Below are 127,219 nucleotides of genomic sequence, written 5' to 3'. Positions count from 1 at the left end.
ATTGTACACCTTCTCCACCTTTTCAAACAGTCCCATGTGGTTAAATGAAACATCTGTGCTGTGCTTTGGTCAAAATATAACATGAATCAAGCACCAGAGGAGGTTTGTGACCCTGTATAAACCACCTCTCTCAGAACGCTCCGTTTTGGTGTGTGTGTCTCTTTAAATGCAATGAGCCCCCCCTAAGTTTTCCTGGTAGACATCACTCCTCTGTCACGAGAATAAAGAGGAGAAAATTTGACACAGTGTCCGTAGACACTCAAGTTACCCAAATATATGTTCAAAAACATTGTGCAAGTGGATTGTTGTCCCCTTTAAACAAAAAGTACTGTTCAGTAGAACTCAGCAGCTTAAATTGGTTTAAGTTTACACATTTTATTTTTTTGTCTGTTAAATTAATTTTTAAAAGGCTACTTTTGGGTCCTCTCCCTTTGTGATTAAACCAGTAATACCATCATGCTAAAACTTGTTTCAAAACATAGAATGTCTTAACCAACACAAGACCAAAACCACAGTTTTGTCTTGATACTTCTTCTTTATACTTCCTCTATATGCATTATGTTTCCTCAAATACGTTGATGTGAAGCTCTTTTAGGAGGTGCTCTCATCACATTGCCTAGTAAGTATCTTGAATGTCTCTTTAGTCAAGTTCAGTTTATATTCACAGAATATATCTTATTTCTCTGCAAATGCAAGACCTAAGTGAGAATGTGGAGAATGGGAAGTTTGGAGACATTTTGGAGAAAACCTTTAGTGAGGGCCCGAAGCACTGACAAGTGCGTAAGACCCTATTGAAACCCTAGCGATTATTAGGGCCCGAGCACGAACCGTGCAAGGACCCTCTTGAAACCCTAGTGATTATTATTATTAGGGCCCGAAGCACTGACAAGTGCGTAGGACCCTCTTGGAACCCAAATGATTAATAGGGCCCGAGCACGAATTATGCCATTAACATAGTCCCCTACTGGAAAGAGGCGGTACTGCATCTCAGCTACTTTGTCTGATCTGCTTAAAATTTAACAAGTATGATCAGGGTTGGCCTCTGAACACTTTAACATAACAATAGTCAACTTCAACCATAGTGCCCCCTACATCAAAGAGTAAGTACTACATCCTATACACAATGCTCAATTTCCTCCAAATTTCATAGCTATCATGACAGTGCCAGCCTGAACTGCTCTAAGTCAAAATTTCATGTGATCTTCATTACGTTGCTTATTTCAACATGCCAGTACTACGACTTTTACACAAATCGAACTGCACGGCCTGCTAATTAGCCACATTAAGCTGCAGCTGCACTCCCGCGGTCGTGACACACCCCGACATGCACAGGGGTGCGAGGGCCCTTCATCACCGCTTGCGGTTTTAATTAATGTTGTGTTTATGTAATTTCTTATTTTATTGTAATGTCTTGTAATGTTTTATAAATATTCAGTTTTTCTGTAATTTAGCCCCCCCTACTGTATAGGGGTGGTTTTGCATCACTTCCTTTAGGAACAGGAAGTTGGAAGTTTTATATGCACATGGTCTAGGGCCCTTTTTCAATCCAACCCCTACACCCTCCCCCTCCGTGATGGAGTGCACTCAGTTAGAAGTCACACTCGCAGCTGAATGAAGTCTCCTTCATCAAAGTGTAGGGTAGAAATACAGCAGCAGGCTTTGGGAAAAACTTCCCTCTCTCAGGTGGAAAAGGGAACCGTATGTTACCATGGTTACTCAGCGGTATCTTGCGGAAGACATCACTTCTCTGTAACGAGAATAAAGAGGAGAAAATTTGACACAGTGGCCATAGACACTCAAGTTACCCAAATATATGTTCAAAAACATTGTGCAAGTGGATTGTTGTCCCCTTTAAACAAAAAGTACTGTTCAGTAGAACTCAGTAGCTTAAATTGGTTTAAGTTTACACATTTTATTTTTTTGTCTGTTAAATTAATTTTAAAAGGCTACTTTTGGGTCCTCTCCCTTTGTGATTAAACCAGTAATACCATCACGCTAAAACTTGTTTCAAAACATAGAATGTCTTAACCAACACAAGACCAAAACCACAGTTTTGTCTTGATACTTCTTCTTTATACTTCCTCTATATGCATTATCAGGCGCGTCTCACCTGTGGGTGTTGTGGGTGTTGCGACACCCACACTGTCACTGAAACGTATTTTTATCCCCCACACTTTTTGACTTTTTACCAGTGGAGTCATCGATGAAAACCTATTGGTCAAGTAAGATTTATTAAGTGACAATTAAGCCAATCATAGCTGTTTGGTTACAGTTGAAGCACGGTAAAGTGACGTGCATTTAGCAGTAATCCTCCTTTCACTCATCACTGGCTGAGTCAGAGCTTAGAGCTAACAAATGGATCCACAACATGTAGCATCCTTCTGAAAGAAAGTTACTCACCCAAACAAATGTTTTTAAGATAAATCCACCTCAAAAAACAATGTAAGCGTAAAATTTTCTCCTCTTGGTTTTTCTTTTAGCTGTATTTATTTACTCCCGTAACTTTACGATGAAGCGGAAGTCCCCTTTGCAGTTTTTCAAAATAAAAGCACATTTTATATGAAGACCAGAAATAAAGTGACTGAGGCATACAGCAATACCGTAAGCAAAATAAAAGCATCACATAGAGCAGTTTTGAATCTCGTTTTTAGAGCTTGAAGGCTTTACATGCGATTTTTCACACTTAAATGTAATATAAATTTTCCTCTGAAAATAACTCTGTGAGTCATGAATGTCTACAATGGGTGTAACACCCGAGTCCCACTGTCTGTGATGTTTTCCGAGTTTTCCGAGTCTTGTCTTCAGTTTGTTTACATTGCCGGGACGGCAGCAGACTCCTCCCCTCGCGTATAAAAGTTCTTTAATTGAGGGACTAGAGAAAAGAAGAATAACATACTGTACTCACTGCTTAACTGTGTTTCTAGATCACGCTCAATTCGGGTAAATTTACATGCAGTGTGAAAATACGAGCATAGTAAAGATCACTATCATTAGCATGCTAACACATCAATGTACTGCGAGTTGTTTTGGTTTCATGCTGGTGCTCAAGGGCGACATCTGCTGGATCAAAAAATCGCATATAAAGCCTTTAGCTAACTGGGTTACTCACAATGGATGTTCATAAAGTTAGTGTCTAACTATCTTTTGTAACTTTGTCTTGTTGTGTGATGTGTCAGCTAACATTAGTTATTGGACATTAAATGAAACAGAATGTGTTGATTTGTTAGAGTGTGGTAATTTACTAGCAGTAGAACACCCGCACTTTTACAATTGCTGCTCCACCCCTCTGATTTTTTTTAAAGAGGACATATTGTACACCTTCTCCACCTTTTCAAACAGTCCCATGTGGTTAAATGAAACATCTGTGCTGTGCTTTGGTCAAAATATAACATGAATCAAGCACCAGAGGAGGTTTGTGACCCTGTATAAACCACCTCTCTCAGAACGCTCCGTTTTGGTGTGTGTGTCTCTTTAAATGCAATGAGCCCCCCCTAAGTTTTCCTGGTAGACATCACTCCTCTGTAACGAGAATAAAGAGGAGAAAATTTGACACAGTGTCCGTAGACACTCAAGTTACCCAAATATATGTTCAAAAACATTTTGCAAGTGGATTGTTGTCCCCTTTAAACAAAAAGTACTGTTCAGTAGAACTCAGCAGCTTAAATTGGTTTAAGTTTACACATTTTATTTTTTTGTCTGTTAAATTAATTTTTAAAAGGCTACTTTTGGGTCCTCTCCCTTTGTGATTAAACCAGTAATACCATCATGCTAAAACTTGTTTCAAAACATAGAATGTCTTAACCAACACAAGACCAAAACCACAGTTTTGTCTTGATACTTTTTCTTTATACTTCCTCTATATGCATTATGTTTCCTCAAATACGTTGATGTGAAGCTCTTTTAGGAGGTGCTCTCATCACATTGCCTAGTAAGTATCTTGAATGTCTCTTTAGTCAAGTTCAGTTTATATTCACAGAATATATCTTATTTCTCTGCAAATGCAAGACCTAAGTGAGAATGTGGAGAATGGGAAGTTTGGAGACATTTTGGAGAAAACCTTTAGTTAGGGCCCGAAGCACTGACAAGTGCGTAGGACCCTATTGAAACCCTAGCGATTATTAGGGCCCGAGCACGAACCGTGCAAGGACCCTCTTGAAACCCTAGTGATTATTATTTTTAGGGCCCGAAGCACTGACAAGTGCGTAGGACCCTCTTGGAACCCAAATGATTAATAGGGCCCGAGCACGAATTATGCCATTAACATAGCGCCCCCTACTGGAAAGAGGCGGTACTGCATCTCAGATACTTTGTCTGATCTGCTTAAAATTTAACAAGTATGATCAGGGTTGGCCTTTGAACACATTGACATAACAATAGTCAACTTCAACCACAGTGCCCCCTACAACAAAGAGTGAGTACTACATCCTATACACAATGCTCAATTTCCTCCAAATTTCATAGCTATCATGACAGTGCCAGCCTGAACTGCTCTAAGTCAAAATTTCATGTGATCTTCATTACGTTGCTTATTTCAACATGCCAGTACTACGACTTGTACACAAATCGAACTGCACGGCCTGCTAATTAGCCACATTAAGCTGCAGCTGCACTCCCGCGGTCGTGACACACCCCGACATGCACAGGGGTGCGAGGGCCCTTCATCACCGCTTGCGGTTTTAATTAATGTTGAGTTTATGTAATTTCTTAAGTGTCCTTACAAAGGTCAGGCAGGGAGTGTTTTGCCTTCCAGGCTATTTCTATGTTTTATAAATATTCAGTTTTTCTGTAATTTAGCCCCCCATAGGGGTGGTTTTGCATCACTTCCTTTAGGAACAGGAAGTTGGAAGTTTTATATGCACATGGTCTAGGGCACTTTTTCAATCCAACCCCTACACCCTCCCCCTCTGTGATGGAGTGCACTCAGTTAGAAGTCACACTCGCAGCTGAATGAAGTCTCCTTCATCAAGGTGTAGGGTAGAAATACAGCGGCAGGCTTTGGGAAAAACTTCCCTCTCTCAGGTGGAAAAGGGAACCGTATGTTACCATGGTTACTCAGGGGTATCTTGCGGAAACGGCTTTTTTTTGTAGCTACTGCATTCTGTAAAAATATTTATGTAGCCTAGATTATTGTTATTCTTCTTTAGTAAGTCATATTAGTGTAGACTTGTAACAAAACTATTAGATTGAGCCTACATTGTTTGTTGTAATTTATAATTTCAGTTAATTTATTGTAATTTCATAGAACAGGGTGTCCTAAATTAATGCAAAGACAAGGAGACTATTGTTGAACATCAGAGCAGCAAAAAGTGTATTTTTTATTGCTGAATTGAGATTTCACAAAGACGTAAAAAGTAGAAAAATAAGAAATAAATATTAACAGCGAAAAATTGTCTTCAACATGATTTAATATTATTTTGTTTTTGCGACAGTCCCTGTAAATATAAAACACTTCAAAATAAATTAACATAAATTTGATCCTCAATACACATTTGAAGTTGTTAACGTCTGTATGACGATATTAAATGTCTATCTTTGTTGGAGCAGTATTTGTAGGCACTTGCATGGAACTCACAGGTTGCTGTCTCCATGACGACCGGACACAATAGGAGTTGCACGTGATTCGAAAGTCGGCATCGGTGCACAGTCGCTGGTGGAGAGTTTTATAACCCACTACCACTCCCTGCTAATTGGTTTGGGACGGACTTAAAATGGCAGACCCTCCGCGAGTGGGGAGAGGGTGTAGTGGTTTGAAAAAGACCCTAGCAGAGGGCTAGAATTTGTGGCAGGAGCTTAAGAGTAAATCCAGTGCCATCCAGTTGTTTCTCCAGCACAGGCATTGCTTGTAAGTTGTTCAGATGTTTATTTAGGTTTTCACCTTAAGATATTGGAAAGTATTTTTGTTATATTATTACATTTGCATACATTAATGCATGTCATTTAAACAATTAAGACACATCTACAAGCATAAAAGTAGTTACCTTGTTTATAATTTTGATGATTACAAATGATCTTTGTATAAAGGACATCTTGTTAATTGTGTTGTACCAATCTATATTTTCAGTTTCACTCCTGATTCTTAACCACATGCACATTGAGTCTGGAATAAATTAAGGAGCTAGAACGCTACATCCTGACTCCCGTGTCGTTTTATATGGAGTTTGGCTGGCTGTCTAGTTGAAGTTGAAGACACCTCACGACAGTACACGAGTTGTCATAGCAACACTAAATAATGTGTGCACTAATATGAGGATTGTTAATAACTTTTGAGCAGTAGTTTCCTGTTAATGTCCCTAAAGCCTCAGAATAAAAAAATATTTTTTAAGTGTGAAATGAAATCAACCTTAAAGAGTAACATTAGAAGCCACCATGTTTTCTTTATAGAATAGAATAGAATAAATCTTTATTGCCTTCAGCTCTCCAGGCAGTCAATAACTATTTGGGAGGAGAGAGTGGGGGATGCTGCAGTCTAGCTGAGCTAGTAGCATCTTAAAGATGGCAACCCCATCCCGACTAGAGAGGAAATACAGCCAACACAAAGTTTTGTCATTACTTATTTGATTTAATGGGAGGTAATAAGTAGAATTTCTAGAGATACTGGAAATAAGAAGGTGGTTAAGAAATAGATGCTAGATCTGACCCCACCTGTATTTAATGGTGCGCATGGCACCGCCCCATCATTAACATGCCGGTTAACCTGGCACAGTGCCATACAGCGGCAGGGAGGGAGAGAACCCCTCACTACACTAAGATTGTGACATACTGTATATGACGAGCTGTTTGTAAACTCTGCACAGAGTTGAAGGCAGATTACCTAATTGTAATGTTTCTGCAACAATGGTTTATCTTTTTACTCCGACAGTATCAGAAATCAAAGCCTAGAGTATGGTATGGGTTTTGCATGGTTAAAAATGACAGAAAGGTTTTTGAATCTTTAGGAAGATTAGGACTTGTTTTAAATGATTAAATATGATAAGTATTTACTGTCTTTTGTTTCTGAGCACTCTAAGCAGGTGGTAGATTCCATTCCACCAGCCGAGACCACTGTGCATACCTTCCAACCAGGTGACCACTTCCTAGTTTGCAACTTGAACCCAATAGAAAACAAAATACATTATGAACCACCCACACGAATGCTTCAAGAACTAGTTGAGGTTAAAGGACAACCGCAATAGATACTGTGCATGCATCCAGAGTCAATGTGGCACCACAAACGTCTTCAACATTAGACACAACATCACATAACCACATTCTGAACAAGTGAGATATCTACCAACTGATCTTCATCAAAAAAACATGTTAGAAAGCTTCTCATTCTTAATCTTGCAAAGATATGTCGAGCAATACAAACGTATTTGATTTGACTTTTTTGATACTACAGCAACAATCTGCTGGTGAAGGGACACAGCAATACTCAAAAGCCATACTTGAAATGAACACGTAAGATTCTCCTGGTCTATTTGTAGTATTCGTATTTCTACATTGAAATTTTAATCTTTTTGAAATTGGCTGATACAACAGATTTTTGTACAGTGTATCGATTGGTAGTAGGTGTAGATGTCCACCACCTATCATATCGTCCAATAGGAGATCTAAGTACAAGCAATCTTAGACTAAGGCATTTTAGGCAAAGAACTCCACATTTTTCATAGTCAATAATTCTAATTAAAGATAAGCTTCTTATTGAAAAAAAAACCATGAAATGTTGATAATGTTCAAGAGTGAAGTTGTGTTTAATTTTGCACAACATCCTCAATTCAAAATAATTCAAATACATTCAACCATATCTAAAAGAAGGAGTTGGTCTTGTTTTAATCTGCTTACTTCTATTCTAAGGTAATTGTTTTTAATCAATTTCAATTAGCGATAAAGTTTTTTCTAATTTGAGATCTATCCAAGCCTTTAACCTACCAGCCAACAGCAGTACAAACTCCCGCCACATGCCAAATGTTTAAAAAAATCTGTCATCAGACTTTCTACTGCTCTCGTTGCGATGAGTACTTGGGACACCCAGAAACCAAGGCCAGGTCTTGCACGACGTGATACAATAAGCTCTTTAGATAAACATCAGCAGGGTGTACCTAAAAAAATAACCCCCACCTAACACTAACATAAGTAATTTTCATTTCAAGACACCCGATTGGCAAATATTTAAATGTTTCAAAAGCAATTCAGGCCTTACAGTGTTTTTGGATTTTTCATATCTTGATATCATATTATTATCTGGACAGCTTAATGTGGCTGAAAATAAGTATTAGATATTCCTGAAAAAGAAATCAGACAAATATTACTAAGATTTGTAATTTTGCAGTGCCTTTTCTGAGATATTCGATACAAGTCAAATTTGACTAAGAACATCCTCAGTGTACAAAATATGAGAGTCTAAGAAAATTACAATTACAATTTCATTTCTGTATTTTGAGTCACTTTAGGAAAAGTCATGTCTAAGGCAATGACATTTAGGGCGCTTTAACAGATGCTGTCAAATGTCAGAACGGGTCATGAACAGTATATCACCCAAAAAAAACAGACAGTTTTCTTTGCTTTGTCAGGACCTCTTCATGCTCTCTTATGTCCCGACATGCTCGGACAGAGATTAGGAAGAAGCCTGGAATCTGTTGCAGAACGACTTTAAAGTCAAGGAGCTGGTGTCCTTAAATGTTTAAAAATCTACCACGGAAGCCGATTCTACAGGATGCCGATGTTTTAAGCTCGACTGCTTGAACTGAATCATAGATGGTTCTCTCTTGATGCAAAGTTTACTGTTTTGTGAATCATACTTTTTCTCCTTTTGTGTCTTTAGCTTTGTGTTTTTGCTGCTGACTGTCTCGGACAGGTCTCCCTCTCAGACAGGTTTCCCTTTGAAAAGAGAGTGCTCATGTCACTACTGTTTCAATAACTCAAAGTACATTTGTAGTAATTACCAATCAAAACTAAAGTTCTAATTTCTCCTTATTTGTCTTTCCTAGCTTATCTAAATCTTAACTGTTGTCGAAGATATGATATGTGGTACTGGTTTATTTTCTACTTTCAAGGTTAAAATTAAGATGTAATTTATTGATCCCGCTCGGGGAAATTCTGTTTTTACACTCAAGTGTATCAAGTCATGCGACACACACATAGGCTGAAATACACACACATGCACAAACAGGATCCTATGGACATGCACTAATGGAGAGATGTCAGAGTGACGGAGCTGCCCCCGGTAGGCACACACACACACACACACACACACACACACACACACACATACACACACACCTGATCCGTGGTATGACTTCAGATGCACCTGTTGATTGTAGAGAGGAGAACAGTGATTTAGATCAAAATGTTTTTTCAGTATCAAAAGACAGTCGGAAAGTGGTTGTGGTCGGGTGTTCTGACTGCTTAGAAGTCAATGTATTGTCAAGGTGCCTCAGGTTTAAGACTTTATTCTCTATGTGCGGATTATGTGTCGAGCCACCTTGACTGCCAGAGGGCTCTGTTGCACAGTTTCTTTTGTGCCTCAAGCATTTACCAAAAACATATTCCTGTGAAAACAAAGCACATGACACCACATACACCCTGAAAGCTACTTCCTCCAAGGCCAAAATAGAAACAGAAATGGAGTTTGCTACAAAAGTCTGGAAAGGCTACACAAAAGTCTCGGGCTAGGTTTTTTTATTTATATCAGCATGTCTAAGAATGAATGTATTGACCATTGTGTCCCGGGGGGATTAGGTACAATGACAAACTCTGTGTTGTTGGTCTCAAGTGTCACTTCTGCTTTCCTTGTTTCTGCCAAAAGTCAAAAATCTTTAAAACACCATTAACATTTCAATTTTCTGAATCTGTGTGTGTAGAAAACTGTCTTTGGGTATCACATTTTGTGTCGCTTTCCCTGTAATTCTGTGTTTTATTAGGGCTTAGTGTTCATTGGTCCAGGAGCAATCAATCATAGCAGTCTCCAATAGGCTATATGCACGCAGGTGTGGTGACGTAGTTCCGGTAAAATCTCAGCCAACCTCATCATATCCGGTTAATTTCCGGTTTCTGATCGCTTCACTGCTGCTTCTAAAATCCGGTAATGTCGGGGAAAAGCTATACATTTCAACGGACTGTTCGGTCTACATTGTTGTGTGCCATTATGTACTGCATCAAGTAAATGCAATTCGGCACTCAGTTTTCACACGTTTCCAACGGATTTCAAAACAAGACGAAAATGGATTTATGCTATTAGGCGAGATCACTTCGCGGTTAGCCCCCATACCCGCGTTTGTAGCCGGCATTTTACAAACGAAGATGTTCGTGAGCCCCTATCTGAGACAGCAAGATGGTTGAGGAAGGGAGCAGTCCCTGCCTTGTTCGAGTGGAACAATCTCTCTCTTCCACTTTCAAGACAGACAGGGGTGTGGGAGAGGAGGGAGCGGCCAGTAGAGGAGGAGAACACATCATGTGAGGAGGCAGCTAGCATCACAAATGACCACGACTACGCGGCAGCTCCAGACCCGGCAATTGTAGACCTAGCTCTCGATGAAAACAAGGCCCTAAGAAGTGAGATCGACCAGCTGAGAAAACAAGTCCATACACTTCACTTGAAGCAGCGGTTTGGCATTCACCGGTTTGCTGGCTCAGACAGACACATACGTTTTTTCACAAGGTAAGATTCCAGCATACCTGTTAACCTACATTCCTGGGAGGCAGAGGTGTAAATGTGCAAAACAGTGACAGTTACATTATAGACAGCTGTTCATGTGCAAATTCAGCATTAGACATCTAAGGTCCGTCTGATTTACTAAAGGTTTGCATGTGTTAAAACATGTAGCTGATCTACGCATATCTTAATGAGTCGAGCTTGCTGTTAAATTAATGAAACTAGCATGCAGTGCTGCCTCAAAGTTTGTGTGTATTGCAGGATTTAAAGTATGTGGCAATGTAGAGGAATAGCAGCTGTCAGAATCCTGGTACATGTAATATTTATGTGTTATAATATGGTATAATGTGTGTGTGTGTGTGTGTGTGTGTGTGTGTGAAATCAAGGCTATGGTAATCATATTTTATGGTGTTTTTTATTTAAAAAAAACCCATAACCATTCAAATTTGAATATTAACATCTAAATTTTATTATTTAAGGTTTGGATCTTATGACCTCCTCATGCGCTTCTGGACCCAAATACAACCTGCAGTACCATCTATGGTCAGGGTGACACAAGCACAGAGAGGCAACTTTACAGAGCCCACTTTTCCAGCAGTAAGTACTGTTAATAATGGAAATAGCAACAATAATTATTTTTCTCCTTTACCAGCTTGACAAAGATCAGTTTTGATAGAAATAAACTGATTTGGGAGAAACTTAATGCAACTATTCATTTGTTCTGAACAGGCTCACTCCTTGCAGCCCATAGATGAGATGTTCATGTTTTTGAACTATCTTGCACTTGGTTTGAAACAGCGTGACCTTGCTGACCGGTACGGAGTCCACAAGTCCACAGTCAGTCACATTATAACAACATGGAGCAACTTTCTGTACACTGTGCTTGGGTCAGTGAGGATCTGGATACCAGAGGAGAAAATTAGGGAAAATTTGACAACAGAGTTTAACCTTCGTAATGTCCTCCCGATTGCAATACACCACCTGTCCTCTGGGGTCAAAATGACCCTGCCCGGTTTGACCGTAATTTGAGTCATATAACATAAATTAATTCAATCAATTCTACACCTTTAGTCTGACTTCAGGCCAATCCATTACCATGCATTTTTTTACATAAAAGAATACCCTTTTTTTGAGTGAAAAAAAAAGTATTTTGAATTTATATCATTTTGACTCTTTGATTTATCAGAGTGGTATATGTCTATGTCTAAGTATAAGTTTAGTGAAGATTCTGTGTTTGAATCATTTGAATTTTTTGAATAATAATAATAATAATAATAATAATAATAATAATAATAATGCATTTTATTTATAAGCGCTTTTAAAAAGTCAAAGACACTTTACAATGGTTAAAACATAAAGAATAGCACAGAAGGACAGACTAATGGACATCGCAGTATTACAAACAAATCATATAGATAACAACAATAAAGATAACAACATAAAGGTAAACTACAGAAAACAGAAAATACATCACAACCATTGATTAAAAGCTTGTTTAAAGAGGTGAGTTTTGATAAGTGATTTGGAAGTAGGAGGGTCGGTGCAGTGTTGAATGTGAGTGGGAAGTGAGTTCCAGAGGGAGGGGGCAGCTATGGAGAAGGCTCTGTCCCCCCAAGTTCGGTGCTTGGTTCTAAGAGGGGGAGATAGAAGGTTGGCTTTTGAGGAACGGAGGCTGCGTGCAGGAGTGTGAGGGTGAAGGAGAGCCGTGAGGTAGGAGGGGGCCTGGTGGTTAAGGGCTTTATGTGTGAGGAGAAGGATTTTGAATTGGATACGGTAAGGGACAGGGAGCCAGTGGAGATTTTGCAGGACAGGGGTGATGTGTTCGCGTATTCGGGTGTGGGTGAGGAGGCGTGCAGCAGAGTTTTGGATGTATTGAAGTTTATTAAGGACTTTGGATGATGTGCCGTAAAGGATGCTGTTGCAATAGTCGAGTCTGGATGTGATGAATGCATGGATTAGTGTTTCAGCAGCAGAAAATGAGAGTAGTGGACGGAGGCGGGCTATATTTTTAAGGTGAAAGAAGGCGGTTCTTGTGAGCTGGGTGACGTGGTGGTCAAAGGAGAGCTGGCTGTCAAAGATGACTCCAAGATTGCGGATATGAGGGGAGGGGAAGAGAGTGGAGTTGTCTATTGTGAAGGAGAAGTTGTGAATGGAATTGGTGAGGGATTTAGGGCCGATAATTATTATGTCCGATTTTGCGTAGTTAAGAGAGAGGAAATTGGTGTGCGTCCATGTTTTTATTTCATTGAGACAGTTTGTTAGGGTAGAGCGGGTTTCAGTGGTGATGGAATTGGTGGAGATGTAGAGCTGGATGTCATCGGCATAACAGTGGAAATGGAGACCATGCTGGCGGATAATGTTACCAAGGGGGAGCAAGTATATGATGAACAGGAGGGGACCAAGCACCGAACCCTGGGGGATGCCTTGGGACAAAGGAGCTATGGAGGAGGAGCAGTTATTGATGTTGATAAACTGTTGTCTGTCGGTGAGGTAGGATTTTAACCAGGAAAGAGCAGTGCCAGTGATGTTGAGTGAGTGTTCTAAGCGGGATAAAAGAATACTGTGGCTGATGGTGTCAAAGGCTGCAGTGAGATCGAGGAGGATGAGGATGTTGAGGAGGCCAGAGTCTGAGGAGAGGAGGAGGTCGTTGGTGACTTTGAGGAGAGCTGTTTCTGTGCTGTGCTGGGAATGGAAGCCGGACTGGAATGGTTCAAATGGGTTATTGGAGGAGAGGTGGCATTTGATCTGGGAGGCGACAACACGTTCCAGTATTTTTGAGAGGAAGGGGAGGTTGGAGATGGGGCGGAAGTTGCACATGCTGTCCATATTGAGTCCAGGTTTCTTGAGGATAGGGGTGACGGCTGCCAGTTTGAGAGTTTTGAGTACTGAAACAGAGCAGAGGGAGGAGTTAATGATTGAGGTTATGAGTGGCGCGATGGCTGGGAGACAGTTTTTGACGAGACTGGATGGGATGGGGTCGAGAATACTGGTGGAGGACTTCATGCTAGAGGTGATGATGGATAGTTCATTTGGGAAAACGGGAGAACTGAGACAGAGGTTGGGTGATGAGGTGAGGGGATGCGGGTAGGGATGAAGAGGGGACAGTGAAAGTGTTGAAGCTGCTGTAAATGGTGTCAATTTTTGATTGAAAGAATGAAAGAAAAGCGTTGCATTTATCAGCTGTGAAGGAGGGAGAGGTGTTGTCACTGGGTTTGAGGAGTTTGTTTATTGTAGAGAAGAGAGCCTTGGGGTTGGATGAGCCTGAGTGGATGAGGTGTGAGTAATAGGTGGACCGGGCAGCGCTGAGAGCTTCCATGTATTGTTTAAGGTAGTCAGAGTATGATTGGAAGTGAACTGTTAAACCAGTTTTCTTGTGGAGTCTTTCAAGCTGGCGTTTACGGGTTTTCATTTTATGGAGTTCGGGAGTGTACCAGGGTGCAGAGTGTGTGAATGAGACAGTTTTAGTTTTGATGGGAGCCAGTTGATCTAGACAGAAGGAGAGTGTGTTGTTATAGTAGGTGATGAGTTCAGAGGGGTTATTAAATTGGGGGGGAGGGGAGGAAGAGATTTTGCTGGTAATAGAGGCTGAGAGAGCTGAGGGGTCGACTGATTTTATGTTTCTGAAGGAGATCTTTCATTTTTGTTTTGGAGTGGGAAGAGGGATGAGAATGTCCATGTTTATAGCCAGATGGTCGGAGATGTTGAGGTTGAGACTTGACAGTTGATGGATTGTGAGACCAGTGGAGCAGACCAAGTCCAGAATGTGGCCGCGGCTGTGAGTGGGGAAGTTGACGTGCTGTGTGAAGTTGAGGCAGTGAAGAAGGTCCAGGAAGTCTTTGGCAGTTTTACACTGAGTGTCGTCGACGTGGAAGTTAAAATCCCCAAGGAGCAGAACAGAAGTTGAGATGGAGCAGAGTTGGCTCAGAAAGTCATGAAAATCACTGAAAAAAGAAGGGTTTGGTTTGGGGGTGCGATAGATTACAGCAGTGACTAGGGGAGTGGGACCAGAGAGTTTGAAAGCAATGTGTTCAAATTAGTCAAATGCAGGGATGGGAATGGTGGTAGTTTTAATGTCCTTCCTGTAAATGGCTGCAACACCACCACCCCGTGCATTGGGGCGGGGTTTGTCCAAGTATGTGTATCCTGTGGGTGTGGTTTGGTTTAGTGAGAAATATTCCAAGGGTTTTTGCCAGGTTTCGGTGAGACATAGGAAGTCCAGGTTGGTGTCGGTTATGAAGTCATGGAGAATGAGGCTTTTATTGTTGAGGGAGCGAGTATTCAGCAAAGCCAGTTTCAGGTTATGATGTGGTGATTTACAGAGTGAATAGTGAGGGAGTGGCTGACAGGGGATGGTTGACAAATTTGAAAAATTGACAGATTTAGTGATTTTGTTTTTATTTGGATGCCTTCTTGTAATGAGAGTTTCTATTGCAGACAATGTCAGTGAATGTGGTAATGAGGGATGAGGCCAGTGGGGGGAGCTGTTTATCACAGGGAGAGCTGGGAGGATGGAGGAGCAGACCTTTGGATGGTAGGGGGGGCTGGTAGGGGAAACAGTTGGGTGTGCTGGAACCATAGAGGAAGATTGGGAATCGGCTGTATTGATGTCGTCATTTATTGATAGTCAGTTGCATGGCGTGTACTGTACTGTGTGTTGGATGTTTGTAGTGAGGAGGTGTGAGCCAGCTTTGTTTGGGTGAAGTCCGTCAGCTTTAAAAAGAGAGTAGCGGTTCCAGAGCAGATTAAAATTGTCAATGAAGGCCACATCGTGAGCCCTGCAGGTGGACTGCAGCCAGTGGTGGAGGTAGAGGGTTCTGCTGAAACGAGCGGCGTTGGGCAGAGGCGCAGTGGGTCCTGAGATGAAAATGGATTTACCAGTTTGTATTAAGAGCTTGAAAAGTTGGTTGAAGTGCTCTTTGGTCAGTTCAGACTGTTGTTGAGAGGTGTCGTTTGTGCCCACATGAATGATAAGGCGAGTGATGGTGGTGGGAAGAGAGGGAGGAGGAGTGTCGGGGCCGTAAAGGATCCCACAGCAAGGTATCTGAGATGTCGGAGTGCATAGCCGTGATCCTCTTAGACTGAGAGGCTGCCAAGTCGATGTAGCTGGAAAGCATCAGGTCCTTCTTCTGACGCTCTTCAGAAAGCCTGCGGATATTCTCTTTAAGGTTGGTAACCTCTCCTCTAGTACGTGAGAGTGTCAGGCAGCCTTCACAACAAACAGTCTCCATGTTGTCGGGAGGGGAGATGTTAGTAGCCCTGCTTGCAAGTTGGATCCGATGCTAAAAACAATTAGCCGGTGCTAGCAGCCGTAGGCTACCGTTTGATTGTCACTAGTACGTTCAAAGTGTAACTTGTGCCAAAAGAAGACAAAAAGAACGCCGATTTGTCCACGGTGTTCGCCTTTGGTCAAAACAAAAAACACTCAGTGATCAGGACATGAGAACACTAGGTAGGAGCAATAGTTTTTGTAAAAGTTAGAGTTCTTGTATGACGTTTGTGAGCGGGGGGGCTACCACAGGTGTAGGCTACATTCAGTTTATTTCAGCCCGATTACAAAAATCATTCAACCAGCCAAGCTAAGCAGTTGGAAGCATTAGGTGTTCAGTTAGTTGATCAAAACAGGGTCTCAAGACAAGGTACATTTAAAAAAAAAAAACAATCAGTTCATGAGAACGCTTACTGGCAGGCAACGAGCGGCAGGCAACGAGCGGCAACTGGCAGGCAACCAAATGAATGGCAGCAAATAATAACACCTGCTGCCCTCAGGGGTCAAATTGACCCCGTCCGGTTTGACTGTAATTTAAAGAATATAAAGTGGACTTTTAAACCAAATTCTGTGTTACACCTAGTAACAACTTCATTCAAACACATTAGCACCATTTTTTTATTCCATTTGAGATTTAAGGCCAATAAGACCTCATTTACATGCCTGCATGCGAGGCAGGTAGTAATGGCATGATCTTTATATGCACTGCATTTTCGGCACATTTCCAATGTTTTAAGATCACTCTGGCGAGGGCAGAATTTGTATCTGTGTTTTGGGTGATGGGCCAGGAGGTGCTGCTGGGTGAGGGGGAGCTGCTGCAGAGGCCAAAAAGATACCTACTACTTTAACTAGTGGACATCGAGGCACTTATTCCTTTACGAGTAAACTGTATGGGGCTTTGCTTGTAAACTGTACAGGGCTTTACTAGTAAACTATTATGGTGAAAACTGCTCCCCATAGTGTTACTAATTGACATTTTAGCTACTATTAGTTAACGAGTAAACATTTCCGAGTCTATGGCAAGCCCTTTTAACATTAAATCATTAAGAAATTGCAGATATCAATAATTGCATTTTGACATGTTAGAATTCCAAGCCGACATATCCACAATGTAATTTTCAACTCAATTCCCACTAAAAATGTTCATTCTTGATATCAAAAATTCAATTATTTTAGTGACAAAGTTTATTTATGATATTTACAATTGTTCTTACATTACAAATATCACAAATTAATTCTAGATATCTAAAATGCAATTCTTACTAGTCAAAATTACATTATTGATATGTTGACCAAAATGACATTTTGACATGTTGAAATGTAAATTCCAATAGTGAAAACTAAATTGCCACTTGTCAGCCAGACTCATTTAATGTTAAAGGACTGGCCATACCGAGCCTCACTAGTTAACAAGTAGATATTTTGCACCTTACTAGTTAACATGAAGAATTTTTGCTGTCTTCTAGTTTACTAGTAAATCTTTCAACTCTCTACTCGTAAACTAATGCAGTCAGAGACTTCACTAGTGCAGGAAACTGAGTTTTTTGTTGTTGTTGTTCTTGTCATAACTATTGCTTGACCCCAAACATCAAACATCCAAGATCAAAGATGTTTTGGAAAGCAGTATGGTGTGATCATTTGCTCCATTGCACCACTTTATACTGCGGGGTCATTTTAACCCCAGAGGACAACAGATGTTAGTAAATTCAATAAAAAACCCATAATTCAATCAAATTACCTCAAATTTACTGTGATCATGAAGAGCATAGTAATGAACAGCCCCCATTATTTTCAGACCATTTGATGAATAAAAAACATATTTGACGGCAAAAGATTGAATTTGGGGTCAGATTGACCCCAGGACAACAGGAAGGTTAAGGACTACGCAGACACCACAGTCATCCTAGACTGCACAGAGCTGAGGTGCCAGTGTCCAACATCACCGCTTATCCAAAGCGAGGTATACTCTGCATACAAGTCCAATTGCCTGCCTGTCCAACAGGAAAGGGAACAACTCCACGTCTGAGGGTGAAAGACGACACAAGATTCACCCTTGTTTCAGAACGAGCTTTAGCTGCCTCACTATGATTATACTTTCTTTTTGCCGCTACACCCATGTCTGGCATATTCGCAGGTAGGAAATCGCACCCAATTGCTGAACTGTTTCCACTCCTAAACTCATCTGAGCGCTATCATTGGCTGGAGGAAACACAATAACTCCCCACCCAGAACCAGCCAGAGTCAACAAAAGCAAACCAAAACATCAAAATCCAGTCAGAGGACAAAGTCTCTGCAGACTCAGTCACCACCACACGTGTGTGTGTGTGTGTGTGTGTGTGTGTAAAACAGGTTATTAAAGTCTCTGCATTCAAAAAGTATTTATTATATGACAAAAACACAGTAATATAAGATCACTTATTAAGATTAATGCCTTTTATATGTAGCTACATGTTTTGTTTTTTTAAGTGCATCAAGAACCATGGACCTGAAAGAAAATATCGGTGCACTTCTGCCTCTAGTGGTCAGAAATGAGAATGACGACACACATTTTCCAGAGTATATCTCCTGACCTATAGCAAGTACATGAAACTCCTTTCTCAAAGAAAATAATACTATTTATCCAACATAAATTAATGTAATAATATATATATAAATGCTTGTATGTATAACAGAGTTGTAAGCTGTGCAGCAGCTTTAAAAAGAAAACCGTATTCATGATTAGTTGTCGTAACGTTGGAGAAAAAGGGTCGAGCTCCGTTGGTTGTCTTTCAGAGTGGACTGGTTGAAGTGCTCTGCAAACATTATGAAGGGTTGAGAGACTGAGTCACATTAGAGTCGTTGGATGAGATGTTGTTACCATCTGGAAAAAAACAAAACACAGCAACAAAATAAAGTGTTTAGTTGTTGGCCAAAAAGGAAATAAAAACGATTGATACCAGAACAAGTCCACAGACTTCCCAGCTCCTTGTGAGGCTAAACCTTCGCTGTAGTGCTACTGCTTGGTGCTCACAGTGATGAGCTTTCTTTGTTTCAATGACAAATCTACAACAATCTGAATGATACTCAAAATAACAGCTCGGGCTCTCATTGCTAGGACCCGACCAATATGGGAATTTTGGGGCCGATATCAATATGGGGGAGACAGAACATCCGACACGGATATATTGGCTGATACCTTTCTTAGATCGATCTTCGATTCGCAGAGATAGTTATACACATATATTGCATTGATCCCTCAAATTCAGTTATCAAACACAACTGGAAAGTAACTGTGCATTTACGTCCATCAATGGTTGACACCAGAAAAGTGTGCTAAATGGATTACAACAAGCATCATCACTCTACAGCCAGAAAGAGAACTGCTAGTGTAATGCACTTAAACTCAAATGAAATGCTATTTAACTGGTGAATAAAGCTACAAATATCAGCGCATTATGCGATCAAATTAGCCGATACCGATAGTCACTTGATATGCGATTAATCGGTCGGGCTCTAATTATTGCCTTGAGTCTGTAAAATGATCCTGCCTTTATGTGGGACAGGCATCAATACGAGATGGGCCTTTAATCGTAAACAAAACTTGTGCAATGCAAAGGTAGGTGACTACTCAATTATAAATTTACCAAGGGAAGAATATTTAGCTGTGCACAAAATCAGGATACCACTAAACTAATGGAATCAAAAATCATGAATTTGATCTAGCTTTGTAAAGCGGCCCATGTCTGTCGACCTGCTGCACTTTGGGAGAGAGAGAGAGCGCTCTTGATATAATCACTACCGAGTGCTGTGCTGGCTTGTGGAGCTGTGGAAACACATCAGATTGTCTTTAGTTGTTTAAAGCAGATGACTATAAACCGAAAGTTGGCCGGAAAAAATGTCACCAGTTGGTTGCACCAAATGAATAAACAGAGTAGCTATACTGAAAAATATGAATAAAGGTGTGCCACAATTTGGGCAGTCTCTCTGATACATGTTGAGATATTTCACTGGATCAGAAAAACACCTTAACCTGCTTATTGGCTACAGGGCACAACACAGTATTTGGAAATGAACTTTCTGAATATCTATCCAAGTATTGTTTAATTTCAGCCCTGTTTGTGGGTAATTAATGTAAAGGAACGCCTCACAGGTGTATGCCGCTATCAATCAGTTAAGTTGTAGTTTACACATGTTGTTCTCATGGGTGTAAACATTGGATAACAGAATTAAATATGTACCAGGTAAGATAAAACTCCCTGTGAATCGCCAAAAATGGACGTTGTACTGGACTCAGTGGACTTATTGTACATTTGTCACTATGGTCATAATATATTTTTTGTAGGCCTAGACATGAGTTATATGGGTACCAATGTTCATACATGTAGACTAAATGCAATTCAGGGGCTGTACTTTAGGGGGCGCTGCCAAGCCACTTTGCGTCACACGTACGAAAACACTATCATACGTACATTTTATGCTTTCTTGAATTTTGTGCAAAGTTTCAGGCATTTTGAAGCTCTCAAATAAGCGATTTATTTGTGACAAGAATAACAACAACTCCTACAGTTTCAATAGGGTCCTTGCACCCTACAGTGTGTGCTTGGGCCCTAAAAATGTACCTGGACATAATGTCTTCACTTTATCATTTTATGCTGCTGATCCTTTGTATAGTTGTGTAATTCTTAGCGTAACTCTACTTGAGATATAACTATTGAACTTCTACCAAAGTCAGATAAGGTCGTCATTTGAGTCCAGGCGGAAGTTTATGCTCAATTTAAAGATATTCGTTCCAGCTGCTACTTAGAGATTACACTCACAAGAATAGGATAGACGGACTAATACAGCGAAAAAAAGTTTAGTTTCCGACCGTGGCTTTTGACCGAACTGAGGCATTGTGAAAACACTACAGAAGCATTGAGACAGAGCTTTTTTCTCTTTTTTGAAATTACTGCTTTACCTCTTCCTCGTCTCCAGAGCCGGAGAAATCCAAATGCACTCGATGAGTTTCCAGCACTGGTGCTCTAAAACAAGAATAATTGTAAACAAAGAAATTTGTAACCCCAATATTTCCATCAGCTTTGAAAAATGACAAAATAAATAAAATATCTTACCCTGGTGCCACTTCCGGATATCTGTGACTTTATTGCTATTTCTGACCGCACCTGAAAAAATTAATCAACAAATTAGCTTGGTTCTTGAAAGCTCCAAAAGTCTGATGTTGCAATAAAACATGTTTGTAAAAGGGCAACTTCTAAGATGAAATGCAGTTCAGTAAGCGGCAGATTTGAACTGTGACTTATTTATGGTTGTAGCTCACTGATGGGTGGAAAAGGTTGACATATAAACCAGAGCTGATATGCTAGCTGACAAATCAGTCTTATTATTGTATACATATTACTTGGCTCTGTTGAATATTGTTAAAAGTCACATATTATGTAAAACACTTCTCCATGTGTTTCTAACACTGACGTTACAATGTTACAATTCATTTAGCAGATGCTTTTATCCAACAATGTACATCAGAGGGTAAGTACAACACTAATCCATTCATACACTGCAACTGAAGCAATGCAGGGGTGAGTGTCTTGCCCAAGAACACATCGGACATGTTGCTAAGCTGGGGATTGAACCCTTGCCCTTCTGGTTGAAAGACAACGACTCTACCAACTGAGCCACACTGTCCCTAGTCTGTCTACAAACCCCTCAATCATGAGAAAAGTCCATCCTCTTCGTCTTTTGCCTGCTCCACTTTTCAGAAAATGTGTGTTTGGAGATTTTCCCTTCATGACATCACAAAGGGCAGTAACCCCTCTCCCAGGTGGGTGACACTCTCACAGCTAGGTGTTTGTTCTGCTCTCTGAGTCTGCCTTCTCACTGTAAACCATTCATAGCTTTCAGTCACATGACCAGCGTGGAGGGCTGGAGGGCAAACATGTTGAAACACTGTAGAACCACAGCATGGGCTTTTTAATTTAATCACCTGACTACCAAATTAAACAGATATATTTAAATAAACCAATAGTTGTGGGCTCTGAGACACTGTTTTTTAAAGCTAGAAACGGCAAAGTCCTTGCCGGTGTTACGGTTAATAGAGTAACCATGTTATTCGGTGACTTTCTGCTGAATGTGTCAGTGGTTGTCGGACGTTACATTAAAATAAGTATTTTTGACATTATGATAATACAAAAACTGAACAAAGAGGCTTTTGTTAGGACACTTTCAGTCGCGTTTGTCTGAAAGATATCAGTTAACACGGTCACTTTTTTAATCTGACTCTAGGTTGTCAGTAGAGGTTACCAAAGGTTGGACGAATTGCTCTGTTGAAGACTTTTTGTTTACTTTGATTTGTTTTTAAATCAGGTGTCATAGTTCTTAAGCTGCCCTCCCGGTATTTTTTTCCCCTGATTAAAGCGTCTGCTAACAGCACGCAACGCTACGCAAGCGAGTGTCAGCAGCGAAGTCAGCTTAAATATGTTATTTACTCTTGGAGTGTTCTAACTGCCTGCGAGACGCCCCGCTTCTTTTCCCCTCTCTGTCGCTCGTGTAGGTGAGGAGGGGGCTCTACAAGGCACTGACACTCGCTTTCCTCACTCAAAGAGCTTGTTAGCTTGTTTTACCAAGTACGGTACATTAATTAAGATTAAGATTTACTTTTATTGATCACTTTTTACACTCTGTAAGTCATGCAACACACACAAACAGGATCCTATGGACATGCACTAATGGAGAGATGTCAGAGTGACGGAGCTGCCCACAGTGGGCGCTCCTGAGCTGGTAGTGGGGAGGGGGTTTGGTGCCTTATTCAAGGGCACCTCGGCAGTGCTCAGGAGGTGATCTGGCACCTCTCCAGCTACCAGACCAACTTCCATATTTGGTCCGCACCAGGACATGAACCGGTGACCCTCCCGTTTCCAACCCAAGTCCCTACAGACTGAGCTACTGCCTACCCCTAAATAATAAAATCCACATCATGACTTAAATGTTGACCTTTGACTTGTGTCAACACCAGAAGAAAAACTTTTTTCGGCTCAGGTCGAGCCGTTTATCGTCGAGCCTCTGAGTGTTGTGATTTGAGTAAACAGCTTGTCAATACAAAGAACAACTTTCAGTTTGTCCACCTTCAAAATAAAAGCACCAGATGATGTTATAATGTTTACAAGGGGAAACGGAAATTCAAGGAGCAGATAAATATATATTTAACAGCTGCAGTGAGGACAGTGTTGGTATCTCCATGTGTTGAAACAAAGGTCCGGCCTGTAGCCACAGAAGCCTGAGTATGAGTACTTAAATTACTCTTACTCCCAGCATGAACTGCCCTGCAGAAACACTCCCAGCATACTCTGCAACATCTAACACATAGGTGTTAAGTGTAGGGTCGATAAAAGCAGCCGCCTCTCATTGTTCTACCTCTTCATGTGTGGTCTTCCTACACCAGAGAATACCTCTCTTCACAAGCTTCCAGCTTCAGGGGAGACACGCATCTCAACATGACATACTTCCAAGGCCTGTTTTAAAAGTTTTGGCACAATCAGTATGTATCTGGTTCAAGCACTGAGAGATTTTTCCAGTTATTCTCGTCAACGTCGGTGAACGCAACTGGACAGGAGTGCTACGGACAGCCCCTATTACCTGAAGAAGAATACCCGAAGGAAAATCTACTCCTGCCACCAGAAGAATAGAGCATTGCTCTTGTCTCAAATCTGACTCCAGCTGCCATCTCTTTTCATCTGCCATGGAAACCTGCCTGAATCTGTTGATTTTAACATTCAACAGATTGAAGACTGACCGAACCTTGAAACAGCCACCAGAAAAGTGATTCCAATTAAGGCTTTAGTCTGGGCACAGAATAGATCAGGAACATTTATTTTATAACAACTGATAATTGTGCATTATTGTTGACTGAACTACACATTCTGTTTATTATCTGCTGTAAGCTGCTGCATTTGTTTTTGTTGCTGAATTGCTGTGTTCGCCTCTATGTGTTTTCATTCAATGCTATGCTAGTTTATTTTCAGTCAACGGCTTCCACAATCAGAAAGACCAGTGTACCCGTCACATTCTACAAGCTCTCACATCACATTCTACAAGCTCTCACATCACATTCTACAAGCTCACATCACATTCTACAAGCTCTCATATCACATTCTACAAGCTCACATCACATTCTACAAGCTCTCACATCACATTCTACAAGCTCTCACATCACATTCTACAAGCTCTCACATCACATTCTACAAGTTCTCACATCACATTCTACAAGTTCTCACATCACATTCTACAAGCTCTCACATCACATTCTACAAGTTCTCACATCACATTCTGCAAGCTCTCACATCACATTCTACAAGCTCACATCACATTCTACAAGCTCACATCACATTCTACAAGCTCACATCACATTCTACAAGCTCACATCACATTCTACAAGCTCTCACATCACATTCTACAAGTTCTCACATCACATTCTACAAGTTCTCACATCACATTCTACAAGCTCTCACATCACATTCTACAAGTTCTCAAGTCACATTCTACAAGCTCACACATCATATTCTACAAGTTCTCACATCACATTCTACAAGCTCTCACATCAAATTCTACAAGCTCTCCTATTTTGCAACATATCTGCCTTCATAGATGTGTCTTTGTTAAATAAATTCTGTTATAATTTATTAGAGCAGTTGTTTGTGATTACTGATGTATTTGCATTGTGAAATAAGCTGGGTGCGAGGGCTTTGTGTACGGATTTCACGCCTTCAATTTATTAAATACAGTTATTAATTATTTATAATATTAGTAATTCATTAACTAATTTGAGACTGAATTTAGTGATATTTGGTTATTTGTACTCTGATCTCAGAATGGTGCTCCCCAAGTTAATTAAACGTAGTTTAATAATATTGTTATTTATATGAATTAATAATTAAATAAGTAAAGTAAAGTATAAATAATATAACCAAATTTGACTAGATAAAACCCCAACAACAGCGAGCGTGAGATCATGCGCGATGCATCGCGATATCTACTGTTAGGACACGGTGTTGGGCTTAGAAAAATTAGACTTAATCAGATCTCTAGTTTATCTAATAACAAAACCACATGTATAACTACTATTGTCAAAATAACTATGTATCTCAGGAAAAAAAAAAGTAAAATAAAAAGTTTCGGCAGCTACAGACTCGACTTGACTTTGATTGACGAATACTAATCTCTTTGGAGATTCTGTTGTTGTCAGTGTATTACCTGCACATGTTGCAGTGCACATTTTGCAATGATAGGGAAAAAAGCAAAGGAAAACTATAATTCAGAATGTTTTCATCTAGTATTTAACCGTGCAATTAAATACAAATGTGAATATTGAGTCGTAAATACCTTTTTGTCCAGCAGCAGTCCAAACACCAATATGAAGAAACCCTTTAAGGACAAAAGCACACAGTGGCATCACAAGGCTTTAATGACAAAACACACACTCATAATTCAAAATAAATCAAAAGCGTTAGAATTATACAGAATGTCACACAGTTATGTTTAACTATAGTATTCATACCTGCAGTGAATTGAAGAATGAAAAAGCAATGTGGATGCCTTGATTTTCTGGGTCGGCCAGGGTTCCAATTCCCAGACCCCAAGTTAATCCAAATAATGGCGTGAGGACAGCCAGGGTCCTTGCAATAAGCAATAAAACATTCCTCTGACCTGCTTGGGCAGAGTCTGTCACTGCCCTTCTCCTCAGCATTTTGAATAATACCACAATCAAGACGATGAGGTTAAACAGCACTATCGTCAGAGCAGGCAACACAAAGGCTATTATGGCGAGGGACTCTGTAAAGTTGAGCCAGCAGAATTTACCTTGTTTGTACCTTTCACTGGGTGCAGTGGCAGCTATAGTTATGACCGCAATGATAATAGGCCCTCCGTAGCCTACAGAGAATCCAATAGCCAGCATAGATCTTTTGGACAAACCTCCATCAAAGACACTGACTGTGCGGTAAAGCAACAGAAGGGCTGAGGCTAACATCCAGAAGAACATGGCTAGGTAGAAAAAATGGATGAAAAATGTAGCTGCAGAGCATGCGTCACGGTTATCACCCGATGCTTTTGAAATAGAAGCCCCTATGATAAACCAAATGTCTGCAATCAGGAGAGACACGGCGATGTTAACAATGGAGACATGACGCAGGTAAGATGTGGTGTTCCTTCTAATTTTTCTCCATATGACAGCCTCAATTATTAAGCATATGACCAAGGAGGCCATGGATATGCCAACTCCAATAAATGTTATCAGAGAACACACTTTGCAGTTAACGAGGGGCGACATAAGGATGGAGAAGGAGGTCAGGTGGTTGCAGTTGCAGGTGACGCTTTCATTTTTAATTTCTACAAGCATACAGCCTTCGTTGTCCCATCCCCCCCGATCATCAAAGAGGCTGAAGTTCCAGAATACACACTGTGGGTCCACCAGTGAAGTGTTATTGAGGTTAAATGTAAAGGAAATATTAATGGGGCTGTTTCCAATGCTGGTCTGAACAAGAACGACTCTCCCATTGATGTCAAATCTGGAGGAATTTGCTTCGTCTCTCGCAGGGAGAACGTTATCCATTGAAGCAAATGTCATCACAGTGATATTCTTCTCTCCTTCACCAGGTTCTGATATAACTATCGTCACTGAAGAATTAAAGCTGTCATTGAAAGAGTCTGTGAATGTAGTTTTGTTTAAGAGAATAGAAGGTGTGCGAATTGCTAAAGAGACATTAATGAGAGCTGTTATATTCTCCAGTGACTGCAAGAATGTGGAGCTTCTTCCCGTCTGTGAGGCATTTCTTTTGTCATTGTTCAGGGACTCCCAGGTTTCCCTTGCACCATCTGTGGTGAGGACACCTGCAGTGAGAAGGATATCCTGCATTGATAGGAAAGGAGACATTAGACCATGTAAAATGTAAATTATACTGTTACATAAAGTAAACCTCACCGTTCTTGTTCACATACCTCTGCTAAGTCACTATTAATAGGTAGGGATGTATTTGCAACATTGCTGAGTATATCAACAATGGCATTTATGTTTGTGGGAGATTTAACCACTTCCTCAGTGAAGTTGTCGGTGACATCGCTGAGTGTATCCAAGAAACCTGGCAGTGAATTGTTATTCAAAAACTGTGAAATTTGAAAGAAAAAATATCATCAATGTTAAAAGTATATCAAGAATGAACATTGAAGTGATGTCAAAGTTGTTGTTATTATTAAAGACGGCTCTAAATGTTTTTCTGTTGGGAGGAAAGCCATAAAAATTGACTAAGGGCGCCCTCACACTAGGCAATCCGTACATGTTCTTGGCCTTGGCACGGTTAGATGCGGTGTGCTTTGGCTAAGTACAGTTGCACAACCACGGGCAGGAAACATAGACAGCCTTCGTTAATGAAGAAATCCCAGAGTGTTCTGTCTGTATCTGACTAACATGACTCAAAATAAGCCACAAAGTCAGTAAAGTAGCTGTCTTGTTCTCTGTGTTGTTCTCCAATGTGCGGATGCGGTCTCAACCGCTCATCCCTTTTTTATTTTTTGAGTCCATCTGTCTTATGAACTGAGCACGCTTCAGTATCACCTAAAGCCATGCATGTGTTGTATTACGATGTTATGTACAAGAAGTCAACGTGCTCAGGCCCGGTTTGTCCTGGAGCAGTGTGAGTGCAGGTCAGCGGAGGAATGAGGAGGGGGAACAATCGGGCTTCAGCACAGTACGGAGCAACTGGGCCTGTGAGTGCCCCTTTAATGGTAAATAGACTTGAGCTTGTATATTTATTTTTTAGTCTTCTGACTACTCAAAGCTCTTTTACCTCGCAGGTCACACCTACACATTCACACACTGATGGTAGAGGCTGCTGCGTAAAGAGTCCATCAGTATTAACTATGTCGTACACATTCATATGCCGCCGTGTAAGCAGCAGGAGTGACTTCGGGGTTAAGTGTCTTGCCCAAGGACACCGTGGTCGCTTTTACCTGGGGACAGAAGGTTGAAGAGACGACCAACTCTATCACTGAACCACAGCCACATCTACACAATCCTACTGCAAGTGCATATGAGTGGAACATACTCAGTTTTTACAATTCGAAGAAGTAATGTTTTGGCACAGTCCAAGTCGCAGAGTTTAGGTGAGTTTTGAACAGGACCATTTTAGCTCTGTTCATCCTCTTTATATAACACAGGAGAGATGTAAAGGCAGTTTTATTGTATCTGTCTGGTTTAAAACAGAGCCGATCTAAATGTTTTCTTCACTGTACTCTTGTTACTTTTGGTGCACTGCAGTCCTGTATAAAAGCATGCTTCTAGACTGTAAGTATTTCACTGCAAATGTGAATTATAGTTTGAATTATAGTGTGACGACCCTTTCACCAGAACACTAAGAGTCTTTGGCTTGCTGCTGTTTGTCTGTACAGTATGTGTGATTGCTGCAGGAGGTGTGTCCTGGCTGGAGGCTCATTGGCAGGATAAACTGCACCTGGGCCTGGTGCACCCTGGCCTACAAAGTAGGACTGGAAAATTAATTGAAAATTAATCAGAACCTCTCACCGACAGAATCTTGCCCTTGAGGATTATTTAAAAAATGAGTCGAATGTAAACACTGCAGAAACACGTTTTGCAAGAAATGCAAGTTATTTATTTTCTACTGTTTTACAGAAGTTCATTTATACTTAAAAACTAAAATGTGTCGTTTTCATTTCAAGCGATGCTTTGATTTCAGTTCCAAATAATTCAATAAATAACCACAAAATAGTTCATCCGATACGCACTTTCATATCCCAGCTTTAATAATTTAGTATACAGTAGAGACCATGTCAGTTAACTATCAGGGCAAAAAACAAGAACAAAATAATTGAAACCCATTAATCGTAATCGAGTTAAAATGTTCAATTAATCTTGATATCTATTTGAGGTCATATCGTCCAGCCCTACTACAAAGATCTGCTGGTTTCCCTCATTCACTCTCTCTCAGCCTGACCGATGCTTATTGTTACTTTAGTTACTAATGTTAGTGCAATCTTCTACACCTCACACCACATCATAATTTCACACACATCCACACGTTCACCACTGAAGATACAGATTAAACACGCCTCAGAACTCTTATTATTGATTATTTATAATAAACTATTTGTTTTCTTTGGTAAACTTCTGACTCTTCTTGTCTTTTGCCATGACCCATAAGCCGACTTATGACAATGGGTATGTGAAAAATAGTTTGGTGTGCACCAGTACAGCAGAGTCTTGACACCTGTATTTGCAAAATAAATATCAATACATTTATATTCAGGAAGTATATAGCCAACTGTCACACTAGCAGCTGAATGAAGCACCCTTCATCAAGGCGTAGGGTATAAATACAAAGGCTTTGGGAAAAACATCCCTCTCTCCGCTGGAAACAGGAACTGTGTGTTACTATGGTTTCTCAACGGCATCTCACGGGAGCAACAGTTAATGCCTTGATCCACCAGTGATCAGAAAATGAGCGGATTAGATCTTCCAGAAAACGTAGGTGTTTAAGGCATCTTTTACTCTTGATATACCAGCAAAGGTGCGCCTTTTTTTGTAGCTAATGCATTCTGTAAAAATCTTTATGTAGATTCTTCTTACACTCATATTAGTGTAAACTGTAAATTAATAATAATCTTTATACAGTCTATGACAGGGGTGCCCAACCTTTTTTGAACCAAGATCTACTTTCAGTCTGCCGAGATCTACCAGTCCACATAGTGAGCCATAGCCTTTACCGACAGCCTACAAACGCATTTAATACTCAAACAACAAACAGAAAATAATATCAGATATAATAAATGAGAGTTCTGTAAAAAATAATGCAATATTGACATACTTTTTTTTTAAACTCTTATTTTAGGGTATTTTGTATTTATATCACATATGTTTTTCCCTTAATTTTGTTTACAACAAACAACTTTAATCTGTGTGGAGATGCTCACAGACTACAGCAGGCTGCTGTGAGATGATGTTGCTTTTGTTAAATTAGCTGCAGACACGGTGAGAGTGAACGTAGTAGTCCAACCGACTGTTTGACCGGGTCACGTGTGTTCACGCCTCGGTCCGTACGGATCACGGATCAACTGTGTGTTGTAGCATAAAATTAAAAAGTAAAAAGGTTTTGTGGTGGCTGGCGCTCCAGTGCAAGTGTGTGTGTGTATGCATTTGCGCTGTATGTTGGTGTGTCTCGTCCCCCGCGATGCTCACAGTCATGACAGCAGAGAGGAGCAGAGAAAAGTAGCTGCAGCTACATCAAATGCGCTTAATACTCGTTGCATAGTTTCTATATATGACTTTTTGGTAAAACATTTACCACCCCCCCGGTTTTACCTGCACGTCCTTGCGCATGCCTGCACTCTCTCTTGCGCACGCGCTCTCTCATGCACGCAGCAATTTCATGAATAAATGAAAAATTAAATACAAACAGGTCGGAAGTATACTTGGGCTCCCAACACAGGTATCGTGTGTGGGAAACAGTGCAATGACATGAAATTGAAATCACTTTTCTATTTTACAATTGTATTTTATATTGACAAAACATCTCGCGATCGACTGAGAATCAGTCAGCGATCTACCTGTCGATCGTGATCGACTGTTTGGGCACCCCTGGTCTATGATGTCGACTAATAACTCAATTATTAGATGAAGCCTTCATTCTTTATTGTAATTTAATTGTAATGTCATAGAACAGGTTGTCCTAAATTAACGCAAAGACAAAGATAATACAGTTGAAGCTCAGACGTCGTTGTGGTTCTACAATAATAGTTTTAGAAAAGAAAAAGTTACCAGTAGCCTGATTTTTGTGACAAAGGCTGGAGCAGCAAGGAGTTTGCTTGAGGCCCCCAAATTATTATTATTAAAAATATGTTGTGTCAGCATGTGCTGGTAAATTCCTCACCTCAGACTGCAGGAGCAGCTCCTGAACCGGTCCTAGGATACAGTTGTTTTCAACTTCTCTCCATAATCGATCTTCCTGACAAACTCCTTTCCTCTCTCCCACCTCGTCACGTTCACAGGAACTGACGGACATCTTGCCAAGATTTCCAGTACCAAATACATCATCTTCACAAACAGGATCTAGGAACAAAGAAATGAATGAAACAACATTACTTTCAAGGGAAGAAAAATATTTAGATCTGATCTGTATTTCATTCCCTTTAATCAACACTTACCTCCTGTAGTTATCTCCAGCGTAGTTTGTTTTAATTTTTTGCGGCCGGACACTTGACAGATGAATGTATGATTCGTTTTTTCACAGATGGGGATGAGAAACGAGTAGCTGATAGAATTACCTGTGTCTATGACTGCAAGAATTCAATTTATTAATATGAATATAAAATATAAAAGATTAGCCTTTTGGTGTTTGTTTGATTCAGGCTTACCTTCAAAGTTTTGAGTACTGAGTACTGAGTACAACTCAACAGTGTAGGGTTCGTTGACAGAGCACTCTATTTCTTCTACTTCTTCATCCTTCTCACAATGGATTTGTCTGCTGAGCGGCGTCAGTCGTATCAGAGGTTGCTCTTGGAGTGTAAAGCTTCGATTGGATCTCTCTCTGAAGATTTTCTTGCCATTTTCTGACTTCAGCCTACATTCATATTGACCTAAAAATCAAAGGGGATTTAAAGTTAATGTGAAGTAGCAACACCGGGTTTAGAAATGGAAACAATCTGAAGCAGCATTCATGTAGTGACTTTTAATGTCCTAATGTTCTAACCATACTTTAGATACTTTTTTTATTATGTGTAATAAGGCAGAAGTTATTATCTGATATTGCACATTCTTCTACGCATGCTTTGATACTTTGGGTTTTATTCATGTTGTGATATTTACAATTTGGTTTTATTTGATTGCCATTGCTGTGTTTTTATCGATACTCTTGGTTTTATGCTTGTTTTTATATTGATATATATATATATCTTTCTGCCTTTGGGAGACTGATGACAGATTACCTGCATCTGTGTAGCTTTGTTTTATTTCATGCTCAGTGAGGAGCAACAACAGAGCTGCTTTGTCCAATCGGCGGCAAAGGGGAGGGTCATAAACAAGAAACACGGAAGAAAAAACAGGAAGAAATCAGAGGAGAGAGAGACAGACGAGAGGCAGATTAGGTGAACGAGAGAGCGGTCCCCGGAAACTTAAGAACACAACACGAGAGCGGAGCAACGGCGCAGGAGGACGGAGAAGGACCTGCTGCAAGAGATGCCGAGAGACGAGACAGAGAGCCAGTCAGGAGCTCTGCCAGCGGTGTGAGTATACCTCTGGGACAGTAGTAACACTCTGGTTTTGGAATTACGGTCGGTGGTTGTGTGATTTGGTGTGGGTAGACACGATTTTCTTGTTTCGGCAGTGCCCAGCCTGCAGCCCGTGTATGTGTCAAGCGACGAGAGGAGACCCTACAAGGGAAGCAGAAGGCGTGGGCAGTCGCAGATGATCGGGTCAATTTGCTCACTGTTTTAATTTTGTTGGAACTGAGTGACTTTTAGGCTAATACCTTTTAAGTGCAGGACTTTTAGCTCTCCCTTATTTTATCAGACTTCTATTCCTCTCTTTTAGACCACTTTTTCAATGGCATTTTAAGACAATTTTATTTGTTTTTAAGTGGAATTTAATTTGGTGAAATTTAACGTTAACCTACCCAAATTGGCTCATATTGGTTTTTTTTAAAGTTATTTCTGAGGCTTTTTTGCCTTTAAAGGCTTTATATGCGATTTTTTGATCCAGCAGATGTCGCCCTTGAGCACCAGCATGAAACCAAAACAACTCGTTGTGCATTGTTGTGTTAGCATGCTAATGCTAGTGATCTTTATCATGCTTGTATCTTCACACTGCATGTAAATTTACCCGAAAAGGAGCTGGGGGGTACCCGCATCAATGTACAGCTGGCATACATGGGCGTGCAGGTCTTAGCCCTCCCTTTCTTACAGTACACACAAAAAATGGGGAAATTATTTTCAAAGGACTTAAAACAGTTCGTTTTTAATTGTGTTGGGACCCTGAGCAGCAACTGAAACTAAAAGCTAAAAAAAAATTACGCAATATTTCTAAATGGGAAATCTTTTTTTTTTTACAGCCAAAGCACTGTTAGTGGTAAATGATAAAAAGGACTTGAGCTTGTATCATTTTTTTCTAGTAAAAGCATTTTTTACTCTGCAGGTCACAACCTCACATTCAAACATTGATGGTATAGGCCACGGTTGCCAGGTCTGTGTGACAAAACAAGCCCAAATGAAACCTATAAAACCTCAGTCAAGACTGTGCGCGGGTGCATGGGCTTGTGGGTGCGGGCACATCGCGACTATGTGTCTGTGTGAGTACATGTGTATTTGGTTGCGGGATATGTTCTATATGTTTGTCGATTTGGTTGGTTATTTATTTTATTATTCATTTACATCACAAATTAATAAAAAAAATAGGTCCACTCAAATAATACCTGTGGCAGCAGCTAAAAAGTAGCCCAATTCTGCGGGAAAATCGTGGCCCTGGCAACCCTGGAAGAGGCTGCTATGTTAGGAGTCCATCAGTATTAACTAATCCATTCATACACATTCATACACTGCTGACGAAGCAGAATGAGCAACTTGGGGTTTAGAGTCTTGCCCACGACCACTGAACCACATCCACCGCCACTGTAGAATTCTCAGCTGCTGAGAAAGTCACGTAGTATACCTTTGAACTTGAAAAGATCTATTTTACTTAACATTTATAAATACAAAGATTTACAATCTTCAGTAAAAATCAGTAAGAAACTGCTGCCCTCACCGGGAGAGCAATCCACCAGTTCCACTGCCAGGGAATTCATAAATTGTGGTGGATGTAACATTTGGGGTTGGGATAAATAATTTGGGCTAGCAAATAAATCATCTTTAAAACAACATTTGTGAAAAAATTAACAGCTAAATACTAAGGTTACTTAAATAAATTTCAAGGCTAACTTTTTATGTTTTCTCTTTATTTGATTGGTTTTTTTTTTTTTTTTTGTTTATTTCTTCTTTTCTTTTTTCTTTTTTTATTGCTTTTCCCTTCTTCCAAAGTTTTCGGCTACATGTTACTTACAATCCTTCATCAGACATATCATCATAATTAGTATTGCATATTTATTATTATTATCCCTGTTTCCCCTTTCTTTTTTCTTTTTTTCTTTTTATATATATACTGATCTTTCCTCACACACACACACACACACACACACACACACACACACACACACACACACACACAAATACACTCTGTCACACCACCCAAACAAATCACCACAGAGCTGTTTTTGTTGGGGAGGATGCTCAAGAGGGAGGGGCATGACAATAACAATACGGGGGGTGGGGGGGGCTCCCTCCTCTGGGTCTGGTGGCCCCTCCCTCTCGTGTGCTCGCTGAACAGGCCGGGTCCTGCAAGCGACAAGTCCCTTCCTGAGGGTCTGGGGGCTGCTGCTGCAGGACCCGGCCAAAGAAAAGAAAAGAAAAGAAAAGAAAAATAATAGCTTTGCCTCTCCCTCCATCCTCCCCTCCAATAAAATAACGTTCAAACCAACCCCAAAACTTCCGCTAAAACATAATCATTACACAAACTCTCACCTCTCACACCACATCATTGTTTAACATCAACATATTCAACACATACCACTGCTCAACTCTTCAACTCTCTTCCACCTCTCAAGTCCCCCTTACTAAGCACCTTCTCTCCCTCCCCTTCTCTCGCTCTCTCTCTATCACCTCTTTCACTTTTTGTATCCTTTCTTAGGTATTTCATATAGTTTTGTAGTTTTTCTGTTCCTAGTATGATGTGTGTCTATTGATGTCTTATTTTGCTGTCTTTATTTATTTATTTATTTTTTACTGTATTTTGGAGTCGTTGTCCTGACCTTGTCTGTTTGGTTTTTTTGTGCCTAATTTGTATATCACCAGTTTGTCACTTTATTGCACCTAATTAAAAATAAAATAAAATAAATAAATAAATAAATAAATAAATAAATAAATAAATAAATAAATAAATAAATAAATGAATAAATTTCAAGGCACAGTGGTCAATCACAAAGAAGTAATGTGCTAAACATCCCCTGCATTGAAGGCAGAATGTGGGATTTTTGATCCAGTAGATGTCGCCCTTGAGCACCAGCATGAAACTAAAACAAACTGCTGTTTGGCCACAGCTCCTCCTCACTAAATCCTCCTCTCTCCTACAGCGGCACACCTCCAACCCCCCCTCTCCCCTGATTTTGGTGCAAAATCGAGTAATAAAATTGGAACCAACATTAATTAAGCGCCAAGTGCAAGTGCTGGACAAAATTGTCCTTGTCTCGTGCTGCATTGTTGTGTTAGCGGGCTAATTTTAGCACACTTTAGTTAGCTCGTAGCTTCACATGGCTAATACATTTACACTGAATGGCCATGATCTAAAAACGCTTATGTGACATTCAAATAAGCAGTGAGCATGTTCTTCTTCTTGTCTCTAGTTACAGAGGATGTACTTCATTCTGCTTCATTTATGTTTTATGTATTCACATTCTACCTTTAATCGTCTATTTTACTCTAAATGGGACCTAAATATACAAAACAAGCATCATGCTGTATTGAAGATGACTGAGTTGGGTTGACAGGCCGTTTTAAGGTACACCTATATACTATGAAACTGTCTTTTTGCAATAACTGAATGTAGATATCTGCCAGCTATTTAGTCATTACTAGGGTGTGTCTATTGTTGACTAATCTGCATTACTGCATACTTTGGCATTTGTCAGTATCGATTCCCCGTCCTGCAATTTAACTTTTAAATTCTGGGCTTTAGATATATACCGAAATCAATGAATCAGTTATTCTTATAGTGAAAAAATTAAAAAATTAAAAATATCTCATGACAATTAACAAATTGAGCAGATAAAAATGGAGCAGTTCTGAAAAAAAAAACCACTTCCTTACAGTGTGTGCCGATCAGGACAATAACTAATCAGACCTATTTATTTTTTGTACCAGGCCTTAAAAATGTTAATTTGTGCTGTAAAAAACTGGCTTTTTTGAATGGGTTTGTATGTGACCTCAAGCGGATACTCGGCGAAACCCAACATTTCTCCACCATTAGCGATAGTGGAAATGAAAAAACTTCCAGTAAGAGGCAGAAATCACAAGCAGAATGAGACTCATTATTGATAAGCCATCTGCCATGACCATATGAGCTGAGAAAGTAAAGGGAAAGACAAGAGGTGTAATGGTGACGGCAAAAAAGACTGATGCAAAAACTATGGGTTTTATTTCAGGAGCAGTCCTCCTGAAATTAACTAGATATGGGATACGATAAAGCAGCTTTGGAGACAGAAATAAAATCTACAGATGAAATGCATATTACTTGAATGATTTCTTACCAATGTCTGTACCAAAGAATCTTTTCAGAGTTAACACTGCTTTTTCATTCACTTTTGAAAATTCATAGAGATTTTCATCTCTGGTTATTGGTCTGTTGTTGAACCTCCACTCTGCAATCCAGTTGGTTCCTAAATTGAGATCAGCTGGAGGAGGACCACATGTCACAGTTGCCTCTTGCTGTGAGATAACTGTAGTCGGTTCCAACTTTAAGGATGACTGACCTAGGAAAAAAATAACGTGTTCAAATGTGCAAACAAGAGTACAAAATGATCAGATAAGATAAAAATGTGTATGGAACCATTGCAAAAATTACAGAAAAATATAGTTTCCTTCATTTATTAGAGAAAAATTAAACCTGTCATACTGTCAAATATTATAGGGTAGGTTTCCGACAGGTTTAGAAAGATCCCTGTTTGTATAGCTTGAAGCTCTGTGTCTGATAATGAAGGTCCTCTTATGGTATAATCTCCAATGGTGCTTCCCGGTCTGCAACACAGAAAATACATTTATGACCATTTGACATTCGACTTGGACACCATCTGCTCCTGAAACCATGATTACGCTTTTCCACATTCACCCGTTGAAACAATGAATCTGTATTGACATTGGGTCATATATGTAGTAGAAATGTGAAATACATTTTGAAGTTGGTGCCTTCTTGGCTGAGAAAAGGCAGAAAGTGTCTTTTTGGCTAGCGGCCCCGGTGGCTAGCGCGATTTTTTTGCTTTGTGTCACCAGTTCCCACATACATCTATAAAACACTAATATGTCCCTGTTTTGGACAGTCCCTGTTCCGGTTTTAACCAACTAAAACACTACACCATGTAGTGTGCAACACTGATTCGTCTCTTTATATGTCAACCAATGTCGATGCAGAGGCTGTTTCTGTTTTAACCAATATAAAAACATCACTAAAACATGTCATAGTTCAACACTGCTTTGTCTTTACATGTGTCAATCAATCTCAAGGTTGCTGCTGTTTCTAAGCGAGCCCAGCTTCAAATGCTAACAAGACCTGTGGGTAATGACAGGTAGGCTAGCTGTCATGTCCAAAAGGAAGCCAGCATTTTCCAGAGCTCCAGGCTACAGCCTCATGCATAAAGTACCAGGCAATGAATATGCTGCTTTGTTCACAGTGCAAGGGACCACCGGCTGTGGCTCAGTTGGTAGAGCCGTCATCTCTCAACTGGAAGGTTGAGGGTTTGATCCCCTGCTCCTGCACCAACAAGTCCACAGTGTCCTTGGGCAACACACTTAACCCCGAATTGCTCCTGCCACTTCGTCGCCAGTGTATGAATAGGATTAGTTACTTCTGATGGTCTTCATAGCAACCACTGCCATCAGTGTGTGAATGGGTAGGTGTGACATGTGGTGTAAGAGCCCTTTGAGAAGTCTGAAGAATAGAGAAGTGCTATGTAAGTTCAAGTCCATTTACTTTCAGTCGCCCATGTGAAATGCTGACATACAAAGCCATAATAAAAAGAGCAAACGCAAATGGTTGGTACAGGCAGTAGCTCTGTTGAGATCTTCTTCAGTGAGGCAAACGCCAGCAGGACTCACTGTGGACAGTCATGACTCAGAGAAACATGTACACAATATATACTTGACTTCTGCTGTATGATGTGTCAAATGCTACACCTTCTGCCTTTAAAAGAGGGTATAAGATGAAAAAAACGAGCTTACCTGAATCCACTTAACTGACAAGATGATTGTGGAGTCCGACATTGCGTTTGAATCTGTTAAAAGAATGTGACAAAAGCTTGTCTGTTATTGGTTTTAATATTACTCTTTTTTTAAATCAATGATTCAACTTTAGAATAAAACAATATGACTGAGAAAGAAGAAACACAAAGACTTACAGCTCTGTTTGCATTGATGAAAACAATATCTGATTCTTCATTGAAGGATTCGTCAAAGTCTATATCCAGGACAAAGGAAAGTTCTACGACAGATACAGCAGTTATCACACGGGGGTAATTTCATGTGAAACATAAAACTTAATTACTTTTTTGGTTGATTTGCCTTTTATTCCTTCCTTAAATAGATATCTATGAATGAAGAATCAGTGGTTGGGGGTGTTGAGAGCACAAGAGGTGATACACATACAGTACTTAGAGTTTTTAGAACAAGGTCATTCCGTGTAAATTTACATGCAATATGAAGCTACGAGCTAACAAAAGAGCGCTAACATTAGCCTGCTAACACAACAATGCAGCTCGAGACACGGACATTTTTGTTCTCCGCTTGCATTTAGGGCTTAGCGCTCAGTGCTTAGTGCTTAATTAATGTGTGTTCCAGTTTGATAACTCCTTTTGTGCAAGGGGAGAAGGTTTGGAGGTGTGTCCCTATAGGAGAGCAGAGGATTCAGTATGATTCAGCCAAACAGAAGTTTGTTTTTGTTTTGTGCTACAAATGTACCCGTTTGATGCAGTCAAGCATCTGTGCCGGCGCTTCAGCCAGTTTCTCAATACAGGGGGCCAAGCTGACCGCCATCTCCTAAGAAGAACCTCATACAACGGCACACCAAAAACCTGAACTATCCCTTTAGATTATCTAACAATTTTCTCGACTTGACATTGTACAGTTACACTGTAAATGTCAAAAGATAAGAATCTTGATCATTGTGTCTCACCATTTATTGTTGTGGTCACTGGCATCATTGTTGTGTTTGTTGTTGTCCTCACTGTTGATGTTAACATCTCTGTTAAACACTAGAATCTAAAAGACTTAGCATCAATAAATACTTTCATTTCCCGACCTTCAAATACTCCAAGCTCTTCTAACTTGATCAACAAAAACAATAGCAAAGAGTACCCTTACCTGGAGTTGGAGTGGGACACGGATTGATGCCTGTGGAGTGACATTTGAGTTTGAGTTTTTTTCATTAGAGATATGATAAGAAAGTCACATCTTTAAAGATAATTGAACACAACCAAAACCATATGTCAGAGCAGATATCCATTTTCAAGCATTTCGCAAATGGGGAAATTCTTACTTGGTTCACAGTACTCTCCGTCAGAAGGACGTCCATTGATGCACTCACAGGTTGGTCCGGTGACATTACTGCATGCACCGTAGACGTCACACTTGCCACACGGCCAAGCAAACTGATCCTCACACTGACACTGCAGGCCTCCGGTGGAGTTTGGAAAGCACGCTTTCAAAGAATATAAGAGAGAATAAAGCAAGTGTGTACAATTCATGCATTTGTGGACAGAAATTCATTGATTTAGTCATTTCAATTATACCTGAAAATGAATAAAGCAGCTGAAGTTTTTACCTGTGGTGAACTGAATATCCAATACTTGTAGAGACTGATTGAGCGTGAAGGGGAATGAGATGCTATTCAGACTGTTCCTCAGTAGTGGCAAAATGGAGACTGGGATGGTCAAATCAAGCAAGAAATCAAAATCCATTGGTACTGCGGAGGAGAAGAGGATGAAATATATAATACAAGTCTAGCACCTATTTAAAACTATTTTTCCAAAACAAATGTTCCCATGTAGAGAGATTAAAACATGAATTACTGCACGCTGAACTAACTGTTGGTGTACAGAATTTCTGTGAGCCTAGAGGCATACATACTGAATATTTTCTGTATAGTTAAAAGCTATGCCATTTGATTTACTTTACAGGGCCAGTGGGTATGATTGGTTCTGTGGAAGAAAACAGGATAAGCTGTAAACTGGTAAATGGTAAATAGACTTGAGCTTGTGTCTTACTTTTCTAGTCTTCTGACTACTCAAAGCGCTTTTAAGGCCCTGACACACCAAGCAAACTGCCAAGAGCTGTTGGCGATGAAGGCCACCTGTGGCGACGGTGGGCGACGCCTTTTGTCTTAGCCAAAAAGTTGCACTAGAACACACACTTCAATGACTGCAGTATATGGCCAAACAACCATGGACATTCTGCACACGCGCGAGAGGCAATAACTCTCCATGCCAGCAGGTGGCGATAGTCTGTAATCGTCCGTCCGAAAAGGGGAAACCGGAAGAGGACGAGGAAGAACGCGGATAAATAAACCGTTGTTTTGATACGAGAAGACAATTTTCTCACCGCTGTCGCTCGACACTTGTAATATTGGTACTTCTAATGGAGAATAATGTCTGTTAAAAAGTTGAAAATGGCGCTGGCTTTGTCAGCCCTTGGTCTTTTATTAGTGGAACAAGAATAGAAGAGGCGCTTCCGTATTTCTTCCCGTGCACTGGCTCTCCTGTTTCGCTGAGCTGAACAGCCAATCAGAGAGATTCCTACCCCCAACTGCGCCGGTGCCGGCTCCTCAGATTCAACATGAAGAGTTGGCCAAAAAAAGGCCAACTGGGGCCGACGGGTAGTGATGGAGCTGGACACACTGCAAAGACTAGGGTGGCGACCGCTCACCGACAGACCGACGTCGGACGGTCTCCTTGGTGTGTCAGGGCCTTTACACCCCAGGTCACACCTACACATTCACACACTGATGGTAGAGGCTGCTGTGTAAAGAGTCCATCAGAAGTATCTAAACCATTCATACACATTCATACGCCGCCAATGAAGCAGTGGGAGCAACTTGGGGTTAAGTGTCTTGCCCAAGGCCACATCAGACATGTGGCAGCAGGACCTGGGGGTCGAACCCCCAACCTTCCGGTTGACTCACAGCCGCCTGACTTTAAGAAACTTTTTGCATCAATAACTAATCTAATTGACCCTTAAATATTCTCTCTCCTGCCAAAACTAGGAGCTTTAACTATGGAAATCTAGGTTCAACTTTAGTAATGCAAAACATAGAAGGTAATTTTCCATACCAGGAGTTGGAGTGGGACATGGATTAATACCTGTAGAGAAACATGAGAAAGAAAATCGTGAGGAAATCACATTCGACTTGACTCTGTGGTTAACGAATCAAAGAACACAACCAAACTTGTGTTTCTGACAAGGTGTGCAGGACGAGTAGGCAGATAGAGCATATCTTCAGATATTAACCTTATAATAATCATAACAGCAACACAGCACTGATGCTAGCTTATGATCCAGTATAGTGCTCCAGAAAACTGAGCAGTTTTATTATCTCAACACATCCAAAATAGTGATGCTTACTTGTGATTGGTTCACAGTACTCTCCGTCAGAAGGACGTCCATTGATGCACTCACAGGTTGGTCCGGTGACATTACTGCATGCACCGTAGACGTCACACTTGTCACACGGCCAAGCAAACTGAGCCTCACACTGACACTGCAGGCCTCCGGTGGAGTTTGGAAAGCACGCTTTCAAAGAATATAAGAGAGAATAAAGCAAGTGTGTACAATTCATGCATTTGTGGACAGTAATTCATTGATTTAGTCATTTAAATCTGACCTGAAAATGAATAAAGCAGCTGAAGTTCTTACCGGTGGTGAACTGAATATCCAATACTTGTAGAGACTGATTGAGCGTGAAGGGGAATGAGATGCTATTCAGACTGTTCCTCAGTAGTGGCAAAATGGAGACTGGGATGGTCAAATCAAGCAATAAATCAAAATCCATTGGTTCTGTGGAAGAAAACAGGATAAGCTGTAAACGGGTAAATGGTAAATAGACTTGAGCTTGTGTATTACTTTTCTCGTCTTCTGACTACTCAAAGCGCTTTTAAGGCCCTGACACACCAAGCAGACTGCCAAGAACTGGTGGTGACGAAGGCCACCTGTGGCGACGACGGGCGACGCCTTTTGTCTTAGCCAAAAAGTTGCACTAGAACACACACTTCAATGACTGCAGTATATGGCCAAACAACCATGGACGTTCTGCGCACACGCGAGAGGCAATAACTCTCCATGCCAGCAGGTGGCGATAGTCTGTAATCGTCAGTCCGAAAAGGGGAAACCGGAAGAGGACGAGGAAGAACGCGGATAAATAAACTGTTGTTTTGATACAATAAGACAATTTTCTCGCCGCTGTCGCACAACACTGGGTACTTCTAATGGAGAATAATGTCTGTTAAAAAGTTGAAAATGGCGCTGGCGTTGTCAGCCCTTGGTCTTTTATTAGTGGAACAAGAATAGAAGAGGCGCTTCCGTATTTCTTCCCGTGCACTGGCTCTCCTGTTTCGCTGAGCTGAACAGCCAATCAGGGAGATTCCTCCCCCCAACTGCGCCGGCTCCTCAGATTCAACATGAAGAGTTGGCCAAAAAAAGGCCAACTGGGGCCGACGGGTAGCGACGGAGCTGGACACATTGCAAAGACTAGGGTGGCGACCGCTCACCGACAGACTGACGTCGCACGGTCTCTTTGGTGTGTAAGGGCCTTTATACCCCAGGTCACACCTACACATTCACACACTGATGGCAGGGGCTGCTCTGTAAAGAGTCCATCAGAAGTATCTAAACCATTAATACACATTCATACGCCACCAACGAAGCAGTGGGAGCAACTTGGGGTTAAGTGTCTTGCCCAAGGACACATCAGACATGTGGTTGCAGGACCTGGGGATCGAACCCCAACCATCCGGTTGGACAGTTGCTACCACTGACCCACAGCCACCCCATGTTGCTCCACCAGTACCCTCCTACCCAAATGTAACACATGTTAAACCCTTCTGTTTCTGAATAATTGAATGACGCAATTCTGGATGTTCTTTACTAAAATCAGAAATGCTGTATTTTTTTCTTGATCATGTGTACTTGACCTGCCCAGTAATAACTGCTACGTCTAAATGTTGCTCCAGTATGAGGACACATTTCAATGACAATGCAGTCATGACAACATAAATTACATTGATTTTAAAGCTCCCCACAAGAATAATTTATCTTACCGTATTTTCCGCACTATAAGGCGCACTTAAAAGCCTTTAATTTTCTCAAAAAACGACAGTGCGCCTTATAATCCGGAGCGCCTTATATATGGATCAATTGGTTAATTGGTTGATCCATACTGGTTGTACACGGCGCTCAGCGACACTGACTCGGATAATGACGAGAGGGAGCCGGGCATGTTGGATGCCGTACTCGCCCAACTGTTCAATTCGGACACTGAAGAAGAAGAATTCGAGGGATTCGTGGACGGGGAATGAACTGAAAAAGTGAGCTTTACGTGTTATACGTAACTGAACAATGTTGAGTTATGCACTAACGCAGGGGTGCCCAACCTTTTTTGAACCAAGATCTACTTTTAAAGTTACCAGTCTGCCGAGATCTACCAGTCCACATAGTGAGCCATAGCCTTTACCGACAGCCTACAAACGCATTTAATACTCACACAACAAACAGAAAATAATAAATGAGAGTTCTGTAAAAAATAATGCAGACTACAGACTACAGCAGGCTGCTGTGAGATGATTTTGCTTTTGTTAAATTAGCTGCAGACACGGTGAGAGTGAACGGAGTAAAGTCCAACCGACTGTTTGACCGGGTCACGTGTGTTCCCACCTCGGTCCGTACGGATCACGGATCAACTGTGTGCTGTAGCACTAAAAGTAAAAAGTAAAAAGGTTTGCGTGGTGGCTGGCACTCCAGTGCAAGTGTGTGTGTGTGTGTGTGTGTGTGTGTGTGTGTGTGTGTGTGTGTGTGTGTGTGTGTGTGTGTGTGTGTGCGTGTGCGTTTGCGCTGTTTGTTGGTGTGTCTCGTCCCCCGCGATGCTCACAGTCATGACAGCAGAGAGGAGCAGAGAAAAGTAGCTGCAGCTTCATCAAATGCGCTTAATACTTGTAGCATAGTTTCTATATATGACTTTTTGGTAAAACATTTAGCCCCCCGGTTTTACCTGCACGTCCTTGCGCGTGCCTGCACTCTCTCTTGCGCGCGCTCTCTCTCTCTCTCTATCTCCGCCGCTCGCTCTCTCATGCACGCAGCAATTTCATGAATAAATGAAAAATTAAATACACACAGGTCGGAAGTATACTTGGGCTCCCCACACAGGTATCGTGTGTGGGAAACAGTGCAATGAGATGAAATTGAAATCACTTTTCTATTTTACAATTGTATTTTATATTGACAAAACATCTCGCGATCGACTGAGAATCAGTCAGCGATCTACCTGTCGATCGCGATCGACTGTTTGGGCACCCCTGCACTAACGTTTGAATTAGCGGTATCAGACTGTGTTTCTTTTACGTGTTTACAACTGAACAAGGCTGGGAGATATTGTGAATATGCACATTAACGTTTGAACAACGTTGAGTTATTGTGAATGCACTACGTATAAAACTACGTTTTGAGAGTTAAGAGAAACGTCAAAGAAATAATTTATTATTTGGGGAAATCGTCTTATGTACTTTTGTTTTTGTAGTTTTATACGTTACGTTTTATACGTATTTATATTTATATATTCACAATATCTCCCAGCCTTGTTCAGTTGTAAACACGTTCTATTCTATGCGCCTTATAATCCGGTGCGCCCTATATATGAACAGTTCTAAAATAGGCCATTCATTGAAGGTGCGCTTTATAATCCGGTGCGCCTTATAGTGCGGAAAATACGGTACATTTTAGCCAACCCATTTTCTTGAATTCAAATGTTACCCAGTGTTTTGTAACTACTATATTTACATCCAAAGCATGGAAATAGCTTTATAGCTAGACACCGACAGTATTGCAATCTTCTTGATTTTTTTATTCAGTGCCAGTGTAGTGCTTCAAAAGCAAAAACTAAAAAAAAAAACATGTGATTTGCAATACCTTTTGTTGTTGTCATCATTGCTGTTGTTGTAGTTATCACTGCAAAAAATAATCATCGATTTTGGTAAAGGTTAATGGACTTTAGCTTGTATAGTTCTTTTCTAGCCTTCTGACTACTCAAAGCGCTTTCACACCCCAGGTCACACCTACACATTCACACACTGATGGTAGAGGCTGCTGAGTAAAGAGACCATCAGAAGTAATTAATCCATTCATACACATTCACACGCTGCTTACCCACAGCCACCTTAATTTAAGAATTTTTTTGCATCAATAACTAATCTTATTGACCTTCTTTAGTAATGCAAAACATAGAAGGTCATTTTCCATACCAGGAGTTGGAGTGGGACATGGATTAATACCTGTAGAGAAACATGAGAAAGAAAATCGTGAGGAAATCACATTCGACTTGTGTTTCTGACAAGGTGTGCAGGACGAGTAGGTAGATAGAGCATATCTTCAGATATTAACCTTATAATAATCACAACAGCAACACAGCACTGATGTTAACTTATGATCCAGTATAGTGCTCCAGAAAATTGAGCAGTTTTATTATCTCAACACATCCAAAATAGTGATGCTTACTTGTGATTGGTTCACAGTACTCTCCATCAGAAGGACGTCCATTGATGCACTCACAGGTTGGTCCGGTGACATTACTGCATGCACCGTAGACGTCACACTTGTCACACGGCCAAGCAAACTGATCCTCACACTGACACTGCAGACCTCCGGTGGAGTTTGGAAAGCACGCTTTCAAAGAATATAAGAGAGAATAAAGCAAGTGTGTACAATTCATGCATTTGTGGACAGTAATTCATTGATTTAGTCATTTAAATTATACCTGAAAATGAAAAAAGTAGCTGAAGTTCTTACCTGTGGTGAACTGAATATCCAATACTTGTAGAGACTGATTGAGCGTGAAGGGGAATGAGATGCTATTCAGACTGTTCCTCAGTAGTGGCAAAATGGAGACTGGGATGGTCAAATCAAGCAATAAATCAAAATCCATTGGTACTGCGGAGGAGAAGAGGATGAAATATATAATACAAGTCTAGCACCTATTTAAAACTATTTTTCCAAAACAAATGTTCCCATGTAGAGAGATTAAAACATGAATTACTGTACGCTGAACTAACTGTTGGTGTACAAAATTTCTGTGAGCCTAGAGGCATACATACTAAATATTTTCTGTATAGTTAAAAGCTATGCCATTTGATTTACTTTACAGGGCCAGTGGGTATGATTAAAGACACCAGTACAGATCTCAGAATGTCATGTGCCATATCTTTAATTGTTGTAGCTGACAGTTGTGTTGGTGACACTGTAAATATCACAAAACAAAAAAAAAGTTACCAGTATTCATATCGGGAATTCCCTAAACATCTTCAAACACAGCGGAGGAAAGGCAAGGCAAATGTATTTCTGTAGGACTTTTCAGAAACATTTCAATTCAAAGAGCTTTACACAAGACATCAACAACATCCTGACAGATGGGGAAAAGACAATAAAGAGGGAAATAAAAACAGCACAAAGAATAAAAGTTACAGTACATGAATGTGAATGTGAACGTATGAGGTTTGTTGATACAGAGCGGGAATGTGGTGTGAAATAGATTTACAAAATTAAGAAAACATCACTTTAAAGGAAGAATGTGCAACATTTTACACATAAATATATCAGAAATCCAGTCTATCCTCTGTAAATGTCTCTCTGAGTCTTGACTGTCTACAATGAATGAGAAGCTCGAGTCCCGCTGGCTGTGTTGTTGTCAGCGCTGTGTTTACATGGACTCCCTTTGTGTATAAAAGCTGTTTTAGTCAAGAACTAGAGAGAAGAACATACTCACTGATTATCTGAATGTCATGTAAGCATTTTTAGATCACGCTCATTCCATGTTAATTTACGTGAAGCTATGAGCTAACTAAAGAGCTTGGCTCTTTAACACAACAATGCAGCCAACAGGCAATGGCAGTTCGAGCCAAGGACAATTTTTGTCCGCCGCTTGCGCCTAATGGTGTTCAATTATGGTGCGTTCCAATTTATAACTCCTTCATGTGAACAGCATGGTTTCATGTTGGTGCTCAAGTGTGAAATCTACTGGATCAAAAGGTTGCACATCCTTCCTTTAAAGGTCCCATATTATGCTTTTTCTGGTTTTATATGCTCTTTAGTGTGTTTTCCAAGTGTTCTGTGCATGTTTAGGCACATCTATGTGCAAAAATTCAAAGTCTGCGGAAACGCGGCTTCTCCTATGTCCTCCTGTTAGCTGTAGCATTAACTGCATGTAACGCTCAGTTCCAGACCCCCTCGATAAAAATTTGTCAGTACAGCGTCATTGTCAGTGTGAGATCACTGATCTAAGCCCATTGGCTCGTTGTGGCAAGCTCTGCAGCTCATGTTGAAATTTCCGAGAAGCGTGCTGAGTAACTGACCAATAATGACAGAGCGGATTGGCAGACCAATCACAGCAGACTTGGCCCATGTGGGGTCTAACAGTGAGGGCTTAGCAGAGTGTAGCTGACGGACTCAGAGCGTAGAGGGAGCAAGGAGGAGCAGTACATGAAAACAGACACTTTTTTCGGATTTAAGCTATTGTGAACGTACAAAAGTAGGTACATAGATTAAATATACGAACCCCAAAAAGGGCATAATATGGGATCTTTAAAGGAGTAATAAGTAGCATATGTAGTGAATTAACTGTTAAAATGACAGTGTGTACCCCAGGGGAAATGTTTTTGCAACAGTCTTTCACAGTTGGTACATTTTTATACATATCCGAGTATACCGCGATTTTAGGGAGGAGTTTGGACTGCAGTACCCATTTTAAACACTAGGGGTCAGAGTTACATATAGCTCCTTTAAAGGGGCTATATGTAACTTTCAAAAATACTGTGTTTGTAGTGATACCACATGGCCGTTAGGCGAACTGCACCTGTTGCTCGCTCTCCCTCGCGTGCTCGTCATACGTGCTTGTACATATACAAACGAGCATCATCATCGGCCACGAAACACTAGATATTTACCGGCATAATGTTTACAGAGGAGGTAAGTGATCATACACATGTGAAAGTCTGTGAAGGAGTCTGTGTGTCTGTATTCATTCTCCATCCTACAAACGACAGTCTCTGCAGGCACTGGCTGAGAGCAGGAGTGTGTGATGAGTTTGTACTGTTGATCTCTGTAAGCGGAGCGGAGTGAGGAGGACGCTGAGAACGTGCATAAAATGTCACTCCCTGGAACTTTAGCGGAAAATACGACTCGGGGAAAAATTTTATACAGGCAACACAGATAGACAGTGAACATCTACTTTTTCACATCAGTTAACCGTTCGCTTATTAATGGGCGATAAAAAATGATTTATATATTTAAAAAGTTATAGCCCCTTTAACAACACAGCATTTAGAAAACAATTGAATACCACAACTCTACCAAACACCAGTATCACAACACAACACTTGCATGTCTCTAAACATGTGTTGAAAAAGTCAATGCAATGTTTTAATATATTTATTTTTGTGTATAATTAACATACTGTGTAGTTATTATTGTTATTGTGGTGAAAATACATTTTCAACTTTATGTACACTGTGTGCCTGACGTTGCTTTTCTATAAAACTGTGAATGTTCAGACCACGTGTAACAATTGCAGCTCTGTCTTGGCGGCAGTAACGCTGCACATTTCTTTGTTGTGGGATAGATCAAGGCTAATCTTATCGTATCTTTTTCTGTATTTCACAGTGTGTTGAGATGTTACATAGATTCAAGTAAACCATACAAAAACAAAACATACTTTTACTGCATATTGATTTTTCCAAGTAAAAACTGCCTCAAATTACTCAGAAAAAAGTGAAAAATAGTAAACCACAAAAACCCCTGTTTCAATGAATTACTGATAGGACAATCATGAAAGCGAGGAGTATCCTTGCAGATAACTCCCATCCCCTTTCTGCCAGTTAAATGGAAATGGAAAATGGACTTGAGCTTGTATATTTATTTTGTAGTCTTCTGACTACTCAAAGCGTTTTTACACCGCAGGTCACACCTACACATTCACACACTGATGGTAGAGACTGCTGTGTAGAGAGACCATCAATTCTAACTAATCAATTCATACAGTACACATTCAGACACCGACAATAAAGCAGTGGGAGCAACTTGGGGTTGTGTGTCTTGCCCAAGGACACATCGAACATGTAGCTGCAGGAGCCCAGTCTTCCGGTTGAGAGACGACCGACTCTACCACTGAGCCACAGCTGCCCCAACAACTCATGAATCTATAATGAATAAAAGACTATAACGTTTGTATAGCATTTTGCATTGTATTGTTTTGAATATCACTTTTAAAAGTCTGTTGCCTTCAGAGATCTAATCAGTGAAATACCTACAAATTGAAAATGAATACAGTGTTATTTGAAATGTGCAAGTTGTCATAGCAACACTAAATAATGTGTGCACTAATATGAGGATTGTTAATAACTTTTGAGCAGTAGTTTACTGTTTATGTCCTAAAAGCCTCAGAATAAAAAAATATTTTTCAACCTTAAAGAGTAAAATTAGAAGCCACCATGTTTTCTTTATAGAATAGAATAGAATAAATCTTTATTGCCTTCAGCTCTCCAGGCAGTCAATAACTATTTGGGAGGAGAGAGTGGGGGATGCTGCAGAGTAGCTGAGCTAGTAGCGTCTTTAAGTTGTTGTGACGTGTGTTTTCCTGAGCAGGGCATCAGGTGATGATTTCTTTGACAGGATAAGGTATCAATGTTGATAATTTCAGCAGTACCGTTGGTCATTAAAGGGAAGTCTAATGTGTTTAAAACGGTTTGTAAACTTTCGGGGTTGGGGATGCTTCTGATAACCTTGAGTTTTATTCAGAGGAATTGGAAACAACTGAAAAGACGGAAAAAAAGAAAAACATTATCTGCTTTTGTTTCCACTTTGAAATAACTTGGTCATAGACAAGAAAAAGACAGCCCAACAAGTGAACACTCTGTGCTCTGTTGAGTGCACACACGTAGCAAAGAGCACCACTTATAGAGCCGAAACATTTGAATGAAATCGGATCTGTCGTTGAAAATGTGACTCACCCTGTCTTTTGCCTCTGGAATGATTATATGATGCTTTTGTTTCCATCACTTCCTGGAAAACATATACAATAAATAATGATTAATTCACTCATAAAGCCCGCCTTAAACAAAAACAAATCTGTACCTCACTACCAAACATACCAAACATGATAAATTATTTGTTATGTCACCAAATCACTCCAGATGCAGTATCTCATGATGCAGCACTTCCAACTTGAGGGCTATAACTTAATAATTGTTTTTGATTCTTATGTGAAGAACGACATGTAGAGACTGTGTTCCTACCTGATTATCCAGACTGTAGTATATAACCAGGAGAACAGCTACGCATGCTGCGGCCTTTGGCAACCCCATCCCGACTAGAGAGGAAATATAGCCAACACAAAGTTTTGTCATTACTTATTTGATTTAATGGGAGGAAATAAGTAGAATTTCTAGAGATACTGAAAATGAGAAGGTGGTTAAGAAATAGATACAGTTTCAAACATCATTCTTTATCAAAGACGGAGAGTGTTAGCGTGGCTGCAAAGGGCATACCATGTATTTGCAGGTCTGCCAAATGAGACGTATTTTAATGAAATTGTGATGAATCACTACACTAGTCTGTGTAGGTTCTCAGTCATCCAGGTCATGGTAAATCTGAAGCTTGATCCAAAGGCAACTGGACTGGTTGAAGACCTTGAAGACGTTTCACGTCTCCTCAAAAGGCTTCTTTAGTTCTAGACTCTCTGACTCAGACCTCATTAGAGCACGCACAACCACCCAAAAAGATCCCAACAGAGCGACCCGTCTCCCACGGCACCAGCAGACAGCCACGCTGGGAAGGAACAACGAGCGTCACGGCCACTTTTGGACCAAAACCACTTCACCAACAACTCTGCTGCGCCACAGCGATCCACCACGAGTGGAAACGAAAGGAGAGAGGGAGCCAGGTATGACCCCACCTGTATTTAATGGTGCGCATGGCACCGCCCCATCATTAACATGCCGGTTAACCTGGCACAGTGCCATACAGCGGCAGGGAGGGAGAGAACCCCTCACTACACTAAGATTGTGACATACTGTATATGACGAGCTGTTTGTAAACTCTGCACAGAGTCGAAGGCAAATTACCTAATCGTAATGTTTCTGCAACAATGGTTTATCTTTTTACTCCGACAGTATCAGAAATCAAAGCCTAGAGTATGGTATGGGTTTTGCATGGTTAAAAATGACAGAAAGGTTTTTGAATCTTTAGGAAGATTAGGACTTGTTTTAAATGATTAAATATGATAAGTATTTACTGTCTTTTGTTTCTGAGTGCTCTAAGCAGGTGGTAGATTCCATTCCACCAGCCGAGACCACTGTGCATACCTTCCAACCAGGTGACCACTTCCCAGTTTGCAACTTGAACCCAATAGAAAACAAAATACATTATGAACCACCCACACGAATGCTTCAAGAACTAGTTGAGGTTAAAGGACAACTGCAATAGATACTGTGCATGCATCCAGAGTCAATGTGGCACCACAAACGTCTTCAACATTAGACACAACATCACATAACCACATTCTGAACAAGTGAGATATCTACCAACTGATCTTCATCAAAAAAACATGTTAGAAAGCTTCTCATTCTTAATCTTGCAAAGATATGTCGAGCAATACAAACATATTTGATTTGACTTTTTTGATACTACAGCAACAATCTGATGGTGAAGGGACTCAGCAATACTCAAAAGCTATACTTGAAATGAGCATGTAAGATTCTCCTGGTCTATTTGTAGTATTCGTATTTCTACATTGAAATTTTAATCTTTTTGAAATTGGCTGCTACAACAGATTTTTGTACAGTGTATCGATTGGTAGTAGGTGAAGATGTCCACCACCTATCATATCGTCCAATAGGAGATCTAAGTACAAGCAATCTTAGACTAAGGCATTTTAGGCAAAGAACTCCACATTTTTCATAGTCAATAATTCTAATTAAAGATAAGCTTCTTATTGAAAAAAACAAAAACAAACATGAAATGTTGATAATGTTCAAGAGTGAAGTTGTGTTTAATTTTGCACAACATCCTCAATTCAAAATAATTCAAATACATTCAACCATATCTAAAAGAAGGAGTTGGTCTTGTTTTAATCTGCTTACTTCTATTCTAAGGTAATTGTTTTTAATCAATTTCAGTTAGCGATAAAGTTTTTTCCAATTTGAGATCCATCCAAGCCTTTTGTCATTGGACTTTCTACTGCTCTCATTGCGATGAGTACTTGGGACACCCAGACACCAAGGCCAGGTCTTGCACGACATGATACAGTAAGCTGTTTACATAAACATCAGCAGGGTGTACCCCACGGAGAAAGTTTCCGAGTCAAATCCGAACTACTTGTTGCCTGTGAGACCACAGCAAATGCAGCTGTGACAAATGGTTAATGAGCTCTATGATCCATAATACATCCAAATTCTCCCTTTTCTAATTAACACAGGTTTTCAATTTCAATTTCTTTGCATTAATTATATTCATTTTACCACAGTAAATCATACTACTCTTGCTCAGTAACTTCATTCATGATCAATTTTTTTAATCCCAGTTACCTATTATACGCTTCCAGTTTTTAATTTATTCGTTAGATCATTCTTCTTGTAACAATAATTGATGACCTACATGGGAAAGTTATAGTTAAACTCAAAACTAATTAAATGTCGACCATTTTTGGGATTTTCTTAAATTTTGAATAGAGCTGTACTCCTCTTTACTGTCTTGATAAGAGTTTCTATTGTTATGAGTTGTTGTTTTATTTTTGTTTGTGCATTGATTCTAAGACCTATCAACTCAGCAACTAATTTTACTGTTCAAAACCTGATCCTAGACCGTATAAGAACTACCACATTGTTCTATGGAATCTGAAAGATTTTTCTATTTTTTTGTTTAGATAAAACGTTTTTTTCTCTTGTTTTTTGGATAGACAGGAAGGTCAGAATTGTGTTTATTTTAAACATCATGTGAGATTTCTTTCATTTCTAGTTAGCAGAGATTTTGTTTGTTATTTTGAAGTACCCTGAAGTCATTGCTTTTATTCTATAGATTAGCCTATCTTTCTAAAATATATATCTGCTAAAACATTTTATCTATTGTTGTAAAAAGAATAGCAAAAAATGAAAATAAGAATAAGAAATAGGCTATATAAAAACAAGACTAATTAAAAAAGTGCAGGACGCGATATAAACTATTTGATTTTGGTTTGATTTTAAAGAATATTTTAGATGACATTAAATACATTAAGTTTTGATTATTTAAACATCTTTGTTTTCAAATGTTCTGTAAATTCACCACTGACAATATCTTTAGATTTCATTCTTTGAAACTGAACATGATCTGAGTTTCCAAATAGATCTTTAAAGGTTTTCTACCTTTTCTGTTAAGTTTTGGTATCTATGTAAAAGTATGTGACCTATGGTCTACCTATATTTTCGAACCACTCCTAAAACATTTTGATGTTATGTGGACAGTGTTAAATCGATCTTATTGTCTTAAGGGTGAAATTCAGAGGCCATGTACTTAAAGAAGGCAATTGGTGAACACCTCAAAGAGAAATTAAAATCATGTTCAAACTTTACTCCCTTTAAAGAAAAATATGGTTAAATTAAGAACGGGGGAACTGTTAGTACATATTTTCATGAATTCATTCATCTTGATAATTTTGTGGACATATCTTTGAATTGTGTCAACCATCTTGGGGTTATTCTTCTTTTGGGTCTGTGAAGCTGTAACCTTATATGGTAAAACATATTTTAAAATTAAAATTTTAATTAAAACATAAAATTGTAGCAGATCTTTATTTGTGTAAGAGCCAACCATATGTTGTCAACAACTGTTTGCTAGACAAAGAGTCTACATCTGTTACATATACAAATCAGTGTCATGTCATCTTTATTGTTTTATAGTGATGTACCCAAATGGAAAGGAATTTGTGGGCAGTACCTTCTAGCAGAATATAAGCAGCACTGTGAAGATGAAGACTTTGCCATTTTGCCACGTTGCCAATGATTGTCAAGGATTGTGAGATCTTGGTCAGCGATGGTCTGCACTTTGTCAGCCATGTGTGTTTTGTTTCTATGTTGTCTGACCGTGGCCGATCTAAGATGATCCACAGTCTATTTCACGATTTCATCATTGTCCATCTACTAAAAAAATAACCCCCACCTAACACTAACATAAGTAATTTTCATTTCAAGACACCCGATTGGCAAATATTTAAATGTATCAAAAGCAATTCAGGCCTTACAGTGTTTTTGGATTTTTCATATCTTGATATCATATTATTATCTGGACAGCTTAATGTGGCTGAAAATAAGTATTAGATATTCCTGAAAAAGAAATCAGACAAATATTACTAAGATTTGTAATTTTGCAGTGCCTTTTCTGAGATATTCGATACAAGTCAAATTTGACTAAGAACATCCTCAGTGTACAAAATATGAGAGTCTAAGAAAATTACATTCGTTTCTGTATTTTGAGTCACTTTAGGAAAAGTCATGTCTAAGGCAATGACATTTAGGGCGCTTTAACAGATGCTGTCAAATGTCAGAATGGGTCATGAACAGTATATCACCCAAAAAAACCAGACAGTTTTCTTTGCTTTGTCAGGACCTCTTCATGCTCTCTTATGTCCCGACATGCTCGGACAGAGATTAGGAAGAAGCCTGGAATCTGTTGCAGAACGACTTTAAAGTCAAGGAGCTGGTGTCCTTAAATGTTTAAAAATCTACCACGGAAGCCGATTCTACAGGATGCCGATGTTTTAAGCTCGACTGCTTGAACTGAATCATAGATGGTTCTCTCTTGATGCAAAGTTTACTGTTTTGTGAATCATACTTTTTCTCCTTTTGTGTCTTTAGCTTTGTGTTTTTGCTGCTGACTGTCTCGGACAGGTCTCCCTCTCGGACAGGTTTCCCTTTGAAAAGAGAGTGCTCATGTCACTACTGTTTCAATAACTCAAAGTACATTTGTAGTAATTACCAATCAAAACTAAAGTTCTAATTTCTCCTTATTTGCCTTTCCTAGCTTCTCTAAATCTTAACTGTTGTCGAAGATATGATATGTGGTATTGGTTTATTTTCTACTTTCAAGGTTAAGACTGTCCTAGCTCATTCAAATCTGTGCTTTCCCTGTATTGTGAAGTATCTCCCCCCTAACATATGCCTGTAAGGACAAAGAAATAACACACACAAGCTGTGACAAGAATCAAATTTGTTTACCTCGATTTGTCTCCCGTCTCCAAAAAAATGCCTCTTGTCAGGAGGGAACATTTAACTGCATAATAACTGATAATCAAATCCGCAGGAGAGGCCATCTCTGTGCAATTTACTGGAATAGTTTCTCTGAGTCACACACACAAACACACCTGTCTGACAGGTTAGTCGACCTGATCCATGGTATGACTTTAAATGCACCAACATCTCCTTATGTCCAAAGTCACAATTTAAAATTCTCACCTAAAGAAATGAGTTACATTGAAATGCATAGGAAGCTATCAGCAGCCTGTTGAAGCAGAGCCAAAATAGTTGATTTGAACTAAAGTCCTGCCTCTGACAAGGAAAACAGCTAATCATAGTTAAGGATTTCTGCCCATGTTTACTCTGTTTGCTGTTAGCAGACAGAGAGACACTATTAAAGACCAGAAAAGGTCAGATAAATGTGCTACAGCATTTAAACTCAGTGTTCATGAGTCATAGTCTGTCATTATTTTTGATTTGTCATGTCATGAATACCTGTAAGTAAATTGTGTCATGTGACAATAAAATGAAACATGAGCTTTGATCAAAAGTATAATTTGGATAATTTGCTTGCATTGTCATACATCACAGACCACATTACAGGTTAGAATGAAAATGCCTCTCCTCACATCCCTTTCGATATCAAGCACACAATCCTCCCTGACACTATTTAACAATGAGCTCTGTAATTGATGACAACTAGTAAGATTCTTATATCTGTTAAATGCTGCCCGCCTTTCTTTCTTGTCCTGTCTGAGACGCAGGGACTGTATAAGGCTTGGCAGTTGATTCAACAAAAAAAGGAAGATGGGTACCAACGATTCACGTCGGAGCTGGACACATCACAAAAACTAGGGCGACGATCACTCATTTGGTGTGTCAGGGCCTTTAAAGAGGCAGCAGCTTGAATTAACTGTTTTAGGCAGAGGCAGAAATGAGGGATTTTACTGATGCCAGTATCAGATAAATAAGAAGGTTTTTGAGCTACACATCTTGTAACAATACTCAATACTCAATGTCCCAGACTGACATGATTAATGGAGATAGTGAGAATAATAGATCACCTTCAACAGTTTTGGACTAGATGCCTTATTTTCTCTCATATGAGGGATGTATCATTAGATATTTATGTTGAGATTCATTGAACTTGGGCATCACAGCACTCCATTCCTCACTTCCCTCCACTGGCTACCTGTTGCTTTTAGAACTGATTTTAAGATTTGACTGATCACTTTTTTAGCACGTGTTGGTCTTGCTCTGAACTGTCTCTGAAATGTTGACCTCTTATGAACCATCTCGTGACCTCAGATCCTCAGGCGGCGCCCTTCTGGTCGTTCCAAAGTCGAGGTTCCAAATCTAAAGGAGACCGAGCCTTTGCAATCAGAGCCCCTCGACTTTGGAACAACCTTTAGATCACTTTTAAAGCTCACCTTTACAGACTTTCTTTTATGTGATATCATTGTTAAATGCCTTTAGTAATCTATCCCTTCCTTGATTCATTTTATTGCTCTTCATCTACTCATCCATCACCACTTTTTATCTTCATTTTTGTTTTTATTAACTGTGATGTGTTGTCGTATTTATGTTTATATCATTGTCATCAACTTGTTGACTTTTCTCTTGCTTTTAATTTTCTTGTATTTCTTATAAACTGCCTGTTGTATCATTCTTATTCTTTTTCTTGTCATTTATATTATTTTTGTAGATGCCTCTCTGTTTGTCCTGGCTGTTGATGTCTTTTCTGTTGTCATCCTAACTTCCTGCTTTGCTTTGTCTGTCATAGCACTTTGTAAACATCTGTTTTTAAAGGTGCTATAGAAATAAAGTTATTATTATTATAATTAACTTCAGGCCTTACAGTTATATTTATTTAAGCTGTGATCTAATGCCACCAGGAAACTGACAGCATGAGTCATTTGTTCCGAAAGCTGCCATCTTGTTGTCGTGTGAACGCACAGCAGCAGTTTAGAAGCATTGTCATACTTCTAGGGGTGTGACGGCCTCAGGGTTGGCCTCTCGACCTGTTTTTGTTTCTCCCCTGTGCTGCCTTTGTTTCTTTTGTTTTGAGGCAGTTAATGGTGGAGTCTGAGGCCCTTGTCCGTAACCCAGCACACCTGAGCAGGCTGGGCTCAGGTGTGCTGGGTTACAGCATTAAAGTTATCTCACTCTTCCCTCTCCGGCAGACTGCCTTCATTATTGATCTTATAGTGTTTCTGACTCACACACACACAGTACTGCATACATACGGACTTCCTCACAAGTGCAACACATTCTAATATGACTTTGTTGTGTTAACGATTATAAGACGTTATGCCTGTTAGGTTTGTTCTGCATACTGTGTATTTTATTGTACCTTAAGCCCACTAGGGGGCGCAGTGAGACCCCGGAGAGTATAGGTGATACAGTTAAGGTGAAGAGAAGAAGAGTATGTGGAGCAGACTGCCCAAAGAGAAGGAGGGAGATAGAAAGTATTAAGATGAGATCAAAGAGAAGGTCCAAACAAGAGCAAGTGAGTGAAGGAAAGAAAGTGTTTAAAACAACAGGAAACAGGAGTCTGATAGAGAACATAAAGAGGACTGTTTCTGTAATGACAAGATGAAGTTCTTACCCTTCTTGGCAATGGTGGTTAACTGTGCTGCTGAAGCTGAGAGAAACTCACAGAGAATTACAATTGTTGACAATGCTGCAAACATGTTTAAAATGAAGAATTACTGGAGAATGTTGTTGTAAAAACCAAACTAACCAAGACCAAGACATACCTGAGAACGGAGTACTGTGAGACCAAGACGAGACATTTAGGGATTGAGACGGAGAGCCAAGATCAAGATCAAGTCAGGGTGAGACCGAGACTACAAGTATCAATGAAAAATCATCAATTTGTGTGCAGGGGGAATTTTACTCACTTAGGCCGTAACACCAGGATAAAAATCTAATCATGAATGTATTGAAGTTATTTGTTCTTTTAGAAAGAGGTGATTTCCTTCTAATCACAGTAATGACGTGGAAAAATAGCCTTTAGGTGGTTGTCTTGGCCGGTTTTGATTTAAAATCCGTAGTCTGCCCAGTCTGAAAGCGATGTACATCAGAGTAAGTATGACACAAGCAAGGATCTAGAAAAGAGGAAACAACGTCAGTAAGTGCAAACTAACAGCTCTAAAGGGCCTTTCAGATAGGACGCGGCGGGCTGTGCACTACTTTATTGTGTATTGGGTTGCTCCGTACACAAGCACATCGCCTTGCCTGCGAATTGAGCGCAGCGCAGGGTCCTGAAATTATGTTCTTATGTTCTTATAAACTGCCTGTTGTATCATTCTTATTCTTTTTCTTGTCATTTATATTATTTTTGTAGATGCCTCTCTGTTTGTCCTGGCTGTTGATGTCTTTTCTGTTGTCATCCTAACTTCCTGCTTTGCTTTGTCTGTCATAGCACTTTGTAAACATCTGTTTTTAAAGGTGCTATAGAAATAAAGTTATTATTATTATAATTAACTTCAGGCCTTACAGTTATATTTATTTAAGCTGTGATCTAATGCCACCAGGAAACTGACAGCATGAGTCATTTGTTCCGAAAGCTGCCATCTTGTTGTCGTGTGAACGCACAGCAGCAGTTTAGAAGCATTGTCATACTTCTAGGGGTGTGACGGCCTCAGGGTTGGCCTCTCGACCTGTTTTTGTTTCTCCCCTGTGCTGCCTTTGTTTCTCTTGTTTTGAGGCAGTTAATGGTGGAGTCTGAGGCCCTTGTCCGTAACCCAGCACACCTGAGCAGGCTGGGCTCAGGTGTGCTGGGTTACAGCATTAAAGTTATCTCACTCTTCCCTCTCCGGCAGACTGCCTTCATTATTGATCTTATAGTGTTTCTGACTCACACACACACAGTACTGCATACATACGGACTTCCTCACAAGTGCAACACATTCTAATATGACTTTGTTGTGTTAACGATTATAAGACGTTATGCCTGTTAGGTTTGTTCTGCATACTGTGTATTTTATTGTACCTTAAGCCCACTAGGGGGCGCAGTGAGACCCCGTAGAGTATAGGTGATACAGTTAAGGTGAAGAGAAGAAGAGTATGTGGAGCAGACTGCCCAAAGAGAAGGAGGGAGATAGAAAGTATTAAGATGAGATCAAAGAGAAGGTCCAAACACGAGCAAGTGAGTGAAGGAAAGAAAGTGTTTAAAACAACAGGAAACAGGAGTCTGATAGAGAACATAAAGAGGACTGTTTCTGTAATGACAAGATGAAGTTCTTACCCTTCTTGGCAATGGTGGTTAACTGTGCTGCTGAAGCTGAGAGAAACTCACAGAGAATTACAATTGTTGACAATGCTGCAAACATGTTTAAAATGAAGAATTACTGGAGAATGTTGTTGTAAAAACCAAACTAACCAAGACCAAGACATACCTGAGAACGGAGTACTGTGAGACCAAGACGAGACATTTAGGGATTGAGACGGAGAGCCAAGATCAAGATCAAGTCAGGGTGAGACCGAGACTACAAGTATCAATGAAAAATCATCAATTTGTGTGCAGGGGGAATTTTACTCACTTAGGCCGTAACACCAGGATAAAAATCTAATCATGAATGTATTGAAGTTATTTGTTCTTTTAGAAAGAGATGATTTCCTTCTAATCACAGTAATGACGTGGAAAAATAGCCTTTAGGTGGTTGTCTTGGCCGGTTTTGATTCAAAATCCGTAGTCTGCCCAGTCTGAAAGCGATGTACATCAGAGTAAGTATGACACAAGCAAGGATCTAGAAAAGAGGAAACAACGTCAGTAAGTGCAAACTAACAGCTCTAAAGGGCCTTTCAGATAGGACGCGGCGGGCTGTGCACTACTTTATTGTGTATTGGGTTGCTCCGTACACAAGCACATCACCTTGCCTGCGAATTGAGCGCAGCGCAGGGTCCTGAAATTATGTTCTTATGTTCTTATAAACTGCCTGTTGTATCATTCTTATTCTTTTTCTTGTCATTTATATTATTTTTGTAGACGCCTCTCTGTTTGTCCTGGCTGTTGATGTCATCCTAACTTCCTGCTTTGCTTTGTCTGTATTGAACATAATTTCAATACAAAGCATGAAATTGATGTGCTGCATAAAGAGTATATAGCTATTGCTAATTTCCAACTTGTGTCCCCAGTTGGGCCTTTGTGTAAACAAACTGATTTAAATGTATAACATTCAGTTCCATAAAAACCCATCACACGATATGAGGATACATTAAAATACATGTACAACAATACAAATGTTATAAACCAGTTTAAAAAAAGTTTGAAGATATTAATTAAAAGTGGGTACAGCTCTGGCTTGCTTTGAGCCAGCATTTCACCTGTTTTGTAAAAGATTTTAAGTCAGACATTAATTTTATTTTAGGTGGTAAGGTGTTCCAGAGTTTGCAGCCTTTGATGGAGAAGGCTGATTGAACAAACGTAGATCTATGATGTTGTACGCTAGTACACAGTGCTTCTCGTTACCCTGTTTCCGTCCTGTCTTTGAACATATCTGGAGAGAGGTTCAGGGGCCAGATTGTTGATACATTTAAAAACAAGTTTAAGGAAACATAAGTGCATAAAGCTCTCAAAACTGAGTAGATTGTGTTTTTTCAGCATGTGACAGTGATGCCAGCAGACAGGTTTTTTGTCCATTATTTTCAGGGCCTGGTTGTATACTGATGATAGGTTTCTGATTGTAGAGGGTGAAACTTGTGACCAAACTGTCATACAGTATGATAAATGTGAGAAAATCATTGAATGCATGAACACCTGTGCTGCTTGAGTTGGTATGTAGTGTCTTATTAATTTAAAGCAGTTCAGGTTGTTCTTGATTGTTTTTGTGATTTTATTTACGTGTTTATCAAACTTGAGTTATGGATCTAAAATTTAAACTCACTAACTTCCTCTATTTCTCTATTCTGTATCTTAACGTTAAAACTTCCAGGTGAGCACGTTTTCCTAATGGAGAAACACATTGAAACTGTTTTACTCTGATTCAAAACAAGATGGTTGCATTCCAGCTACTGATGGACATTGCAAAGGTACTCAGTTAGGATCTCAGCTGCCTTGATTGGTGACTTAGCAGGAGCATATATAACTCCATCATCTGCATAAAGCTGGAAGCCGGCTACTGGACAGGATTTAGGCAAATCATTTATAAACAGACTGAAAAGCAAAGGGCCAAGAATTTACCCTTGGGCAATACCCATTGTATTGATTAAAGGAGAGGATTTTTCTTGGTCAACTTTCACACACTGTTCTCTATTCTGAAGGTAAGACTCAAACCAGTCAATTTATTTTTTCGAGAAATTGAAAGATGGTAACTTAGACAGGAGAATGTCATGGTTGACAGTGTCAAATGCCTTCTTTAAGTCAAGAAACACAGCTCCAACAACATAACCACCATCAAGTGAATGCTTTACATTCTCAATGAAAAAAGTATTTGCAGTTTCTGTTGAATATTTTGGTCTGAAACCAAATTGTTGAGGATGTAAGAGTTGATTTGTCTCCAGATGGTCAAAAACCTGTGCCGCCACAACCTTTTCAAGTACCTTTGACATTACAGGGAGAATAGAGATAGGGCGGTAGTTGCTCACCAAATCGCAGTCACCTGTTTTAAAGATTGGTGTAATGACTGCCTTTTTCCAGTTATTCGGAAATGTAATAATTGATTAAAAGTTCTAATTGATAAATCAATAAGATCAGAGGTGTAATCAGTATAGAGCTATATTTTTTAATGAATTGAGCATCCAAATTATAAACGTCATTAGCCTTAGAATTTGATAGTTTCTTGATTACTTTTGCACATTTTATTTCAGTTATCTCTTTACTACAAAAGGATGATGTTATAGACTCTGTGTTATTTGTGTATTGAGGTGAATTATGAATGGATTCCAGGTTTTTATTAAAGGCTGATATATTGTTATTTTTGCAGGCTGCGATTCTTTCTATTACAATGTGTTCTGTGAGTAGGTTGGTCCAGTGAGTTATGTTGCAGTATGTTTTTGATTTCCAGTTCTGATCGATGATTTTCTTGGCGATAAATAGATAGATAGATAGAGAGATAGATAGATAGATAGATACTTTACTGATCCCGAGAGAAATTCAAAGCATCCAGTAGCAGGTTACAAAGACGTACATGAAACATTTGTTACAAATTAACCACAAAACCGACCCCCCCCCCCCCCACACACACACACACACACACACACACACACACACACACACACACACATATATATATTAACCCGAAAAAAAGATTAAAATAATACCCCTAGATGAATCAAACTTAAACTGTGCAATTAAAAAATAGACTTATACAAGAAATGTACATAACCGGTGCAGGGATTATGCATGTGTAAACAAGAATTTATAAACAGTTGAGGGAAAAATCTGTAATTAGACCTGATCTGTAATTAGACCTGAGAAACGAGTAGCGGGTTTTTGTAGTTATTTGAGATGGTGATTTGTGATGTGTCTCCAAGTAAGCAAGGTAATGGGGACAGGAGGATTCTGCAGCCCAAGATAGTGGAGAGATTTTCAGTGACTGTGATCCAAAATGAGTGAACTGGTTGACAGGCCCAAGTGGCGTGAAGATAGTCATCTGTGCAACCATGAGTGCATTGTGAACAGATGTGTGTTAGCTAAACCCATTTTGAACATTTTACCTTGAGTGATGTGTGTCCTGTGGATGGTTTTGTATTGTATAAGTTGTAAATTTGTATTATTGGTCATAGAAAAGATGTTTTTATTGATTTGTATCCAGAAGTCAGGGTTGGGGCGCAGCGTCAGATCCTTTTTCTATTTTGTAGTGGGGAGTGTAATGGAGGTTGTTGATGTGGCTATAAGTTTATAAAGTTTAGAGATGATTTTTTTTTAATTACCGTATTGATTTTCATGATTTCTTCACTTGATGATTTTATGAACACACACCCTCTTTTTCTGTGCTGCTCATCTCCCTCTGCGCAGCAGCAGAAAAGTCTGGGCTTTTTTCTCAAAGTGTACACAAAAGCCTACATGTGCTGTGGCAGGTCTACTTTCCCGAGATATTTTCCTGACTATTGTTTCAGTCACATAGCAACGCACACTGTTGATTTTTGCTCGTGTGCGCTCTCCCCTTTCGCTCTGCATGTCATTCCCCACTCTCTCCCTGGTTTCCTTCTCTATCCAATGTCCTATCCAATACAGGCAAAAGCCCAAAAATAAAATCTATAAAAAAGATCAGCATTGACCGGGATCCACAGGGTCCATGTTTTATACAGATTACGATTAAAAGCCATAATCTTAGCCCATAAACATATATTTCTGTATTAATGAATGGTATATATTAACTTTTCAGTATTCATAGTTAATAGTCAATATATAATTCAATTAGTGCTGTTTGGATCTACGTATATAAAATAGTAAAGATGCTCTGTAGTTTGTGTATTTGAGTCAGGGATTACTCTTTTGGCAGATACCCTCAAAACTTGCCCCAGTTACGGTGATGAGCACTCAAAGGTTCCTTTTACTTTAAAGATTAAATCATCCATTAAACAAAAGACAACTTTTACTTTGATATTAAAGTAATTGAACAGTATATATTCCCTTACCTACAATCAGGGCAACCCTGAGATGTATTGTTTGTTCTTCTTTAAATTGGACTCTGTGGAAGTATTGTGTCATCATTCTCATTAAGTGGCCATGAATTTGTTTTGCACTCTTTGTTTGTTATTGCTAGAAAACAACGGGGCCCAGGATGAGAAGGTGAGACAATCCAGGAAGAGTGTATGTGTGTGTGTGTGTGTGTGTGAGTGAGTTTGTATTCTTTTGTGTTTATGTTAAGAGGCAGCGCAGGGACTGACAACCCCCTCTTACATTCACACCTCTAATTGGAGTGTTGCATTTCATCATCCAGCAGGAGACTTATGAAGTGCAGTCTATTTTTAAATAAAAACTTTGACTTTTGAAGTAAAGAGATCTTTGTTTTTTAAACCATGATACTTTTAACACCAATATCAGTATAAAATTGCATTGCAGTCGTTGAAGATCCCAAGGGAATCATATTACAGGACCTTGGCAATGTTGACAGTCCTTTTTCCAGTTTCTTTTTTTTGGAAATCCTAAAGTATGTCTCAATTAAGCAGCAACCTTCGGTGTTGAACAATGAAGCCGATGTGGAAGTGCAAAAATCCTGCAGTTCATAAAGAGTCCACTTGAGGCTATCTGCAGAAGCACAGGAAGTCACATAAACACCCATTTAAATAAGCCTGTTTTTACAGCATAAATTAACATGTTTACAGCCTTGTACAAAAAACAAATAGATCTGATTAGCTCATGTCTCGATCGGCAAACAATGTACTGTTCATTTTTTGATGACTCATCAGTTTTGATCTGATGAAGGATAAGAGTTATTCAAAATAAGGCGTGTAGCTGATCTGATTGAGAGGCGGTCGCGAAGTAATGGTTTGTCAAGAGACTTAAAACCCGCCTCAGCTCCAGCTCTCAGCCTGTCGTTAGATTGACTGAAAGGATGAGACAGCATTTTTAGCATGGAGACCACCATCGATGGGATTCCAAAGCCATTTGCAAGAACGTCACTCAGGCTTTGTCATTAATATCAACAATCTGTTGTCTCAGTGAGACTAGAGGCTTGCATCGCCGACACACTTTCACTATCCTCACCAGCCGACACTACCTGCTTCAATCCCCACCATCTGACAGTGCTTGACAGAGCCTCTTACATCTGTCGTATTTTAGTCATACTGTTCTGGCTCCTTACACTAATACAGTTTTTCTATTCTATAAACGGATTTTCTATTCATATTGTATCTATTCCAAATACCGTTGTGATTTTATAGCGGAGACAAGCAACATGTCCTCTCCAAAAATGTGGAACTACAAGTAATTTGAACTGCCCTGTTTCCAAAGGTGCAAAAGTTCTCCAACAGAATCAAAAGTGTTCAGCTGGCACACTTTGTGAGTGCTTCTCTCTGCTTCTCTAACCCCCACCCCCGATTAAAACAAAATCAGTAGTCAAGACGGGCAAAACCAACCTGAGGAAGAGAATATGTTTACGGATGAGTTAATATATATATAAACTATATACTATATATATTGTATATAGTTTGGTTTGAAAACATGTACTAATCCTATTTTTTGTTTTGCATCTCATGCAAAAAGCTGATTGGACAATAATTATGACAGTGAGGTAGGTGTGAAGAGGTATATTGGTTCTGCACAGTGGTACATGTCACTAGAACACACATTCATATGAACAGGTTGGATATGAAAAATATGCAGGTTCATTCATTTAACTATTTAACTGACTGTTAAAGACTTCATTGTTAATTGTAACTATTTTTTTAATGCTTTTTTTCTGAATTGCTTCTAAATACATTGTATTGAATAGTAGGATACTAAATCATGGAACCAGAAGTCTCCTACAATAGGACTGCCATTGTCATAGGCGTACATCCCTGCTATGAGATCAATGATTTCAATTATATTATGACAAAACACCCTTCCATTTTATGTGTTTTATTATTTATTTTCCTTGTATTATTGTCTGTTGTCACAGTGTGTGGGAACCTTCTGGTTATTATCTCTGTCATTTACTTCACACAGCTGCACACTCCTACAAACTATCTTATTCTCTCTGTGGCTGTTGCTGACCTTCTTGTGGGCATTATAGTCTTTCCTCTAAGCATGGCGTTTTCTCTGAGCTCATGTCTGTATCATGAGGATTTATTTTGCAAAGTACGAAGCAGTTTTGATGTGACACTTAGTACATGTTCTATTCTGAACCTGTGTTGTATTTCCATTGATAGATATTATGCAGTGTGTCAGCCCCTGCTGTACAAAACTAAAGTCAACCATCGTACTGCTGTGATCATGATCCTGGTCAGCTGGGGGGGTTCTGCTCTGATTGGGATTGGTATCTTAATTGCTGGATTGAACAATGAAAAATGTGTTGAAAGATGTTTAATAGATGCTCTTACTGAAAACATCATTGGTCCTATTTTATCATTTTACTTCCCAGTGATCATTATGCTCTGCATCTACCTCAAGATTTTCCTCGTGGCACAGAAACAGGCTCGCAGAATCCAGATCAAACCCAGCCAGAGCACAAAGTCTGGAGTAACTATCAGTAAGATGGAAAGAAAGGCCACCAAAACTCTTGCTATTGTTTTGGGAGTTTTTCTCTTATGTTGGACTCCTTTCTTTCTCTGCATCACCTTCTCACCTTTAAGTGATAACTCAGTTCCAGTCCCTGTCATTGAAACACTTAACTGGCTTACACTGTTAAATTCAATGCTTAATCCTTTTATTTACGCTTTCTTTTACAGCTGGTTCAGATCAGCTTTCACTATTATAATTTCTGGAAAAATATTTCGAGGTGATTTCACAAACACAAGACTGCTAAAATAGGCTTTTAAAATGTTGATAATGTCACAGAATAGTAACCCCTTAAAACAAACAATTATTAGCCAGAGTTACTTTACCAAGGTTACGTTTTCAAGGTTTTGGTGGTATCTTATTTTTGGTTCATATGTTGTTGTCTATATGACCCGTGTGTGATGTTGTAATGTTTGTTAGTTTGTTCTTACTGTGTTATCTTGATCTTTCTTACTTTTCTCCCCTTCTTTTATTTGAACAAAGTACAGTGTCTTCTGTAAAATGTAGTATTATTATAACTATTATCTTTGTGTGGTTTTGTCTTTGGTTGTGATTATTTCCCCAGCTACGATGCCTTTTGCTGTCTGTCATTTTGGTCTTTGACCTTGCGCTTTACATTGTGATTTACGGTTTGGAAAATAGCCTTAGAGTTCTAGCTTTCTCTCCTTCCTAGCAATGTAAAATAGAGGTGTTTTTGAATCTCCGCCCAGCTTGTTTTATTAATTTTATGATTAGAGGAACACTTTTTTCTTCTTTCTCACACCTGTAGTTGATGGGTCCTTGTCTATACAGATTCTGTGTTTCCACTACAACAGTTTGACTTAAGGGGGGCTTAAAGGGGCTTATTTAATGCTGAAGCTGTTAAAAGGATGGAACAGAAGTGGTAACTGCACATGAGGAAAAGGAACACAAGACAGTTTGGGTATGATAAGAACATTTCTTTGTACAGAAAACGTTATTTGGTATTCATCGTAATTAGTTGTGCTATGGACATTCAGGGGAATCCAAAAGGATAGAAACGGTGCTGGATGCAGCCAGAAAATTTCTTGATGTGATCAATATTACCGGAGAGGAACTTGACACCACAACAAGAAAAGGACTAGCACAGACTCAGACAACTGAGTCTGATTCATGGAGGGACAATGTTATGAAAGGGGAGCACTTTGGGGGGACTTTATAAATATTATGCACTGTCAAGCTATATAAAAAAAGGGTTAGGGTTAGTAGGTGGCGGTAATGCAACACATATGGATACCAACTGCCATTAAACCCCACAGAAGAAGAAGTTTCTATTTACCTTCTCTCTTGTCTGTTTATGACGAGGAGGGACAACAAATTACTTGAGTAGAAATTAATACATGAATTAATAAATAAATGAAAATATGAATACATAAATGCAGTGTGGCAATACACAATGAATGGGCTTGCAAGTGGTGTGCTGCGCCCACTGCGTCTTATCTGAAAGTTCCTTTCAATCAATCAATCAATAAATCAATCAATCTTTATTTGTATAGAATCAACTCACAACAAGTGTTATCTCGAGACACTTCAAAAGCAGGTAAAACACCTTACCCGTTGTTTAATAATATTACAAAAGAGCAGGTAAAAAGACCTTACTCATTGTTATGTTACAAAAAGCCGGTAAAAGACCTTACTTATTGCTATATTACAAAGACTGGCTTAATCCATCATGAGCACTTTAGCAAAGCAGCAAAAGTTACAGTGGTAAGAAAAAACTGCCTTATTAAAAGGCAGAAATCTTCAGGCCGGATCCTCGGTTCATAATGGAACAGCCTTCACAGGCCTAGACTGCACTGGGCTCGAAAAAGGGATATAGTAGAGGAACAAACCCCCCAAAAAGGCTTTGGTTTTCAAGATACCCCTACCCGAGGTAGAACAAAGCACGACCATATTTTTTCATAACTTGAACATGTCTAGTTTATGAAACGGATTGTTGTATAAAAATATTTTACTGCAAAATAACTTTTTTTGCATGTTTTATGCATCTTACCAAAAAACGAAAGTAGGTCAAATTAGGGCTTCTCCAAAAGGGACAGCTCTAGCCTTATCACATGTATCTCTAGGAATCAGAATCAGAATTTCACCAAATTTGGACAGGATGTTTACAGATAGTTATTAGTTACAATTATGCAAAGTTTTTATCAATACCATTTTCAATTTTTGAATTTTTCACACTTAAACACACTTGTAGTTTAGGCGGAAATTGAAAATTGAAACAAAAATTCAAAAGGTATGTATATCAAAGTCTGTCATTTTTTAATTAAGGACACCAAACATTAAAATATGTCATTTGTATCTTCTTTAGACTGTTGGTTGTGTTGTCTTTGGTTATGGTGCCTTGATTTGGTTGTGTTGTCTTTGGTTGTGTTGTCTTGATTTGGTTGTGTTGTCTTTGGTTGTGTTGTCTTGATTTGGTTGTGTTGTCTTTGGTTGTGTCGTCTTTGGTTGTGGTGTCTTGATTTGGTTGTGTTGTCTTTGGTTGTGTTGTCTTGATTTGGTTGTGGTGTCTTGATTTGGTTGGGGTGCCTTGATTTGGTTGTGTTGTCTTTGGTTGTGTTGTCTTTGGTTGTGGTGTCTTGATGTGTTTGTGTTGTCTTGATTTGGTTATGTTGTCTTGATTTGGTTGTGTTGTCTTTGGTTATGGTGTCTTGATTTGGTTATGTTGTCTTGATTTGGTTGTGTTGTCTTTGGTTATGGTGTCTTGATTTGGTTATGTTGTCTTGATTTGGTTGTGTTGTCTTTGGTTGTGGTGCCTTGATTTGGTTGTGTTGTCTTTGGTTGTGGTGTCTTGATTTTTTTGTGGTGCCTTGATTTGGTTGTGTTGTCTTTGGTTGTGTTGTCTTGGTTTGGTTATGTTGTCTTGATTTGGTTGTGGTGTCTTGCTTTGGTTATGTTGTTTTGATTTGGTTGTGTTGTCTTTGGTTATGTTGTCTTGATTTGGTTGTGTTGTCTTTGGTTATGGTGTCTTGACTTGGTTGTGTTGTCTTTGGTTGTGGTGCCTTGATTTGGTTGTGTTGTCTTTGGTTGTGGTGTCTTGATTTTTTTGTGGTGCCTTGATTTGGTTGTGTTGTCTTTGGTTGTGTTGTCTTGATTTGGTTATGTTGTCTTGATTTGGTTGTGGTGTCTTGATTTGGTTATGTTGTCTTGATTTTTTTGTGGTGCCTTGATTTGGTTGTGTTGTCTTTGGTTGTGTTGTCTATGGTTGTGTTGTCTTGATTTGGTTATGTTGTCTTGATTTTGTTATGTTGTCTTGATTTGGTTCTGTTGTCTTGATTTGGTTCTGTTGTCTTTGGTTATGGTGTCTTGATTTGGTTGTGGTGTCTTGATTTGGTTATGTTGTCTTGATTTGGTTGTGTTGTCTTTGGTTGTGGTGTCTTGATTTGGTTGTGGTGTCTTAATTTAGTTATGGTGTCTTGATTTGGTTATGTTGTCCTGATTTGGTTATGTTGTCTTGATTTGGTTGTGTTGTCTTTGGTTGTGGTGTCTTGATTTGGTTGTGGTGTCTTGATTTGGTTGTGTTGTCTTTGGTTGTGGTGTCTTGATTTGGTTGTGGTGTCTTGATTTGGTTGTGTTGTCTTTGGTTATGGTGTCTTGATTTGGTTATGTTGTCTTGATTTGGTTGTGTTGTCTTTGGTTGTGGTGTCTTGATTTGGTTGTGGTGTCTTGATTTAGTTATGGTGTCTTGATTTGGTTATGTTGTCCTGATTTGGTTGTGTTATCTTTGTTTGGTTGGTTGACATTGTTGATGGTTATTTTCTGCAGCAGTTGTTTTCTTAAAGCTCCTGGGAGGATTGTTTTGGTTGGGTATGGAGCTCACTTAAACTGATATCGTGAAATGGTTTACAAACGCAAACAAGATCTTAAGATAGAATATATTTTCTTCTGTGAAGTTATTCTTATTCGTTACTGCTTTCAGCGGGTTGGTGTCATTTTCTACAGCCAAGATTCAGAGTTAGGGATATATTTGACGGTTCAAACTTGGCAGAAGGAGATTTTTCATCAGTAAACACAACTTACACAAGCACAGGACAAGATCAGCGAAGAGATAAGAGGTCAAACTTTGTCTCCAGGGGATGCTTAGTGTGACACAACGGTTTTTAGTTGTACGGTGTTAAGCTCTCAGGTTCACAGCCATATTGTCTTAAGTGGAAATTCATCCTTTGTAATTAGCATTTAAAATCAAATGTCATTATATATAATGAGGTAAAATAAGTGTATAAAGAAGTTTTTTATAAACATGTTTGCATGATTGTTATCCTAATTTACCTTACACACATTTACGCCATCATAAGAATTGTTTTGTATCCCAGCTCCATTGGTTGCCTGATAAATCATCAACAAAATCTTTTTAACACTTTATCATACTTATGGTATTATAAAAACTATCCCTTCATCCAGTGTATTCTCTGGAGTAACTAGGGTTCATCTTAAAAGCAGGAGATATGGTGACTACACACCATCTTTATATGACTGAAATACATAAAAAAAAACTACAACAGGCTGTATGGGCGATATACAAATAGACTATATGAGGAATATTTAATTTCTAAGAACTTAAGGTTATATATATCAATATTGTTTTTTAGTTCATTAAGATTTCACAACTGATGTCAAGACAATGCTTTAATTTTTTAGAATGAAATAGAAACAATGTCATAGGTGACAATATTGTTAAAAGCAGCGAGTGTCATCATATAAATCATATGTAAGATAGAAAATATGAGACAAAATTTATTAGGAATAACTATAAAATGTTTAATTACATATATATTACAGAATACAATTATATTGTGTCTTGTTAAGTCTTAATCTATTGTTTGTGGCCACCTCCTCCCACATACACATCCATAGGGCCCCATTGTACCAGGTCGCCCTGAAATCCTGGCTGCACTAGTTTCCTGTTAGGGGCTGGTGACAGCACAGGGTCAAGTGAAAAGTCAAAAAACTTGCTTTTATGTTGAGATAACAGTCTAAAGAAGATACAAATGACATATTTTAATGTTTGGTGTCCTTAATTAAAAAATGACAGAATTTGATATACATACCTTTTGAATTTTTGTTTCAATTTTCAATTTCTGCCTAAACTACAAGTGTGTTTAAGTGTTTTTGAAATTCAAAAATTGAAAATGGTATTGATAAAAACTTTGCATAATTGTAACTAATAACTATCTGTAAACATCCTGTCCAAATTTGGTGAAATTCTGATTCCGATTCCCAGAGATACATGTGATAAGGCTAGAGCTGTCCCTTTTGGAGAAGCCCTAATTTGACCTATTTTCGTTTTTTGGTAAGATGCATAAAACATGCAAAAAAAGTTATTTTGCAGTAAAATATTTTTATACAACAATCCGTTTCATAAACTAGACATGTTCAAGTTATGAAAAAATATGGTCGTGCTTTGTTCTACCTCGGGTAGGGGTCTCTCAACTTTTAGGGGCCCAAGTTCCTCTACTAATAGGGGGAGATGAGATTAGATGCAGCAAGAAGTATAGGGGGAGGTGGGGGGGTTGTTGTTCAGACAGGCCATCCACCAACAATCCTGAGGAGCCAAAGAGCGCTCAGGAGCTTCATCGTGTTCTCAAGGGTAATAGTCAGGTGTACAGTGCTTCAGAACAGCTAGGCTATCTAATGCTGCAGGGAACAATATGTGGTAAATTAAACCTCTACACCCCTTCTCCATGCTGGTGCATAAAATAGCTAGTCAGACTGGTATAGATGAACAACACACAGAATCAACAGTCATGGCCAGGATGTCCTTTAAAACCTGAAGGAGGTCCAGATATATTGTCTGATGTTCTGAGCTTGCTAGGAGTATAAAAATCAGACTGTGAACAGTCCAATACTCAAACAACCTCACAGCCTTTGGAGTACTGTGTACACTATCAAGTGGGTTTGATGATAAGTACAGCTGAAAGGGACTAACAATTTCACTCCCGCAAGAACAATTTCTCATGTCCCTTTACCCTCGGTAAATCAATTACTTCTTCATGGTCGATTTCCTTTATCATTCTTCCTTGTGTAGAACGGAAGGAGAGTAGGGCTAGCGTGAAGCCCCTTTCTTAGATGACAAGTAATGGGACTGCTGGTAGAAAGAATATTTCTTCCCTACAGGGAAAAAAAGTCCTAAAAGGACTTTCCTTAAAAAGTCCTTATAATACAATACAAAGTGATATAAAAGTCAAGATATGGGCACATGCACTCCAGTGGCAATAAAACCCACCACTAGATCTGGTGCCATGAACTTTAGCATATAAGAGGACATATTCTCCCCCTTCTCCACCTTTTCAATCAGTCCCCTGTGGTCTAAATGAAACATCTATGCTGTGCTTTGTTCAAAATATAACATGAGTCAAGCACCAGAGGAGGTTTGTGACCCTGTAGAAACCAGCTCTCTCAGAACGCTCCGTTTTGGTGTGTGTCTCTTTAAATGCAATAAGCCCCCCCTGAGTTTTCCCGGTAGATATCAGGGGAGAGGAGGGGATTTTTTTTTTTACCAGAATCCCACTGTGACATCACAAGAACAGCTAATTTGAAACGGAGCACTTTTCTCTGTATTGTAAGACTTATGCAGACTACAAACAAAGAACTGGATGGATTTATTTCACATTTTGTCAGTAGTAGGTTACCCAAATATATGTTTAAAAACACTATAGAAGTGGATTTTTCACAATATGCCCCCTTTTAAAAAAGACTGTGGTCCATTGGCAGTTTAAAGATACATTCAAAGCTATGTAAACAGCAAAGTTGTAATGTGTCAGCTGTTATGATGTCCCTGTTTAACTAAACTATTATATCTAGCATCTAGCTACATTATTTGTGTTTATTTGCTTTGTCGGGCCAGCGAGGGGACGCAGACTTGCATCTGCACAATCTAACTCATAAGTATGACTTTCTATATCATCATTTTTTCTATACCATCATTTTTATTGCATAATTATAACTTAACAAGGGCAATTGGTTTTAATATTTTTTTGGCTGAAATTGTCTTCCATACACAACTGCCACACACATGTCCTCCCCCTCCATTTGGTTTTTCAGAGGTGTCAACGCAAATGTTTCTTCCTGCAGCACATCGGAGTTCACAGACTCTGCTCAATATCTCTTAAATCACTTGACTCATCGCTGGCAGAAGCATGAGTCCACATACTTTATATATTCTGTTTTCATCCAAGGCTTCTCTTTTTTCACTTTTTTTGTATATGACGACCCAACCAGTCATATTCATAACTTGCAACTGGTACGGCTGGAAAGGGGCTGTTATATGACACACATTTGAGTTAATAAAACACTTTTTTTCACATTTGCACATTTTTATACAGTTTGAAAATTTAGAAGACACTTTGCAACCATGATAAAAAAATGAAATTAGAGGTTTTTCTATTGCAATATCCTTTTTGGGAAAAGGAGCTGCCTGTGAATCAGGAGCTTGAGGTTCCCAATCCACGAACTTGCAACTTGAGAAGCAATAATAGATTTTGAGTTTGGAGACAAACTCATTCTTTTTTCCAACAAAATTGATCGCTGCACTATATGCGCATATATCTATTTACAGAGATAATGTCGAGGCTGTGTTGTTGTCTAATACAAGCCAATTCGTTCCAAAATTACAGTGCTGCCTTTAAGTTTTTTCTTCTTTTCAAACAGATTTCCTTTAGATACCAAGGCCTGTTAAAATGTAATTGATCAATAATAGTCAAACTACAAATGCAAACCAGAATGGTCAAGAATCTGTTCCCTGGCATCAATAGTCTGTATGCCTGTGCAGACTTACCTTTATAAAGAATATCAACAAACTAAAATGCACTTCCGCCCCTAATTGTTAATGTTTAATGTCGCAGTGCCCTAAACTTCCAATCTCACCCATGTCCAGTTGTTAGCAGAGTTTTGATTTTCCCAAGCCCCCCAGTTCCCTAGCTTAGGACAGCCTCCCAGTGCTGGACTCCCCCAGGCCTGACTGCCTGTCCGCCTGATCTTCTTGGAAGTAATACAGCAAGGGGAGGAACAGGACGGCCAGCGGCTGAGATAAGGACCACAAGAAGTTCCTCACATTACCTCACCCGATAAGGAAACAAGCAGAGAGAGAGATGCAGCGTGAGAGAGAGAGAAGGTCAGACTGGGAGGAATTCTCTGGATGGACGGTGATGCGCAGAGAGGCAGCTGGCGATTGGGGGGTTTTCTCCAATGGTTAAAGGATCTTGCTGGAATTTCGGGTACCAAAGAGACTCTGAGAACTCTGGAGAGAAACTTGGAGATTCTTTAACAGAATGGTGCAGCTACAGAAAATATGACCACTGACTATAGTATTTGTTGAGGCTTTGCTTGAGACTACCTGAGTTATTTGAGCTATTCTTGGGTATTTTAGACTATTAGGATACTCTAAGATTAGATGTAAAGATGACCTCAAGCTGTATGTTCTTCAGCGTATTTACCATCATACATACTGGATGATACTTTCAGCACGATCTACAACACAGAAAAGCCATTTTCCATCCAGTCAATGACAAGAGACGGAACAAAAGTAAATACAGATCTCAAGTTCTGGAGTGTTTTCTACACCATTTCCGTAGCATCAATGGCGGTAAATCCTCTGGAAGGTCTCATGTCGGTTGCAGCAAACCACCAGCTGGTCTCCAGCTCGACAGCTGAGCCACAGAGGCAGCAGCATCATGCAGCCAGAAGCCCAGCAGACCTGCATGGACACAGGCAGGGAACAGCTAGCAGCCGTGAGTCAAGGAAGTGGGTGAGTTTGAATAAAAAGCCAAAGTCAAGCCTCAATGTATTTTATAAGGGAAAGTGGCCATGCAGCAGACATATTCAAAGCAGACAGTTGAATTCTGCATAAATTAATGACAATCTCAACAGGATCTGATGTATACCATAGAAGCCAATTTCTAAAATGTCATCTTGTACAGAAAAACTCTATTAACTTCCAAGAAGACTGATACACAGATTGTTTGATGAGAGAAGATCATTCTCTGTGGCAGTGTGTGTGGAGGATCGAGAATGCATACATCCTTTATCTTCTGTGATCATGATTTCAGATGAATTTGCCTTTTTCATTTATATCAAGATTTAATGGAATAATTTTGCAGATCTCCTCTCATCAATAGGTTCTTAAGGATCATTTTTTCCAACATTTATTCTATTTCACAGTCAAGCCATTTGGGCCTATATGAAATTAAATGTTTTCTTTGTTTTCTTTATGTTTTTCTCTGAACATGACCTCTACACCAGGTGCACACCGTGTGTGAGTCCAGATCAAACTTTGGGTCTGGTTTTAGGTCTGCAGTCTCGTCCAGGACACTGAGGAGTCAGCACTCCCCAGAAAACGCAGCAAGAGAAAGAAGCCGCGTACGCAACCTGCGACAGGCCTTCCACAGCCTGCAGGTACACTGAACAAATACTCGTTTTTTATTTAAAATAGGCTCCTGCTCTTTTTTACAAGCTGTCATGAACTTTTAGGTATTCCCTTTACATTTGTAGTTTATGGCCTAGTAATTTTTTTGTGTGTTGAATTCAGTTTAGTAAATGTACTTAGATGTGATGTTGAGAGATGTTTCTCATGTACAATGAAATGTTATGGCTTATAAAAAATACAGTTATCCTGTCATTTGTTTATTTATTCACTGACAGAGGTGGTTATCTGTGTGTGTCTCTTTTATGTCCTCGTCTAAACCTTCACTCAGTATTATAAGTTTTAAGTCTTGTTTTACAATTGTCCATCATGTTAGTCAATCGGAATATTTAGACATTTTTGAAAAGTCTGCTTGGAAAAATAATAAAACTTACTACTTTCACGTGTCAATCTATACACTTTGATTTCAGTCATCTAAAATATTTCAAAACTAAAACTGTGAATACAATCTGACTTTAAAATGAGCAATATCTTAAAAGCAAATGTTTGTTATTTTGATATGAATGAAAACAGTTTAGGGTAGAGAAGAAGAGTTGACCTCAGTCGTCCTCTCTCCACAGGCTGCTCTGCCTTCAGTCCCACCAGACACCAAGCTGTCCAAGCTAGATGTTCTGGTTCTGGCTACCAACTACATAGCTCACCTTACAGAGACCCTGCACCAGGGAGGGACGCTAGCTGATCACACCTTGTCTGCCCGGCCGGGTGGATACCTGCATCCAGTTAAGGTATGGAAACCATCCAACAATGTACTGCTTGTCATGCTTATTGCATGTTATTCATGAACAGGTCCTGACCTCCTCGATACAAAGATGAAAACTATCCTATGAAAGAATCAGGCCTTGAGTTTTGTCCCAGTTTGAGGGGTACCAAAAATGGGGTGGCTGTGGCTGGTGGTTGATGGAGTCCGTCGTCTCTCAACCGGAGGCCTGTGTCAGGCCTTCGATCCCCAACGCAGCGTTCGCTGTGTCCTTGGGCAAGAGGCATACCCCAAGTTGCTCCCTCTGCTTAACGGGAGCCCTGATACATTATAACTAGGGCTGTCAGCTTTAACTAGTTTTTATGAATTAATGTCGTAATGTTGCATACACAAGAAGGTTCTTACCAAGCAGCAACCTCCATTGTTGAAAATGCAGCCAATGCTTAAGTGAAAAGTCCTGCAGTTCCTCGAGTGTCTGCTTAAAGTCTTAAGCAAGGTGGTTGTAAGCAAGTAAGGTTGCAGAAGCACAGGAAGTAACATACACACCCATTCAAAAAAGTCTGTTTTTACAGCAGAAATTAACATGTTTACAGCCTGGTTCAAAAAACCTAATAGGTCACGTATTAGCTCACGTCTCGATCAGCACACACTGTACCAGGATTTAATTTTTTGACGACTCATCCATTTTGATTTAATCACAATAAGGCTCGTAGCTGACCTGATTGACAGGCAGGCGCCGTGTAATGGAATGGAATGTGGCTTTAAACCCGCCTCAGCTCCAGCTCTCAGCTGATCCCTGATCAATAAACCAGATTAACACAATATATCAGAGTTTCAAATGTCTATATTTGTGTAGTATGGTCATTTCTGTATTTATATAAAGCCCCTTTGAACGGTAGGACCTTTTGCACGAGCACCCCTTGTACATGGCGTTGTAGGGCGGCAGTAGCTCAGTCTGTAGGGACTTGGGTTGGGAACCGGAGGGTCGCCGGCTCAAGTCTCGGTGCGGCCCAAATATGGAAGTTGGTCTGGTAGCTGGAGAGGTGCCAGATCACCTCCTGAGCACTGCCGAGGTGCCCTTGAGTAAGGCACCAAACCCCCTCCCCACCATCAGCTCAGGAGCGCCCACTGTGGGCAGCTCCGTCACTCTGACAGCTCTCCATTAGTGCATGTCCATAGGATCCTGTTTCTGCATGTGTGTGTATATTTCAGCCTATGTGTGTGTTCATGACTTACAGAGTGTAAAAACTGAAATTTCTCCTTGCGGGATCAATAAAAGTAAATCTTAATCTTAATACAACACATGCATGGCTTTACATAATTATGAAACATGATTAGTTTACAAGACAGGCGGACTCGAAAATAGAACATGACAGCTACTTCACTGACTTTGTGGCTTATTTTGAGCCATTTTAGTCAGATACAGACAGAACACTCTGGGATTTCTCCATGATGAAGGCTTTCTACGTTTCCTGTCTATGCTTGTGCTGAACTGTACCATACCAAAGCACCTCTTTCAAGCGAGCCAAGGATCAGAGCACTCACACTAGTCAAGCGACTCTAGGGGTGAAGTGTGCTTAGGCACAGTACGGATTGCTTAGAGTGAATCAATCAATCATTTATTTGTAAAGTGCCAATTCAGGCAAGGGTTATCTCGAGACACTTTACAAAAAGGTATAGAACATAAACGTTTTTATTGAATGCGCCCTTAGTTTCTTGAAGAGAAGCCCCTGTATATTTGATCATGACTATAAACCCCTCTATTTCAACCCTGCTCAGAACAGACTGTTTCTGTGTCTTGAATATGTAAATGAGCTGTGTCTGACCACTCCCCTTTCTGGAAGGGCTTGGGTGTCTCGGTCTTTCTCGCTCCATGTCCTATTGTTTACAGGGAGAAGGCAGACTCAGGGGACAGAACAAACACCTAGCTGTGGGAGTGTCACCCATCTGGGGGAGGGGCTACTGCCCTTTGTGATGTCATGAAGGGAAAATCGCCAAACGGCCTGTTTGAGCACACATTTTCTGAAAAGTGGAGCAGGCTAAAGACGGAGAGGATGGACTCTGTTGGGCTACGCAGGCTTAGGACAGTCAAACAATGGACTTGGGCCTGCACCTCTGAGAAGCCTCATTTGAGTTATTCACTAAAATCACAAAGAGGCCTAAAAGGACTCTTAATCCTAGAATCCCCTGCGGTACTTCACACCTACGTGTGAAGTAAGGGGGGACCGGAACCTCTCTCTCCTCATTAGAGGGGACCTGAGGTAGACCCCCCATGGAGCAGGCCAGGCTACAAAGCTCCAAGACTTCCATTGCTCGCTCTCTTTCCACTGACTTCAAGTGTTCGGAGACCCAAGCTCACCTCCTGTTTCCTGCAACCATCTTCCTTTGTTTTAAGTTTTGGCACGCAGGTAATCCGCGGCCGGCAGTGTTCTAAATTCCGAGCTTGAATTGTCCAGTGAACGCATCTCAGTTTCTCGGAGAGTCGGTCTTATTCTGTCCTGCAACGAAAGGACATCAAAGGACATCTTTCCACTCGACGGAGAACCAACGATGCCGCTCTCGCCGTAAGGGACCCTCGCCGCCATCAGACGCCTCTGCACCAGGACGGACAGAAGATCTGTTTTATCGCCGGACTCTTTTCCTTTCACCAATCGCGGACAAAGCGATTCACAAGTGAGGCTTAATTAGGTCTGGGCAGAATTAGCTTTAGAGAGTGTTTTTAACAATTGTTTGATTGACGCAGAAACTGTAATTTTTATCTTTGTTGGACCGCTGCGTCCTGAGTTTTAACTGTTTAAAACTCTTGTTGTTCCCGCTTCGGACCGCTGCGTCCTATATGTGTTTAGCGTAACAGCGTTATAACCGGGTATTACTCTTCTGATCAGAAAGGCCAGTGTAAACCGTATTAACTTGAATTCGGCCATTGGTTTGTTTCTGTGAATGAAGGGAATTACTCCGAGTTGTGGCGCGGGAGTCGGACTGTGATCCGGCCTCTTCAGGCACGCATTTCTCTTTTATCCTCTTTTCTCCCCCTTCTACGAACACACACACACACACACACACACAGATCTATACACTCGCGGCCATCCAGACGCCTCAGAGACACAGATCGTGCAGGGCCGAACTCGGCCTCTTTTAGACATTAAGGCCACATTAGGTCTTTGTTAGGTGTGCGCCATCGGAAGGGCAACCACATGGGACGAAACAATCTACCTCCCCTTCTCTCTCTCTTTCATCCACAGACACACACACACACACACACACACACACACACACACACACACACACACACACACACACACACGCACGCACCCAGGTCTTTTTTTTAGGTGTGCGCCATCGTGAGCGACCACGTGGGTACGAAGCCATCTCCCCCCTCTCTTCTTCCCCCCCTCTCTCTCACACACACACACACACACCTTCCACAAGCCTTGCCTGATAATGTTTGTTGCTTAGATTAGTTTATAATAGTTATTTGTTTGATTAAGCTCATTGATTTTGGATTGATGTTGCTTTGTTTAAATAAATTCTGTTATAATTTTAAGAGAGCAGTTGTTTGTGATTATGCATTGTGATATAAGCTGGGTGCGAAGGCTTTGTGTACGGATTTCACGCCTTCAATTTATTAAATATAGTTATTAAATATTAATAATATTAGTAATTAAATAACTAATTTGAGACTGATTTGAGTGATATTTTGGTTATATTTACCTGAGTACAGGTTGGTGCCCCAAAACTAGATAAAACATAGTTTATTGATATTTTATTTATATTATTAATAATTAAATATAATTATTAAAGAATATAACCAAAGTTGACTTGATACAACCCCAACAACTCTTATCATCATTGGGGGGTTTGTAGACAGACTAGAGACACATATTGTATTTTGTATAATATGGGACTTTTAGAGACCAAAAGACCAGAGTTTGAAAGATGAAAATTTACGTAATGTTTCACAAACCATTATGTGTTTCCTAATAATGACAAACTTGTAAACAAACCAACAGTTTTACAGTTTAACTACGTTAGAAAAGAAAAAAATATACATTATCTTTACTTATGTGACAGTTGTTTGCATTTTGCATGTAAAGTTGTCTGAGTGTTTGTGTGTGCCGTCCTGTAGACTCTCCTGTGAACTGTCCTGTAATAGTCCATTTCTTTGTACACTGTATGTTACCTGTTGGTACCTGTTTTTGGACTACGGATTCAATTTAGCTTTTTAGCTTATTCCGTTATATTCACATAGATGTGATTTGTTAATATATGGTTTAAGTGCACTGTACTAATTCAATAAATGAATGCGTCATAAATGAGACGCCATAAAGCCCCGATATCTGACAACCTTGGACACAGAAGGTTTTGTTGTGGGATTTTATCATATTAGCATGAAGAACAAATACAGATTGCCTTCTCTCTCTCTCCTCAGAAGTGGCCCATGCGTTCCCTGCTCTACTGTGGCAGCGTGGGAGACCTGCTTACAAATGTCCACGCCAATCAGATGCTTCCACCTGGAAGGAAGGGGACACACCCACAGACCTCAACCTTGGAAGTAACCAAAGACTGACGGTTGAGCTTGGGACTTAATCTCCACCACCCTCTTCTCTCCAAAGTTAACCAGCCTTTTTGCTACAGTTCTATGAACTACACCGATTTTCATTTGTGATGGCCACCATCTTGCGGCAGCCGCCATTACTGTAGTGTCTGTCCAACTGTGACAGCAGCATAGTTATGACAGAATCCCAGCAGTGCTGATATGCAGTACAATGTCACTCCCTCTCCTGTGATATTGCATAAATAACAATCTTCAATTCTCACCTGTGTTGACAAGCTGTTTCCACGCCTGCACTGCTGAAAATGTCTAGATCATTTCACTAGGACTGCCCCTGAAATCCTCCTGACATGGTTGTTCACACATGCATCTCACAGCGGGAGACTATCCCTGTCAGACAGGAAGGGGGATGGGGGGTTTCCTGGGGCAAGACATGATGTAAAAAGAACGACCCAGAAGTGGCGGACGAAGCAACAGTTTGCTATGCCACTGGGCCAAAAAATACTTTTTCCCATTAGCTTACATTGGGATTCCCGATTCGAGCACTGAAATAAACCTTTTAAAAATAATGAGGTCCTAAAAGTAAATGTCAACCCAGGTGGGAATTAGAGACACATACCCACACACACTAGGGGCTGCACAGACTAGTCGGCTTTACAGCAGTGTGATGACATAATGCTCATCAGGATAGAAAATCTCAAACTGTGACTGAGCAGGACTATGTCCGTGAGATGACACAAACACTGTTTACCTGTCTGTTTACCTTTGCACTCACTTATATGGGAGTTGTAGCACACGTGTTATTGTTGCATATTTAATTGCAGCTGTTGCAACCTGCTCTTTCTTAATGCGTTAACTGTCTGCTTTCAGTTTCCATTCAGTTTTACGAATACATATTTCTGCTATTTGCAAAGCATTTCCTTCTCCTTTGGTTTTGTTGGTAAATGCATCAGTGAGTAGTCGACATGGACTCGACTGTTATCACATGACTGTCCACTTCAAAAATTGGTCATGTGACCCCTAACAAACACACACACACACACTCTGTAAGAAACAGGAGGTCACCCATTTCAAACGTCAGATAAATTATCTTTTTTAACTAATCCCTTCTGTTGGTTGTTTGTTTAAGTAATACCGGTAATAAAGAGCAGGGTGCTCAACCAGCAGCTACAAGGAAAACTGCCACTTTACTCTCTCTGTAGGAGAAGTCAATAAAATACTAAAGGCAAGATGCAGAGTGCCTTTTCGTTTCACTGTAAATGTTAACATGTACAGTGTACATCTGTGCCCTGCATGTATTGAATCACGAGCACACACACAGTCACAGCTACACACCATGGTAAACACAGAGCACAGAGAGATTTAGATTCACCCTCAATGGAAGTATCTATTAATTTTCCGAGCGTTAGACAGCCGGTTGTCAGGAACAGATTAAACACAAGAAAATAAAGGCGGCTGCTCTTGACTAATACCATTATAAATCACTACATGCAGGAACAGTGCGTATCCTTTCATCTTGATTTAAAACGTTGTACAGTGTATTTGGTTGTGCTTTTCAGACGTTACTTTCACTGTATGTGAGACTTATGACTCCTGTGTGCTCTTGTTTTTTTTTAATGTAAATATTGGCTGCTCAATTGATTTGAAATATATCCTGAATACAATGTGTAATCTCCCAAAGCTACGATTTTGTGGTCAAGATCAAATTTGTGAGCAAACCGCACCATCTTGAAGGACTGCGTGTCGCTCCGACCTACATGTTATTTCAGGACATGTTTGGTAAAGATACAGTGGCTTGCAAAAGTATTCATACCCCTTGAACTTTTCCACATTTTATCACGTTACAACAACAAACATAAATGTATTTCATTGGGATTTTATGTCATAGAGCAACACAAAGTGGCGCATAATCGTGAAGTGGAAGGAAAATGATATGTGAATTTAAATTTTTTTCACAAATAAAAAACTGAAAAGTGTGGCATGCAAAAGTATTCAGCCCCCCTGAATCAATACTTTGTAGAACCACCTTTTGCTGCAATTACAGCTGCAAGTATTTTGGGGTAGTTTTCTACCAGCTTTGCACATCTAGAGACTGAAATTTTTGCCCATTCTTCTTTGCAAAATAGCTTAAGCACAGTCAGATTGGATGGAGAGCATCTGTGAACAGCAATTTTAAAGTCTTGCCAGAGATTCTCAATTGGATTTAGGTCTGGGCTATGACTGGGAGATTCTAACACATGAATATGCTTTGATTTAAACCATTCCATTGTAGTTCTGGCTGTATTTTTAGGGTCGTTGGCCTGCTGGAAAGTGAACCTTCTCCCCTGTCTCAAGTCTTTTGCAGACTCTTGGCCTGTATTTGGCTCCACCCATCTCCCCATCACCTCTGACCAGCTTACCTGTCCCTGCTGAAGAAAAGCATGCCCACAGCATGATGCTGCCACCACCATGTTTCACAGTGGGGATGGTGTGTTCAGGGTGATGTGCAGTGTTAGTTTTCTATAACCTAATCCTGCTTTAAACTTCTCCACAACATTATCACTGATCTGTCTGATGTGTTTCTTGGGCGTCATGATGCTGTTTGTTCACTAATATTCTCTAACAAACCTCTATGGTCTTCACAGAACAGTGTATTTATCTCAGTATTTATTCTGAGATTAGATTACACACAGGGGGACTCAATTTACTTATTAGTTGACTTCTGAAGGAAATTGGTTGCACTGGATTTTATTTAGGGGTATCAGAGTATAGGGGGGCTGAATACTTTTGCACACCACATTTATCAGTTTTTTATTTTAAAAAAACAAACATGAAAACCATGTATCATTTTCCTTCCACTTCACAATTATGCGCCACTTTGTGTTGGTCTATGACATAAAATCCCAATGAAATACATTTACGTTTGTGGTTGTAACGTGACAAAATGTAGAAAAGTTCAAGGGGTATGAATACTTTTGCAAGCCACTGTAATACAAACAAATCATCACGTCATTCACATTAAATACAGTTGCAAGAAAAAGTATGTGAACCCTTTGGAATTTCCTAGTTTTCTGCCATAAAATTTGTTCTGATCTTCATCTAAGTCACAACAATAGACAAACACAGTCTGCTTAAACTAATACCACATAAACAATTATATGTTTTCATGTTTTTGCTGAACACATGTAAACATTCACAGTGCAGGGTGGAAAAAGTATGTGAACCCTTTGATTTAATAACTGGCAGCAATAACCTCAACCAAACGTTTCCTGTAGTTGCAGATCAGACCTGCACAATGGTCAGGAGGAATTTTGGACCATTCCTCTTTACTTTTCAGTTCAGCAATATTCTTGTGATGTCTGGTTTGAATCGCTGTCTTGAGGTCATGCCACAGCATCTCTATCGGGTTGAGGTCAGGACTCTGACTGGACCACTCCAGACCAGGCCACTTTCTTCTGTTGTTGATTTACTTCTGTGCTTTGGGTCGTTGTCCTGTTGCATCACCCATCTTCTGTTGAGCTTCAATTGGTGGACAGATGGCCTTAAGTTTTCCTGCAAAATGTCTTGATAAACTTGGGAATTAATTTTTCTGTCGATGATAGCAATCTGTCCAGGCCCTGATGCAGCAAAGCAGCCCCAAACCATGATGCCCCCTCCACCATACTTCACAGTTGGGATGAGGTTTTGATGTTGGTGTGCTGTGCCTTTTTTTCTCCACACATAGTGTTGTGTGTTCCTTCCAAACAACTCAACTTTGGTTTCATCTGTCCACAGGATGTTTTGCCAGTAGTGCTGTGGAACATCCAGGTGCTCTTTTGCAAACTTCAAACATGCAGCAATGTGTTTTTTAGACAGCAGTGGTTTTCTCCGTGGTGTCCTCCCATGAACTCTATTCTTGTTGAGTGTTTTACGTATCGTAGATTCGTCAACAGAGATGTTAGCATGTGCCAAAGATTTGTGTAAGTCTTTAGCTGACACTCTAGGATTCTTCTTCACCTCATTGAGCATTCTGCGCTGTGCTCTTGCAGTCATCTTTACAGGACGGCCACTTCTAGGGAGAGTAGCAACAGTGCTGAACTTTCTCCATTTATAGAAAATTTGTCTTACCGTGGACTGATGAACATACTTTTTCTTGCAACTGTATATCCTGAACTTTATACCAATTATACTAAGAAGAAGAAGCAGAAGAAGAAGAGTGTTTTTGCAGCCCTAAAAACTAACCACCATGGTTCCCTTTTTATCTAGTTGATTGTGGTATCACCATAGTGTGTGTGTGTGTGTGTGTGTGTGTGTGTGTGTGTGTGTGTGTGTGTGTGTGTGTGTGTGTGTGTGTGTGTGTCTGTGTGCCTGTGTGTCTGTGTTGGGGAGTGAAAGGATGGATGGACAGATGGGCAGAGAGGGAGGGATTGTTTCTGGAACACAGCTGCTGTGTGATCACTTTGTATCTCTGAAGTAATGACCACTTAGTTCTCATTACAACTCTGCCACAGAATGTGACCTTTGACCCCGAGTTCAACATCTGCAATAACATCTTGTGTGTGTTGGTTATCAGAGACAATCCTAATGACGTAAACACATTTTCCATCACCCACATTTATTCCATATCTTAAATGACTCTAATGAAAGCATCCATGAAGAACTTAAATTATAATAATTTGAACATGTTTGAAGCATGCAGGGCAATGAGTTAATGTGCCTGTGGCTATGTTGAATTAATAACTGTAAGATGATGATGATGGTCTAAACACTTCCAGATACTGACAAAATTAAGCTCTTTTTTAATATCAAAGGAGCAATATGTAACTCTGACTCCTAGTGTTTAAAATGGGTACCCGCCCCCTCCTCTCTAGAGTCGTTGCTCACGCAGGTCACCATGTTGCAGACACTGAAGCTTCAGTGTTTATCCAGCTCTGCATGGGTCTGTAAACCTTTCTGTGTTCTAACCTCTCTCCATTTTTCAAAATCATCTCCAATATTGATCCTAGTTTGAGCACGTTTCTGCTCGTGGAGCTTATTAGAAACATGCAGAGGCTTTTTAGGTCGGGTACAATCACTTCTATCTGAACCACTTCTCTTGCCCACTTCCATCACTGCAACACCTGTTGACCTGATAACTGCTCTCATATCTGGCAAACCGAGGGGTGTCCAAAACAACCGTGTGGGGGTGTCTTAAAACCACCTACCTTCTCTGGTCCAAACAAATCCAGAGCATTCAGGACCAGAATCTAAAGTTAGAAGGAGGACATACTGGCTGCTGCATTGTTGTCAGAGAAGCCAACATAGCATGTTTCATTAATGTCTGATCATATAGTACATAAACATTACTTCCTCAAGAGGCCAACATGAATGTTAAAGTCAGTAGCTTTTCAAGATTTTCATGTTTTTGGTTTGTTTTGGTTGACTGGGGACTGGACGGGGAGCTTCAATTCAATTCAATTCAAAAAACTTTATTTGTCCCTGGGGGGCAATTCAAAGGCACACAGAGCAGTAAATTAACAACAGTGCAAGTAAAGCTGGTGTGTTTCCTCCAGCTAATGACAGCACGCAGGTGAGTTTAGGAGTGGATATGATTCAGCGATTAGACGTGAGTTAAACCGGCAAAAATGACAGACATGGACGTAGTGGCAAAAACGAGGAAATATAAACAAAGTGAGGTGAAACGGCACGCAGATTAAGCTCAAACTGAGTGTGAACCTTATGTTGGCTTTTAACAATGGATGTGGGGTTGGTTCTTTTGTACAGGCAGGTGACAAACACAGGCGGTTAGCTTGTGCTAGCGTGAGTTAGCTTCAGTGTAGGTACAAATAGTAAACATACACATTACATCCTGTAGTGAGTGTGAGCTTCAGGAGGAGGGGCCCAGTTTGAATGTTGTGTTTACAAGCTACAACGAACAATGACACTGAATCTACCTCTAAATTATGGCCAATTTGTCCAGCGTGGTCACCATGGACTGTCCAGCTACATCACACAGTTCATTAACAAAATATACATGAATCATTCTTGTCCATGAGGAAGAGGGACATTCAAGAAGGCTTTAAATACTAACAAATTCACATTTCTGTCCATATGTTGAATGATCACCTAAAGTTGGCTTTGTTGCTTTTTTTGTTCTTTGAATAGTTATGCACATGTGTTAGAGACTCCACCTGTTGTCTTCAAACCAGTTAAGATTTTCCCGGCCTAACTTGATATGATGTCTTTGGCGTTTGGTGAGTCTGTTTGGTGCATTTCTTGTGAGTTGGGTGATTTCATGACAATAAACCAACACACACAAGAGCCGATGTAAGCATTTTCCCTGGTAAAAGTTAGGAGATAGAAAGGAAAGCAACTAACAAGTAAAGTTGAGATGAAAAAGAGAAAGTGTCCTCCTTTTTTCAGTGTCGGTATCTCAACTCGTAATTTATTAAGTATTATATTTAGTCTCTATTTAGTTTTACTCTGTAATTTCCCTTACTTAAATCCCTTCCAATAAGTCATGTAGATATATTTGGAGGAGGGGGGGGACTCCAACAGATGAGAGCCCAGACTAACCAAAATCATCTTCCCCTTCAAACAAGATGGGCTCAGCTCCATGAGCAACAGCCCGGCGTTCAAGGCCAGCTCTATAAATCTGTCCAGGATTGGGGGGGGGGGGGGGGCGGGGGTCCAGCCCTGTCCAGCCCTGGTTTTGGGTTCATAATGATGACTAATTTGGAGCTGCTGAGTCTAACTAGGTCATAGAAGGACAGTAGACAGAAAATATAAAAACACAAGAAAGTCAAAGCTGAACCAGGAACAGACTCATGGCTAGTTCTGAACATGTGCATGTAAAAATAGTATAAAAGTAATTGTGTGTTTAAATTGATTATTTATGTTAAATGGACGTTGACTTTTTAAAAAGTAATAAAAGAAGTTCAGGGACCCCCCCAGGGATCAATAAGCATGTTAAAAATAAAAAACATATTTGCAGCCTTAGCTTTCTTTTAAACAAGATGTAAAGCAAATAAAGAAAAACTATTTAACCAATATAAGAAGCAACATTAGTTTTGCTCACATACCATAAATGCCCCACCCCACTTATGTTACAATATTATTGCTATATATCTACCAGAACCTATAACGGTCACAGGTGAACCCTGAGAATCTAAGTAACTACTGTATGTGTGCCTTTTTGCCTCTGCCTCCATGTAAAGACAGCTATTTAGCCACTGGAACAACATTCAGAAAATGTGCTTCCAAGCTGTCTGCCCCTTCATCTCTTCATGTCAGGAGATAATAAAACATGTTCACTATCTCCTGCTCATTATGGCCAGAACACTCTGATTACAGTCTGGATTTATGGGGCTCTGACACTACACTCCCCCCTGCTTTGGCCGGTCCTCTGCTGGAACAGGAGAGAAGTGGAGGGAGAGGATGACAGAGGAGGAGGAGGGGGGCGAGGAGGAGGAGGACTTGAGAGAAGGATGAAAAAGAAAAGGGAAAGTTGGAGGAGGAATGGAGAGAGAAGGGACATGGGATGTGAAAAAAACGAAACTTAAACATAATTAAAAGTTCAATGTAACTTTTTTAAATGTATGAATAGTTTTTATTGCCCATTAATAAGCGAACAGTTAACTGATGTGAAAAAGTAGATGTTCACTGTCTATCTGTGTTGCCTGTATAAAATCTTTACTTGGGTCAAATTTTCCGCGAAAGCGCCAGGAAATGACATTGTATGTTCGTTCTCAACGTCCTCCTCACTCCACTCCGCTTACAGAGATCAACAGTACAAACTCATCACACACTCCTGCTCTCAGCCAGTGTCTGCAGAGACTGTCGTTTGTAGGATGGAGAATGAATCTAATATGCAAGCACAACACTGACTCATTCACAGACTTTCACATGTGTATGTAAACATTATGCCGGTAAATATCCAGTGTTTCACGGTCGATGATGAATGAGCACGCCAGCGAGAGCGAGCAACATGTTACTGGTGCAGTTCCCGTAACGGCCTGCGGTGTCACTACAAACGCAGTATTTTTGAAAGTTACGTATAGCCCCTTTAAGAAGAAAGCAATAACTGAAACTACAGAAAAATACAAGGCAATACTGAAATTGGATCACCTTTCAATTCGGAACACAGAGAGCTGAGTTTGAACACTTAGTGTATTTTGAAATGAGCCCTTGTGGTGAACCAACGGCACAAGGTCAGAAAACAGCACAATGAAACAAATAGAACCAAAGACTGAATGATGGTGAAGAGTAAAAAATATCAAATTAAAGTGCACAAGGTAAGATAAAACTATAATGAAGGATACAAGTTCAACCAGATTCAGATATTTCAGCAGATAGTTCTGGACAGTCTAAAGTCGTTTTCACACATGCACCTGAAAATATCTAGATAATTTCAGCAAGACTGCTCCGGATATTCTCCTCACCTGGGGGCAGAGGGGGCTCCTGAGGTAAGACGTGACGGGGAAAAAAAGATGCGGTAGCAGCAGACGAAGCAACAGAGACCGCTATAGGACGCTATAATGAGAATATCTGTCTATATATGAATGCTACGTGTTAGATAAATCATATTGCAACAGCTTAATGCACGCACACAGATTGCAGTGGTCACGTGCAGACAGTTTATGGGCGTGCAGCAGTCACAGTATACATTATAAACATCACTTGCTGCTCCCACTCACTTGAGGTGAATTCTCCTGATAATATCCTGCTGCGTTCTCACATCAGCTCACTCTGACTGCGTTCACACATGCAGCTCATCCTGGTAATATCAGGACTATAACAGGGTGAGAGTGAACAGAGTAAAGTCCAACCGACTGTTTGACCGGATCACGTGTGTTCACGCCTCGGTCCGTACGGACCACGGATCAACTGTGTGCTGTAGCACTAAAAGTAAAAAGTAAAAAGTAAAGTAGGTTTGCGTGATGGCTGGCACTCCAGTGCAAGTGTGTGTGTGTGTGTGTGTGTGTGTGTGTGTGTGTGTGTGTATGCGTGTGCGCTGTATGTTGGTGTGTCTCGTGCCCCGTGATGCTCACAGTCATGACAGCAGAGAGGAGCAGAGAAAAGTAGCTGCAGCTACATCACATGCGCTTAATACTCATAGCATAGTTTCTATATATGACTTTTTGGTAAAACATTTACCACCCCGGTTTTACCTGCACGTCCTTGCGCATGCCTGCACTCTCTCTTGCACACGCGCTCTCTCTCTCGCCCCCCCGCTCGCTCTCTCGCGCTCTCTCATGCACGCAGCAATTTCATGAATAAATTAAAAATTAAATACACACAGGTCGGAAGTATACTTGGGCTCCCCACCCAGGTATCGTCTATGTGTGGGAAACACTGCAATGAGATGAAATTGAAATCACGTTTCTATTTTACAATTGTATTTTATATTGACTAAACATCTCGCGATCGACTGAGAATCAGTCCGCGATCGACAGTTTGGGAACCCCTGGTCTAAGGCATACTGATCATCTCTTTTTCTTTACACCAAGAATCAGGAAAGAAATTAGTCGCCGTGCATTTAAATTTAAAGCTCCATCAGATTGGAATAACCTACCTCGCTCACTTAGATCTATCACCTCTTTTCATATCTTTAAATCATCTTTACTTACTCATTGTCAAACATCCTGCTCTTGCTTTTGATTTTCTTTCTCTGTTGGACTTAGTTTGTCTGGACCTGCTCTCCTCTTGCTTGCGCTCGTGTACCTCATATCTACATGTATGTACTGTTCTGTACCTTGTGCCTTGATGTTACGTACACTATGTGTGTATGTACTATGTACTATGTATAGTGTATATGCATATATATGTACATGTATATGCATTTATATGGTGCATATGTGTGCATGGGTGTACACAGCTCTACCTCTACCTTTACATGTATGTTATTGCAGAGGTTTTCCTTTCTTTCTTTTTTTTGTGTGTGTTTGTGGTGTGGGTGTCTCTGTGTTTAAATGTTTGGTATTATGTTTTGGATTTACCTTTCATTTTGATTTTGTTTGATGATGATTAATTTATGTTTTGTAAGGACCCCCTTGAAAATTAGATGATGCATCTCAAGGGGCTATCCTTGAAATAAATTACAAAAATTACAAATTACAAATAGGCCTGTTAGACACATTAAGATGTCATAACATAGTGATGAGACGTACTGTTTGAACAGAAGCTTTGTTTCTATGCCTGCATCCCATGTTTGCCAACAATGTTTCAAATTAAAATATGCCATTTTCTCTGTGAAGAGAGTGTTAAGCTAGCATTATTTGTCTTTGCATTTAATTCCCTCTCCTCTTCATCTCTCGTTTTTACTGAATAAATCGATAGGGAGTGTAAATAAGATAGGATGTCGAATAATTAGTTTTAATTTTAACTGAAATGCTTAAACCAGAAGTGACTAGGCAATTTTATATTGAAGTTTATGGGATGCATTACCGTAAAAGAGTTTATAAATGAATGAAACGCTAAACCAGAGGTGCAACCCGATTTTATTTTGACATTTGTTGTGTGTATTTCCGGTCCTGACCGTGGAGGAGCTTCACAGCGGAGGTTTGCTGCCAGACTGTCTTGTGGATTTTTGATGACAAAGATGCAGCATGCTCGTGGTACCAGCAGAATCAACTTGAGTGTTACATGGTTTATCTGTAATATTTTGCAGCATCAGCCCAGACATTCATTTTATTTCTCACCTTGTCAGCACTTGTCCGAACTTGTCCGAACTTGTCCTTTTTGGTCCATCATCATGTAAATGGACTTGAGCTCGCGTAGCCTTTTTCTACACTTCTGACCTCTCAAAGAACTTTTATTTGTCTTGTGCTTACAGATGGGTTACTTCATCTTGTTTTTACTAAGAGCTTTTTTTACTAATTAAGCACTGTTGTCAGTAGTCACTATATCATGGTATGGTGTGTCCTGTGATGTCATTTGTATGTAAAAAGAGGCCCACTCACTCACTGTAGACTGCTTTTAAGAGTAGACGTTAGCATGGATATGGCCTAGTACAAGAAAGGATTTTGGTCTGAATAGCTAATGTCTTTATCAGCACACACTGTGCGGGGGCCAGACTTTCTCAGAAGTCATCCTCTTCTGATAAAGGAGAAGTGTTTTGCATAATTAGGGACTGATATCACTGCAAGTGTTCGCCAAGAGGCTTACGGCCACCATCAGCTTCAGCTCTTCCAGGTTGACTATAAGATATGTTAGGTCACATATATGTTATGCCGGTAAACCAATCCCTCCTTTCCTTTTCTTTACAACAAAGTAAACAGTGGACGTGTTATTGCATTTCTCCATATTATCATTTTAATCATTTAATCTCAGCTCCAATACATCAAACGTAGAAGTCAAAGAGTCATACATCCAAACAACATTGAAACATGTCAACAGATCCGCTGTTGACAAAAAGCTCGGGCAGACGTCTCATTGGAAGCATCACCTGGACTGTTTATGACAACTACATACAGAAAGAACAGTTTAAAAAGGAAATGAAGGCACAGCCAAAGCAGAGGAGTCGGCTTAACTTCAGTGCTTTGGGGTTGTTTATATATTTCTAACGTTTTCTTTTTTGGAATGCATAAAAGGAAGAATTCTTGTGGATGGGAGAACATTTATAATAAATATTGTTCAACACAATATTTATTGCTTCCAGAAATTACCAAGTGCCATACTCTTCTCTTCCCTGTCTCAACTGAATCACTGTTACAAGGCCACTAATCAACAGAATGAGCTTTTGTTGTGCATTTACTTACAGAGGACATCAAGTCTCTAGTTTCTGTTATTAAATCAATTAAGTTGTTCACGCATGAACATTTGAATCTAAGCTGCTTTACTGATAGCTTTAGTAAGGTTCTTTTAAAGGTCACATCTTATCCTCCTTTTCAACAAGTTTAAATAATTGTCAGAGCTCCTCAAAACATGTGTGTGAAGTTTCTTGTTCTAAATCCACTCTGATCATGTCTATAAACCTCTCTATTTCAGTCCTGCTCAGAACAGGCTGTTTCTGTGTCTGTACCTTTAAATATGTAAATGAGCTTGTGTCTCTGGATTTCTCGCTCCATGTCCACCCCCCATGGGGAGGGGTTACTACCCTTTGTGATGTCATGAAGAGAAAAATCTCCAAACAGCACACATTTCCTGAAAAGTGGAGCAGGTAAAAGACGAAGAGGATGAACTTTTCTTATCATTCGTATTACTTACAGACTAGAGACACATACTAGTGTTAGAAAAACCTGGTTAAGGGTATTTTTCATATGTGACCTTTAATAGCAAGACTATCGAGTTCTGCCATCATTGTGCTTTATTCAGTATGTTGGTGTTCATTAATATCACAGTGCTCCACTCAGTGGGGGTTCATAACAACATCTTTGACAGCAATAATATATCAGCACTTAAGATGTTCCCTTACATTATAAAGGGGGTTGAATTGTTTGTCATTGAGGTAACATTACAGGCACACACTTCAAGTAATTTCAGGTATGAAGACGAAGGATTCAATACTACTCGATCATAAATAAAGTACACATTATCACATTTGATTTAATTATAGTTTTTAAAAAAAGTCAGGGAACCATTAAAATGTTTTTGAATAATGTGACTATAAATCTGGCAAATTGGATGTAGCACTTTAACATGAGATGTGTTAGAGTAACATTTCCTGTAGGAAACACTGACTAAGGCAAGGGACGCTCTCATGTCTTCAGAGCGGAAGGCTACATTCCCAATTCTACCCGATAATCACATCAAAAGAAACATTTCATGGTTCTTGCATATAGAATTCCACATTTCAGGTTTTGAAATGGCAGTAGGCTTTACGTGAAATTACAAAAATATACAAATATGATCTCAAACTAATAGTCTGTTGGTTAAAAGCAAAATAAAACATTTGTTTTCTATATGCTTTGGATGAATCGAGGTAATTCGGAGTATCAGGATGATGGTACAAACATGTCGGTTCTGTAATGGACTGGTGCTAAGGCATGATTCAACAGGCTTTCAACGGAGGACCAAAATCCTTTTAAAGAAAGAATGTGCAACATGTTCCACATAAATATATCAGAAATCCAGTCTATCCTGTGTAAATGTGTCTCTGAATCATGACTGTCTACAATGAGTGAGAAGCTTGAGTCCCGCTGGCTGTGTTGTTGTCAGAACTGTGTTTACATGGACGGGGCGGCTGGCTCCTCTCCTTGTGTATAAAAGCTGTTTTAGTCAAGAACTAGAGAGAAGAAGAAGAACATACTCTCTGATTATTTGGATGTCACATGTCATTCTGTGTCAGTTTATGCGCAATATGAAGGTACAAGATAACTAAAGAGCGCTAACATTAGCATGCTAACACAACAATGCAGGACACAGGTGATTGCAGCTCGAGCCGAGAACAATTTTGTCCGTGCTTGCACTAAACTCCTCCTTGCGATCTCGAGGGGAGGAGGTGTGTAGTATGGCAGAGGTGAAGCCAAACAGCAATTTCATCAAAGTCGCACATTCTTCCTTTAAATAAGTAAGACGTGCCAAGCTGTTTCTTGTCTGCAGATTAACTAGGTCACCTTGATTGTCTGGCATGAACTTTAAGTCTGTTTTCTAACGTTTCAGTTTGATTTGAACAGGATGTTGAAAAGTTTTCAGGCACATGACAAAGCATGCTAATCAAGCAAGGGCACCGAGTGATGAAAGATCGGTAAACATTTGTATAACGATTAAATAATGAAATAAATAACTTCATGTGGACTCCTTACAGCTGTTAAAGTCTCTTAGGAACCATAGTGGACTAGTTTGTCATTCATAGGGTCAACAATGCTGAATGAATAAAGTACGAAAACATGGCCGTTATTATGAGCACAGACAGCACCGACTTGAACCACAGGACACACACATCACATCTCAGTTTGGACACAATGACGATGGATGACTTGAAAATGCTAAAATGTTGAAGGTCAAGAATTCGTTGATTCCAAAAAATTATGAGAATGACGTTAATATTTAAACAACACTACCACATACATCATCCTGGCACTGACAGTGACCTTAAAGTAAAAGACGGGCACTTACAAAACAGGTTCAAAGTTAAAATACAATCGCAACAGAAATCGCTGAATCATCTTTACCTTTTGACACATCAATAAGTAGGTCCATCTCAAAGATGGCTTCTTTGTGTGGCTCAGAGCAGAGCTGGGGTTTGTTTAGTCATATGAGATGGTGGCTTGTTGTACACCAGTATGTGGAGTAGTGGTCTCTAAATATTGATGGGCTGGGCTACATGAATAAAACATAACACTAAAGAAAACCAAAACTGTGTTTTTGTGTGCCTTAATACCTGCCAATCAGAAGAACACTCAGCGAGTGAGGCACTAATGTGGTTTTACATGACGAAGACCCCGTGTACACATATCATTTTTTCCGGGCAGAAATGAGCTAGCTGTGCGCTGGGGAGCGCTTGCATGAAGCGTTTGAGTGCTGAGAAGAAAAGCGCTGAGCGTCCATCCCATCTCCATAACAAGTCAGTTGACAACGACCACTGTATGACTGACACAGTTCCGTTACTTATTACTCCATGTTTTATATTTGAGAAATATTTGATCAGACACGGAGCAAAGAGGATGTGGGTACAAGACATTATCTGTAGGAGGCAAAACTACAGGGAATATCCTACATTTTGAAAAGAGCACTGTGACGTCTGCAGCGCCTTTCTGAAAATTAGAACCATTTAACTCAAAGCACTCAGAGCGGCCTCATAGAAAAGTCAGAGGGGTTAGAGAAAAAGTCACTGGGTGCTGCAAACGCTCTCTCCTCATTGCAAGCAAGTGAAAGGTGGAAACAGAGCCTTCTATATCCTGAGTCATTAATGCTAAGGACAAGTTCACTACAACTGAATACAGAAACTACAAACTGTCGATACTCTTAGATTTAACGTTAAAACATTCTTTGTATACTGCCTGAGAAGAGCAGCATGGTCTCAGTTTCCACAGACGATACCCCGCTGCCGAGCTGTTGTTACCTTTATATCTTTGCAACATTTTTGTCTTGGATAGTGGCCTTTTTTAAAATCTTTCTTAATTTCAACGGAAAATTAGTCAACCTCAAGTTGAGATAGAAATCCGAGAAAGGTTTTGTTACATAGACAATGAAACTGGTGGATCGAATCTGGAAATCAGGTTGTTGAATGAGAAAAAAAAAATAAAAAATAAAAAAGGATTACGTTATCAGATAAGATCAAGAAGTCCAATCCTGGTTTTGATCTGGATCAACCCTCCAGCTTGCGTTATTCAAAACTTCTGAGTAGGATCAGGATCACTTTGATATGGAAGCTGGCCTGCTTGCTTAAGAGGTGCCAGGTAACTTCCTGAGTACTGCCCAAGTGCCCTTGAGCAAGGCCTAAAACCCCCAACAGCCCTGGGGCGCTCCATATAAATATTCTATACAATAGAAGTGTTTTGTTTCAGTGACATTGTAGATGAGATTCATATTAAGAGTTTGAAGGAATTTGTCCTTAAAACTTTACTTTAAATTCACTGTGTGAATTTGGCGCCCCCTGTGGACAAAGTATGTAGTGTGAAGACCACTTAATCTGGATTTGGTAATCCTTTAAAGTCTGTATCTGAATCAGTTTTTAGTTGAAGAACACAGGCTGTTTTCAAACACAGTATGTCCTGCACATTACGTTCATGATAGTATTTGTATGACCTCCAGTCGGTGGTTAACCTTCAGAGTACCAGGCCTGGCTAAACTGGTATCTGGTCTTAAAGTAAACAACAGACGAGCGGACGTCTAACGCAGCGACAGTGTAGCGTCAATTTAAGAGTGTAAAAAAAAAAAAAAAAAAAAAAAAAAAACTGCTAATGATTCATTTAGCTTTTCATGATTTAGAGAATCAAAAAAGATAATCAGTGGTTGCTGTCGTCCGTCATTTACATCTCTGACTTGGCGCTTTGCATTGTGGGAAACTACGTGAGGGAGACTGGTCTGATGCATATTGTAGATTTTTTCTGGATCAGTACGACATCTGGGTATTCTTGGCATACTTCGGATCTCACACTTGTTTGCATACTGCGTTTTAGCCAAATCAGTATGAACTATTATCGTAGGGGGTTTTGAACAGCCAGGAGTAAAGGTGAGCTGGATTACTTGATCCTTGTTAAAAAAAAATAATCAACAAAGATGATCCAATCCGGATAATTTTCGCAGTCTTATCGGTAAATTCAATTGTGTTTTCTTTCCGTTAGTGGAGGCGCCATGACGATAATATAGAGGCTCCTCCAGCGGATCCCTACCGCACAGACTCAGCGGCCGTCATGGGGCGGGGGGGATTTTGGCTTCATCCTGTTCAACCGGAGGAGGCTGCGGCACGCTGTCAATTTGTATATACAGTCCATGGTCTGACCCCATAGCTTAGCACATGTGACTCAGCATTTAGACTTGTGTAGTAGCAGCGAGAAGGTGACTATTAGAGGGTGATCAAACCAAGGCCATGTAAAGACAAGTACACCATCAGGCAGCCTATACGAGTAATGCCTTCCATCGAAGCTCAGTCTCTCTTTTTCTTCTTATATTATATTCTCTTCTACATTTTCATTGTTCTGTCTTCTCTACAAAAATATCACGTCACATGTTGTACCTCTTGACGACCTGATTGGACCCAGGCAGAGCGGTGCAGCTTGTTGTGCGGCGGAGCTCCCCACTTTAAATTCAAACTAGCCACATATCTTCACCCAAGTGTCACCAGAGATGCAAATAGAGATCAGCGGAGTTATTTCTTCTTTGATTGCCGCTATTCAGCCATTCGATGCACAGTTCCAGCCTGGCAAATGTCGTTTCCAGATGTTTCTTTTGCTTTTTTTTTTGTTAAGAGGACAAATTGTTCGCAGGTACCATTTAAACACCATTTAGATATGGAGGTCCATAACCATTTTCTGTACTCAGATTCCACTGATAATGTTAATAAAAAACAGATACCTAAACATCTGTTGCTGTAGACATTCGGGACATTATACTTTGTGATGGATGTTTCGCTGCACGTGTCCCCTGTAACCGAGGGGGAAACTCTGTTTCTTGTGCATGTTTTTAAGTCTGAGAAATAAAAATTTAAAAAAAGGATCACAAGGCAGTCTCCTGAACGGTGTGAGCGGTCAGATGGCAAGAGGGCGGAGAGGTCCTTGTTTCCATGTCCTCCTCCTCCGTCAGAGCTCTGTCGCTCTCCGTCTCCTTCTCCTCTGTGACCGTGTCCTCTTTGCAGTACGCCGCTCCGTTGCTGTCTTTCTTGGCCATCTGATAAGGCTGCGTGCTGATTTCTTTGGGCTGGTCAGCAGAAAACAACATTAAAAAGCTTAGTTTAATCGGACAAGACACACAGAAGGAAAAGAGTGGACATGTGAGGGGTACCTTTAGAGCCAGAGGAGTGATGCAGCAGAGCTTCTCTTTGTAGTGCTCCGGTAGAAAGGAGAGCAGAGGACCCATGACTGGAAACACTGTGCCAGGGGTCAGCTCTTTCTCCTTCATGGGTCCTAACATGTTCACACACATTGACCTTCGATCAGTTTTTCATTTAAAGGCTTAATATGTGATTTTTCACACTTAAATGTAATAGAAATCAAGTATATCCTCTGAAAATAACTCTGTGAGTCATGACTGAGTCCCACTGTCTGTGATGTTTTCCGAGCTTTCCTAGCCGTAGCTTCACTTTGTTTACATCGTGGGGACAGCCAGCCAGCTCATCCCCTCGTGTATAAAAGTTCTTTAATTGAGGGACTAGAGACTAGAGAAAAGAAGAATAACATACTGTACTCACTGCTTAACTGTGTTTCTAGATCACGCTCATTTCAGGTAAATTTACATGCAGTGTGAAGATACCAGCATAATAAAGATCGTTAGCATTAGCATGCTAACACATCAATGCAGCGCAAGTTGTTTTGGTTTCATGCTGGTGCTCAAGGGCGACATCTGCTGGAGCAAAAAATAACATAAAGCCTTTAAAGCAAATTAGAGAGCTAAACAGTTATAAGACCAGGAATAAATTAAACAACTGGAATAAACTAAGACCTCTTCTTGAGCTACAACTTCACTAATGGAAAATTACAACAAAAGCGATTATTGCTCAATGACTCTGTAGCCCTATTCAGACTAACCCTTTTCAAGCCGCAATATTTACGGCCCTGTGACGTTTTGCCTTCAACCTCAATGTCGCGGCGGCGTAATGGGGTAATTCCACCCTCTATACCTGATGACGGCTACTGCGGCACTTTTGTAAAAAGAGTCCCAGGTTGTGTAAAGTCAGACAAACCCCTACAGGACACTACCTGAATCTTAGCAAAGGATGTTAACAGCGAGCAAGCCTCCCTAGTTGTAGCCAATATTTAAGGATTCATGTTTTAAATGGCCAACAGTGAGGGATTTTTTGAAAGATTCATTTTGAGCTTTTTGCATTTATTAAGATTTATAACAGTGTGTAGTGGTGCTGCTAGCACGCTCTGGAGACAGAAACATTGACTATAGTAGCAGCAAGCTACAGCCCGCGGAAGTGCAGCAGCGCTCACGGACTATGTGGAAACTGGCATTTAAGCTTCTTCTTCTGGGTAGGCAACAAATCTAACTTTGGACAATTAGCATTAAAAACAGAAATGTCTGATTGAAGCAGTCACTCTAGATGTCATACTCACAAATAGCCTACAAGGATGCAAAACGACTGTCAGGAAAAAAGCACCTAGAGCAAATATATATAATATATATGTGGCTAGATTTAAGGAGAACGGTAAATGGTAAATGAGCTTGAGCTGGTATAGTGCCTTCTGACTACTCAAAGCTCTTTGACACTGCAGGTCACACCTACACATTCACACACTGGTGGTAGAGGCTGCTGAGTAAAGAGACCAACAGAAGTAACTAATCACATTCATACTCCGCCGATGAAGCAGTAGGAGTAACTTGGGGTTAAGTGTCTTGCCCAAAGGCACATCAGACATGTAGCTGCAGGAGCTGGGGATTTTACCCCCGACATTCCCGTTGAGAGGCGACGACTCTACCATCTGAGCCACAGCCACTCAGTGATAAGGGATGGAGGTTGACATTAACCTACCTGTTAGGAAGCTGACTATCAGTCCCACCACGACCACAGTGGCTGAGTTGTGAGCACTGTACCACATGTAGGACAACGAGTAGAGCGCCTCCACACCTGTTGGCCTGAAGCAAAGACAGACGATGAACTTTAACTCTACTGGTAGGGCTGGAGATGTAAAGACGTGAGCCAGTGCAGATCTACAAGGTGTGTTCTTGGGATTTACCTTGGCTTGGCTGTAGTGGCATTCACTAATGTAGACATGACAGTGGTGGTCATGTTGTCAAACAAGGGGAGAGCAGTGGTATTAAGTGATGGCACTGCACTGTTAGCAGATAGACGCATCACAAAGTTGCCAATGCCGATCCAGAAGGCCATTGCTAGACCTGATACTAGACCAACCACTGCGCCCTGAGGAGGAAATGGATGAGTTTGTTCAAGTCTTAGGCTCGTGTCTATTTGCCACTGCAGGTTAAAAGATAAAACTGAAGATGGAGATAATGACTTCCCCATCACTTTATATCAGTCAGCACAATGTAAATAAAGAAAAGAAACGAGGGGATTACTATAGGGTTGGCCCAGGGGAAGAACATCCCAAGACAGAAGAGGCCAAGCAGAGGACCGCCGATCATCCCAAAGATGCTGAAGGCTGCCTGATGGCACAAAGTACACAGAGCATGTGCGTGAGAACATATTTATAATAAGTAACTTCCAGATAAAAATAATGACATCACCCCCAGGTACAACGAGGAATATTTAAAATGTACTACCTGCAACACAGATCCCATTAGAGAGGCGAGGTACGCCATAGCCAGACACACCAGGCCGTAGGCCAAAGCTGTGAACCAGACGGATGACGAAGACACATTTTAATCAGAGCTGCAAACATAGTGACGGCAGCACTTACATTTATAACACACAAACACTTTCGATCGTAATTCTGTTAAAGAGAATGTATCATACCGAGTCCTTTTGACAGCAGGGTCGCTTTAGCTTCAGTCATGTTTGGAAAATGAGGTTTTATCAGGTCCTCCATCGTTACTGTAGCAAGTGAGTTGAAGGCTGATGAGATGGTGCTGGAAGAAGATGGAGATAAAAATGTAAAAAGAGGTTGAATGATCATCTTGTGATAAACAGAAGATATGACAGACATACACAGACGCTGTGGTTGATAAATCCTTTCCATCTCATGTCACGTTAAAGGTGGAAAACGCACTCTTGGGCAGCACAGGCACACTTAACCCCTCACGTTTCAAAATGATCAGAGTATATCTAACATCTCCTGCTGCCTGTCAAAGAGTAAATGGTAAATTGACTTGAGCTTCTATAGCGCTTTTCTAGTCTTCCGACTACTCAAAGCGTTTTTACACCGCAGGTCACACCCACCCATTCATCCCCTTTCACACACTGATGGTAGTGATGATCGCTATGTATCATCCATCAGAAGTAACTAATCCCATTCATACACCACCACTGAAGCAGTGGGAGCAATTCAGGGTTAAGTGTCTTGCCCCCTTGGTCCGACCGTGGCGCTGACGGAAAGCAGCGTGCACAGACTATGTGGCAGTAACATCCAGGTGTGCTCTTTAGGGAAGCTTACCTGAGAGCTCCACTAAAGAGACAGGCCACGAACAGTCCTGCCAGCCCGGGCAGATCCTTGAACACGTCCATCACAAAGTAGAGCACCATCTGCAGGGAGACATTAAACATCAGGATGCAGCTCTGCACATGAAAATACCAAACACTCTATAACTCTATACTCACTGTTTCACCACAAGTTTGCTGTGTTCACATTGACTCAAAACCCCTGAACATGTCCCGACATTTTCTGCGTGAGCTGAGCGTAAACGGACAAATTTTTCGGCCGGACTTTACCTAGACTTTCTCCTGAAGGCCCCCTGGAAAACTTCCAGGTTAAGTACTGTCAGGGTGAGCTGACGTGTGAACGCAGCATGTACAAACAAATCAAGGAAATTCAACAAGACGAGTGGGAGGGGGGTGATGACGTTTATATCAAGTGACCAGCAGCTATATGTTTTCCTCGGCTTTCCTGTTGATACTGTGGAGATGTAGCATTGATATAACCGTTAAATAAATCATTATAGTCGTAGCAGCCATATTTAGGAGTTATAAAGTGTAAAACACAAACTGCTCCAGCAGTTGTCACCTTTGGGTTCAGATCAGACACTTTATAGTTGGAAGTTTTTAGGAGGGCCACTCGACGAGGTTTATTTGGCTCCTCCAGCACATTAATTGTTGCCTGTTTTTTCATTGATCTATTATGTTTATTTTTTTTAAGTAAAATAAAATAAATAAAAACGTTTACTGGAGTGTCAGGTCTTACTAGACGGAAGAGCAAAAACAATTAGTTTGATCACTACGACACCCTATGTCACACGAGGAAACGTGGCCTGTTCCGAGTGAATCTTTGTACAGAAATGTAAGGATGCATATGAAACATTGAAGACCATTAGTGAATGAGGAATAAATCCTCCATAGACGACGCAGATATGTGTCTTTTTTCTCAAGATGCTTAGGAGCCGAGCCCATCCATTAATAAATCAGCCCGTCTATGGAGCCCCTCGGTGGCTTTAAGTTTAGGCTTAGCTGCTTTAAAAAGAGTAGAACTCGGCTTCTCCCCAAATCTTGGATATCCTCAGACAGGGTAAATTAAAGGCCGCAAAGGTAAAGTGTGAATAGCGGTAAATTTAAAACACAGATTGTGTGATAACAGCTTTTGTTTAGACAAAGAGAGAAGTGGTCTAGATCTGTGTCCTGAGAAATTGAGGATTAATACCACATAAATAAAATCACAAAAAGGTAATTTAGTGTTCACCTGGTCGTTCGTTTTGACGTAGCCCTTGTCTAGAGGGCTGTCCTCCCCGTAGCGAGCAAACATGACCAGACCCATCAGACAGCCCATACACAAGACAATCTGCTGGCAGGGGAAAACCACGTAGCAGGACCTGGAATCAATAATTTTTTGCAGAACAATACAAGATGAGTGAGGGACATGACAAGAGCAATAGTATATAGGAGACAGGGGAGACACGACGATACAATGCACAGCATAGACAGAGACAAAACAGGCAAGCAGGGAGTAATAACAACGTTTAGCAATTTTGTATGTTGAGGGTGTTGAAGGGCCCTGCTTGTGTGTGTAATTTTTTTTTCTTCCTATTTTTCTCCTTTCCTTCATTCCATTTTTCTTTTACTCCCTTTTCTTCTTTCCCCTGATATATAGATATATATATGATTTTTATTACTTCAGTCATTGTGTGGTGCCCCTGTCTCAGTTGCCCCCAGACCCTGCGGAGGGGGCCAGCTGATAGGGTTGCCTACTGCTACCCTCCCGCCAAGCTTGAACAACCCCCAGACCTGATGGGAGGGGATCTGTTTGTGTTGGTGCTCAGAGGTATCGTCTGATTAATTTCTTTAAGGCACAGTATTTTTATCATTGCAATTATTATTATTTTATTTTTTTTATGTATTTGTTATTATTATCGTTGTCCTGAAGTCTATCCTTTTTTTAACCTTAGTGTTTAAAGATGGATCACTGAGACGATGGAGGCACCAGGAGGGGCTAAAAAGCATATTCAAAACAAAGGGAAAGAAGAAAACTAGAATAACTGAGGAATGATAAAATAAAAAAGAACAAAAAAAAAGTGGGTAATGGACCATATCAATTGTGTTCCAGTGTAGTGTGTTGTTGGGTTATGTGTTGATGACAGTAATATAAATAGTGCAGATCATGTTGTAGTAATAATAATGTAATTTGTCCGGATTGTTTGACTATGATTTGCTAGTGTATAATTTTAATTCTCATTATCTTGCCTTCTTCACCTCTCCTCAGCATACCACTAATAGCAGAAAATGAGAAAAATTATAATAATAATGATAGTACAAAATAAATAAATAAAAAAAAAAATATATATATATATATATAAATAAAGCAAGAGAGAGAAAAAAAAGAAAGAAAATAATAATAAATAATGATAAATAATAGAGATAATATCAATATTTGAAACAATTGTTACAGGAGTGAACAGTAGTAATTATGATAATAATATTACGGGGTGATAGCAGTAGTAATAAGAGAAACAGAAAATACAAATAATGAATAAAACAAGGCAACTCAAGAAAAACAGACAATCATCTGGATGGAGAAAGAAAAAATAAATAAATAAAATAAAAAGAAATGCATGAAAAATGAGAGTGGCTGTGATGAGAATTCATGATGATGAATATGATATGAATATAAGGGGGGAGAGAGGAAATAAATCAATAAATAGGTCATAATAAAGTGGTGGCTAAGGACAATAATAATAATAAAAAAAGATTAAATTTGATGGTAAGAGGAAAATAAATTCACAAATAAGTTGTGATAGTTATACAGAAAGGAAAAATAAAAAAAATAAAAAAGGATGTGTGTCTGTGTCTTTGTGTATTTATGTGTGTGTAAGTGTGTGTGTGTGTGTGTGCATCCATAAATTTTTTTCTGCTTTTCCAGTTGAAGAGGATTGCTTTCTTGGCAACAGTGAGCCCAATGAGTATTGTGGTTTTTTGGTTGTTGGGAAGTGTGATTGAAAGAGTGTTTGCATAGTGAAGGGGAGAGTGGAAACCGGCAGTTCAGTATTGAAGAGAGTTTAGTTGTGATTTGTTTCCAGAATTGCTGTATGGGTGGGCAGTGCCAGATTGCATGCATGTAGTCATCCAGGGTGTTAGGGGGGCATACTGAGCAGTTATTTGTATCAGAGGTGAAAGTCCCATTTGATGTTTTTTTCTTAAGTGTGACATGGGTTCTGTGGTTAATCTTGTACTGAATTAGTTGGGGGTTAGGTTTATTCGTCATTGAGAAGGTATTGTTGCAGATTATGTTCCAGGTGTCATGGTCTATTGTTGTTGATAAATCTTTTTCCCATTTTGCTGTGGGGAGAGATATTGTATGGTCAATGTTTATGACCATAAGTTAAAAAATAAAAAAATAAAAAAATATTTTTTTACCAATCCTAAAAACTCAACAGCCTGTTTAAAGTCAGCATATGTTTAAGATCACGGCTGCAGGATAAATAGTTCTGATCAAAACAAGAGTTTCTGAGACACGGCATCATAAAACAGCAAAGGTTAGCTAAGCATGGTACTCACATGATGGCCTCTTTCTCTGTGCGAGCACTGAGGTATCTCTGGACCTGGGCCTGGTTGACCCCGTACAGAGCCAGCATCAGGAAGACTCCTCCCACACCGAGGGTCCAAAAGGTGTGACGCTCCAGGGGGTCGGGGTTCAGGCTACAAAGGTGTATGAAGACAATATGACTCCCTAAAAGCTCAATCCAAAAAAGCAACGTGGAATCCATTAAAATCACTGAATCGACCACACGTCATGCAGACTACTCACTCCAGTCCAGCAATGCGACTGCCGTTCATTGCTTTCCTCCACACCTCTGTTATGCCCCCCGCCTGACTGGCCCCAACCACAATTACAGCCAGCTGGCCTGCAAACATCACCACCGTCTGGAATACATCGGTCCAGATCACCGCCTTCAGACCCCCCTGACAAAGAGAAAATAAAAATATGGTAAATACAAACAAAGACAAACAGCTGGTTACAGAAGTCTTGGATACAGTAACTGATCAATGCCTGATACATTTTCGGTAGAGGGAAATATTATTATCAGTGTGTGAAAGGCAAACATGTAGAAATGAATATACCTACATACAGACGGTAGAGATGGATTATAATGACAGACATTTCTGATCTTTAATGTCCCATAAATTCTCAAAAATGCAGATAACATTTTTAAATGAAATCCATCTATAACATTCAATGTGTGGATTAGGCAAAAACTAGCACAGGGGCTTGTCAACTACATGCTTATAATATATGTTGATCCTCATTGATTATCTGCAGAGAGTAAAAAATATACTTTTTACTACTGGTGATAATAGCTTAGATAGAATATTAATGTATGCCTTTAGATAGACACCTTTGCTGACTTCATATTGAACCTTTCTGACCCCCAGATGACCTGCATAAACTGAATTTTATCTCATTTGAATTCAAATGATGCATCCCTAATCACTGTACGTCTTCAATTGAAACCATCAGGCCCAGGAGGTGAAACGCAGTGTCTAAGGCCTCGCCCACATGTAGGCGGGTATTTTTAAAAACTGAGGTTTTTCTCTATGTTTTGACCTTTCGACACAAACTGCGTTTTAGGTCACTGAAAACACTCCTTCAGTAAAACAAACAAACAGTTTCACAAACTCTGTTTAAAGTGTTTGTGTAGACGGGTAAAGCAGAGTTTTGGGTTTGTAAAGTGCATGAGATCAGTGCGATGTCAGACGTAACCAAACTAGCGCTGGTGCTAACATTGCTAACCGGACTTGTTACATTATCAAACATACACAGTTACTCTCCCACATCGTTGACGAGCAGAAACGCCTGAAAGGACTACGGAGGTCACTGCTGCTTCAAACAACGCTCAGAGGAAACAAACTTTTAGATTTTAGACGAGACCTGGTTGGACAGCTTTGACAATGAAATGGTCATTGCAGAGAATGGTGAGAACATTTTCACATGTTTTTTTTTCACCTTCATGATGTTTTTGAGAACTGAGCGTGTGTGGACGGGATTTTAAACACATGACAACTCTTATTTGTGTTGTTGCCTGATGTGTCTCCTCATACAGTTCATACAGCTGCTGCAACAACAGACTGATGTGCACCAAAGGTGTGAGGAATGCTGTCACTAATTGTTTTCCAGTTATAAACACTCCGAGTACTCTAGAGTTTCAGAATCTTTCACATTCTTAGTTTTTAATTTTTATACACTCACCAGAGCAGTGTAGAGAGTGCACACTAATCCCATGGCCAGCACTGCCCCCCAGAGATCAAAACCTGTAACTGCAAATGAAAAGAGGCAGAGCATTAGTTTACTTAACGAGCTACGTGGACAACCGCATAATGTTCACTTTCTGGTGTGATCAGTAACTCATGCTAATCATGGTGGTACAAGAAAGCAATACTTTACCAGCATTGAGTGCCAGGGCTGGAGCATACAGGACTACACCCATATAAATGACCTGTAGAGGAAGAGGAAAAACAAACTGCACATCAGAAAGACTCACAAAAAGAAGAGATGAGCTCAGAGGTCAAGTTTTTGGAGCGATACGACTCACACGTGTCAGATTTCAATCGGGCTTATCTGCAAAACATTGTATGACCCTTCAAAGGTTCAGCCGTCATCAATGTTCATGCACATATAATTCAGCATGAGGATGAACATTGACTCGTGTACAGTTGTAACATTACAGAGCATGGTTAGTGTTTTTATCAGGAGGTAGAAATGCTACAAACCATGATGCACATTTTACAAGGGTCGGATTAACCCTCACAAGGCCAAAGTTTCAGTCAAGCTGCACTTTAAATTGGTCAATAAATGCATTCAAGGTCTCTTATTTCTAACTTATGAACTGCTGTTAAACACCGACAGCCTTTTACAAAGCTGCCCCCCTCCCCCCCTCTTTACAGAGTTACTGAATACTATCTTGCTTGTTGTGACATTGTATTATTATTATTATTAAAGATTATGACACTCAACACAGACAGAAGTATTTTCAAGACAAATCAACCAACACGCGATGCCTTGAACAACAAAGTGAAACTCTTATAAGTCCCTCGCAGAGGTAAGTCGAGAAAACAACCCTCCCTCAGGGTTGCAAAGTTGCAATCAAATAATTCAACATTTTACGTTTCAAAAGATTCCTCTCTCAACTATGTAGCTGTTCAGGTGCATTACAGAATGGCTGAATGGATCTTTTTCATTTCAATTTCCTTCGTTTTCCTTCATCAGTAGACATTAAGGGCGCACTCACACACAGGGATCTGTACCGTGCCTAAGCAGGTTTGACCCCCAAAGTCCAGATTGTTTGACTAGTGTGCATGGTACACTTCCCTGGCCCTGGAACGCTTGAAAAAGTCGTGCTTCTGCACTGTACAGTTCATGCACGAGCACAAGCACAAGCACAGGTACAAAATGTGGACATTAAGTATAGCGATGCCAGCCTTCATTATGAAGAAATCCCCAAGTGTTCTGTCTGTGTCTGACTATAATGACTCAAAATAAGCCACAAAGTCAGGAAAGAAGCTTTCATGTTCTTCGACCATGTGTCCCTTTTATTTTTTTTTAAGTCCGTCTGTCTTGTAAAGTAAGCACGCTTCATGTTCCCGTTAAGCCAGGCATGTGTTGTGTTACGATGTTATGTACAGAGGTCACCGTGCTCAGGCCCGGTTAGTCCTGGAGCAGTGTGAGAGCAGGCCAGCGGGGGAAAAGGGAGGGGGGACAACTGTGCCTCAGCAGGGTACGGAGCAGTTTTGCTGAGTGTGAGTGCGCTCTAATAAACAAAGTGTGAGTGCAGAGAAAGGTACCATCTGAACGATGAAGGTCACAGTCCCACATATGCGAACAGTCTTGTTGAAGCGCAGCTCCAGATACTGTCATGGGAAGAAAATGTAAAAGAAACAAACAAAAAAATAAAAAAGAGTAAACAAAATCAAAAGTCAGACAAAGCTATCATCTCAGAGTCATTCTGATGCATGTCCTCAGTGCTGATAGTAAAGTTTAGTCTAAGAACTGATTGAATGAATCTGTATTATCAGTGCCTCTAAGTTCACAGGACATTTATACAGCACTGTTCAGCAGCGTAGGATCTGACAGTTAAAGATAGAAACTGTAGTTAAATACTCTAATGATTTTAAAAGTCAAGGACAAGGACATTTTTTCCTGCTGAGCGATAACACACCAAGGATAGGCAGATAAGAGGTCAGATAAGGATGTCAAGCTCTGAGATCATACTTTAGCAAGACAAAGCTAGGGAAAGCAGGAGAAGGGTGTTGACAGAGTGTAAAACAAAACACAGGCAGACAGAGGAAAGAGGAACGTTAGAGACACTACATTAAAACACGTGAGCAAACAACCATTGTGGACCAGTCATGATCAACATGTGCGCATGGTGTGTGTACCTCATAGGCACTGGACAATCTCAGTCTGTAGAAGACCGGTATGAAGACATGAGCAGGGATGAGCAGGCCCAAGAAGTAAGAGCAGCCCAGGAACCAGTACTGGGTCCCGAAGGTGTAGACCTCAGACGGAGCACCCAGGATGGCCACAGCGGACTGAAACGTGGCCAGCAGAGAGAGAGACACAGGCAGGCAGCTCATTGAGCGATCAGCCATCAGGAACTCCTATAAACAAGCAAAAGACATGACATGTCGACATGCCAAGATACCTGAAATATTCTTGACCCTTGAAAACTAAATGGTACACAAGAGGAGCCCTTTTCATACTGTTTTTCCCCCCTAAAGCACCGAAACAAAGTGCAGCAGTCATCATGTCTTTGTACATACAGCGGGAGCCCCCTAGAGGGTGGTTTCACATTAGGGACCCGGAAGTGGCAGGAGACGATATAATAAAGAGAAGTGTTGTTGCCGGAAACTGCATCCTTCTGCTGTTATCGCTGCAGAAAAAAGATCTGCTGTTCTTCTAATATGCATTATTAGAATGTAAATAATGCACAAAATGTACGTAGCAATAGCATCGTCCATCTCCTCGTACGCCATCTTTGTTTGAATGCCGCCAGATAGTTTGTTGTTGCTGTGACGTATAGGTCAACCGGAATTGGCTCTATAACCACTCGTTGAAAGGTGTACAGCGCCACATCGCAACCGTGCTCAAACAAGGAAGTGAACCGAAGTGATGTCATTCTAAACACGCCTGTTGCTTCAAAAACCGTCATATACACGCAGAGTGGGTCCATTTCATCCTCTGAGCTGCACGGTCCTTGTGGACGTAGGACGAGGGTCATTGTTGGCGTCTCAGAAAGAACAAAAACATCCACAGTTAGCAGAATGGACTGAGCCCGCGATTGTTGCTATGGTTACTTGTTCTTCTTTCTGCTTACTGGGGGATTTGCAAACCAACTATGTGCATACTGCCCCCTGCTGTTTCAGACTGTGTACATACGCAAGTATACTCGGATACAGAACGATGTTACTAATGTGAACACAGACCAGCAGGGGAGGGGGGAGCACACATACACAGAGCTCCCCTGCTGGCTCACCTGAATCTGTCTCGCTTCTGTAACACCTTTGTTACTTGGTTGAAGGGGGATCACTCTCTCCCCATTTCGCCTCTGCAGCATTCAGACTGAACATGTAGCTTCACTGGAGCGTAAATATAGGGGATTGAAAACGCAGTCTGAATAGGGCTCTTGAATACTGTCTGCAAGGACATAAAAAACATCTTAAAAGTCTACCTGTGTTGTGCGCTGGCGCCCTCCAGAGAAGGCATAGAAGAGACCGATACCAGCCGAGGCCACCAACAGCAAGGCAAAGATGACGTAGTCCACCGTAGTGAAGTGCATCTGGACAACCTCCCCCATGGTGACACTGGATGTGAGGGGGTTGTTGGAGCGGAGGCTGCTGGAAGCACGGCTAAGAACGCCTACGAAGGTGCTTCACCCATAGGGAGAGTGACTGGGAGAGCTGGAGGGGGAAACAGAAGGGAGGAGTCTGAGGGCCATGGCAGGACTGTGAGGTCAGTTTTAATTTCATAGGACAGGTTTGGACTCTTTGATATCAAAGTCAAAAACATTTAAATAAGCAAAGCAAAACAAATGAAGTTCAAACATTATCACACATACAAAATACAAGATATCATAAAAATGTAGTCACATAAAAAACACAGTAGTGTCATCATTCTGCCTCATCTTAAAGAAAGAAAATCAAGATTACATGGGTCAGTTTTGTAAAAGTGTGCAATTTGGGGCGCTGGTGGCACAGGGGTTAGTGTGCGCATCCCATGCCCTCCAAGCGGGCGGTCCAGGTTCGAATCCAGCCTGTGGCTCCTTTCCTACATGTCATTCCCCGCTCTCTCTCTGATTTCCGACTCTATCTACTTTCCTATTTCTCCAATAAAGGCACAAAAAGCCCAAAAATAAATCTTGTGAAATTGCCCAGTTTGAACTGAGATAAATTGTGATCGTACATTTTTTGCATGTCCATATCACAATTCAGTGGACTTCGATTCAGGGTGAAGTGACAGCGCACCAAAGCCTGTCAAATGTTGTGTACTGTAGCCATCTGCCACTAGTTGGTGCTGTAGCTCGAGTCAGCCCCTCAGTGATCACAGTGGAGCGGGTGAGAGGTGTCCTCTGTGATCACAAATGCCCCCTCTCACCCCCTCCACCCTGATCACAGAGGACCCCTCTCACCCCCTCCACCCTGATCACAGAGGACCCTTCTCACCCCCTCCACCGGTCCTTACAGTTACTGCCATCAGGCAGACACTACAAAGTCCCTCTGACCTCCACAAAGAGCCTTCATATTCACCCTGAACAGAACAAAACAGACACTTTTCTATCAGCTGTTGATTTTAACCGTCTTCTTTTAATGTCTGTACTTTGTGTTTTAAAAGTTACTCTTTTATTTTTTGAGTCTTGTCAAAGGAGAATTTCTGTCACCTTTAGAAGAGACAATAAAGTTTATCTAGAAGGAGAGCGTGTCATAGATAGGCTGCTCGTAAAAGGCTCATACAATGAGAGGAAAAGAGAGAGTCTCTTAAAGTCATAACAATCTGGCCCCTGAACCTCTCTCCAGATATGTTCAACTTCAAAGACAGGACAGAAACAGGGTAACAAGAAGCACGGTGAAAGGGAATTGTCCAAATGTGGATCTACATTGTTGTATGTTACAATCAGCTTTCTCTATCAAAGGCTGTAAACTCTGGAACTCATCACCAGCTGAAAAATTTAATTAATGTCAGACTTGAAATCTTTTATTAAAAAGGTGAAATAATGGCTGAGAGCAAACCAGAGCTGTACCCACATTTACATCTTTTTAGGATTTTGTGTCGTCACAGTGATGTATATGTTATGTTAATGTAGCCTCCTGTAGTGTTATGTGGGTTACTCTGTTTGTTTACCCAAAGGCCCAACGAGGGACAAGAGTTGGAAATGAACAACAGCTATAACCTCTAAAATCAAATTAAAGTCGTGAAAACTTCTGAAACTATCAGATTTTTACACTGTAGGAGGTTGAAAATGTAGTTTACCATTTAAGATCGGCCGAGTGGAGAGAGTCGACTTAAAATGTTGAGGGACTAGCTCTGTAACATTTATGTTTTACATAGTGCAAATAAAGTAAATTAAATTAATAAATGTGAGGATAAAATGTGTATCACGGCAGGACTGCCACAAATAGTCCCCCATAAGAAAAGGCTCACCGGTCTCTCTCGGTCCATTAAGAAGCTTCTGTATTTTTAAGAGATGTTGTTTACAACACACGGTCAACATGCACCGCTAGCCTTTGGGGTTTTTCCTGCATTACATCATAAAATCTAACTTCAGTCTCAAAGTTCAACACTCATCATCTTTTAGAGAAAAACACAAACAGCAGAGTCACGCATCGAGTCGTTACTTTGACAAAGACAGAGCATGAAAGAGAGAAAGTAAATGATTGTACCTGCTGAGATCAGGCGGCTGCTGCAGGCTGCTGCTGGCATACACGGGCTACTTGATCTTAATGCTCAATGCTCACAGGAAGGTTGTATCTCTTTTACAACATCCAATCACTGCGGAGGGAGAAAAAAATGTCACCACAAGCAGTAAAAGCATGAGAAGAAAAGAGAGGACACAATATTGTTACAAAGGATTCAATCCCTGTGCAGTGTTTGTCAAACCAGTCTGTTTCTTTTCTTTCCAGTGAATCAAACAAAACTCAATCCCTTGTTTTATTTCCACAAGAGAGACACGCCTGGGTCCTTTCACACTTTTCTCTCCAGGAGACATATTTTCGTTGATTTTAAAGAGATGCTCTTGCTGCGCTCACATGGAAATAATTCTCTTATTTTTGCCACACAAAGGTCCATCTTCAGTCCCACAGTGTGTTGTGTGTTGTTCTGCCCTCTTCACTTGTGAAAGGAGAGATAAAGGGCAGCTGACTGCAGAGAGGTGAGCTAACAATGACGTTAAAGGGACAGGCCGGCAAGAGAAAGGAGAACAAAAGTACTTAGGCAAAACATCATAGGAAGGCAGAGCCAAAACACAACTAATGGACATTAGCAGAGCGGTGATGAGAAGCACTCTGAACGGAGGTTGTGGACACAGCCAGTGAAAAAAGCGCCATCTGTGGACACAGGCCTTCCTTAAGTTATCTTAAATGAGCATGAGGTACTCGTGTAGGATGGGGAGAACAAAAGCTAAATTCAACATATGTATATAGATTTTTTTAAATGTCACGTTATCTTCCTGGAAAGAGGTTTGAAAAAGAATGAATGAACTCTCTGTGATAACAAAGACCAACTCTGCAAGAAGTTTCATGTGTGGGATTATGTCCCGTTAAGCTCTGCACTGTCAGGCCTGTCTGTGTGATGCTCATGCTGCTTTGATCAAACTCTGGCAAAGACTTCCAGCCTCATCGTTATGGCCCATTAGCTCTTAAGCAACTTAGTATGAGGGTCAGCTGACTCAATACAAAAGTGCATATCACATAGATGTTTGAACAGAATTAATTGAAGCTTAGTAGCCAGGAGGGGTTAAACATTTCTCAATATATTATTGAAACGATCTGTATGGCATAAACGGTTCATTATGCACTTGTGAATTGCGTTGTATTGAATTGGCTTGGCTTGCGAGTCGTCGCGCAGGGATGAGGAGTTACAGGTTTTGAGCAGGCAGCTAAGGCTGTTGCGGTGAAGGAATTTCAACCGCGACGGCCGTGATGATCCAGACTGGCTCAATAAGATGGTGTGCTGTATTAGTTTTGGCATCTTTGTGTCCGTCTAAACATTAGATTTGTTGAAGCGAGTTCCTGTAAGGTTATATATATATATATATATACATATATATAGTTAGTGTCGGTGTGTCGGCTTGTCCCCACCACCCCCAACGCTGTAAACCTAGGGGAAACACTGGATACCATCACCAGATATTAAGACAATATATGGAGATTTGCCCACTAACCTTTTTGGTCTTCTAAATCCCTGAAAAAATGTAATGTCATTCTCATATAACCACTATGTGTCTGTTGGTGGGGAGAAATTGGTCATGTTTGCTGAAATAAACTACACCCATAAAACGCGCAGGATCAATAATTAAATGAATCAAACATCTAATTTTTCAATAGACAAATATTAATACATTAAACTCAGTTAAGTATTTATCTCTCAGTAAAAAACCCTCATGTAAGCTTCTAACAGGATACCTAACCCCCTACCCCACAGGCAACTCCAATCTGAGAGAACAGATAATAGCCTGCTGCAGTAGACATTACTTAAAGATGTTTCTTACAATGAAATAAAAAGCTCAAAGCAAGCACTTTGCTTCCGCACCAGTTAGTCAAGGTTGATTCCACACAGGGGTTGAGCGATGGCTTACATTCATCGACCACTGAGCCAGACTTGGCAAGTGTCTGTCCTGTTTTCAATGATAAAATCCCAGCACACCACTGAGCATCTCTCCTGCTGGGCTGCTGTCCGCTAAAGAGTCAATCCCAGCAGACAGCCAGATGCTTTATATATATATATATATATATATATAAAAAAAAAAAATGTAGTCTGACATGTTTCCAGGATTCCATGTTTTCCTGTTTCAACATAAAACACACAATTATGTGTAGAAAAAAAGAAAAGCTCACATTTGCTAATCAATCACAAGCTAGCATAACATAACCCAACATCACTAACTTAATGTGTAGACGACAGGAAAGATAAAAGTGGCTGTTCAATACTGAGACAGCATGTAACTAACCCTAACCTGCACAGGACAGACTGCTGGATAGAGCCAATGCTTTGTAAAACCCTATCAAGCTCCTTTATAGTAAACTGCACATTTTATTTCTCCTAATCAGACATCTTAAATTATGCCTTTCTTTGTAATTGTGGTGTATGAGTACCCAACAGAATAATATGAGAGGCAAATCAAAGACATAGTACCAGAAAGCGTCTTCATGTCCTTGACAAGAAGATACAGAAATCAGTCTATAAGTGTGACAGATTAATCTCGTGTCAGGTTTTAAAGCACAACATTTCACACATAAACAGCATAAATGAAGTCTATCCTGTGTAAATGTGTCTCTGAGTCATGACTGTCTACAATGAGTTAGAAGCTCGAGTCCCGCTGGCTGTGTTGTTGTCAAAACCGTGTTTACATGCAGTGTTTCCCATACATTGATTAATCCGTGGCGGCCCGCCACATGATGGACAAGGACCGCCACGGATTCATTTTTTGTATTCAGAACAGCACAAAGTTGATCTGTGATCCGTACGGACCATAGACTTATTAGGTATGGACCGAGTCGGGAACACATGTGATCCGGTCAAACGTTCACTCTCTCCGTGTCTGCAGCTAACTGAGCAAACAACGGCATCTCACAGCCTGCTACAATAACGTAGAGGGAAAAAACATATTAAACAAACGCAATATTAAAATGTACACATTTTCTGAAAAGTGGAGCAGGAAGACGACGGATAGGATGGACTTTTCTCATAATTAGCAGAGTTTCTAGACAGACTAGGAACACATTAAGTGTTATAAAAACATGGTGAAGGGTAGTTTGCACACCATGTGATCCATTAAGAGATAGTGGTGAGTATTTAGGCGTTAAATAAATTGTGGTCATTGCTAAAAATTAGGACGGACCATGTTTTCGCTAACCTCTATGGGCCTCCCCATGTCACTGGGGGACCCAGAAAGCTTTCCCCTTTATCCACCCTTATGGGTAGGAATCAGTATGTGTATTGGAATGTGTATTCCCATGGGCCTCAGCGCTGCTCGTATCACGGCAACCAAAAAGGCCAATAATCTGAGTAATCATTAAACCCTGGAGCTGGACCCTGGCCTACCGGGGGAAATAACTACAAACACCACACACTCTATGAGACAATGGAGAGAATAACTTCAAGAGAATTGTAACAAAACTTCATAAGACACCTTTGACATTTTTTTTTTTTTTTTTATATACACACAAGAGTACAGAGTAGTAACTACTATTTTTTTTTTTTAAATGTTTGACTTTTTCCCAATTTGTGTAAAAAGTCAAACATTAAAAAAAATAGTTACTGAATTTTACTCTAGTTCTTTGAGTGTGTGTGTAGCCCTCTAACGGGCTATAGACAGCTGGTTGGACTCTCTCTGTGCAGTTCATCGTTATGACGTGAGGGGAGGAACACAACCTTAGCCAAATCATCCTCACTTAAAAGACGTAGCTATGACCTTGGGTCAAAGGACTTATCAGGTCTTAAGAACATTGCGCCCCTTCTGATTCGCTCGGGCAAATTGCAAACTGAATCATAAGGAGACACGACATGGAACATGGGTGCCATGCTCAGGCACAGGTGCAAGTCCATCAGTGTTCCCCGCTAGAAAAAAACACCCTTCTGAGACGTGGTCACCTGCTCTGAGTGTTGGCCGTCAGAGAGGCGGTAAGGTTAATGCTAGTGCTAACAGCTTAATAAGCACAATCACTGTATAAAGTAGCCTGAGAGTAGTGCCGGATAGCAATCTCCATAGCCGCTAAGCCAGCCTAAGGACTTTCAGCTAAAGTGACACGACCACCAAGTGAAGCCGCCTGGGAAGCCATCAGGTGTGTTTGAATGTGCTTAGTGATGTCAGTGTGTTTAATGTTAGCACTTTGTGAAGATTATTACATGCCTATAGTGCATTACAAGGACATGCATTTTACCCCAGATGTGTCAGCGCTCTGTGTTTTGGGAAGAGTAGAATTAAGTCGATCAATTGAATAATATTAAAAACACAATCTTGACCATATACTTGTCCATATAGGCTACTTACCAGGCAGTCTAGTTAAATAGCCCTTACTCCTAATTGCACAATCATTTTCAGAGGTTTTTTTTTTTTTCCAAACCAGGAGCCGGGTTAGTTTAAGTTGAATATTCAACAGGCATTCACTCTCCAACTACTTCTTCATTCACGAAGTTGACTGACCTGCCAACCTTTGCACTTAGCCCCACGGGACATGCCTTCCTGCATTTCAGAGCTTCTTCATCATCAATTAAACCAGCCTGCATGTCATGGGTTGTCGTTAGATTGAGGTGAAAACACGGGACAGGTTTTAGGTCATACATGTAAGCAGATAATTTAAAGGTCTTTGAGTGTCTTAAAAAGTTACGCTTCGCCTCTGAAATAATTAATCACATGTTCAAGTATCTGCACTGATACATTACCAGGATATAATTCAGGGAACATATCTGTATTCTGACATTAGTTTTAAAGTCAGACCTGCTGCCGGCTGAGCTAATTGCCACCACACGCTCCGGCGTGACACTCATGTCGAGTTAGCCATGGGCTACCGGTGTAACGCAGAGAAATGCATCCCTGCCGAGAAATGCACGCACCTCGCAGAACAGTGTAAAATATGACAGACACAATTTCTACACTACCGAATTTTGCATCCACCCCTAAAATACTATGCTTCCGTATTCTGCATCCACCCTTTAATTTATTCTACAGCCACTTCAGAGTCAAACACTGTTTGCTGGTCATATTCACGCAGGCGTATTGAAATGCATCTTCTCCCAAGTCTACAGAACAGTAAGGACACCTAACTTTGAATAAAAATAAACTGTATATCATTTTTTCATCACAGATCTGCCCAAGAAATACTATTTATACCGTTTTCTAACACTTTCACGAGGTGCATGCATTGCTCGGCCGGGACGCATTTCTCGGCATAACACCGGTGTTACGCCTGCTAATGTGGCTGAACCTATCAGGACAGGACATAATAACACAGCTGTTCCGTAACCAAATCAGCTACTATAGTTATTTTCAATCACGAACTACAAAGACACGTAAAGATTTGGAACAATAACCTGTTTTATATGACACCTTACGCCACATGGTTCTGTTGCCCAATCATTCAAACTTCATTCAGCCATACCGCATGCACCAACGTGAATCTAACACCAGGCATTCACAAACGACAACAACAACAGCACTTCATACTTCACATGTGACACATATTCAGCTAAAGGTGCTCACCTCTGACCTCTTCTCGCAGCCAAAACACTGAAAACCCGAAACATCACCTCACTAGCATCTGTTCGTGGGGTCAGGCGTTGACAGACCGCCCACTCTCCTTGACACTCGACTGGTGTGGTGCCTTCAAAGACTTTACGTAAAATACACAATCACCTTCCCAATCAAGGGAACATGCTCATGTAGGCCTTCTCACACACGTTTCCTCACATGCAGATTTAGATCTAGATCCTCTAGTTTAAAACATTTTTTTCTACAATACGAGTGGAGTATGGATCGTGACCTAATCATTATGCGAGATGATAAACAGAGGACTTATATATGAGACGCACGTCGCTAAACATTTGTTTTTGTCAATGACATCTTATATTTTGCCACTATTTGCCACTGATTCAACGCTCATTATGCATTCAATCTTTAATATTTACAATCTATGCGTTCAACCTCATACGTGACTCTGTCCAAACTCATCGAATATCGACCTTTCTGACTTTAGTGAACGCATCAGAACACGTGTAAAGTGTTCAGAGATATATATATATATATATATTTAATTACTAAATTGATTTGTGTATACTACAAGTTTTTCCATTCGGAACAAAATAACCCGGAGTTTAATCTATGCGACATTGAAGGTGACGTTTAACTTTATTTTATCCGATTTTTATAATTGTAATTTCAGCAATGCCAATGTTCTGTGCTTAATGATTAGGATCATCGTGAGACAAGGTCCAACATTCATCATGACGCATGCTTTTAACCACTGCCACGGTAAAAATAGTCACCACGGTACAGTAATTAGTCACCATGGCAATGGCTGCTGATTGATCAGAAGAGGTTTGATGATGGTAAGCCTCGATCACACACACACACACACACACACACACACACACACACACACACACGGTGGTCTGTTTCTTACCTGCTTGTTTCAACGTCGACACCAAGGACGTTTTTCACAGGATTTTAACCTCCATCGCTTTCATCTGTCTTAACACACACCTCCTCTCCGACCTCGGGGAATACATCAGTGACATTCATACGCGTTCCCAGCTCCAGCCTCCATTTCTCCCAGTGCGCATTAGTGTAAGCGCAGCTGCATTGGTTGCCACATCTCTCTGCCCTCCTCCGGCTGGTGACTCATGTGTCTCATTGAATTTGAAGTGACAGCGGTCTAACACGACCACAGCGGGGAGTAAGAGGCCGCACGGACTGATTTTATTACTAATAAAACTAATTAGGGTCCTTTGCCCCCTTGGCTCCTTTATTGTGACCTAAAATGAAAAACTAGTTAAACTGCTGATTCCAATATAGCAGGCACTATAAGAAAGCTTTACCCTGGAAGGGAAATGACCTTTCAATCCGGCACTGATTACAGAGCGCCTCTCTGATTGGCCCAAGAGGTCACATAACAGGTGTATTTAATGTGTGTGAGATCAGCAGACTGGTTGATGTGTGTCACCTGATTTTGTCTGCAGAGGACGTTTGCTACAGAAAGACATTTTGACTTCAAGTGATTTTTGTGTTTTTGTCTTCAACTGAGAAATCTGCAACCTGGTCGTTGATCCTTTTTCCACTCACTATGCCTGCCATCCAGAAGTCCAACATATGCGATGGCTGCATTTTCGTATCTAGTAGAGCAATGTTTCCCAACGTGGGGGTCCGGGACTCCTTGGGTCGCAAGATGCTTTTAAAAAAATCAAATACATTTTCATATATTTTACCCATCATTGTGAACAAATAGAGAAAAAATATTTCACTTCAAATTAAAACCGTAATCTCACCGTGAACAGTGAGATTAATGCTCAAATGAAAGTAATGTGTAATTATTCCTTAAAATGTAAGTTTGCACATCAATGACGTAGATGTCTGTTGAGCTTTACAAATTAAACCCATACAGACACACACACTGTGCTGAAGTCTGTACATGGAGATTACCTTTGTTCTGCTTTTAGCGTTCCTTACAATAAATTACTTATGCCAGTGTTTAGATACGCCTATTAGGGTGTGTGCCAGACTGCACAACTCTATGTTTGAACCCTTTCCAGTTTCTAGCACCATTATTTTTGGGGTCACGTGCCGAGAAGTCTGGGAAACCCTGTAGTAGAGGATACACATTACACACCATTATAGACAGTAAAACACTGTCTCTTAAACTTGATGCTCTGGTGCACAGGCCGCAATAAGTACCATAAGAATTGTAAACAATGTAGTCAGAGCTGCCCCCTGCCAGACAAATTACATAATGCCACCATTTGTTAATAAACCCAGGCAGTTTTCTGCAATAAAAATATTTAAAATCAGTACATAAGAAAGAAACACAACAATATACTTCACATGAGCTCATCTCAAATCAACAGGATCTTCTGAGATGATCAGTAATAAGCTTGACGTTTGACACACGACCAAGGTTTAGTTTTGGGCATTTGTGCCTTTGTTGGAGAGATAGGACAGTGGATAGTCTCAGAAGTCTGGGAGAGAGAGAGAGTGGGGTATGACATGCAGGTGGGGAGCATACTGCACCACCAGCGCCTAAGTGGTCTAAGCCTTGCATCTATACAGAAATAACTCTCACACATTTTATTTAAAGTTACCAAACATTGGAGCAGGAAAAAAATAGTTCTCTCATCTTTCGTAAAAATGTTAGAAATGCAGAAGTCTTTGTGTTGGGTTTTGTTTAATTGAAAAAGGTATATTGACAGTGAATCAATGAGTGAAACCGTGTAGGAACAGATTCTGCACACTGGACACTCAATGTAAGCTACTGAAAGCAGTGATTCATTTTGCCGTTGGTGGTCTGAGGGCTCCTGCAGCCAATAAATCCCTTTAAATCACCTTCTTTGCAAATATAAGAAGTATTGATTAATCCTGGAGAATTATTACACACGGTAACTAAGGACTCATTGAAGGGCAATATTTTACATTTCAATAGTAATTCGTGATAGTGAAGTATTGTTAAATTTTCACCGTCTACCACAAATCAGTCCATGTTCAGGGGCGTTCAATGACATAAAACTCAAACACGAGTGACAGAAAAAACACGTGCTCCAATGTTGCCATTTGCTCATCCAAAGAAAGCAGCCTGAGGTTGCTGCTTAATGTCCATCTTGGATCTGTTTCCTCTCAGTTCAGTTGTCGGATGATTGAGTTAATGTCAGCACCACGAAAGCCCGGATTTCCCAAGTCCTTCAGGAGCCCAGCCTTATCCCTGGCAGCGTGACGAGCTACAGACAGCCTGAAGGGCAACAGGAAGTTGTTGGCAACCCGGAAGCCTTTACCCACAGAGTAGATCTCGTGAATCAGGTCCTCTAAACAGATGATGCCCTGTTTACCTGGAAAAAACAAGAGGCAGGATTTAAGTGACTTGTAGGGGGGGCATTCATGAAACTACAAACTTTAATAAGTCTGAGGGACATTACACTTTTCATTCTGTTATTGTGACGCAGCACACACACAGGCCTGAAAACACCAACAGGACACATAAACATGCATGAGAGACATTAGAGTGAGGGGGCTGCTGAGGGCAGTGGGCATTTCGGTGCCTTGCTCAAGGCCCCTTGGTGATACTCAAGAAGTGAACTGGCACATCTCAAACTACCAGTCCCAGTTTACTTACATGGTCCGTACCAGGACTTGAACATGCACCCCTCCAATTACCAACCCAGGTCCTTAAAGATTGAGCTACTTCACATTACAACATATTTTCCTGGGAGCTCCTGAGCTCTCTTAGGCTCGTCGGGATCATTGGTGACTAAAGACGCTATACAAAAAAGATTAATTGATTGATTGATTAGGCCTGCACGATATGAGAAAATCATGCGGTGTCAGATTTTATTCAATATTGCGATAAAAGTAGAGATAAAAACAGAACTAAGCTATAGCTGTATTTCAGTATGTATGTCCATCTACTCTTCCTCTTGTTCTAAAGAACACCTGCGTTTACAACATGTCCGTTCAAAAAAAAACAAAAACTGGGTTTCTTCGCCACTAAATTGGCATAAATTAACCCCAGAGTAGCTGTAGCTGTTAGCTTCAGCTTCATCTGACTGCATCAAAATGGTCTGAAAGCATGAACTGATAAAATGTTCATATGCTAAGTGAGAGAGAGCGTCACCCGACTACATTAAAGGTGTTTTTTTTTTAAATTGTGATAAATTCAGGCTGTTTGAAAGAGCAGACGTTCATACTAGATGTGACGTCACATTGTAGTATGATCCTAAATCATAGTATTCAATTTTGTGTATGTGAGAAATACCCAGATGTTTATTTTAAAGTATGAAACATGGAGCATGCTGCTCAAACTAAACTGCCCCACAATGCACTGCAGCTCTCACACTGTCCAACTGCAGAGCTCGCCCACCAGCCAACTAGCGGATTAAAAAAAGAAAATCTGAGTTGAAATCTATTTCCCACATGTTGCCAAAAAATATAAAAATGACTACATAGCTGTATTAGTAATGAACGTTTGCATATTGAATTATATTTACGGACTGCTAGCTTTATGCTAGTTCATGGAACGAAGCTCCAACCGGAAGAACATCACGTGAACCGTACTGTAGCATGTTGCAAACTGCATACTCACGGTCGGGTCAGTATGCAGTTTGTATTTTGAGTATGCCTCGATTTGTCTAATGCGAAGGCTCATATCAACAGAACGATAAATTGTGATTAATCAGCAGCCCTACTTAACTTTAAATTAAACATTGTTGACAAAAGAAAATCAAACCTGGATTATTAGAAAGAGTCAGTCTATTACAAAATTACAACTGTCTATTCAACTATCAACTACTTTCAACATTAAGATGACATGTCTGTTTTCTACCCTTCTAACAATAACTTCATACATTTAGGCATATTTACTAGATAGATAGATAGATAGATAGATAGATAGATAGATACTTTATTCATCCCCTGGTGGAAATTCAGGAGTGTCCCATAGCTCACAAATTAAATTAAAAAAAAAAAAGTATCTTGCATTAAAAAAAAGCACATGAAAGACATTTGTTGTTTTGTGTGGCGGTCAAACTGAGACTTACCCATGTGCTGCTCGATGAACGTGTTGTCTGTGAGAGGAACTCTCCTCCTGCCTACTCTGGTCTGTCCTCTCTTCAGAATGAGCTCACGAACTGACTTCAAGTTGGGAAAACTGTTGGTAACATTGCCATGAGTTAATTTTACACAATAATAAATTCAGTTTTTAAAGAATTGCGTCAGCAGTCTCTCACCCCCAGGCCACATACGGCTCCAGTATCTTCATCATGGCTACAGAGGTCTTGTTAATTTTGACGAAGGCCCCGCTGAAGATCTTCCTCAGCCTCAACATCTGGACCATTTTCATCACTTTGGGACTGACGCCTTTAATCCTAGGCAGAAAAGAAGAAAAAAGGAAGGACTTATAAACCTGTATTTCAGTCCTTATCATCAGTATGAAGCACATAAACCACAAACATGTTATGGTGCTTAGTTTATTTCCTCCATTCTTCCTTTTGATACTTTTTGTTGTTGGAGGGATTTATGTCGATGATCTGATGTTATTGTCTCTTATACCATCACATCTTGAAACTGAGGTCAGTGAGAGTGAACACGTCCAGTTTTAGACTCTCAAACAACAAGATGGTCTTTAAGATTTCGATGATGAAGACTGTCAAAAGAGCAGATGCATGCAGGCCAAGATATGAGGAAAGAGGCGGGATAACCCGCTGTGTGTATTAGATAAGAAGAGGTGCAGGCGTATGTGTGTGTGTGGGGTGAAGTGCTGTCAAATTTCTATTTTTATGCATATGAGGATAGGATTGCATTTGTCCAAGTGATATATTTTTCCCCGAATATCAATTTCCACATTAGGATATTCTTTTAATTTTTAAATTTGATCATATATTCAAATTTTGATTATTCTTTGACAGTCCTAGTGGGGTGGATCAAAGAAACAGAGAAAGAAAGGGAGCAAGGGGATCAGATTAAATTACTTATAGTGCAAAGGAGAGGCGGGTGGAAAAAATCAAATAGTATCCCAATATTCTCATGGCAGGCAAGTATCTAATGTTTTATTATATCAATAGCAAATATGTTTTTTGTTTTTTTTTTATCTGCTGAAGGGGTTGCACAATTTATTCTTAACAAGTTGCGTTATTAAAAATGAAAGTTCAAGTTGGATTAGACTGAAATACCAACAGTTCAGATTGTGAGGTGCTTGAAGCCTTTTACAGGGTTTATCTCTGATCACAGTGATCGACTCCCAATGTGGAGAAATAAAAAGACTGAAGAGACTGAGAGTGTTTTCTTATTTGACAAAACAGTTCTTGATTCATTTAATTTTATGGACATAATATGCAGTTAAAAAGCTTACTCGCAATATATTGTATCACAATTCTCAGCTTATCGCAAAATGTTTAAAATCCCAATAATATCGTATCGTGACTCAGGTATTGTGATGTCGTATCATGGGGCCTCTGGTGATTCCCACCCCTAGTGCAAACGCTTACTTATGAATATGATATACATCAAATATTCAAACAACCAGTTTCACTGATCAAGCTGAGGCATTCAAAACTAATAAAAACTTGGTATAGCTGATATGGTGCGAGTTATATTAAACATTCATCCTAAATGCGACCTGAAGTCTACAGAAGGAACAAGTCGAGGGCTTAGTTCTGACATGGACCAGTGTTTGTATTTCATGCTCTAAATAACACATTATGCTTAAGTAACATTATCTTTCATCAAAATGTGGGTGTCGGAAAGAGCTGGCGAGCCTTTGTTTGGGAAGTACTCACTCTCTGATGCGGATGGCAAAGGCAAGCCTGTTCTTAGCAGGAGGAAGGGGGGCCCGTGGCCTGTGCTCCGCTCTCTTGATTCGAGTTTCATCCCGATGGTGCTTGTGACTGTCTTTCAAGAAATCTTCCAAACGCTTGAACTTTAATGGTTTTCCTTTGGAGATCTGTAAAAATAACAAATGACATTGAAGTGTACAGCAGTGTGTTCAATTGTGTGGTAGTACCCTGTCTTTAACCTTAAGACCTCTACACCAATGTAATATCCTGTTTATAATGTGCACTGCATGACCAACAAGTCAACCAGGCCAGTCTTATAAGTAGCCTGGGACACAGGTCAAAAAAATTAGATTCACAGTATGATTCAAGTAAAGGGCGGCCTTATCTCTGTATTAAAGGGAAGAATGATAAAGAATGTCTAATTTAACCATTCTTTAAAATGTCTTGTAAATCTTTTTACATAGTTTATGCATTAGAGTGGGAGATTCTTGCCCAGTTAAATAAGAAATGCAGCTTTTTTTCTCCAAAACGATCCAGGCCAAGGATGAGGGAATCTGCGGAGACTGTGCCGACTTGACACATGCCGTTCATAATTTATTACAATCATACAGTGCAGTGAGGTCCAAACCACATGCATGACACAGAACACGTAGCATAGACTTCATTGTTTAACACTGGAGGATGCACATTGGCTTTATAATGAAATTGGTAGGATCTTTTAATTGGATATAGTTGTATATATCTTATAAAGTAAGATGTATTTAGGCAGCAGTAGCTGTCTGTAAATACTTGGGTTGGGAACCTGTTTGTGCATGTGTGTGTGTGTGTTTCAGCCGGTGTGTTTGTAGCATGTTCAAGTGTAAAATAGAATTTCCCCTCACAGGATTGGTAAAGTTTACATTATTTTTACTCATAGTTTTTCTTTTTATATCTATTTATATCTGCACCTTATTTTTATTTTTTATATGTAAATACATGCTGCTGTTTTTATCCTGCACTACAACGGGCCAAATGCAACGAAATTTCGTTCTTATCTGCACTGTAAAGTACAAGTTTGAATGACAATAAAGAAAGTCTAAGTCTAAGATCACGAGTGGTCACTAGAAAAGTATCCGGGGATTCTTGCTCTCAACATTTATCTCAGCATTTGACTTGAAGCCCAGAGCAAATGAAACCATGACTTACCTTTCTCTTTTCAAGTAGTGCGAGCTTGGCTTGCGTGGCTTTGATCGCCTGGTATGCTTTCCTCTTTTTCAGAAGATACTCAGGGACCAACTTGATCACTTTCTTTGATCTGGAAACAAGAGCAGACACAAACTCAGCAACAAGTACCAACCCACTGTCTGCCACATACGTCTGAAGTTTTACCTTTACAGCATCCAGCCCGCAGCAAACATGTAAGAAAATACAGTCATAACCACAGACTGTAAATATTAACCAAAACAGCCCAGAGAGACAGGATTAGCCTTAGCAACATGCTACTCCTGCTTTTCAGATGGTAACTTTGTTTTCCTTCAATAAATGTGGACGACAATATCATCCAAACATTTATCACAATACGACTTTTATTCACTGGTGACAAACAATACACAAAGCCATACATTTGAACATATTTGGTATACATGAAGCAGGCTACATTGTTGCTATGGCTCGGTAATGTAGTTACCATGTGAACCGAGGCGACCTAAAAATCAGCCTCTAATTATCATAAACCATCTGAATATATGTCTCCATCGGATCAGTACAACTTGTGCTCCCTGAAATGATTTATACTAACACCGCTGCGAAGAAAAAAGAAACAGGATGGACTTAGATATTATTAAATAGCAAATACATACTCAGCTTCAGCCATGGCGACAGCTGAGAACTCCACCGTCGCTTTCAGATGACGTCACTCACAGCTCCTCGCGTTTTGTTTTCCTTCCTGGATGTGCTGCAGACTGCCATCAAGCGGTCGATACTCAGCTCATGAAATTTCTGTCTCCCGGCGTTAAAGACTACTCTGATACCGCTCATGATCGATAACACAAGTCATCTGTCTATCGAATAAATGTATAGAATAATACAATAATAAAGTAGAATATTATATCAATAGAGATCTCCTATTTCACAGGGATTAAAGTGTCTTTAAGTGTCCAACAGCCTCACTAACATTGGTTTCTTAAATTATGAACTAATTGATTGTGTTATTTTTTAATCATGTCTTTTTTTAAAAACTGAGACCATTGTTCCTTCCAATGGTTGTTTGTCTTTTCCTGATTCAAATAAGGCAAATCAATAGGTGACTCTACTGTTAGAGGTATTTGTAGGCTATTTCGAAAGTTTCAAAGTTTTTTG

General features: G+C 40.2%; 4 protein-coding genes across 6 annotated transcripts; 1 reads left to right on the top strand and 3 right to left on the bottom strand.

The window, feature by feature from the left end:
* Positions 1-18,259: 18,259 nt before the first annotated feature.
* On the bottom strand, positions 18,260-55,324 carry LOC110003888 (adhesion G protein-coupled receptor F5-like). 2 transcript variants are annotated; one of them, XM_065963395.1, is made up of 24 exons: positions 55,214-55,324; positions 50,261-50,334; positions 49,976-50,027; positions 45,765-45,905; positions 45,474-45,641; positions 45,221-45,250; positions 44,889-44,927; positions 41,628-41,768; positions 41,337-41,504; positions 39,081-39,110; positions 38,893-38,943; positions 38,120-38,202; positions 37,944-37,996; positions 36,625-36,746; positions 36,260-36,481; positions 31,287-31,508; positions 31,077-31,208; positions 30,803-30,981; positions 26,862-27,026; positions 25,423-26,772; positions 25,248-25,289; positions 20,987-21,037; positions 20,833-20,896; positions 18,260-18,756 (listed from the first exon to the last, which is right to left on the bottom strand). In XM_065963395.1, the coding sequence occupies exons 2-24, from the start codon at positions 50,327-50,329 to the stop codon at positions 18,698-18,700; spliced, it is 3,633 nt and encodes a 1,210-aa protein (XP_065819467.1). In that variant the 5' UTR covers positions 50,330-50,334; positions 55,214-55,324; the 3' UTR covers positions 18,260-18,697. The 2 variants fall into 2 exon arrangements, with proteins under 2 accessions (XP_065819467.1, XP_065819468.1); XM_065963396.1 differs by lacking the exon at positions 55,214-55,324 and adding an exon at positions 54,831-54,990.
* Positions 55,325-65,630: 10,306 nt separating this feature from the next.
* Positions 65,631-66,635, top strand: LOC114918050 (trace amine-associated receptor 1-like). The gene has a single exon (XM_029275750.1). The coding sequence runs from the start codon at positions 65,631-65,633 to the stop codon at positions 66,633-66,635; it is 1,005 nt and encodes a 334-aa protein (XP_029131583.1).
* A 25,657-nt stretch (positions 66,636-92,292) lies between these two features.
* slc5a6a (solute carrier family 5 member 6a) lies at positions 92,293-119,359 on the bottom strand. 2 transcript variants are annotated; one of them, XM_020656978.3, is made up of 18 exons: positions 119,035-119,359; positions 112,579-112,687; positions 110,373-110,601; positions 109,081-109,302; positions 108,487-108,552; positions 107,090-107,141; positions 106,895-106,962; positions 105,455-105,609; positions 105,205-105,345; positions 102,896-103,025; positions 101,660-101,748; positions 101,023-101,135; positions 100,830-100,897; positions 100,626-100,712; positions 100,286-100,470; positions 100,081-100,184; positions 98,391-98,512; positions 92,293-98,306 (listed from the first exon to the last, which is right to left on the bottom strand). In XM_020656978.3, the coding sequence occupies exons 3-18, from the start codon at positions 110,496-110,498 to the stop codon at positions 98,106-98,108; spliced, it is 1,929 nt and encodes a 642-aa protein (XP_020512634.1). In that variant the 5' UTR covers positions 110,499-110,601; positions 112,579-112,687; positions 119,035-119,359; the 3' UTR covers positions 92,293-98,105. The 2 variants fall into 2 exon arrangements, with proteins under 2 accessions (XP_020512634.1, XP_020512636.1); XM_020656980.3 differs by lacking the exon at positions 119,035-119,359 and adding an exon at positions 118,116-118,976.
* Positions 119,360-120,770: 1,411 nt separating this feature from the next.
* Positions 120,771-126,827, bottom strand: rpl7l1 (ribosomal protein L7-like 1). The gene is made up of 6 exons (XM_020656977.3): positions 126,721-126,827; positions 126,068-126,176; positions 124,886-125,049; positions 123,338-123,475; positions 123,149-123,258; positions 120,771-121,444 (listed from the first exon to the last, which is right to left on the bottom strand). Exons 1-6 carry the CDS (start codon positions 126,732-126,734, stop codon positions 121,236-121,238), a joined length of 744 nt encoding a protein of 247 aa, XP_020512633.1. The 5' UTR covers positions 126,735-126,827; the 3' UTR covers positions 120,771-121,235.
* Between the last annotated feature and the right edge of the window lie 392 nt (positions 126,828-127,219).

This window comes from Labrus bergylta, chromosome 15 (assembly GCF_963930695.1).
Source record: "Labrus bergylta chromosome 15, fLabBer1.1, whole genome shotgun sequence".
In the NCBI taxonomy this organism is placed as follows: Eukaryota; Metazoa; Chordata; class Actinopteri; order Labriformes; family Labridae; genus Labrus; species Labrus bergylta.
Note: the sequence above shows the minus strand (reverse complement) of the source record. Positions and strands in the feature narration are given on the sequence as shown.

Bases quoted from the DNA above. Each gene is read 5' to 3' on its own strand.
- LOC110003888 (XM_065963395.1), bottom strand. From the start codon at position 50,329: ATGGGGTTGCCAAAGGCCGCAGCATGCGTAGCTGTTCTCCTGGTTATA. The intron at 27,027-30,802 runs GTGAGGAATTTA...CAAATTTCACAG, and splicing joins AGCTGCTCCTGCAGTCTGAG to TTTTTGAATAACAATTCACT. The intron at 21,038-25,247 runs GTATTTACGACT...TAATTTTTTCAG, and splicing joins GACTGCTGCTGGACAAAAAG to GTGCGGTCAGAAATAGCAAT.
- LOC114918050 (XM_029275750.1), top strand. From the start codon at position 65,631: ATGGAACCAGAAGTCTCCTACAATAGGACTGCCATTGTCATAGGCGTA.
- slc5a6a (XM_020656978.3), bottom strand. From the start codon at position 110,498: ATGGGGGAGGTTGTCCAGATGCACTTCACTACGGTGGACTACGTCATC. The intron at 106,963-107,089 runs GTAAAGTATTGC...TTTCATTTGCAG, and splicing joins AGCCCTGGCACTCAATGCTG to TTACAGGTTTTGATCTCTGG. The intron at 100,185-100,285 runs GTAAATCCCAAG...TCTTTGCTTCAG, and splicing joins GCCACTACAGCCAAGCCAAG to GCCAACAGGTGTGGAGGCGC.
- rpl7l1 (XM_020656977.3), bottom strand. The intron at 123,476-124,885 runs GTGAGTACTTCC...TTTTCTGCCTAG, and splicing joins TTTGCCATCCGCATCAGAGA to GATTAAAGGCGTCAGTCCCA. The intron at 121,445-123,148 runs GTAAGTCTCAGT...TGTTTTTTCCAG, and splicing joins GTTCATCGAGCAGCACATGG to GTAAACAGGGCATCATCTGT.